The sequence below is a fragment of the Girardinichthys multiradiatus genome, chromosome 6 (assembly GCF_021462225.1).
Source record: "Girardinichthys multiradiatus isolate DD_20200921_A chromosome 6, DD_fGirMul_XY1, whole genome shotgun sequence".
NCBI classification, from domain to species: domain Eukaryota; kingdom Metazoa; phylum Chordata; class Actinopteri; order Cyprinodontiformes; family Goodeidae; genus Girardinichthys; species Girardinichthys multiradiatus.
The window spans coordinates 10,099,597-10,243,775 of record NC_061799.1 but is presented as its reverse complement, the minus strand read 5'-3'; the positions used below and the strand labels follow the sequence as shown (position 1 = coordinate 10,243,775).

General features: G+C 40.3%; 2 protein-coding genes across 10 annotated transcripts; both read right to left on the bottom strand.

Moving 5' to 3' along the window:
- Positions 1-41,234: 41,234 nt before the first annotated feature.
- On the bottom strand, positions 41,235-70,172 carry LOC124869794 (ubiquitin-associated protein 2-like). Its single transcript, XM_047367923.1, is given in 3 exon segments — positions 41,235-42,011; positions 42,014-42,140; positions 70,051-70,172. Coding segments are annotated over 3 exon segments (951 nt in total). The 3' UTR covers positions 41,235-41,309.
- A 4,908-nt stretch (positions 70,173-75,080) lies between these two features.
- On the bottom strand, positions 75,081-142,487 carry tnk2b (tyrosine kinase, non-receptor, 2b). Of its 9 annotated transcripts, none has more exons than XM_047367719.1 (20): positions 142,272-142,487; positions 133,674-133,879; positions 114,403-114,621; positions 99,738-99,931; positions 98,466-98,530; positions 96,880-97,149; positions 96,614-96,766; positions 96,363-96,526; positions 96,048-96,167; positions 94,580-94,706; positions 94,321-94,467; positions 93,962-94,056; positions 93,649-93,843; positions 93,346-93,437; positions 91,269-91,391; positions 90,588-91,015; positions 88,864-90,036; positions 87,240-87,335; positions 83,786-83,916; positions 75,081-78,292 (listed from the first exon to the last, which is right to left on the bottom strand). In XM_047367719.1, the coding sequence occupies exons 4-20, from the start codon at positions 99,832-99,834 to the stop codon at positions 78,289-78,291; spliced, it is 3,480 nt and encodes a 1,159-aa protein (XP_047223675.1). In that variant the 5' UTR covers positions 99,835-99,931; positions 114,403-114,621; positions 133,674-133,879; positions 142,272-142,487; the 3' UTR covers positions 75,081-78,288. The 9 variants fall into 9 exon arrangements, with proteins under 9 accessions (XP_047223675.1, XP_047223667.1, XP_047223671.1 ...); XM_047367711.1 differs by having other exon boundaries at positions 99,754-99,931; XM_047367715.1 differs by having other exon boundaries at positions 91,347-91,391; positions 99,754-99,931.
- Positions 142,488-144,179: the final 1,692 nt, after the last annotated feature.

Below are 144,179 nucleotides of genomic sequence, written 5' to 3'. Positions count from 1 at the left end.
TAATTTTATTCAATACATGTGAAAGAATATAAAATCATCATATATCATTTCTTTGGATATACTTGTTTATATTTTTGCAAAAGATAAGACAGATAACATGTGGCAGATAATATGTGGCTCCACACAGGCCTCTACAGTCTCTCAGCTCCAGAATATGAGAACATGCTTGTTTCACTCCTCACTGCTTCAACTGTGTGTTTTACTAATTATTGCATGGATTACACATAAGAATATAAGGATATTTATTGTAACTTTTATGGAGTTAACTGTGAGCAGTTACTAAATGTTGCATGGATCACATGGAAAGATCTCACCTTATTTTGACAGACGCCATCTGCAGCATAAGGAAGAGGCTGAGGCGTAGCACAGCAAGCCGGTTCTGGGGGGGATCGCCAGCCTCGAGCCCCAGAATGGCGATCGCTGCTCCCTTGCCACTCATGGCTCCTCCGCCACTTCAGCCTGGAGTGCACAGCTCTCTGCAGCACGCCAGAGATACTCCCAAAGAGTAATCAACTCCTCTCCCTCTGCTTGGTCTTTTTGGCTGGTTCCTTCTGTCATGTTGACCGGTGAGAGAAGGATTCCAGGAGCAAGGTAGGTGAAAGTAGTTGAGTTTAATAATCCTCACTCACAGACGAGGCAGGCGTTAAATGGTACATGGGATACAGAGGGAGTGAGACCAATTAACATAACAAACACAGAACAGAATGTAAACAAAGGACCAGACTAAGTAATATAAACAAAAACACAAGCACAAAAAATAGAGACGGGCTGAGCATGACAAACCTACACCTGGCAATACCAAATAGTTAGAGCTAACAAACCTTTTAACAAACAAGACAAAGTCCAACATTTTCACTGATTTTGTTTTTATAGTTGTATTTGTCATAAGACATGAGTGTTGTGCAGGTCCAACATGCAGACAAGAGCATGGTGAGCAGAAGTATTTAATAATGAAAAAGATGACTTACAGTAGTGAAAACAGGACACGGAGCATGGGCAGACTGACAGGCATGGAGCAAGCAGGCTTGGTTTGGCTTGACAAAACAGTAAGAGTGCCATGACAAACAATGAAAACCAAATAGCTTATATATGGAGGCAGGGTGAAGAAATGCCCAAATGAACTAGAACAGCTAATCCAATGAAATGTGGAGCAACTGTGACAGGGAGAATGCAGAGCAACTGAAGAAGAAAGGCTAATTGCAATTGATGATTAGAGACATAGAGAAGTCCAGGGAAATAACAAAAATGTCTAAACACATGAATGAACCAAGAACCTACTCTAAAATGTATGAACTAAAATGACTAGAGAACAAAACAGGAAAGAAACAGATCCCTAAAGAAACTCACACACCTAACACAGGCAAAAAAAGGACTGGTCTCATCATAAGTCTGTCTGCCTTACTTTTGGTGATGCAGCTGTTCTGCAGTTCTCAACAGGATATATGCTTGGGGCATTAAAATTAAATTTCACTTCCAGCTTCCACACAGAATACATTCTACAGGTCTGATTTGTTTTGTTCTGACTTGGCTTGAAATAATCATTGATGATGCCAAATCTGCCCATCTTCCAGTCTTCCTGGTGCTTTTGTCCTTTTATTGCCAATTTTAAGGCTTTGAACATCATCCTGCACACACTATTTACAAGATGAAATATGGTGAAATATTGCCCTTCTGGAAGGCAACCTGTTAGAGGCTGCAAATGACTTAAGACTGAGATTCAGCTTCCAGCAGGACAATGCATATCCATGTGGAACAGTCAAAGTCTAGACCTGTTGTTAGAAATCTGTGGTAACACCTAAAGTTTCATGTTTACAGACGCTGTCCATCCAATCTGACTGAGTTTAAGCTATTTTGCATATACGTATTGCTACAAATTGGGCTCAAATAATTAATTCAGTCATTTATTCATTCATTAGCCTCCAGATGTCTAGATGTGGGCAGACATACCCCGAAAAGAAAGCAGCTGTAATTCTAGGTGGTTATACAAAGTATTGACACAGGAGGCAGAATACAAATGCATGTTATACTTTTAGATATTTACTTGTGTTCATTTCCTTTCAGTACACAATTATGCTACATTGTGTTGGTCTTTCTCTCAAAATACAAATGTTGTGATTGCAATATGAGTCATCTTGTATGAATATCTTCCAAGGCTTCATATGTGTTGAAACTTGGAGACTGCAGGTTGCAAAAGTGTCTCATTAAAACTGTGTAGTGAAGCCTGACCTTTCGCCAAGTTTATCAGCTATTACCTCAGGTCTCCTGAAATGTCTGTACCAGATTTGTTGGTCTCGAAAACATATATTTTTATTCCCCAAGGTGGTGTGTTTCAGTCTACAAAATATGAATTATTTTATCATCTTAACAGTTAAAAGGCACATGAAACGGGTTTGTATGAACACCTTTCAATATTTGAAAACTGATAATAGTGCTGTTTCTTGAATGTGAAATGTCTTTTAATTCGCTAGAATGAATACACGATTGAAACATAAACTTAAAAACAGTCCCAGTCATTAGATAGTGTTATGTCTAAAGTAATATAGTTGACAGAAGGCATTTACATAAGGCATAAAACAACAGATAACCTTTTTTCTGACAGACATAAAATTAGACTAAAATAATGCCCTGTTATATCATTTAGGATTTTAAAAATAATTCTAAGAAGAACCTTTAGACATTTCTTTTTGTCCTTCAAATTCAGAGGTTTACATACATGTCCTTAGTATTTCTTAGAAATGCCCTTTAAAAAGCATGACTTGCGTCAAACATTTCTGATATCCTCCCACAAGCTTTTCACAATTTTTTGCTGGAATTTTGGCCCGTTTTTTTGACAGAACTGGTGTTACTCAAATCAAGATTTTGTGGGACCCCTCCTACACACTGACTTTAAGTCACTTTGTAACTACTTTTGTGGTATGCTTAGGGTCATTGTCCATTTAAAATACGAATCTGTTTCTTGATATACTGTTTATATATATTCACATAACATTCTTTCATCATGATTCATGAAACTTCCTTCTTTTTCCTCCTGTAGTAGCTGTTGCTGTCATTACTGAACACTTAAACTTTAGAGGATAGAACACGTTTCCAAAAATCATTGGGTTTCATCACAGAGTGGTTTACAATCTATAAACCACTCTGGCTTTTTATGGCTGTTTTTGTAGTAATTGCTTTTTATTTGTGGTATAAAATTAATTTCATTGTGGATAATCACTAGGGATAGTTTTACCAGAAGAGCCCTACCATTTCAGACCAGTGGCAGACAGAACTGCTGCTGGAGCAGAAGAGCTGACTATTTCTCCAGTAAGAGAGAAAGACAGACAGAAGTGCAGAAACCATCTGAGCAGAAATGCAAGTTGGTTCTGTGTATATAAAGAGCAGTTTCAGGCCAAAGTAAAGCACTCCATTATATTCCTAACGGTACTAATGTTGAAAGTTAATGTGTCAAATGTGGTTCTGAGACCATATTCCTCTTTACTTTTTTGTTTTTCCCCTCTCAGATTAACATAAGGTCACAGAACTCTGCCTGAAAGACCCATTTATTTAGTCTTCTCACAGACTGACAAAATCTTAGACTTAATCAGTTTAATTATTAGTATTTTGACCTTTACTTTTCCTTATCATAAAACTTTCTCCTTTTAGCTCGTAGTAGTAGTAGTAGTGGAGTAGAGTTAGCATAGCTCATCTTAACTCGAAGTTCTTGTTTTTGTTAGCATTTTTTTACTTACTTTACGATGGTCACTAGCAAAACAGTAGTGGTGGCCTGCAGTACAAAAAAATCTAATGATTTAACTATGATTAATTGCATCGTTTTAAATGGTAATATCTGAAACAGGAAAAGTTTTTCACTTCAAATAAATTTTGCTTGATGAATAAATAAACACACATAGAAAGCATAGTCACAGCATTATAAAACAAATTATATATATAATTATATAATTATATATATATATATATAATTATATATATAATTTGTATATATATATATATATATATATATATATATATATATATATAATTTGTATATATATATACATATATATAATATATATATATATATATATATATATATAATTTGTATATATATATACATATATATAATATATATATATATATACATATATATAATATATATATATATATATATATATATATATATATATATATATATATATATATATATATATATATATATATACATATATATAATTTGTATTATAATGCTGTGACTATGCTTTCCTGAGGGGGTTTATCCAAATTTTCAGATCCAGATGCAATTACATTCAAAAACTCTTACCGCATGTAAACCAGCAGCTTTATACATCATACTTTTTAGAATCATTCAAGTATGTTGGAAAAAATGTTAATATGTTATAAACTAAAAGTGTAAAACCTCTCTTTGTTTCATTCTTTCATTCCCACTTGCACTGTAGAACCTTTTTAGACAGTGACACTGCTCCTCTGTGATCCCCTATTTGACAGTAGGTGGTTCCTGTTCTATTTCAATCTTCACATGAAGCTAGGAATCTTTAATATTTTGAAATTTAAAAAAAGTCAAGTCGGGGCTCCACAAAGGGCTTAACCTGAGAAACGTGGAACGTCGGGTGAATCCTTATGGAGTTGGGTAATCTCAGCCGTACAGCGACAGGGTTGATGATCTTGGAGATTGGGAAAGGTCCAACAAATCGGGGTGCCAATTTCCGGGATTCTACCCTTAATGGAAGGTCCTTGGCGGAGAGCCAAACTTTCTGCCCCACCTGGTACTTAGGGGCAGAGATCCGTCTCCGGTTGGCCGTTCTTGACTGAACCAGTGACATTCTGATCATCGACCTCCTGACCTTTCTCCATATTCTGTGGCACCTTAGAGCAGCCGCTTGGGCAGACGGAACATTAGCCTCTCTCTCCTGAACCGAAAACATGGATTGTTGGAAACCAAACACAACATGAAAAGGGAACAAAGCAGTGGCACTTGATTGCATAGAGTTCATGGCGTATTCAACCCAGGGCAAATTTTGTGACCACTTGGTCGCGTCAGACTCAAATAAGATATGAAGTTTGGTTTCTACTTCTTGGTTGGCTCTCTCGGTTTGGCCATCAGACTGAGGATGAAACCCTGAAGAAAGACTAACAGAAATGCCCAACAAAGAACAAAACTCCTTCCAAAAACGTGACACAAACTGGGGTCCTCTATCGGAAACAATGTCATTAGGGATTCCATGGAGCCTGAAAACGTCTCGGGTCAATATCTCACCCATCTCCTTTGCAGATGGAAGCTTCTCCAAGGGCACCAGATGAACCATCCTTGAAAATCTGTCAATTATGGTTAGTAGTACAGAGTGACCATTTGAAACCGGTAGACCTGTCACAAAATCCATTGCAATGTGCGACCACGGGCGAGGGGGAATGAGCAATGGGTGCAACAACCCCGCAGGGGGGCGACGAGAAGGCTTGGCTCGACAACATTGAGTGCATTCAGCAACAAAGTCTTTGACATCCTTGACCAGCGATGGCCACCAAAACTGAGACCGAACTGTCTGAATAGTTCTGCTGATTCCAGGATGACAAACGAGGCGAGAGCAATGACAAGACTCCAATACCTTTGGCACAAGGTGTTCAGGAACAAAACAGCGGTCCGGTGGGCATGATGGTGGGATAGGCAGATCCCTAATGGCCTCCTGGACCTCTCTTTCCACCTCAACTCGGGATACAGACAACCTGACGGTTTCAGGAAGGATAAACTCCTCTTCACCCACAGACTGAGATTCTGCAGGCTCTTGAATCCGGGATAGGGCGTCAAGTTTGCCCTTTTTACTCCCTGGCCTGTAAGACAGGGAGAAATTAAAACGACCAAAAAACAGAGCCCAGGGTCTCAGGGTCAGGAGACTGTAACACTGGAGCTGACGTGAAGAGCTCCTTCAACTTATTGAAGGCCTTCTCTGCATCCACAAAAATCTTGTCTTGGAAGAGGTAAGAGCGTTCAGGGGAGTAGCAACCAGACTGTAATTTCTAATAAACCTTCTATAGAAGTTTGCGAAGCCCAGAAATCTTTGAAGTTGCTTGCGATCAGTTGGAACAGGCCATTCCAAAACGGCCTTTACTTTGGAGGGATCGACAAGCACTTGATCTGGGGAAATTATGAAGCCTAAAAAGGAAGTGGTAGTGATGTGAAACTCACATTTTTCTGCCTTGACGAACAACTGGTTTTGAAGAAGACGCAGGAGAACAGCTTGGCTCCCTGGATCTGATCAAAAGCTGTGTTCATGAGTGGTAAGGGGTATGTATCTATTTTTAACTGTTATCTCATTAAGGCCTCTATAATCAATGCATGGTCTCAACGAACCATCCTTCTTCCCAACAAAAAATAAACCAGAACCTGCAGGAGAGGAAGAAGGTTGAATGTGCCCTGCCTTTAATGCCTCATCAACATAATTCTTCATGGCCCTGTGCTCTGGACCAGACAATGAATAGGTTCTGCCTTTAGGGGGTGATGTGCCAGGAAGCAAATCAATAGCACAATCATACGGTCTGTGGGGTGGCAGAGCTGTGGCCTTGATTTTATTAAATACTTCCTTTAAATCATGGTATTCTTGCAGTACCTTGGATAAATCCGAATAGGTTTCCTCAACCTCATTCTCCACACTGACCTCCGTAGCAGCAGACAAAAGACAGTCAGCGGAACATGACTAAGACCAACCCAGAACTTCTTTTTTCTTCCAGTCAATGTGAGGGTTGTGTTTCTGCAACCAGGAGGCCCCTAGGACTACAGGAAGTTCAGGTGAATTAATGATCATAAAAGTTACTTTTTCTTGATGATTACCTCCAACTGTTAAAGTAATCTCCTCCGTCCTGAGGTGTGAATTGTTCATGCTGTGACCATCCAATGCTAGCACGTTCCGTGTGTCATCTGATGGAATAAGTTTTATGCCGTTCTTATTTGCGAAAGTTTCATCCATGAATTCAGTGTCTGTTCCTGAATCAATAAACACGGCCCCCTGAACATCTCAGGCGGAGAGAGAAGTGGCTCCCTTACCTCTGCTGTTGTCCGTGTCACTTGGGCGTGGTTTCTTTGTGACAGTGGTGGCTCGGGGACAAGGTTGATAGAACGTAATGTGGAAATTATTTCCTCCAAGACGGAACCCAACCAGGAAAGGGTCTCATCAACATGGGTGCGCCACTGTTGTGCTGGTGATGGGTCCATTTTTGGCCAGATTTTTCTGCTATGAATCAAAAAATGGCGGACCCAAGATTCAGCCAGACACAGTAGTGAAAGTTTAAAAGGTTTATTCAGCCACAGGAAAACGTCACACAGGTAACACTCCTCACAGCTTCCAGGAATCACTGAGGCAGAAAGAGCGATTAGTGACTTGTAGTCTCTCCAGATTTTGCAGGGATCAGAAAAGTCACTAACCTGCTTTTGTCTTGAGTGGAACTTGAAACCCAGAGGGGCAACCTCAGTGGGCAGCAGGCGGTGATCTCCACAGCTCAGGTAAGAAGTGACTCCAGGCTGAATAATCCGAGGGCTAGGCTGGCTCAATAATCCAAGGACAGAAACAGGGTCAACGATTGGAACAAGAGGCGTCAGGCAAGGGGCAGGCAGAGGCATAAACCAGATGCAGGAAACAAGGTCGACAACCAAAATCCAAACAGTCCGACAGGGAGCAGGCAGAGGCATTAATCCAAAAGCAAGGCAAGGTCAAGAACAATGATCAGACAGGAAGGAATGCTGGATATCTACTCACACGATGGCTTTCAAAAATCTGGCACTGTCTGCTTGTCACAGTCAGTATATATCAGGGCAGACACAGGTGCTTGGCATGCCATAGATTGCACTGCACAGCAGCAGCCACCAGGTGCATCTCATCAGCCGATTGCACCCAGGGAGACAGGGTAGAGCAGATGTGCCAGAATCATAACATCTGTCTTCTTGTTTCACCTGGTCACTCTCCATAAATACACACCTGTTCTGTCATTCGGCGTGGAAACATTTCTCAGATCATGTCTTGTTTTTGGATCATGCCACACCTGTCTCGCCTGCCCGTTTGTTGTTTTGTTCCTGCCTCCTGTTGAGAGTGAGTTTTTGTTATTAAACCTATTTCACTTACCATCACACTGCCTGCTCGTCTGAATTCTGGGGTTCTATATCTCGCAAACCATAACAGTGATCACATGTTCAGCTGTTTGTCCTCAACCTTGCGGCCATGTCACAAAAATGCTGTTCTAATTTGCTTAAACTCATGTTATCCAGCCCTATTTAATCTTATACCATCAGACCAGCTGACAGCCTTCCCTGAGCTAATGACTAAATAATCGTAGATGGGCCCCCATCCACGGTATTCTGTAACTAGTAGAAGATTTTTGAATATTTACAGTTTTAAAGACATGGTTGATACTACGTTATGTCTCTGCCTCTGCATATAATACTCAAAGTAATTTAACCAAATGGGTTCTTTTTTTATTTGAATTAGGAGTTCAGGTTCTTCATTTTGTGTTTTTGAACACAGTCAAAGTTTGCCTATGTAAGGCAAGATCAGTCTACTCCAATTAAGTGCATCATTATACCAGGCAAACCATTTGCAGTGAAAAATCTGTCACCTTTGTAGGCAGCCTCCTGGGGAGTGAATGGGATGGTTGATTGGCAAAGTTTGAAAAATTAGGCAGGCATAGATTACCACTCATACATTCTTTCTCTCACTGATTTGGAAATAAAAGGAAAACAAATAATTGAAGAGAAAATATACTGAAAAGATTTTGAGCCATTTCTAAAGCTGGGCAGAAATGGCAGGTTTTAAAACTTGCTTGCGCCTCTGCAATATTAATACTTGACATTCCTCAGCTAGATTCATCATGGCATTGTGAAGAGACATTGTAGAGATTGGGTGATGATGACATTCAGTGTGAAAAACATTTATTGTGCACACTCGCTGTCTGTTTGATAAAGAGGCAGGCTGACAGGGTGGCTGCCGTCTGCTCCTCACATTTCCACCCATTTTCATAGAAATTAAAAAGTGGCTACCACCACCTCTCAAATGCAGTAATGGAAATAGAGTGTTGCTTGTGATTGATTGTCTGCAAATAAGACTAAGATTTACTGACTTTAGCAAACACTGCAAAGCAAAATTAGTTGACTGACGACACAAAGAGTGAGTTTATTCAGAGATTTCCTAATTAAAAAGTTATGAGCTTGGAGATTCTTGGTGATCGAGCCAGTCACACTCATCTAATTTAATTACTTCAGTTGTGAGTAAAATTGACACAACTGGCTAAGCAACAATTGTGTTTTCTTTTTTTAAAATTTGCTTAAAATAATTTGGATGAATTTACAGATAGAGATGCATGCACAACTGTTCTTCATTAAAAATTAGTCCTGTTGAAACAACTGAAATTTTATCTTAATTTAATCTTACTTGGAAATATCTTTACTGTGTGCTTTGTAGATTCACACATTTTAATGTTAATGTTATTTTTATGTCCATTTAAACACGTTAAAACCCAAATATTCCATACACTTTTTTGGAGTGTTATACCAACACAAACATGTACATATAATATGAAGGGGAAAGAAAAAAGTAAGCACATGAACATGCTTGTCTGTTTCTTTTCTACAAAAAAACTGTCAGGATCTGTGCTTTGTGTGTCTGTTTGTGCTTTTACTGTGCTCAGCCCCTAGATGGTGTGGAATCTGGAGGGGAGGTGACAGATGTTCGCTATTCTCCTAATTATTCTGCAGAGGACTATTTAGGGAGGAGGCTGCCAGCAGCTCACTGCCAGAGTATTGCTCTTAGTGGTACTACTCAGTCACGTTACCTTTGCCTTTAACCTTGCCATCTACACCAAGACAGTTTTTTAGACATAGCCTTCAAGGGTATGTCTAAAAAACTGTCTCCTCGTTTCATTGGGCCCTACACCATTGAGTCTGTCATCGGTCCATCGGCTCTTCGCCTACGCCTGCCTTCCAGTCTATGCATCCACCCTGTATTTCATGTCTCTCAAGTCAAACCTTTTGTCTCCAGCACATCTCAGCTGCCGAGTAAGACCTCAGTGTGACATGCTTAAATGGAAGGAGTGGCCCTATTCTGGACTCCACAGTGGAATGCACAGAAATGACAGGGTGAATTTAACCTCTAGAAAAAAAGTTAGGGTAAAAAATCCTCTAGGTCCCATTGTCAAAATGTGCCTTTTGGGATGAATTGAGCCATTGTGACATTATTGTAATCTGCTGGGAGAAGATATGTACGGTTTGGTCATAAAGAAATGGACAACAACAACACTCAGGTAGGCCAGTATGTTAAACCGATGCTCAGTTGGTGCCAAGGGGCCTAAAGTAAACCAAAAAAATATACCTCACATCATTGCACCACCACAAATACCTTCAGCTGTTGCTATTTAGCAGGATGCATCCATGCTTTCGTGTTGATTAGACATACGCCCTTTTTTTGCCGGCTCTATTTGGACCGGCTCCACTCCACTTTGCGAGAGTTTCCCCAATATTTAACCTGTACTGCTGTTCATTGATTGGCCATGGGACCCAGAGAACTGAGAAGGTTTTCGAGAAGGTAGTGCAGAAAAAAGTGAATAAAATTCAACAGCGACTACAATAATATTAAGAACCGCAATGGTTGGAGCAAGTCAAACTGAAATTTTCAGTGTTTTTCTACAGATTACTTTAACATCACACAGTAATGTTAACAGCGGCACAGTGCACTACACTGACGGCTGGAGGCGGGGCTTGAAGCCATAGCTCCAGCCATCAGTGGGTCAATGGAAACACAACAGGTTCTGTGCAAAGTAGAGCGAGTGAAGAAGAGCCACGCGGCCAAAATGGACCCAGTGGAAAAGCAGAAAAAGTCTGACCATCTAAATGTCCCAGTAGAAATTCAGACTCACAAGACCAGGAAACATTTTTCCAATCTTTTTCCAACCGTGGCACATTCACTGTCACTTAAATACCCTTTCTTCCCCATTCGGATGCTCCTGTTTGATGTCAGCAAGTCATCTTTACACTAGAGTCTAGATTTCTAAGTGTGCTTAATGTACACATTAAGACAGTTGAACATTCTCAGAGAACAGTGATTTACATATTTTATGCCTGGGGCTGTATGCAGAAGTTGCTTTTATGTCCATTTAATATCTAATAAACATGAATTTAAATTAATGGTGAATTCCTGTTTTTCTTTATATCCATATCAGAGAAAATAAGATTCCCACCAGGATATAATGAACTACGTCTATTCCAGAACAAAAAAATACCACAGGAAATATTTCAGCCTTGTATGTGCATAAGATAAATTGAGAGCTGGACTTAAATACAGCAGGTTTCGGTCCTTCATCTGAAAGAGATGAAGAAACAGCAAGTGGAGTCAGACAAGGCCTTATTCTCCATATGTTTAGAATTATGTCACTTATAAGCCCAACATGAACATTGCTGTGCAAGGGTAACATTTCACTGAAAAATTATAAAGATTAAGAAATTTGAGATTTCCTGTCCATTTTTCCTGTTCTGTGTGATTTCTTACTAATTGCATCTATGTGTAGTATATTTTGTAGCATACTTTCATTCTCTTTACATTCTTTTTGATGTCACAAAGGACATTTTACAGTGCATCATCCAAAAAGTAATCACGAATTAGGTGACTACCAAAGAAGGTAGGATGCACAGGATTGTAGGATTGCACCAGAATCAACACATACCTTTAAAATACCAGGATTAATGAGAGGGGTTAAATGCATAAGCGCGGACGGCGCATTATGAGCAGTGTCCTGGTTAAAACCACTCTTTAAATAAAGTTCATCTTAGCTTTAAAACATACAAAGAACACAGAACCGGCGTGTGCCGTAGCTAGCCTACTAGCGCTAAAGATCGCCAAGTTCCACCAAACAAACTTCATAACATGAAAACGTTTAGATAATTTCATCCTAAACCTATCTGTTAATCTGCCCAAACCTAACCTCTGACCATGGTGAGTAAACGTTGTCCAAGGGCGATGAAGTTCGAATAAACGTCCACAGTCAACAAGCGGTTGGTTTTCAGCTAACCTCTGTGTTTGCTCTGTGAGCAATAGCGTTAGCTCCGGAGGGCTGGGCGGCTGTTCGTTACCGTAACACGGTGGTGCAAGCCGTAGTCCGTCCTTGCGGCTCGGCTTGTAGAAACAGCTTCTCCACCGGGATCTCTCCTCGGTACAGTTTTGCTTCTGTGGGGCCTCGAAGAGAAAATGTAAGCAACTCTTACACCTTAATTTCCCCGTTCATGAATGAAAATACCGGATACACAGACAGTATTTCATTCTACTTAACTTTGCATATGATCGATGATCGTATGGCTTTGGATCCAGTTGAATTTATGTCTTTTTGCCAGCAAAAGACATTCGCGCGCTGGGCCTCTCCTGAACCGTCCTCCTCGAAGGCCGTATGGAAAGAGGAAGACTTGTGGAAAGGTGGGGGCTTTTATTTGGGTAATGGCGCCACAGGAAGTCCGCAGTTACCCCCTTTCCTGGCTGTGCTGGAAGAAGGTTAATGCAATTTATTTTGAAACGTTCCAGGAAAGTATGTACCGGAGTTTTAGTGTTGAAACCCATGGCTGTGGTCCCAACAGGTGTTATTTTGCTTCCGAGTGGCGCTGGGCACACAGATAACGGCCACCCATGATAATATGGAGCTGAGATTCATTGCTAAACATTACAAAAAAACTAATTGTACTATTAACCACACAACCCACTGATATTGACATACCAGGGGTTGGACAATGAAACTGAAACACCAGTCATTTTAGTGTGGGAGATTTCATGGCTAAATTGGACTAGCCTGATAGCCAGTCTTCAATGATTGCACATTGCACCAGTAAGAGCAGAGTGTGAAGGTTCAATTAGCAGGGTAAGAGCACAGTTTTGCTCTAAATATTGAAATGCACACAACATTATGGGTGACATACCAGAGTTCAAAAGAGGACAAATTGTTGGTGCACGTCTTGCTGGCGCATGTGTGACCAAGACAGCAAGTCTTTGTGATGTATCAAGAGCCACGGTATCCAGGGTAATGTCAGCATACCACCAAGAAGGACGAACCACATCCAACAGGATTAACTGTGGACGCAAGAGGAAGCTGTCTGAAAGGGATGTTCGGGTGCTAACCCGGATTGTATCCAAAAAACTTAAAACCACGGTTCCCCAAATCATGGCAGAATTAAATGTGCACCTCAACTCTCCTGTTTCCACTAGAACTGTCCATCGGGAGCTCCACAGGGTCAATATACACGGCCGGGCTGCAATAGCCAAACCTTTGGTCACTCGTGCCAATGCCAAACGTCGGTTTCAATGGTGCAAGGAGCGCAAATCTTGGGCTGTGGACAATGTGAAACATGTATTGTTCTCTGATGAGTCCACCTTTACTGTTTTCCCCACATCCGGGAGAGTTACGGTGTGGAGAAGCCCCAAAGAAGAGTACCACCCAGACTGTTGCATGCCCAGAGTGAAGCATGGGGGTGGATCAGTGATGGTTTGGGCTGCCATATCATTCCCTTGGTCCAATACTTGTGCTAGATGGGCGCGTCACTGCCAAGGACTACCGAACCATTCTTGAGGACCATGTGCATCCAATGGTTCAAACATTGTATCCTGAAGGCGGTGCCGTGTATCAGGATGACAATGCACCAATACACACAGCAAGACTGGTGAAAGATTGGTTTGATGAACATGAAAGTGAAGTTGAACATTTCCCATGGCCTGCACAGTCACCAGATCTAAATATTTTTGAGGAACTTTGGTGTGTTTTGGAGGAGCGGGTCAGGAAACGTTTTCCTCTACCAGTATCACGTAGTGACCTGGCCACTATCCTGCAAGAAGATTGGCTTAAAATCCTTCTGACCACTGTGCAGGACTTGTATATGTCATTCCCAAGATGAATTGACGCTGTACTGGCCGCAAAAGGAGGCCCTACACCATACTAATAAATTATTGTGGTCTAAAACCAGGTGTTTCAGTTTCATTGTCCAATCCCTGTACCTTTACAGCATCATTTTACCATTTCTTATTTCATCCTGTGGAAGAGATTCAGCAAAGTCTGATTGGGTTGTTGTATCATCTAAAATGGTGGTCTGTGAAAGATAATGTGATTCCTTCGAGCTACTTTTCTAACCCCGCAAACTGTGTCACAATGTTTAATGAAATGTTTCTACCCAACCTCTGTCCTTGCAGCATAAACCCAGTGTTTGTGTTGCAGAAATAACCTTAGAGTGTGCAGGTTTTACCATTTACTGGCATGTTAACCCCTCCTTAGGGCTTGAGATCTGCTGTGAATAATAAAATGCTAAAAATGGGAATTACAAAGGAACTCAGATCAAATCAGTTATTTTCTTTCAATGCATTGTTCTTTTTTTGTACAACATGTTAACATAGTCATATTTAATCAATTAGATATGCGTTCCGATGACACTTATTAGTAAGATTTTTTAAAAAGCACACATTTCTGTATTAAAAAACTGTTATGATTCTAATCATAAATGTCATGTTTTCATAGAGGAAAATCATCATAATTAACAGAAAAAAGGCTTGAAAACATCAATCTGTGTTTAATTAATCTATATAATGTGATTCACTTTGTGAATTGAGTTACTGAAATGAATGAACTTTTCAGTACTATTTTGATCTAATGAATGTGACGGTACATTTTCTGAGATGTTTAGCTAATACAAATATTCTTTATTTATAATTTTTGCACTTAAAGGAAGAAACATTTAAGATGGAGGCAACTGGCTTTTGGGCACCTTTACATGATAGCCATTCTCTTTTAAAAAAAAGTGTCATCTTGAATGGTATAATGGAGCAATACACTACAGCTTATGTTTCAATCTGTTCTGTACCATTTATGTTTTCACCACTAGGTGTTGAAATTTTGTGTAAAGTAGTAATATTTCTCCAGTTTGTAATGTATGCAATTATAAAATTGACTGAAATGTTTTTGATTTTTTTGGCATTTTAGAGCAAGATGAAAAATACACAGGACAATCTGAACCAGATGTAGTTGTTATTTAAAACAAATCCTAAACATTGAAAAGTATTATATAAACTTTCTCAGTATATTCCACATTGCAAGTGGAAGAAAAATAAAATATCCTTCCAGCCAACATACCTGCTTGTCCTTGCAGGGTCGTATGGAGGGGTGGTGGTGGTCAGTGGGTATGACGCAGGGGTACACCCTGGAAGTCTCACAAGTCCATCATATACCACATAGAGACATAAACAACACAGACTCATACTTGAGGGCAATTTAGAGAGATCAGTTAACCTAACAGTCATGTTTTTGGACCGTGGTAGGGAACTGGAGTAATCAGAGAGAAGCCACACATGCACGGAGAGAACATATTAACACCATAGGGAAAAAACCCAGGACCTTCTTGATGCAAGACAACAGTGCTACCAACTATGCCACGATGGAGTCCAAAAGTAAAACGATTTCAAAATTGTTTACATATGGATATCAACAACTAAAAATCAAGATGTGCATATGGATTCAGCCCCATTTCACTGTGATCACATTAAATAACATCGAGCACAACCAGCTACTTATACTATTTTACAGAGAACAATGAGCAAACATAGAACAGAGCTGATATAGAAATATACCTCAAATGACTGATTCTACAAAGTAATTCACCCAGAAGTAGCTGAATACAAATGCACACAACACTTTCAACATCTTAGTTTTTCTTAATAACTTTTCTTTCACTTTACAACTGTGCATTAAATTACATTAGGTTTGCGGTTGTAATGTGACAAATTGTGAATAAGTTTAAATGGTGCTAATGTTTTTGCACTTCACTTTTTCAGTTTCGGGCATGTAACAAGCTTTAGATATGCACATTGTTTGAAATGCAGCCCTCATGTCATAAGTCTTTTTTAATGTTTAATTTTTCTTTTCTAGTTCAAATACATTTTATCACCTCTATTTAATTTATGTGACTTCCATTTCTCATGGGGCAGACTCTTAAGTTTTAGCAGGTCAAAAAACCAACATAAAGGAACTGTGAAACCTCAAATACCTATTAAAGGGAGGGTCAGCCTGAAAAATTGAAATGCAGACATGAGCGGAGCTCATTACTCATTGTCACAGACTGAGTGACAGGTACATCAACACAGAAAATGTACAGTTTGTTGTTTATAAGTAACAGTAGACAGAAGCAGGACAAGCTCTTTCATGACTACCCTCGCTCTGATCTTATTTCTTTTCATTCAGCAGCTGGCACAGATGCAGCAGGAGATACAGCGTGCAAACACACACACATATTATCCAAGTGCTTTACAGATGTCTACTCCCCAAATACACACACACACAAGAAAACTGGAAGCCAAGATGGCACCCTCATCCACCTGTCACATACTGGTATGTAATGCTCTCTGAGAGGCTCCCATTCAGGGTGAATTTTAATTGGTTGCAGCTCTCCCCAGAGGGGGAGCTGTATCTAACAGAAGACAGTAATGATTTACCATGGGACATGTGCATTAAACTTAAAGTTCAGCCAAGCCACCAAGGAATACTCAAGCACATACAGCATCTTATACCGTCATCCCTTACAGAAGCCCACAGCTCAGGTATCATTAACTACACCATATTACCTGTCTGGGATCACTGTAATGAATCTACAGCGAGTCGATGTTTTCATCATTCTCTGAGTTTTAGTCTGAGCTCCTTTGAGGAAGGGAGACAACACAATTGATGAATTGATCTTTTGTGTTGGCCTTCAGGGATCAAAGTTAATTTTGCTAATACTTGTTAGCAGAGCATACGGTGAAAAGGTAAAATCTTCTGTCCAACATTTTGCATTCTCTAAAAGTGAACACAACAGGAATGAGAAACATCCTTCCATTAATAAATTAAACCTTATTTATAAAGATCTTTTCATACAGTCAGGTGTAACACAGAGTGATTTACAAATGTTAAACACTGCGACATTTAACCTAGAGACACAAAAATTGCAAGTAATTTTGGTATTTAAACAATGAGGAATTAAAATTGATCAATTAGTTATAAAGAATGAGCATATGTGGAAATGGATTTGTGTAGATTAGCAAGGAAATATTTGAGATATATGTATATTTTATAAAGAGAAAGACAGAATTATTTTTTATTCACAAAATTACAGAATAGTAAAAAACATTATTATTAAAAAATTTCATTGTACTTGAGTAATAATGTGTTATGATTCTGGCACGTCTGCTCTACCCTGTCTCCCTGGCTGCAATCAGTAGATTAGATGCACCTGGTGGCTGCTGCAGTGTAGTGCAATCTGTGGCATTCCAAGCACCTGCGTCTTCCCTGATATATACTGACTCTGACAAGCAGACAGTGCCAGGTTTTTAAAAGCCATTGTGTGAGTAGATATCCAGCGTTCCTTCCTGTCTGATCATTGTTTCTTGACCTTGCCTTGCCTTGCCTTGCCTTTTGGATTTATGCCTCTGCCTGCTCCCTGTCAGACTATTTGGATTTTGGTTGTCGACCTTGTTTCCTACATCTGGTTTATGGCTCTGCCTGCCCCTTGCCTGACGCCTCTTGTTCCGATCGTTGACCCTGTTTCTGTCCTTGGATTATTGAGCCACCCTAGCCCTCGGATTATTCAGCCTGGAGTCACTTCTTACCTGTGTTGTGGAGATCACCGCCTGCCGCCCACTGAGGTGTTTCAAGTTCCACTCAAGACAAAAGCAGGTTAGTGACTTTTCTGATCCCTGCAAAATCTGGAGAGACTACAAGTCACTAAGCGCTCTTTCTGCCTCAGTGATTCCTGGAAGCTGTGAGGAGTCTTACCTGTGTGATGTTTTCCTGTGGCTGAATAAACCTTTTAAACTTTCAGTACTGTCTGGCTGAATCTTGGGTCCGTCTTTTTCTGATTCATAGCATAATGACCTAAACAGAAATAAATTCAAAAATATATAGATAGATAGTAGAAAAGTTGCTAAAATTGAAGTAAAATAATAAATTAAATCAGTTAGAAACGGGGCTGCACAGTGGTGAAGTTGGTAGCACTGTTGCCTTGCAGCAAGAAAGTCCTGGGTTCGATTCCTGGCCGGGGATCTTTCTGCATGGAGTTTGCATGTTCTCCCCGTGCATGCGTGGGTTCTCACCGGGTAATCTGGCTTCCTCCCACAGTCCAAAGACATGCCTGTTAGGTTAATTGGTCAATCTAAATTGCCCTTAGGTGTATGAATGAGTGTGTGCTTGGTTGTTTGTGTGTTGCCCTGCGATGGACTGGCGACCTGTCCAGGGTGTATCCTGCCTCTTGCCCATAGATTGCTGGAGATAGGCACCAGCTCCCCCGCAACCCACTATGGAATAAGCGGTAGAAAATGACTGACTGACAGTTAGAAACGTCAGCTAAAAGCCTGGCTAAATACAGTAGCATATAAAAGTATTCATACCCCTTGAACTTTCCACATATTGTCACATTACATCCATAAATATGTTATTGAAATTTTATGTGAAAGACCAATACAAAGTGATATACAATTGTGAAGTAGAAAGAAACTTATACATGATTTATTTTCTTTTTTTACAAATAAAAAACAGAAAATGGTATTGTGCAAAAGTATTCAGCCCCCCAGAATCAATACTTTGTGGAAACACCTACTGCAATTCATTTGGGGTATGTCTCTACCGGCTTTGAGTGACTGAAATTGTTGCCCATTCTTTTTTGCAAAACAGTTCAAGCTCAGTCAGATTATATGGAGAGTGTTTGTGAACAGCAGTTTTGTTTTCAGATCTTGCCACAGATTCTCGATTGGGTTTAGGTCTGGACTTTGACTGGGCCATTCTAACACATTAATATGTTTTGTTTTCATTCCATTGTAGCCCTGGCTTTATGTTTAGGGTCGTTGTCCTGCTGGAAGGTGAACCTCTGCCCCGGTCTCAAGTCTTTTGCAGACTCCAACAGGTTTTCTTCCAAGATTGCCCTGTTTTTGGCTCCATCCATCTTCCCATTAACTCAGACCACCTTCCCTGTCCCTGCTGAAGAAAAGCAACCCAGAGCATGATGCTGCCACTACCATATTAGACAGTGGGGATGGTGTGTGAGTGATTTCCAGTGTTAGTTCTCCGCCACACATAGCGGTTTGCTTTTTGGCCCAAAAGTTCAATTTTGGCCTCGTCTGACCAAAGCACCTTCTAGCACATGTTTGCTGTGTCCCCAACATGGCTTCTGGCAAACTGCAAACGGGACTTCTTGTGGTTATCTTTTAACAATGGCTTTCCTCTTGCCACTCTTTCATAAAGAATGTTGGAAGAATAGTATATAGATTTATCTTATATTTCCTCGTCTTTATTAACTTTACTATTTGACCTTTATAACCTTTCATGTTGTATGTGTAAGTAAACATGATGAGTTGTTTGCAGGCAAGGAGGAAAGGTGGAGTCGGGATGATGCAGTCACAGTTGAGGATGTCATTAAGATGAAGGCTGATTGTGCTGAACAAAGAGTGCACATATCTTAAGATTATGGAGACTGTGCAAGTGTGTTTGTACAAGATAACGGGGTACATGATCTATGTCACGTTGCTGCTGTTGTTCCCCATCCTTCAGAGCAGCAACATTCATTGTAACTAGGGACCACCCTAAAGATAATAAAAAGAGGATTTGGACAGATGTTTTTGAGAGCGGTAAGAGATTTGTAACTGAAAGCACATCTCTGTCCGTTCTCCTCGCAGCGAGTAAGAAACTAATTCTCTTGTCTTTTTCTTCTTTTTGTGATGTTATAAGTATTTTAGGTTGTTTGAACCTGACATTTTTGGTCCTTCGAGCCAGAGTCCAATTACGCCTGAGGATTTCAGCGGGTTGGTGGAATCCAGTAAAGACTGTGCGCACGGCAGTCTTCATCAGGGAGACTCTCAGACCCTTTCCGGGACTGGACCTCGGCCCGCCCGCTGGGGTCTGACGGCTGACGGAACTCCGAGAGAGAGGGGAAAGACGAAGTGGTGAGTTGTGGATTAAAAAGTGTGACGAATGACTGGGGGTCATTGCGTGATGTGAAACCCTGTGTATCCTAGGCCCTAACAGGTAAAAGTAGGACGGCGGGGTCCTGAAAAGCATTTAAACAAAAATACTAAGAGAATTCCGCATAAAAAAACAAAAACAAATGTGTGAATGTGAGAAATGAATGGAGGATTTAAATCACTAGGTTTTGCCAAAGCAGTAGGATTGTAAGTGACTAGCTTTTGTGGAAGCAAAGGCAAGAATTCTCCACTCAAAAGAGTTGAAATGAGAATTACCACAAAAGGAGATTTTTCTGTCACCCTACTGAGCAGAATAATCCAGCATTTAGAATACCCTTGGTATTTATATACTGGACCAGATTTTTCAAAAATGGGAAAAGGGGCAAGTAAAAATGAACTAAAAAATGAATTACAATGCAAAGATTGGAAATTCATAGAAGCATAGGATTCAAACAAATTAAAATATTTAGATAAATGGATAAGCACATACACTGCTCAAAAAAATAAACAGAACACTTAAACAACACAATATAACTCCAAATGAATCAAACTTCTGTGAAATTAAACTGTCCACTTAGGAAGGAACACTGATTGACAATCAATTTCACAGCTGTTGTGCAAATGGAATAGACAACAGGGGGAAATCTTTGGCGATTAGCAAGACACACTCAATAAAGGAGTGGTTCTGCAGGTGGGGACCACAGACCACTTCTCAGTACATATGCTTTCTGGCTGATGTTTTGGTCACTTTTGAATGTTGGTGGTGCTTTCACACTCGTGGTAGCATGAGACGGACTCTACAACCCACACAAGTGGCTCAGGTAGTGCAGCTCATCCAGGATGGCACATCAATGCGAGCTGTGGCAAGAAGGTTTGCTGTGTCTGTCAGCGTAGGGTTCAGAGCCTGGAGGCGCTACCAGGAGACAGGCCAGTACACCAGGAGACGTGGAGGAGGCTGTAGGAGGGCAACAACCCAGCAGCAGGACCGCTACCTCCGCCTTTGTCCAAGGAGGAACAGGAGGAGCAGTGCCAGAGCCCTGCAAAATGATCTCCAGCAGGCCACAAATGTGCATGTCTGCACAAACGGTTAGAAACCAACTCCATAAGGATGGTATGAAGGCCCGACGTCCACAAATGGGGGTTGTGCTCACAGCCCAACACCATGCAGGACGCTTGGCATTTGCCAGAGAACACCAGGATTGGCAAATTCACCACTGGCGCCCTGTGCTCTTCACAGATGAAAGCAGGTTTACACTGAGCACATGTGACAGACGTGACAGAGTCTGGAGACACTGTGGAGAGCGATCTGCTGCCTGCAACATCCTTCAGCATGACCGGTTTGGCAGTGGGTCAGTAATGGTGTGGGGTGGCATTTCTTTGGAGAGCCGCACGGCCCCCCATGTGCTCGCCAGAGGTAGCCTGACTGCCATTAGGTACCGAAATGAGATCCTCAGACCCCTTGTGAGACCATATGCTGGTGCGGTTGGTCCTGGGTTCCTCCTAATGCAGGACAATGCTAGACCTCATGTGGCTGGAGTGTGTCAGCAAGATGAAGACATTGAAGCTCTGGACTGGCCCGCCCGTTCCCCAGACCTGAATCCGATTGAGCACATCTGGGACATCATGTCTCGCTCCATCAACCAACGTCACGTTGCACCACAGACTGTCCGCCATCTCATCAGGAGCATGCCCAGGCATTGTAGGGAGGTCATACAGGCACATGGAGGCCACACAAAATACTGAGCCTCATTTTGACTTGTTTTAAGGACATTACATCAATGTTGGATCAGCCTGTAGTGTGTTTTTCCACTTTAATTTTGTGTGTGATTCCAAATCCAGGCCTCCATTGGTTAATACATTTAATCTCCATTGATGATTTTTGTGTGATTTTGTTGTCAGCACATTCAACTTTGTACAGAACAAAGTATTCAATGAGAATATTTCATTCAGTCAGATCTAGGATGAGTTATTTGAGCGTTCTCTTTATTTTTTTGAGCAGTGTATAATTATGATGGCCAATTAAACTCTCAAAGATTAGTTAATCTACAGCATGCAATAATTAAAAGTACAAAACGTGATTCAAGAAAAATGGAAAAAGAAGGTTATGAGGATGTAGATTATTGGTTAAAAGGAGCTAAAAAGAGAGAGATGTGATGCAGGAGATAAGAATGGACGTTCTTTTGGAAAGCAGAAAAGGTCAGAGTGCTAAGAAGTAATTTTTGATGGACTTGCAAAGTAGAACAGCAGGACAAAAGAAAGTGAGTAAAAAGAGTAGGTGGAAAGTTTTTATTTTGTAGGCTTTGACAGGATTAGATGGGCTAAAATGAGTCCCTTTGGCTTGGGATTTCCCCTTTTAGTGAATAAATCCATCCCCACCATGACTGTACCTGATGTATGTTTTATTTGTGTTTATTTTTTATTGTTTGAGACGCTGGAGGCTGTTGATACAGCCTGTCACAGAGGTTCATGACATGACACGTTTCTTCTGTGTAACCTTAGAAAATATTTTACTCTTTTAACAGCAGCACAAATACTGGAGATTTCAGAATTTAAAATGATGCACGAAAAGAAATAAAACCAGTAATAAAGGATTTAATAACTGCAGGGGTGATAGTAAAATGCGAAGACTCACCATGTAACACCCCCATTTTTCCAGTCAAAAAACAAGCTCCATCAACACGACGGCGCATGGCACAAGACTTACAGGCAGTTAACAGTGCAGTTGTTCAGAGAGCACCATGTGTTCCTGATCCTTATACATTATTAAATTCCCTAAGACCAGATGCTACAGTATTTACTGTAGTTTATATTAGCAATGCATTTTTCTTTGTATCTATAGATAAAGATAGTCAGTTCTGGTTTGCATTCACTTTTGAGGGACAAAGATATACTTATACCAGACTACCTCAAGGCTACTGTGAAAGTCCAACTATATACTTTCAGGTAATGAGTGCAAGCATGGCCAAGATTGACCCTCCAGGAGGTAGTCAGGTTTTACTATATGTTGATGATGTGCTATTAGCATCTCCTGATGAGGATACTTGTAAAAATGACACAATAGCATTATTAAAACATTTAGCAGAAGAGGGACATGAAGTCAATAAAAGAAACTTTAGTTGTGTAAAAATGAGGTTAAATACCTAGGCCACAATCTTAGCGCAGGGGGACGCACAATTGTAGAAGAAAGAAAGACTGCAATATTACAAGCTCCAAAACCAGTAACAAAAAAGCAAATGATGTCCCTCCTTGGACTAACTAATTATTGTAGAAACTGGGTGCCAAATTATGCAGAAATAGTAGCTTCATTAAACAAACTAATGTATGAGGAAGAGCTGAAAATGACGTCTGAACTGAAATGGAGTGTAGAAGCTGAAGAAGCATTTACCAACTTAAAACAAGTTCTAGTTTCCAGTACTGCTTTAGCATTACCAGACTATAGTAAACCATTTGTTCACATGGTACATTGTAAGGGACATTTTATGTCTTCAGTTCTGGTTCAACAACATGGGGATAAAATGAAACCAATAGATTATTTCTCCTCAAAACCATATTATGTGAGAGCTGTAATTGCAGCCTCAATGGCAGTTGAAGTCAGTGCCACAATAGTGGTGTTTCACCCTTTAACTTTAAGAGTTCCCCATGCAGTTTCAGCATTATTAATGCAAACAAATATGACCTTTCTATCACCTGCCAGACATTTGTCCTGCATGTCAACCTTACTGTCACAACCACACTTAACTATAGAAAGTTGCACCACTTTAAACTCCGCAACATTGTTACCCACACCTGAAGATGGAATTCAATAGGATTGTCAAGAATTGGCAGAAAAAGAAGTAAAAACTAGAAGTGATTTGCAGGATCAACCCCTGGTACAAGGCAAGATAGTTTATGTAGATGGTTCCTCCAGAAAAGATGAGAGAGGGAAAACACAAACAGCATTTGCAGTAGTGATGAAAGACACAATGGTAAAAGCGAAACAATTACCTTCACATTATTCTGCACAGGCTGCAGAACTTATTGCGTTAACCGAGACCTGCAAATTATTTGCAAATGAGGAAGTAACTATTTATACTGATAGTCAATATGCATTTGCAACAGTGCATACATTTGCTCAATATTGGAAGAATAGAGGCATGATAACATCTACTGGGAAACCAGGAACGCATGCTGATTTGTTAAAAAACTCACTGAAATCAGTACACCTCCCTAGAAAATGAGCAGTCTGTAAGTGTGCAGCTCACACTTCTGGCACAAATGATGTCATAAAAGGAAATGCATTTGCAGATAAGACAGCAAAAGCGGCTGCAGCAGGACAAATCTAAATATTAGTTATGGAAAAACAGCATAGTATAGACAATGTTGTGTTAAAAGAAATGCAACAACAAAGCCCACCACAGGAGATAGAAATGTGGAAAAAACATGGAGCTGCATTAAAAGATGAAATCTATATTTGACCAGATAATAAACCTATCTTACCAAAGAACCTATGCAAATGGGCACCAGTATTGAGCCATGGTGTTTCAACGTGTCTCAACAAGGAGGAATGGTAGGACAGATAAATAAATATTATACAACATATGGATTTAATTCTTATTCAAAAAATCTTTGTAGAACATGTTTAACATGTGCAAAACATAATCCACAAGGGAATCTTAAGACCACGAAGGGGATAATTCCCAAAACCAAAATACCCTTTCCAAACAATTCATATGGATTTTATTGAGCTAAACCACAGTGAAGGGAAAAGGTTCTGTTTAGTCGTTATAGATGCATTTTCTAAATGGATAGAACTATTTCCAACTAAACATCCAGATGCCTTAACTGTAGCAAAAGCACTGTGTAAAGATATTATTCCCAGATATGGGATTCCAGAGAAAATATATAGTGACAATGGAGCCCATTTTGTGAATCAAATAATAAAGAAAATAGGAATGATGTTTTACATAGATCTAAGAAACCATTGTCCTTACCACCCTCAAAGCGCTGAATTAGTGGAAAGAATGAATGGGACTATAAAGAACTGCCTGAAAAAGTGTATTGAAGAGACAGGAAGACCATGGACGCAGTGTCTGGATCTAGTAAAACTATATATAAACATTACAAGCACCTCAGGGTTAACACCCTATGAAACGTTATTTGGAAGACCATACAGATTACCACAGTTCAAAAATAAGTGGGAGTTAGATGAAGAAGCTAACCTAGCTGATTATATGAGGAGTATGTTAGAAACAAAATCAAACTAATGAGGAATGTTCTATTTCCCCGCAGGAAAACCAACTAGTGGAACCAGGAGACTGGGTGTTAATAAGGAGTGTAAAGAAGAAACATTGGTAAAAAGGTCATTTCGGTTAAAAACTCCGCCAGGGGAGGTGATTTACAGCCTGATAATAGGGTGGACCCAGACATTTAGAGGCTGGAGAGACCCAAAAGTCAGTGAAGAAAATTAAGACAGAGGAGTCAAATTTCAGCCAATTTATCCATCTAAGAGTCATTTCAGCCAAAATGACTCTTAGATGGATAAGTGAAGCAGTCTGTTGCTGGATATTTATATTTTTCCTCATATTGATTTTCTTGGTTTTCTGGTACCTCTGAGAACCAGTCAAGATAAATCAAAAAGTAACAACACCTGCTATGAGTCATACTAAACAAGAAGCACTAAACACAGGAAGGCAAGATAACCTAACTATGTGTACTGAACAAACTTCTTATACTTATGGCATTCAAGTGTGTGTGAAATCTAATACCATAGCTGTAGTGCTGATCCCACTCATTAGCTTGACCAAATGAGGAAGGAAAGGACAGGATTACTTAACTAATGACAGAAGAGACACCTCGTGGTCCACGATGGTAGCTGATGAAGGAAAACATTGGACACCAAAGAAGGGCACCACTGCTTATGCTAGTCATCAAAAGAAGTTGTTTAGACTCCATAAAGCTGATAATGCAATCCAGGTAACCATTAACCTCACACATAACTCTCTATTTCCTCCCAACTATCCATCAGGAGGAAAATGTTGGGGTTTTCTCCTGTGGGCCTGGGTTTCAGGGACAGACCCAAACTTTGACCTTTTTTTTGTGAAGTAAAAAGTGAAACAACTCTCTTCCCTAAGACAACAGCAAAAAGAAAGTAAAAATTATGCCAGGAAACTCAAACGCAGATGACTGGTTCCAGGTTATTACTGGAGTATCAGGAACAAATAATAACTGGTTATTGATGGTAGAACAAGCGGCTAACATGACTAAAAGAGATTGTGTTGTGTGTTTGGGTCCCAGGCCTTTGTTACAAGTAATTCCAGCTGTGATACCACAACCCTGTATGATGGAAGTAATGAATCAAACTAATCCTAATGAAACATGTCAGCACTGGGATTCGGTTTTCCTGTAACTAGAGCAGATAAAAACAAAACCGTTATTCCATAAACCTGTCACCACTGGAAACTACACATGTATAAATATGACAGAGAGGGGCAATAAATTGGGAAATCTCACTGCAGTATGGTGTGCTACAACTGTAAAAGTAAATACGTATTTTAAACCAGTCTCTAGAGGAGACATTTGTTGGTGGTGTGGTGACGACAGGTTGTTTGATCGATTACCTTCAAATGTAACAGGACTCTGTGCTCTAGTTACTTTATTGTTACCAGTTTCCGTATATCCTATGTCAGTAGATGAGGTAACATGTGGACTATCTAGTGTACGACCACATGACTGGCATAATAGAAAGCGTAGAGCTGCAGCTTGGCAGACTGAGTGAGACCCTACGTACATCGATGCTATAGGGGTACCTCGAGGAGTGCTTGATGAATATAAATTAGCTGATCAAGTAGCTGCAGGATTTGAATCAAGTATCTGTTGGTGGTGTACAATGAACAAAATCGTAGACAGGATCAACTATATTCATTACAATGTTCAAAAACTAGGAAATTGGACACAAAGCAGGTTTGAAGCTGTCCATGACCAATTGGCTTCAACTTCCCTGATGGCATTCCAGAACAGAATTGCTTTGGACATGTTGTTAGCTGAAAAAGGAGGAGTTTGTGCCATTTTTGGAGAAAAATGTTGCACATTCATACCTAACAACACTGCTGCTGATGGCAGCCTCACCAAAGCCATCGAAGGTTTGAGATGTTTAAATGGCAAAATGAAGGAGCATTCTGGCGTAGACACCTCGATGTGGGACTCCTGGCTGGATGTGTTTGGGAAGTATAAAGTTTTAGTATCATCAGTAATAATTTCCTTTGCAGTGTTTGCTGCAATTTTGACATTGTGTGGATGTTGTTGTATTCCCTGCCTTCGTTCTCTTCTTAACCGTCTCATCACCACAGCTATTTCTCCTATGGAAGATAGAGTTACCCACCTCTATCCGTTACTTAAACATCAGAATGATGAGGATGCTGAAGATCCAACTGACCACTTTTCTGACCTATACCCAGATCCATCTTTATATGATTCTGTGGTTTAAATGTCAGTAATTGCCTCTGAGTGTAATTATATTTGTGCTCATGAAAAATGATCTTACAGTTAAAAATCTAAAAGAAGTGGCTGTTTAAGTGATATGAGAATTTGAGCAAATATAAGATAAACAGGGGGGAAATGTTGGAATAATTGTATATAGATTTATGTTATATTTCCTCGTCTTTATTAACTTTACTATTTGACCTTTATAACCTTTCATGTTGTATGTGTAAGTAAACATGTGATGAGTTGTTTGCAGGCAAGGAGGAAAGGTGGAGTCGGGATGATGCAGTCACAGTTGAGGATGTCATTAAGATGAAGGCTGATTGTGCTGAACAAAGAGTGCATATATCTTAAGATTATGGAGACTGTGCCAGTGTGTTTGTACAAGATAATAGGGTGCATGATCTATGTCACGTTGCTACTGTTTTTCCCCACCTTTCAGAGCAGCAACGTTCATTTTAACTAGGGACCATCTTAAAGATAATAAAAAGAAGATTCGGACAGATGTTTTTGAGAGCGGTAGGAGATTTGTAACTGAAAGTACATCTCTGTCCGTTCTCCTCGCAGCGAGTAAGAAACTAATTATTTTGTCTTTCTCTTCTTTTTGTGATGTTATAAGTATTTTAGGTTGTTTGAACCTGACAAAGACCACATTTGTGTAGTGCACGACTAACAGTTGTCCTGTGGACAGATTCCACCACCTGAGCTGTGGATCTCTGCAGTTCATCCAGTGTCACCATGGGGCTCTTGGCTGCATCTCTGATCAGTGCTCTGCTTGTTCGGCCTGTAAGTTTAGGTGGACGGCCTTGCCTTGGTAGGTTTTCAGTTGTACCATACTCTTTCCATTTCCAGATGATGGATTGAACAGTGCTCCTTGAGATGTTCAAAGCTTGGGAAATTCTCTTTATATCCTAAGCCTGCTTTAAACTTCTCCACAACTTTATCCCTGACCTGTTGGTGTGCTCCTTGGACTTCATGATGCTCCCCAATATTATCTTTACCAACCTCTGAGGCCGTCACAGAGCAGCTGTATTTGTACTGACATTAGATTACACACAGGTGGACTCTATTTAGTCATTAGCAATCATCAGGCAACTTATGAAGGCAATTTGTTGCACTCAGACTAAAGGGGTCAAATACTTTTGCATACTGCACTTTTCTGTTTTTTATTTGTTAAAAAATGTTTTAAATCATGTATAATTGTATTTCCACCCCACAATTGTATACCACTTTTTGTTGGTCTTTTACAGTCAGTCAGTCATTTTCTACCGCTTATTCCATAGTGGGTCACAGGGGAGCTGGTGCCTATCTCCAGCAGTCTATGGGCGAGAGGCAGGGTCACCCTGGACAGGTCACCAGTCCATCACAGGGCAACACACAAACAACCATGCACACACTCATTCATACACCTAAGGGCAATTTAGAGACCAATTAACCTAACAGGCATGTCTTTGGACTGTGGGAGGAAGCCGGAGTACCCGGTGAGAACCCACGCATGCACAGGGAGAACATGCAAACTCCATGCAGAAAGACCCCTGGTTGGGAATCGAACCCAGGACCTTCTTGCTGCAAGGCAACAGTGCTACCAACTGTGCCACCGTGCAGGTCTTTTACATAAAAGTCCAATAAAAGTCCAATAAAATATATTCATGTTTGTTGTAATGTGACAATATATGGAAAGGTTCAAGGGGTATGAATACCACTGTAGATGGCTTGTCGTTTTTGCTTTTAAAAACATCCTAACCCTCAGCTGTCCTGAGGTCTTCAGGAAGGCTGTTCCACAACTGATGGCCATAATAAGAAAAAGACGCCTCACCGTATGTTTTAGGTCTCACTCTGGGTACCAGCAGAAGAACCTATCCAGGGGACCTGAGGGGCCTAAAGGAAGAAGAAGGTATGATAGGAGCAGAAGGTTGAGCTCATTTCAATTAGCTGTTGATTGAGTCTGAAGTCCAGTCCCCTTTTTAAGACAGTAGCTCTAGCACCAGATTTTATGTGGTGTATAAAGCCATTGGGCCTGATTCCAATCAGCCTTCCATGTATTACATAGTTCCCCCATACAACAATTTCCTCATCCATCTTGGTCAAGATGAGAACTAATACCCACTACTTCCTGATCCAGCTTCAAATGGAATGAAATGACTCTGAAATTCTCTTCTGCCAGAGTATCTGAGAGCAGTTGCCTCAGTCCTCAGAGATTAGACATATCAACTTCCAACACAGTAAATTATCATATTTTATTATATGTATTATTCTTGCTCTCTAGAACAGACTCTTCCTTGTTTTAATTGTACTTCAGAGTCTTGTTTGCTGTGTCAAAAAAGACAAACCTAATGCTTGGACTTTTGGTGTTAAAAATTGATGATTCCCAGCATTCTGATCAACAGTCTAATATTTGGTCTCTTTCTTTCCTGATCACAAAACTCTCCAGTTGTACTGGTATGGTTGCCATTTATTTTGCCATCTGTAATTTGTGCTCCAACAGAAATCCAGGAAATCCCACCAGTTTTGCATCTGGAATATAATGCTGCAGGGGTGTCACAGTGTAGTGTTGCTTCCACATGGGGACTCACCTGACTGTCATCTTCTGATATTTGTCTTTGATCCAGTTGCAAAGACACACTGAGATCAGATGAGAATGGTTTAAGACAAAATGTATTGACTATGAAGAAGTGTTGGAATGTCTTGTTCGATGCCAGTGACCTGAAGGATGATCCAGGAAGTGACCTAAGGACAGGGATCATTAAACATCAACTTCATCACAGTTTTTTTCTGATAATGTTCATCCCCTAGATAATCAGATGGATTATTCATTGCTGCATGTTGATACATGATGTACAGCATCAGATAGACTGATGTGATTTTGATGTGGACTAAACACAGGCTGGTGGACAGACATTACTGACCAGGTAATGGGGCAATTAGCTACTAGCTGGTTGGGATGTGGCTTCTCCCAGGTCTTCTGCATCTAAAAGAATTTTACTTTAAATACTCGTTTTCGTATTAATTATATAAAGTTGTATAAGGTTGCAAAATTACAATTATAAAGTAAAAATTAATACAATTAAACAACCACATAAATGGATGAAATGTTATTCATAAACAGTATCTTAATATTTCTTTTTTTTTTTTTATTAAACTTTGTTTCAAGGGAGTCAATTTTGCGACAGCTACAAAAGTCCTTTCAGCAGGAATAAAGGAGCTGCTAAACCTAAAAGGCCCTATCTCACTACTGTGCACCTTTTTATATATTGTGTGTGTTTTTTATTGTAGAATAAGATTTCGATAGTTGCTGAACTGGTTCTAAATTCCACTGGTTTAGAAAAAAAATCTGACACAGATACACAACGCTGAACAATTTCCAGCAGTCATCAAAGACCAGCATTACAAGTGAAATACAGTTCAGAGGTAAACATATCTGCGTACTGGCGTACTGCAGCCAAAGTAGCCAAAAGAAGGATTACAGCATCAGTTATTTGGATAACAATAAAGATTTATATAGAGATTTGACAGAGAACAATGACAAGAATATCAAAGATATATAGCTTGGTTCATGGATGCTTTAGCCTTGTTTCCAGAGAATTTGGCTGCACATGGTTTTAGAGTATAAAAAAATTAACAAACATATGAGCGAGCGAAAAAAAAAAAAAAAAACTGTTTTAGTGGATGCTCATAAAAAATCACAAGCCTTCCACACATTGCCTAGCACTAGCAAAGTAGATTTTGTCATCTTGCAACATCCTTCTCCATATATGGCAGGGATGAACGTTTTCACTCAAAATGCAATTAAAATTGTATCTTTCTCAAAATTCATCAGAATTTTAGATATGTGTTCATTTTCTTGGTTGCTGTTTATTTAAATCTGTCTTCTCATGAAAAAAATATTGGTAAGAAAAAAATCTTTACCTGTTTTTTACCTTATGTCTTAGAACTGCCTTATTCATTGTTTGATATCTCTGGAGATCAGAGATTTAAAAGCTTTTCAACCAGTGTCCCAAAATCCCCTTTAAAAAGTAGGTAATGTTTTTTACGCAATATTGGGTACAAAAACAAGAAAACACACTCTCACACACCTTAGATGTCTTGTTATTTCATTATCTGTGAATATGTCCATGAAGGTGTCACACTTGATAAAACCTATCTCACACCTCTTGGACAAACAAGTAAATAAATAATAGCATGGTAACGCTTCAAAGCTACGTTCAATTATCCACAGGCAACGTAATAGGGGCTGAGCAAGGGGAATGTTCCGACAAGTGACAACCTTTGTACCTTGAACCTTCCTACATACATGCAGTCACAAACACACATATAAGTAGACCACCTCACCAGCAAATTCAAAGCCATTCATCATGGTGTCAGAGACTGGGCCTGTGGGGAGGACTCCAAGGTACAAACCTCTCGAATTAGACTTCTCTTCCCATGTCGGCTCACCTCTTGTTTGTCTGTTAGGGTTGTGTGTGTGTGTGTGTGTGTGTGTGTGTGTGTGTGTGTGTGTGTGTGTGTGTGTGTGTGTGTGTGTGTGTGTGTGTGCGTGTGTGTGTGTGTGTGTGTAAAAGGGAGAAAGAGAAAAAGAACCGTATTCAGTGTTTGAATGTAAAGCATGAGTAGGCTGTTTCATGTTAAAAAAGTTACATCCTAATGAAAAAACAGGCTTTTTACATAAAAAAAAAAATCTTAAGGTTTTCAAATCTTTAGTTTTTATGTGGCATCTTTTTGCCAAGTGAATCTTACCAACCCAAACCTAACCTTTCTCCATCTACAGATACTTGCCACCGGATAGATCCTGGACTCGGCTGCAGTAACTCTAGTTGGACAGCACTCTGGATTCTGGACCACAGAAAATCCCAAGACCACAAATCCACACTTAAGGACCCCCAATTTTCCCTTAACAAGACTTTTAATGAAGCATTTAAACTGTCTCTGAGTCTTGGTCTGCTTTTGGGTCCACTAGTCTAATGTTGACAATAATATATATTAACATTTTATATATATATATGATATTTATATATATATTGCTATCATTTCAGACATTATTTGATTTTTAGTAAAGGCACATAATACATATAGTCAGCTGTGGCATACAGAAAACAATTCAGCTTTCTGTTTGTTAAATTAGCCCTTTAAAGCCTTTGCCTCTGAGTAAGTTGATACCTAACTGTAATTAATGCCCTGAATTCAATTACAAACATCATCAGAGATCTTTTCCCAGGACATCTTGTCAGCTGACCATGCCACTATAAATAAAGTAGTTGAAAGTTATTGTAAAGCTTGTTTAATTTAGGTTTTTTCTCAATCAGAATAAAATTATTTTAAAAAATCAGTTCTTAGGCCTGCATGGTGGTGCAGTTGGTAGCACTGTTGCCTTGCAGCAAGAAGGTCCTGGGTTCAATTCCCAGCCTGGGGTCTTTCTGCATGGAGTTTGCATGTTCTCCCCATGCATGCGTGGGTTCTCACCAGGTACTCCAGCTTCCTCCCACAGTCCAAAGACAGGCCTGTTAGGTTAATTGGTCACTCTAAATTGCCCTTAGGTGTATGAATGAGTGTGTGCATGGTTGTTTGTGTGTTGCCCTGTGATGGACTGGCAACCTGTCCTGGGTGTACCCTGTCTCTTGCCCATAGACTGCTGGAGATAGGCACCAGCTCCCCTGTGACCCACTATGGAATAAGCAGTAGAAAATGACTGAGTTATTAGACCACATAATTTCTAAATTTGATCAATGCAAAATTAAACTAATAATACAAATAACAATAACAAATGTGCCACATTACATGATCTCTCTGTTTTATCTAAATCTATAAAAGATTCACAAGTGGTACAAATTCAAGAGAGTTGACATGATGTCCAGGAGTGTATGTCCTGTGAATTTAATTAGAGGTCCAACAGTACATGTTTCAAAGAAAATGTAAAATCTCAGTTTTATTTTGAGATTTCACAGGCTTCATATAGGATGTTAAAGTTCATGCCCGGCGATGTTAGCCACATGTCGTCCCCTCTCTCTCCAACCTGGTTTTCTGTCTGCCTGCTGTAAAAAAAATTACTGAAAATAAATGCCACAAGTGCAGCCAAAACAAATCTTTAAAAAGAAATGTCATCACAGTATCACTAAAAAGAGAGCATGCGGAGCCTATTTGGATAGAGTGTTGCACACCATAAATTAAATCTTGGTGTACACCAAGGTTGGTAAGACACTAGCATTTGAAAAGACAAAGAGGAGAGATGCAGAATAACTTTAATAATATCTGTAAAGCAAGGGTTGGATGGATGATGATTTGGGCTTGTTTTGCTGCCAAGGATGCTGAACACCTTAAAGTCACAGAGTCAACGATCACCTCTTCTACATATCAAAGTAGTAAGAGTCAAATATGAGGCCATTGGTTCAACAGCAAAAATTGTAAAACAAAAGTTGCTTATGCGACAGTACAGTCTTCCCAAACATAGCAGCATAGAATAGAATTAAGAAATCGCAATGGTCCAGTCTAAGTCCAGAACTCAAAATCACTGAAATGCCCTAATGGGATACTGAAAGTGTAGAATAATATAATATGATAACTTCAGCTTGTTCCTCCTAAATGTGGTTTAACAAACTAATAAATGATACATAATTGTTTTTACCAGTTTCTTGCTTTTTGTTTAGTTTTGGTTAAGAAGATAACATACTGCATACAAGTACAGCTCAAAAAATTTTTATATCATGAAAAAAACAAATATTTTTTGTCACTCATTTCAGAAAGTGAAACTCATTATGTACACTACCGGTCAAAAGTTTTAGAACGCCTTTCTCATTTAATGGTTTTCTTTATATTTATGACTATTTACATTGTATGTACAATCTCACTATTGGCATAAAAACAGTGAATGAACAAACATGGAATTACGTAGCAAACAAAAAATCGCAAAAGAAAAATTGTAAAAGAAGATTTCTTAACCTGGACAGCCTTTGCTGCGATAAATGAAATACTAACCTTTAGCCGTCTCTCAATGAACCTCTGGGAAGTTCTTTGAAGACTCTTTGGAAAACCATTTCAGGTGACCACCTCATGAAGCTCATGCAGAGAATATCGCGAGAGCAAAGCGGTAATCAAAGCAAAGGATCTAAAATATACAACTGTTTAGAGTTATTTCACACTTTTTGTTTACTATATAATTCCATGTGTGTTTATTCATAGTTTTGTTGCCTTTGATGAGAATCTACACTTTAAATAGTCATGAAAATAAAAAGACTGATTAAGTGAGAAAGTGTATCTAAAACCTTTGAGTGGTAATCATGGGCGGTTCTAGACAGGGGCCAACAGGGGCCAGTGCCCCTGTAGAACTGGTCCTGTTATGGCCCCTGTACTGAAGACATAATACTAAATCAATTTCGTATGATGATACAGTATGCAAAGGCACAGACACCGTAACTTTGCCTTGGACCAAATTTATTTTTTAACTTTACAGTATTACTTTAACAATCAATTAGAAATTAAGGTGATGCTACTACTGAGGTTGGATTTGCTTGTCGGCTGGGCGGTTGCTGGTGGGTGGTGTATGCTTAGGGTTGGTGGTCTTCACCGTGCCCCTACTGACGTATAGAATGATGTGTGGTGCTGCTGTGGCGTTGGCTCAAGGGGAACTGTGGCTTGGCTCTATCGTTTTTGCTTGGCTGGCCTGGATGTTGGTAAAGAGCTGCCTCTTTGCTGCGCGTGCTGTGGCCTTTCTGTGGCGCCCTTCGGCTTGCTGGGCTGGCATCTTTCCCTTGAGCACGGTGATGGGCAGGGTGGTGGGTCACGGTGTCTTCTTGACTGCTTGGCCCTGGTGGTTCCGGTTCGTTTGTTTATGGAGGGGGGTGCATGTGCCTATTCTGGCTTGGAGCTTGCATTTGGGTGGGCCTGCCATTTTTGGTCGGGTGTGGCTCATTGGCAGCCACGGTGTTGGTGTGGGATGTGTTTTGTTGCCCCGGTGTCGCTTGGTCTGCCTGTCTCCACCCCTAGAGGGAAGAAGACCACCTCCTGGGTGTGGGTGCCGGTCAGCACCTGGGAGTATAGAGTATGTATGGCAAGTGTAAGTGAGTGTACGACGTCCATTGTTGTTTGTCTTTACGTTGGGTGCATGGGTGTGAGCGTTTTTATGTGTACATATGAGGGTGGAAATGTGTGTTCATGACTGTGTGTGCCTGTTTTTTATGTCAGGTTGGGTCTTGGACTGCTCCCTCTCCTGGATCAGTTTAGGTCCTCCATCAAATGTGGGGCCTATTTCTTCCTCGCCACACAACCTGCCGGTGGTTGTTGTCTCTGCCTGATGGTTTACTTGTGGTTCTCGGTGTCAGGGGCTAGGTGCTTTGGTGTGTGCCAGCTCACTATTGATGGCTGCTTGCTGGGTCCTGGACCCCTGGGCTCTGTCAGGCCACTGCTTGGGGAGTGATATGCCCCGGGGTCTCGGGTCTCTGGGTCCATGGATGGATCTGCTCAGGCGTAGACGGCTGCTGGCGGGGCCTGTGGGCTCGTTGCTGCAGCTCCCAGGGGCTTCTGCACTATGGCTGCTGGGTGGTTTCCCTGGGACTTTCCCCTGCTCTTCTATGTGGGGGTTGCGGTAGTCCCAGCAATGGTTCTCCTGGGGTTCCTGTGCTCTGGGGTGCCTTTGGTTGTCTATGGGTCGGATCTCCTCCGTATCTGTCCCAGGTCCAGGGGGGCGGGTCTGTGCTCCTCACATTTGCTACTGCATATTTTTATGGAGAAACCTTGTATACACAATAACGCTCACACTCAGATCCACAGGTGTTCAGATTCAGGTGTTAACAGATACACAAATGTTCTATATTGAGCCGCATTCACCACTGATTATCGCATTCATTAGTACGGCGCACTTTTCAGTAATAAAGCTGTTATTTTGTATGTTTCTGCAGGTGTAGAAGCAAGCAGGGTGTTATCTTGTAATCTCTTCAACCTTCTTTCTCTCCTCCATTCTTTTCTCCTCTGTTTTTCAATTTTGCCCCACCTCTCTCTCTTTAATGCTTCTTATTTTTTCGTTTTCGTCTCTGTCTCCGTGTCTATAACAATTGAAATAATCCCAAAGCAGTTTCTTTTTTTTTTTTTTTTTTTTTTTTACATTGGAGCTTCAACTGCTCAGAACTTTATTTTGACAGAAAAAACGGTTAAAATTAAAATTAAAATATAAACTTTGGTTGGGCAGGTCTGGTCTATAGTTTTTAAAAAGGGGAGATATGGACAGAGGGAGGGAAGGCAGCTTCTAGCAGAGGGAGATTGGTGCGACAAGATACAAAATAAATTTAAAGCGGATGAATCCTTTGGCAGAAATGACTGCTTCAATGCGGTGTGGCATGGAGGCAATCAGCCTGTGGCACTGCTGAGGTCTTATGGAGGCCCAGGATGCTACGATAGCAGCCTTTAGCTCATCCAGAGTGTTGGGTCTTGAGTCTCTCAACGTTCTCTTCACAATATCCCACAGATTCTCTATGGGGTTCAGGTCAGGAGAGTTGGCAGGCCAATTGAGCACAGTGATACCATGGTCAGTAAACCATTTACCAGTGGTTCTGGCACTGTGAGCAGGTGCCAGGTCGTGCTGAAAAATGAAATCTTCATCTCCATAAAGCTTTTCAGCAGATGGAAGCATGAAGTGCTCCAAAATCTCCTGATAGCTAGCTGCATTGACCCTGCCCTTGATAAAACACAGTGGACCAACACCAGCAGCTGACACGGCACCCCAGACCATCACTGTCTGTGGGTACTTGACACTGGACTTCTGGCATTTTGGCATTTCCTTCTCCCCAGTCTTCCTCCAGACTCTGGCACCTTGATTTCCGAATGACATGCAGAATTTGCTTTCATCCGAAAAAAGTACTTTGGACAACTGAGCAACAGTCCAGTGCTGCTTCTCTGTAGCCCAGGTCAGGCGCTTCTGCCGCTGTTTCTGGTTCAAAAGTGGCTTGACCTGGGGAATGCGGCACCTGTAGTCCATTTCCTGCAGACGCCTGTGCACGGTGGCTCTGGATTTTTCTACTCCAGACTCAGTCCACTGCTTCCGCAGGTCCCCCAAGGTCTAGAATCGGCCCTTCTCCACTATCTTCCTCAGGGTCCGGTCACCTCTTCTCGTTGTGCAGCGTTTTCTGCCATACTATTTCCTTCCCACAGACTTCCCTTGATACAGCACTCTGGGAACAGCCTATTCGTTCAGAAATTTCTTTCTGTGTCTTACCCTCTTGCTTGAGGGTGTCAATAGTGGCCTTCTGGACAGCAGTCAGGTCGGCAGTCTTACCCATGATTGGGGTTTTGAGTGATGAACCAGGCTGGGAGTTTTAAAGGCACTCAGGAATCTTTTGCAGGTGTTTAGAGTTAACTCGTTGATTCAGATGATTAGGTTCATAGCTCGTTTAGAGACCCTTTTAATGATATGCTAATTTTGTGAGATAGGAATTTTGGGTTTTCATGAGCTGTATGCCATAATCATCCAAATTAAGACAATAAAAGACCTGAAATATTTCAGTTAGTGTGCAATGAATCTAAAATATATGAATGTAAAATTTTCATCATTACATTATGGAAAATAATGAACTTCATCACAATATGCTAATATTTTGAGAAGGACCTGTAGACAACAGGGGGAAATCTTTGGCGATTAGCAAGACACACTCAATAAAGGAGTGGTTCTGCAGGTGGGGACCACAGACCACTTCTCAGTACCTATGCTTTCTGGCTGATGTTTTGGTCACTTTTGAATGTTGGTGGTGCTTTCACACTCGTGGTAGCATGAGACGGACTCTACAACCCACACAAGTGGCTCAGGTAGTGCAGCTCATCCAGGATGGCACATCAATGTGAGCTGTGGCAAGGTTTGTTGTGTCTGTCAGCATAGTGTCCAGAGCCTGGAGGCGCTACCAGGAGACAGGCCAGTATACCGGGAGACGTGGAGGAGGCCGTAGGAGGCCAACAACCCAGCAGCAGGACCGCTACCTCCACCTCTGTGCAAGGAGAACAGGAGAAGCACTGCCAGAGCCCTGCAAAATGACCTCCAGCAGGCCACAAATGTGCATGTGTCTGCACAAATGGTTAGAAACTGACTCCATGAGGATGGTATGAGGACCCGACGTCCACAAATGGGGGTTGTGCTCACAACCCAACACCGTGCAGGATGCTTGGCATTTGCCAGAGAACACCAGGATTGGCAAATTTGCCACTGGTGCCCTGTGCTCTTCACAGGTTAAAGCAGTGTTCACATTGAGCACATGTGACAGACGTGACAGAGTCTGGAGACACCGTGGAGAGTGATCTGCTGCCTGCAACATCCTTCAGCATGACCAGTTTGGCAGTGGGTCAGTAATGGTGTGTGGTGGCATTTCTTTGGAGGGCCGCACGGCAGAACAAAGTATTCAATGAGAATATTTCATTCATTCAGATCTAGGATGTGTTATTTGAGTGTTCCCTTTATTTTTTTGAGCAATGTATTTATATATAAATACATACATAAATATCTTACATGTACAACCAATTTTGAAAAGAAGGGAGGAAGAGAGAACCCAAAAGACTTATCAGAATGAGAATCAGAATCAGCTTTATTGCCAAGTTCGTGCATACAAACAAGGAATTTGACTCCGGTACACTTTGCTCTTTTGTTCTGTTTTTGCATTACAGAATATACAAATTTACAATTTACAATGTACAATATACAATGTACAATGCAATATTCTGCATTACAGAATATACAAATTTACAATTTACAATGTACAATATAGACGTATCTAATAGAAAGATGCATTTGCAACATCTGTATGCTGTTGTTTTGTACTCTATTGAATGTTCATCAGAGAAACAGCCTGGGGGAAGAAACTGTCTCTGTGGCGGCTGGTTTTAGTAAACAGTGCTCTGTAGCGGCGGCCTGAAGGTAAAACTCTAAACAGTTTATGTGCAGGGTGTGTGGGGTCTGCAGAGATTTTAGCAGCTCTTTTTCTGACCCTAGACCTATATAAGTCCTGGATGGAGGGAAGGTCAGCCCTGATTATTCTCTCTGCATTCCTGATTATTCGTTGCAGTCTGGACCTGTCCTGTTTTGTGGATGAGCCAAACCACACTGAGATGGATGAAGACAGGACAGACTGAATGATGGCAGTGTAGAAGATGACCAACAGCTCCTGTGGAAGGTTGAACTTCTTGAGTTGCCTCAGGAAGTACAGTCTCTGCTGGGCCTTCTTTCGAACATTGTCTATGTGCGAAGACCATCTCAGGTCCTCAGAGATGGTGGTTCCTAAGAACCTGAAGTGGTCCACGGCCGATACAGTGTTGTTGAGGATGGTGAGGGGGGTGTATGGGGGTGGTGTTCTCCGAAAGTCCACCACCATTTCCACAGTCTTGAGTGGGTTCAGTTCAAGGTAGTTCTGACCGCACCAGTGTACCAGCCGATCGCCCTGCTGTCTGTATGCATACTCATCACCGTCCTGGATCAGTCCAATGACAGTGGTGTCGTCTGCAAACTTAAGGAGTTTCATGGACAAGTCCGATGAGGTGCAGTCATTTGTGTACAGAGAGAAGAGGAGTGGGGATAGAACACACCCCTGGGGGGCACCAGTACTTATTGATCTGGATCGGGAGAAGATGCTCCCCAGTCTCACCTGCTGCTGTCGGTCTGTCAGGAAGCTGTTGATCCACTGACAGGTGGAGGCTGGGACGTTGAGCTGTGTGAGCTTCTGGTGGAGGATGTCTGGTATGATATTGTTGAAGGCCGAGCTGAAGTCTACAAACAGGATCCTGGCGTACCTATCTGGGTGATCGAGGTGTCGCAGGATGAAGTGTAGACCTAAGTTAACAGCACCATCTGCTGACCTGTTTGCTCGGTAAGCAAATTGCAGGAGGTTCAGCAGGGGGCCTGTGATGTCTTTCAGGTGCTTCAACACCAGCCGCTCAAAGGATTTCATGACCACAGACATCAGGGCTACAGGCCTGTAGTCATTTAATCCTACGATGGTGGGTTTCTTGGAAACCGGGATGATGGTGGATCGTTTGAGGCAGGAGGGGACCTCACATTTCTCCAGTGACTTGTTGAAGATCCTTGTGAGGATCGGAGCAAGTTGATGTGCGCAGGCTTTCAGACATGATGGCGAGACGTTATCAGGTCCTCCAGCTTTCTTTGTTTTCATGCGCTGAAAGAGCCTGTTTACCTCTTCCTCGGAGATCTTTAATGCAGGCAGAGGATCTGATGGTGGGGGTTGGTTGCTTTATGGGAGGAATTTGTTCCTGAATGGGATGTAGAGGGGATGATTTGAGGTGTGAATGGCTTCTTGTCATGTCTGCAGTAGAAGCCATTCAGACGGTTGGCCAGGAGACGACTCTGTTCAGGATGGGTGGAGGGGCTCTTGTAGGCAGTCAGGTTTCTCAGACCAGTCCATACAGCTGAAGTGTCACCAGTAGAAAGGCTGTTCTTAAGCTTCTCACTATAGCTTCTCTTAGCTGCTTTGATCTCTTTTGTTAGTTTATTCCTGGCCTGCCTGTACCGCGCCCAATCTCCAATGCTGTGAGCTTCTTCCTTTTCCCTGCGCAGATTTCTGAGGTGTGGAGTAAACCATGGCTTATTGTTCCCAAAAGTGCAGAAGGTCTTGGTCTGCACACACATGTCCTCACAGAAACTGATGTATGATGTCACCACATCAGTTAGTTGGTTTAAGTCAGTGGCTGAGGTTTCAAAAACAGTCCAGTCTGTGCATTCAAAGCAGGCCTGTAGCATCTGCTTTGATTCCTCAGTCCACTTCTTGAGGACTTGGGGGAAGTGGGGAGAGCATAATGCTCAGTGTAAGGGTAGTGTGTCTGTTTTTTCTCTTTCATTTTATTTTAACGTTACACACACGCTCTCATGCAACCACACAGCCTTTTGGGGGAGAAGGGAATGGGTAGCATTCCTCAGTTTGCCCAGAAGGGAGAGCTGCCGTAGCTGGACTTGCTGCCTTGGGCTTTCTGCTGCATACTGCTGGACTGATTCCGCTGACCAGGACCACCCTGTCCGTCTTGCGTTAGATGATGGTGCAGCATCTGGGAGTGGGGTTGTTGGTGTGGAGGCAGGATGTGCAGAAAGGGAGCAGGAGCATAGCCAGGAGCTCCACCATGGTTCATGAGGCCTGTTCCTTCGAGGGCTGAAGGCAGACTGAAGGGAGGCGGTGTCCCTGTGTGGAAGCCTTGCTTGTCAAACGACTGTGTTTTGCTGTATATGGAACCTCCCATGTCAGGAACTCCACCTCCCGTTTCCGATCCGGATAATCCTTTCCCTGGGCCGCTGCCTGCTGATTTGGCCTGTAATTGGGCAGAGCCTCCGTATTCTGCCTTACTGTATTCCCCACCGTGAACTTGAGACAGGTCATCAAAAGCTGCGCCGTAGGCATGCTGCCCGTAACTTGGCTGATGCTGTTGGTGGAACTGGCTGGAGGGGTTGGCCAGGCCCATTGCAGGCTGCTTGGCAGAAGTTGGAGGCACAAACACTGTGGGGCCATACTGGAATGCTGAAGGAACGCCAGGCATGCCACCATAGTAGGGCAGACCGGCGTATCCATAGCCAGGTGGTTCTGTGTCTGCTGACCCTGGTTCTGACCCTGTCCTTGAGTTCCTGCTGGCTGGGTCTGTTGGGGATGCGACTCCACGCTGGCTATAGATAGGCTGGTTGGGGGAGCCAGGGACGAAGAGTCATTCCTGCCAAATTTGGTTGCATCACCAGAGTATGGATTATTAGCTAGGCTTTCTCTTCCAGGGAAAAGGACAGGTGACAAAGGGCAGACCCGCCGGAGTCCAACATGCACCAAGAACAGGTCCGACTTAATGCTGGCAATGTGGACCAAAGTCCTACTCCGCTTGTACAGAGACCGGATGGCCCCTTCTTATGAAGGGGGACCACCACCACCAAATAAAAAATAAATAAATAAAATTTAAAAAAAGGAATGGGACATATAACATCAGTGAGGAAAATACAACATCTTTCACTACTTTTAGGAGAAAAGTATACTCTGTTTTTGCGGCACTAGTGGCGTTTATTTTTCCTTATTTTTCCAATAGTAAGCTAATAGGAAAGGGGTAGAGAGAAGGAGAAGCAAAGGTCGCCTGAGCCAGGAATCAAACCCACAACAGCTGCATTGAGGACTGAAACCTCTAAATAAGGGTCATACATTTTACCCTGCACCACCACCTCACCCCCAGAAGAGTACACTCTTGAAGTGGGGGTAAGATTAATAGATGACGGAGCTGTAATTGGATGCACGAATGGATCCTAAATGCATTTTGTTTTTTGGTCAAACTTATGTCCTTTAAAATTAGTTTGATTGAATGAATAAATCTTAAACATTTAGATAAGACAAAAAAGGTAACAAATTATCTCTAAGGGGACTAAATACTTTTATCACATCACTGAAGCTCCTGACATGTTTGTGTCAGATTTAATTGTTGATGCCAGTTAACTTTGTTCCTGGGATCTGTGGTGGGATAATATGGCACATCTCCCATGTTGCCAAAATGTCTGGTTTTGATTGCTTGATCATTTCTGGTTGAAGTTCTGCTGTGAAAACCACTGAGACTGTTTGATTTATGGGCAGTAAAGTAATTTAGAGAGGCCACTGGGTCGTTGCGATTGTTGTGGTACTCTCTCTGCTAACTTTAGGGTATCTATTTTAGTCTTCACTGGGCTTACAAAATTATTTAAATCTGATCTCAAATCTGAACGCCACAGATTCCATCTATTGCTGTGCTCGTTTAAAATTGGCAGGGTGCCTCTCTCCAGTGGTGAATAGGTGGGAGGCGGGGCACACCCTGGACAGGTCGCCACTCCATCACAGGGTGACACATAGACACCCAAAACAACAATGCACACACACACTCACACTAAAGAGTGCCCAACTGACAAGATATGAAATGACATGGCATATTTTTGCTGGAATATCTAGAGAAATCTCACACATCCATAAAGAAGAACATGCTCCACACAAAAATACTCAGGCTACGGTTTAAACCCCAGACATTCTTGATGTGAGGCAACATCAGTTATAACTGCTCCACAGCTTCCACCATGCCACTATTTATTAAACGACGATGAAGACAAAACGGAGAAGTTTGATGACACCCTTAAAATCTTAGATATATACAAAATACAACTAAAAAGGCTTTCACTTTCTTTTCATGCCTGTATAAGAAACATATAAGTGTAGAGGAATCTGAGAACTGCCTCAGCTCTTGAAAAACAGGCATTCATAAAAGGCTGGAAAGTTGACAGATTTGTTTGTTTCACAAAGGCAATTTATGTTAGATGCAGAAAGAACACAACTGATGACATTATTATGCTCTTTAAAGGGTTGTCATTCAAAAATTGCAATACATTTTATTAATTTAGCATACATCTTTTACAGTGTTGTATAGATGCTTCTTATTAAAAATGCCAAAATTACCATGTCAGTAGAAGATGGATTTTATACAATTAAACTTGCATATTAGAAAATTAATTAACTAGGCCTAAGCACAGGTGATAGCTGAAGGGGAAAAAAAGAAGAAAGGAAAATATTAAGGTGTTGCACTTTTAGCTTCAGCCACATTGAGATGGGATCACAGTTTTCATCTGCTAGATCAGGGGTCTGCAATCTGCAGCTCCAGAGCCACAAGTTTCTCTGTGGCTTACTTAATATATGAAAGGATGAAATATTGTTACATTTGTTTTTTTGTTTGTTTTTATTCTTTTGTTCTGTGCCCCCATGAAAAAAGCCCTGGCCCCACCCTGGCCCCCCTGGTAAATTTGGTCTAGAACTGCCGGTAGTGTATATTAATTACACAAAGGGAAATACTGCAAGCCTTTATTTCTTATGATTTGGATTATTATGGCTAATGGATAATAAAAACCAGAAATTCAGCTTATCAGAAAATTTGAATATTTACATAAGACCAACAAAAAAGGACATTTTAAACAGAAGATGCACTCCATACGTGGTTAGTCCTCCTTTAGCATGTATTACTGCATCAGTGCAGCGTGGCATGGAGGTGATCAGCCTGTGCTCCTGCTGAGGTGTAATGGACACATCGGTTGCTTTGATGGCAACCTTTAGGTCATCTGCATTGTTGGCTCTGGTGTCTTTCATCTTCCTCTTGACATTTATAAATTTAAGTCAGGCCAGTTTGCTGATCTATCAAGCACAGTAACACCATGGTCACTGAACCCCCTTTTGCCACCTTTGGCAGTGTGGACATGTACCAAGTCCTGCTGGAAAATGATGTCAGCATCTCCATAAAGCTTGTTAGAAGAAGGGAGCATAAAGTGCCCAAAAACGTCCTAGTAGATGGTTGTGGTGACTGTGGACTTGAGAAAACAAAGGGGACTAACCCCAGCAAATGACATGGCTCCCCAAATCATCATGACTGTTGAAACCTTACACCGGACTTCAAGTAATGTGATGTTGTGCCACTTCACTATTCCTCCCGACTCTGAGACCGGATTTCCAAATGAAATGCAACTTTATTTCAATCTGAAAAGAGGAGTTTTGACCACTGAACAACAGTCTCCTTCTTTTTCTCCTTAGCCCAGGTAAGATACTTCTGACATATCTGGTTCGGGAGTGGCTTGTAATGAGGAATGCAGCATTTGAAGCCCATGTGTTGGATCCGTGTGTGCGTAGTGGCTCTTGATGTGTTGACATCAGCTTGTGAAGCCTTGTGAACACCTTCAAGAATTCTTCAATGGATGTTGCTTAATAATCCACTCAAGGCTACAGGTATCATTGTTGCCAATGAACCTTTCTCTATTACATTTCTTCCTTCCACTCAACTTTCTATGAATATACTATAACTTTTGCACAATGTCCTACACTGAATTTTGGGTTTTCATTATCTGTACTCATCACTCCATGTGTGCTAAATCTATATATGAGTTTCACTTTCTGAAATGAGTGGCAAAAATGACTTTTTCTTACTATTAACATTTTTTGACCTGCACTTGTGAATTCTTGATACAATTTGTCATATTAATATAAGAAAATATTTTAAAATCCCATTGTATACAAATGAAACAAGGTTTTTCTATATTGTTTCTCTTTTCAAGTAAAGGCTTATTTTTCCACATAGATTTTGTGGACTCCATTCAAGTCACATGCAGTCTACCTATCACAGCAAGGACAAATGCAGTAGAGCATAAAATATATAGATTATCTGCAGACAACAGCCACTTTATAACAGAGCCTTTATAATTGATCTACAAATCTTTATGCAATCATGCTCTCATATGAACACATACATGCATTAAACACAAGGTCACCTTGCTTATAAATGAACATAAAAAACTGTCATCTCTGTTTTGTACTGAGCAGACTCAAAGATAAGACTAGCAGTTGTTAGAAGTAAATATGCATCATGACATCACTGTGTATATTGTGGAACGTTTATGTAACATCTGTGGACATTCTAATAATGTTCCCTAATGAAGTTCCTCAGTGTTGACATCCAGGTCAATTAATGGTCAAGGTGGTTCAAGCTGAAAATTCCATTCATACACATATTCTAATATAAGTGGTTGTGCAAGTCCAAGCCACTTGGTGAGTTAGTTATTTGGAAGGAACAGAACAGATAACTTACACAAAGACGTTGGGCACGGAACATGGACAGTGTTACAGGCATGGAGCAGGCAGGCAAACAGTGACATGGAGCAGGTAAACCAACAGTAGGAACCAGTGGCAAGCAATAAAAAGAAGAGAGTTTAAATAAAAAGGCAGGGTGGAGAAATGACCAATGAACTAGAAGATCAACCAGATGCAATGTGGAAAAGCTGCTGGCAGGGAAAATGTAAAGCAACTGAAGAAGGAGGCTAATTAACACAGAAGAGTGCAAATACAGAGAAGTAAAAGAAATATCTAAACACAGGAATGAATTACAAACCTAATCTGCAATGAATGAACTAAAATAACAGCCACTAGTAAACAAAAACCTCAGGGAAGAAACAGATCCATATAAAAACTTAAACACCTTACGATCATGACACACATACGTAGACATACTGACAGCAAGAAATCATGGGTGAATGTGTTGATAGTTACTGTGTTTAAAATCAGTGTCAGGTTTCATGTGCACATGACAGCAATTTGCAAAGCTTTTCCAGCAAAAGATGTTGTAAAAAAAGTCTTATGTAGTGAGATAAATTTTATTTCAGCGATTGTCATTTTGAAAAAATTGCTTTTTTTAACTAGTTGTAAAAAGTCGTTAAAGATCAAAGCAAAATCTAGAATGCTTATTAAGTTGAGTATTATTGTTTGTTATTCTGCTTTTTTTAGATATTAGCAGGTTAATTAATTGTACTCTCGGCTCTGTTAGCTAGCCTGCAATCCACTGCTTTGCAGAGTTGCCAAACTAACTTCCTAGCATGCAAACTCTTCTTTCCAAGTATCCTTACTTTAATAGAAGCAGAGCTTTTAAATTCTACACGCTACAACTTTTAGCCCAGCCAATTCTGTGTCCTATAAAAAAATTTAATGAGTAGGAGGCTGGTAGTGCACTGAAATAGGTAGGGGTGGGGCGATCGTAGAACAACTGCTACATACACTCTGGAAGGTTTTCTTGCCTTTAATTAAAGGAACATTAAGGCATAGGAACAGCATGATAGAAACTGTTTGTATCTTTGGAGAAAGGTAACCAGCCAATGCTTACTCACCACTTGATTTCTCAGTGCAGCTATATCCAGAATTTCTGTTTGCTAACTAGAATTGAAAGAGATGTTTCAACTTGTAAATTGTTATAATCATGATGGACTCTTAGTGAATACACTCATACACCATATTTTGCCTCCTCCTCTCCTTATGACACTTGGATAGTTTGGTCTCCAACAGCAGTCATTTATGCAAACTCATTATTGAATGGAATTTTGTTAAAGGTGACTGTGTGCTTTGACCCCCTACGCTTCGTCTTTGATGAGAAAGGTGGGCTGTCTGTACTGAATGTTGCACTGTGTAATGGAAAATGAGTAAGTTATCTCTTTCAAATTGTTGGTCTTTCATGGGTGAAATGGAAATCTTTTATGTTGGGCGAACGCAAAAGGTCAAAGAGCGAGAGAAACCCGCCAGACTTCAGGCTCAACTGTTTAATTATTTTCTATTTCTGTCTTTTATGTCCAAATGTGAAAGTCAGCAAGCCACAAAAATGACATTTGCATTTGAAGTGATATTGAGGAAAAATATTAATATTTAAAGGTGAAAAACCTACATATTAAATATGCATATAACATTGGATTTTCCATGCAAATACATGCACAAAGGTGTTGTATTATTATCACACACTCTTGCAACACTGCTAAGATGTAATTTTCTCCCTTCCTATTTTCCTAGAAAGGTCAGAGGGTTCACAAGTTGATAAAATAATTGTAATATACAGCAGTGAAGGCCCAGCAACAGAATTTAAAGAGAAAATTTGTAACAATATAATTTTACTCCACCAGATTCACATGACTAGATGCTGTTTTCTTTTTTTTTTGTTGTTGCTGTAATTCAGTAAATGTTGACACATAAATCTGTCACTGCTGAGGACCAGCTAGCCTTCTTGGCAATTCTGACATTTTATGAAATAGTGGTCGGCACAAGAAAAAATAGTGAAAGCAATCGTGGCTATCTACAAAATAGTTTTGTAACCACTGAACATAAGGTTGTTCACAAAAGACAAATTGTTTTGTTCCACACGTAGTAAATCACCAAAGCATTGAGTCTATTCTGCTGCTCCTCAGGAAGCCAATTATGCACTTTTGGCCTGTCCAGCTAGTTAGAGGACAGAGAGGAAATGTTACATTTTAACACTCTTGCTTTAAATATAAATACATACACATATGGAAGAAAACAACAAAGATATTTGTTGGGTTAAGTATTTGTTAATTAATTTTAATTTCATATTTATCAAAAATATTGAAATGAAATTTTCCCTTGTCTGGAAGATTTTGATGAAGCACTGTCTTTTAGATGTTAGGAGATCAAATCAGCACTGGGACAAATGACTTTAAAATCCCTAACTCAATGAGTCTAAATGGTTATCAAAATCTGATCAAACCTTATCAATAAAAATGACTCATCTGAAGATCAATTCTTCTCCTTCCCAGGGGTCTAAAACTACACTTAAAAAGAAGGTTAGATCTCTTATAATTTTTTTAACCAATGCTTACTTACAGTTGAGACCATATATGTCCATACACTGCAAAAAAACAAAAAACAACCCATAAACATGTTTTTCTCACTGTCTGACAGAAATTCATACAAACACTTTTTGTTAAGGTTAGTTAGGAATACCAAACTAATTTCTCTTTGTAAATGTGAGAATAATAAATGGGATTTTTTTGTTTACATACGTTTCCTTAGTATTTGGAAGAACTGGACAAACATCCTACCACAAGCAACTTCGGGCGATTCCTCCTAAAAGAACTGGTATAACTAAGTCTTCCTTAATTAGTTATGAATAATTTTAATTTGAAGGTAAATACTTCAAAATAATTAAGCTTCATTATCCCCTGTTTTGTCTTATACAGGTCCTTCTCAAAAAATTAGCATATCGTGATAAAGTTCATTATTTTCTATAATGTAATGATGAAAATTTAACATTAATGTATTTTAGATTCATTGCACACTAACTGAAATATTTCAGGTCTTTTATTGTCTTAATATGGATGATTTTGGCATACAGCTCATGAAAACCCAAAATTCCTATCTCACAAAATTAGCATATTTCATCTGACCAATAAAAGAAAAGTGTTTTTAATACAAAAAAACGTCAACCTTCAAATAATCATGTACAGTTATGCACTCAATACTTGGTCGGGAATCCTTTTGCAGAAATGACTGCTTCAATGCGGCGTGGCATGGAGAAAATAAGCCTGTGGCACTGAGGTCTTATGGAAGCCCAGGATGCTTCGATAGCGGCCTTTAGCTCATCCAGAGTGTTGGGTCTTGAGTCTCTCAACGTTCTCTTCACAATATCCCACAGATTCTCTATGGGATTCAGGTCAGGAGAGTTGGCAGGCCAATTGAGCACAGTGATACCATGGTCAGTAAACCATTTACCAGTGGTTTTGGCACTGTGAGCAGGTGCCAGGTCGTGCTGAAAAATGAAATCTTATTCTCCATAAAGCTTTTCAGCAGATGGAAGCATGAAGTGCTCCAAAATCTCCTGATAGCTAGCTGCATTGACCCTGCCCTTGATAAAACACAGTGGACCAACACCAGCAGCTGACACGGCACCCCAGACCATCACTGACTGTGGGTACTTGACACTGGACTTCTGGCATTTTGGCATTTCCTTCTCCCCAGTCTTCCTCCAGACTCTGGCACCTTGATTTCCGAATGACATGCAGAATTTGCTTTCATCCGAAAAAAGTACTTTGGACCACTGAGCAACAGTCCAGTGCTGCTTCTCTGTAGCCCAGGACTGGGGAATGCGGCACCTGTAGCCCATTTCCTGCACACGCCTGTGCACGGTGGCTCTGGATGTTTCTACTCCAGACTCAGTCCACTGCTTCTGCAGGTCCCTCAAGGTCTGGAATCGGCCCTTCTCCACAATCTTCCTCAGGGTCCGGTCACCTCTTCTCATTGTACAGCGTTTTCTGCCACACTTTTTCCTTCCCACAGACTTCCCACTGAGGTGCCTTGATACAGCACTCTGGGAACAGCCTATTCGTTCAGAAATGTCTTTCTGTGTCTTACCCTCTTGCTTGAGGGTGTCAATAGTGGCCTTCTGGACAGCAGTCAGGTCGGCAGTCTTACCCATGATTGGGGTTAGGAGTGATGAACCAGGCTGGGAGTTTTAAAGGCCTCAGGAATCTTTTGCAGGTGTTTAGAGTTAACTCGTTGATTCAGATGATTAGGTTCATAGCTCGTTTAGAGACCCTTTTAATGATATGCTAATTTTGTGAGATAGGAATTTTGGGTTTTCATGAGCTGTATGCCAAAATCATCCGTATTAAGACAATAAAAGACCTGAAATATTTCCGTTAGTGTGCAATGAATCTAACATATATGAATGTTAAATTTTCATCATGACATTATGGAAAATAATGAACTTTATCACAATATGCTAATTTTTTGAGAAGGACCTGTATTAGAGTCAAATCCAAGGGGCGAAGGCTTTCATATAAAGAAAATGATAAAACAAGTTGGAATTTCCAAAATCACAGCCTACTTTTGAGAGTGCTTTATAAATGTATTAAAGGCCTTGCACATTATTATATCTATCTAACAAAAATTGGTTTGTCCTAACAAAGTGTTTTTCACTCTTAAAATGACTTCCACAGTGAAGAAGAGACTGTGTTGGCTGCTGCACCACCCATCCATGTTGAAAATGCACTTGGACAATATGTGCGACTAAAGGACCGATATATTCTAAAACACAAATCAAATAATTTATTCATTTGTGTTGTAAAGGATCCTTTTATACTACCTATAAGCCTTATGGCAAATGGGAATTATTTTGCCTTTCCTTCAAAGTCATGACTGTATCAATGAACTGCAACTCAAATGTAGCAGTCTAATGCCCCTTTTCCACAGCTCCACTCTAACAGCAATGGTGGTAACAGTGGTAGGGGTTCGTTCTGTTACCGGTAGATGCTTGTTTGAACCCCCGCTCTGCCTGTCTCTGTCGTTGTGTCCTTGGGCAAGACACTTCAGCCGCCTTGCAAGCTGATGTTGGTCAAAGGACTTAGTGGCGCCAATTGTATGGCAGCCTCACTTCTTTCAGTCTGCCCCAAGTCAGCTGTGATTACAATGTATCTTACCACTGTCAGTGTGTGAATGTGTGCATGAATGGTTAGATGATTGTAGTGCAAAGTGCTTTGGAGACCACAGACTTGATAAAGCGCTATACAAGTGCAGGCCATTTACCATTTTACTCCAATTGGTCTCACTCTTCTCGACATGGAACCTGTTGTGTTTGCACTGACAGGTAGAGTTATGGCTTGAAGCCCTGCCGCCTATTAACGTTACTGTGTGACACCCTCCCACAGTCCTGGCTAAGCGCTAGTTCAGAGCGAGGCAGATGTCACGGGAGGCGCCAGAAAGAACTGCACACGTAGTTGCTTTGACCCCCGCAGGACCAAGAATCTAGGGCAGTGGTCAGAAATGTGATGTGGAGGATGTTTGCTTGAAAAATTTACAATTTTGGGCATTATGAGGAAGTTTTTGTCTCAGCCATGACAATAATGAGGACAAGGAGTTTAAAGTGATGCAGACACTTTAATTATGGGCAGTTGCTCTCTGCCTGCTCCCTCCTGCAGACAGTGGTTCGCTTAAGGACCGTCAAAATATTTCCAAACCAAACACGTTGTTTCATGGTTGTATTGTTTTGGGGGAAATGTTTGTGTCTAACCAGCTGATTTTATGTGTGATCAGCTGATTTAGGGTGTTATTAAATACTATTAAATACGTGTAATTTAGACCGCTGATGTGTCATTTTTCTTGCAGCCTACAGGCATGGTTTATGATTTGTAAAGAGTGGTTTCACCCGCTCTGGCCATTGCAGTCCTTAATATTATTGTAGTCTCTCTATAGTTTTATTAATTTTTCTCTGCACTACCTCTTTGAAAACCTAATTTCTCCTCGTCCCATGGCCAAGCTATCCAGGTGTACTCACAATTATCTGATGTGGTAGATTGACACATCTCAACTAGCTATATCAGTCTGCCAGCTTCACTTTAAAGTAGGAACATGGACTTTGTTTGGCTGAGAAAACAGTGACAAACTTAACACAAACTCTTGTGAAAATGCAGTTTAATATCCTGAAAATATACACGTATCCCGGGTATAAGAGTTTAAAGTTTGAATTGTTTTAGGCAGCAAACTCCAGCCAAAAAGGCCTATATGACTGTCAATATGACTCGCTGTAAGCATCCCCCTGATCCAACAGTAAGACATCCTTTTACTACAGGCAAGGTAAATAAATGGCCTGCACTTGTATAATGCTTTATCAAGTCCAAGAACTCCAAAGCGCTTTACACTACAATTGGTCAGTTGTGAAAGCTGCCCCGGGCCCTGTTATGCCCAGGGACACAACCATTGAGACAGAGAAGCAGGGTTTCAAACCGACAACCCAACGATTACAGGACGAACCCCTACCATCTGAGCCACCATCACCCCACATCTAATACTGACAATAACATCACAGAGCCTTAATGTAAAAAATCTGAACTATATTTTTAAGCCAATATTTTTAAAAGTATTAAAGATTGCAAGAGTTTTTTGACTTCTATAGCTCCTATAATTGCCACGAATTTTGCAAACAGAGAAAAACTGAATGCATAAAAAAGCTCATGAGTCCAAAAATATCCCACGTAGCAACACTGCTATCCACAAGTCCTGTACTGTGTGTCTGTGCGAACCATTGCATTTCTTCACTGCTTCAGAAGTCCTCCCAGTGAGAAGAAGCTTCTGTCCTGTTTACGTCCAGCTTCTCATGATCTCATCACTCTATTACTGTTTTTTCCCTCTTCCGCTGACTTCCTTCTCTCCTGTCAGCCTTGGTTAGTGTGTTGTCCTGCAGCTCTAGGCATCCCTGGCGGCTGTTCACAGCACTAATGGGGTGCAGAGAATAAGAGAGATGTGTAGAGGAAGAGACAGGCGATTGAGGTATGAGTGGTGGTGAAAAGGGGGTAGTGATCGATATCAGGGCCTCATGGGGAAAAAGCAGCACAGCAGGTGTACAGCAGGTGATGCATTTTGGCTCTAGTTTCTCCTGCAAAAGTCAAAGTGGACCAACTTAATCCAATCAACTGTACAGTGCTCATCAACAGGGACTTCATCTATCATTGATTCTGCACATTAACACAGATTTTTTTTCTGTGTGGATGCTTTTTAGGTTAATTCCAGAAGGAATGTGTATACTTCTGGTCTAAACATGAGAAATGTAACTAGTGATAATATTTGTGACCAACTGCATGCATGCTGCAGACATTCAAAGTGAAACACTACTGCAAGAAGGTGATGTAAACATTTAGTTCTTAGTTGTTTTTGTACTGCTGTTGAAAGTAAGTAGGAAAAAATACACAGACTCTATCAACTATACTGGTACTGGTGGGGGAACAACCAACTTCATAGCATAAGTGTAGTTTGACAAAGGCTGCTGCATCACCTGTAACCTTGCAAAGAACTGTCTTTAATTTCACAGGAGCAGAGCTGTAACTGTGTGAGTATAAAGATTAAGAGAAGTAAACAGCTCAATTAAACAGTTTTCTATTCTACTTGTGGCAACACAAAGGTATGAGATTGTTTAATTGGTGCTTTGTCCTTTAAATTTAATATTCCCATGATAGTTAAGATAGTTATTACAACTAATCATGTAAATTAACATAATATTTAAAACAAAAATGTATATATTGTCATAATGTTTATGATATATATACTATGCAAATTTTATTTAAGGGTGCAACATATTTTGGGCTGACAGTTTAAACCCTGAGTAAAATTTGTGAAAATATGACCTTCAGCAAAGCATCACAAGACGTCTCAGTATCAATCTGCGGATGGATTGGTGGCCTCAGCCCAATATCCGATCAAACAGTGCCATCAGTGTACGTGTCAGTACCTATACTGGATTGGAGGTGCCCTATCTCTGATTAATGTATGGGAAACATGTACAGGAAAACATTCAGGGCTGTAGAGGACTTTTGCACCACTGAAGTCACCGAAGAATACTTTACTATTACTTTAATATTTCTGTATTGTTTACAATATAACAAAAGGGATGGAGTTCAATTTAAAACTCACAATGGCTGTAGGTTACATGCAGGGGTGACCAAACAATTAACTATTGTAGATTCAGGGTATAATCTGCACAGCCTTTATTAAACAATGCATTTGTATTTCAAAAGGTCAAACTTCAGTTTTTGGAATCTTTTTGAACTGCAAAGTTTTTAGGTTTACCTCAGCCTCTGTGAACCAAACAGCAGCTTAAAAATAAGAACAGATTTGACTCTTGCCATCAGTGAATCTAATACAGTGACAGTAAGATGAGATCTCCTTTTTTGCCCTTTTAAGAATCACCCTTCAGTTACTTTCTGTGCTTTTTCTACCAACACTCATTTTGTATTAAGGGTACTTGAGCTAAAAAAATTCCCATCTGCAACTACTTCACAATTCAGCAGCTTTTGCCTCAAGATAAGAGCAGAGATCAGCTGCACGGTGCTTCCAAATAAGATTTGTAGAGGGGACCCAAACTCATATCCACAGTTCTACATAAATACCAAAAAGGAGAAGCATTTACATAGTTATTACTTGTGCATCACGGCATTTTAAAATGCAAATCTAAGATGAGCACATTCTACTATGAGGGTTTTAATAGGTACGTTCACATTTCATGCATACACTTACTGCTATTTTTTCATATATGTCAGGTTCTTAGCCTGTGGTTTATTTTGTTTGTGAATTCACAACCAGGTGTAAAAATTGGAACACCTCATTAAATCTTCAGTTCTTTAAAAAATGTTTATACTGATGTCTAATTTCCTTTTTCTATCTCTGGAAAAGAGGTGATTTAATGGCTGTTAAACAGAAATCAAACAGAAGTCAAGCTTGTGTTACTTAGTAAACACAGAATATTGTGATCGACTGTATCAAATGCAGCACTGACATCTAAGAGGACAAGTACAGACACAAGTCCATTATCTGAGGCCATAAGAATATCATTAGTGACTTTCAGCAGAGCTGCTTCAGTGCTATGATGAGCTCTGAAGTCTGACTGAAACTCTTCAAACAGGTCAATGCTGTGTAAATGCTCACACATTTGATTAGCAACTATTTTCTCAAGAATTTTAGATAAGAATGGAAGATTGGATATACAGGTCCTTCTCAAAATATTAGCATATTGGGATAAAGTTCATTATTTTCCATAACGTCATGATGAAAATTTAACATTCATATATTTTAGATTCATTGCACACTAACTGAAATATTTCAGGTCTTTTATTGTCTTAATACGGATGATTTTGGCATACAGCTCATGAAAACCCAAAATTCCTATCTCACAAAATTAGCATATTTCATCCGACCAATAAAAGAAAAGTGTTTTTAATACCAAAAACGTCAACCTTCAAATAATCATGTACAGTTATGCACTCAATACTTGGTTGGGAATCCTTTTGCAGAAATGACTGCTTCAATGCGGCGTGGCATGGAGGCAATCAGCCTGTGGCACTGCTGAGGTCTTACGGAGGCCCAGGATGCTTCAATAGTGGCCTTTAGCTCATCCAGAGTGTTGGGTCTTGAGTCTCTCAACGTTCTCTTCACAATATCCCACAGATTCTCTATGGGGTTCAGGTCAGGAAAGTTGGCAGGCCAATTGAGCACAGTGATACCATGGTCAGTAAACCATTTACCAGTGGTTTTGGCACTGTGAGCAGGTGCCAGGTCGTGCTGAAAAATGAAATCTTCATCTCCATAAAGCTTTTCAGCAGATCGAAGCATGAAGTGCTCCAAAATCTCCTGATAGCTAGCTGCATTGACCCTGCCCTTGATAAAACACAGTGGACCAACACCAGCAGCTGACACGCACCCCAGACCATCACTGACTGTGGGTACTTGACACTGGACTTCTGGCATTTTGGCATTTCCTTCTCCCCAGTCTTCCTCCAGACTCTGGCACCTTGATTTCCGAATGACATGCAGAATTTTCTTTCATCTGAAAAAAGTACTTTGGACCACTGAGCAACAGTCCAGTGCTGCTTCTCTGTAGCCCAGGTCAGGCGCTTCTGCCGCTGTTTCTGGTTCAAAAGTGGCTTGACCTGGGGAATGCGGCACCTGTAGCCCATTTCCTGCACACGCCTGTGCACGGTGGCTCTGGATGTTTCTACTCCAGACTCAGTCCACTGCTTCCGCAGGTCCCCCAAGGTCTGGAATCGGCTCTTCTCCACAATTTTCCTCAGGGTCCGGTCACCTCTTATCGTTGTGCAGCGTTTTCTGCCACACTTTTTCCTTCCCACAGACTTCCCACTGAGGTGCCTTGATACAGCACTCTGGGAACAGCCTATTCGTTCAGAAATTTCTTTCTGTGTCTTACCCTCTTGCTTGAGGGTGTCAATAGTGGCCTTCTGGACAGCAGTCAGGTCGGCAGTCTTACCCATGATTGGGGTTTTGAGTGATGAACCAGGCTGGGAGTTTTAAAGGCCTCAGGAATCTTTTGCAGGTGTTTAGAGTTAACTCGTTGATTCAGATGATTAGGTTCATAGCTCGTTTAGAGACCATTTTAATGATAAGCTAATTTTGTGAGATAGGAATTTTGGGTTTTCATGAGCTGTATGCCAAAATCATCCGTATTAAGACAATAAAAGACCTCAAATATTTCAGTTAGTGTGCAATGAATCTAAAATATATGAATGTTAAATTTTCATCATGACATTATGGAAAATAATGAACTTTATCAAAATATGCTAATATTTTGAGAAGGACCTGTAGGTCTGTAATTTTTTAAGTCATCTTGATCAAGCGAAGGTTTCTTAAGTAAAGGTTTAATTACAGCTAACTTAAAAGTCTGTGGTACATATCCATTTACTAAACATAGATTAATCATATCTAAAATGGGGCTGGTAATCAGAGGGAACACTTCCTTAAATAATTTGGTTGGGATTGGGTCTAACATACAAGTTGAAGGTTTAGATGAAGCTAATATTTCTGATAACTCAGGAAGCTCCACAGGATCAAAACAGTCCAAACACAAATCAGATTCTACAGTTATTTCCAATGTTGTCTCACTTGCTGAGGATGAAGTAATCATCTTTGGGAGTATGTCAATGACTTTATTTTTAATAGAATCAATTTTATTTCAAAAGAATCCCATAAAGTCATGACTGATAAGAGCTAAGGGAATGGATGGCTCAACAGAGCTATGACTCTGAGATTAGAGTTTGGACATAGAGAGAATGGAATGGGCTCTCTGTAGTCCTGACCTCAACTCCTCTGGTTATGCCGTTTGTGCTGGCTGAACCATGACAAATGCTTGATGAAGAATGGGATGTCTTCCCAAAGCAGTGTGTGAGCAAGCTGCAGACCTGTATGACGGGAAAGTGCCAAGATGCTCGTTGTTTTTCCAATCACACACTACAGAGGCCCCCGTTTGTTAAATGATCAAATAGTTAAACTGCACATAAGTCTTGGTTTTTCAGACTTAAACCACCTAAACCAATAAATGACACCAAACAAGAATCAGTAGCAGAACAAGCTGCCTGATGTTGGCTGAGAGGATTTGGCATGTGTTACATGGGTGCAATCTATATTCTCAACTCTGCTGCTAAACCCACAAATGCAATTTTTCTTTTAACAAATGTAACATCATTTAAAAATAAAAAAACTGGTTTTCCAATTATATATTTATTCCCAAGAAGCTTTGTTACAACAAAAAAATAATCAATCAACCACACATTTCCTTCTCTGGTTCATTGTGTTGACAAAACAATATGATTTACTGTTATTTTAGAAAATAACTGGATTCCCAGGGTCATTCCCTTGAGATCCTGAATTTGGCTGTATCTAGGATTAGACTGAGGTAAGAATTATAACCAGTGTGGGAAGCCACCTTTATAAACACCTCTGAGATGAGCCTTGGTAAATCACAAGTATTTATCTGAGGGGCCTTGAGACGTTTTGAGCACTGGGATTCAGCAAGGCTGCAACACAGCCAGTCTTGTGAAATTCCCTGCTGACTGGGTGGGCCACAACTATCTCACAGTCATTCCCTATTGACTCATTCCAATTAAGAAAATGGTTGTTTGTCCTTTTTGGTATCACACCAGTCACACAAGTGATGCATCCTTAAAGCTTTTTCCAGTTGACTGTGTTTACATTCCCACCTTTACAAACTGGAGGATTTGTGGTCAATGCATTAGATTTAGGATTTCTTGAACAAACTGCCTCCTCCCTGTTGTGGTACAACATGGATCCTTTTGGCAAATAACTAAGTGCTTGTAACTGATGAAGTCAGAAAGTATGAATGAAACCAGGAGATAATAATAGACAGCTTAACTTCATTTTTATTTATATTTTCACAACATATTTCAGCCTTTAGAGGTCAAAAGGACATCCCCTGTCCCCTGTCACCTAATTAATTCAAACTTTATTTCTTGAGCATGATTTAAAACATAAAGTACTTTATATCCAAGACAAAATAAAAGAAAGATCAAATACAAACACTCAAAGGATTATTAAAAACTGTTGAGTCAAACACTTGGAAAAGAGATAAATCTCTAAATCAGGTGTGATTTAAAACAATCAAAGTCACCCTAATGTTCAAAGGAAGAATGTTCGAAATCAGAAAAAGTGAACTGAAACACTAAGTGTAATGCAATGCTATTGCTGCTGATAAGAAAGGAATAAATTGGCTTTTACAATATTTTTAGATAAAAATAGCAACAGTAAGCCATATGGATTTGTTTCTCAAATTTGTGTTCCTTGTCAAAGATGATGTCTAGATTTTTTTGCAGACTTTTATGTAAATACCTAAGCTCATGATAGATTTGACAGTATTGTAATATTATTTAAGGGAAAAAAGAAGCATATTTGGAAAAAATCAAGAGCCATCCAGTTATTAATCTGTGCTAAGTATTTGAGTAGAGTAATGATCTTGGTCAAATCAGCAGGCTTCAGGGATTTGTGGATCAGTGCATCAGCAGCATTGCATTGATAAGACACTCAGGTACCAAGTATTAACTCCAGTGACACGCCACAGATATGGGGTGTTAGAAGAGTTAGTCTTACCAGTTGTCACATTAAAACTTTGGGTTCACTAAGTAGGAGATGAACCAATGAAGTGCAACAACAGAGATCCCAGCCTAGTCAGTGAGTGTGGGATATTTATTGTAACTTAGATCTGAAAAGAAGTTGTAGACAAGAGAGACTGAGGAGATTTTGATTCTGTTTTTTTCTGCTACTATACAGAGATTATTTCTTAATTTATTTAATATCCAGCAAAAATAGGTTTGGTATTGATTCCTCTAGAATTTTGCATTGGATCCTCATTTTCCTCAGAGGAAACAAAGTCTAGACAGTATCCTAATGCTGTAATGCTGCCCCTCCTGGTCTCAACATGTTTGCCATGACTGAAATTCCAATGGAGTAACAATCTGAACTACTCCCTGGTCAGATCTGCTTCAGGCAGATGTATATTTTTATAGTAAAATACACACAAAAAAAGTAGATTGAATATTTTGTCCTAGAGAGGTAACCGGTTCCATCGTAAATTAGCAAGAATGAAGATTGCAGACTTGGGATTTCTAGTGTCCAATTCTGCAATGTGTCCCTCTGATAAGAACCCCATTTCATTATATCCTGCCTGGGGGGAAGATGTAGTTGCCAGCAGAAATTAAGGAGGGAAATTGTCTGACAGAAAGGGCAAGTTTGAAAATGAATAATTAGTGAGAGAGAGAGAGAGAGAGAGAGAGAGAGAGAGAGAGAGAGAGAGAGAGAGAGAGAGAGAGAGAGAGAGAGAGAAAGAAAGAAAGAAAGAATATCCCACCTGAGCTAAGCATGTGACTAGGTTCTCCATGCTGGAGACTCCTTTAGGCTTTCATTACAATACAGCCTTTTCAACAACGCATTTAATACATTGTGTTCAATACTTATCCCCTGTGTCTTTCCAATTTTTTACCCATAACTTTATTTACCCTCCAAGTCCATGACTGTTTTCGAGACATCTGTCCAGTCAGCAGTCTTCACCATGATTGTGTTGCCTACTGACTGAGACTGAGAGGCTATTTAGAGGCTCGGGAAATCTTGGCAGGTGCTTTGAGATACCTAGATTAGGGTGTGACACCATGAGTTAAATAAAACATTCACTAATATTAAAAAAAGGTCACTCTATGTGTAATGAATCCATATGATCTATGAATTTCACTTTATGAAATGAGTGACAAAAAAACATTAACCTTTTCATAATTCAGATCTTTTGAAATGCACCCATTATAACTGGAAGAATCTATATTGGCATTATATAACCCAACATTTCTTCTAATTGCTGAGCGACTCTTCCTATGGTGTGTTTATCTTTGGTGATGAGTCCCAAGCCTTTGAGGTTGGAAGGCCTCCTTGTGATCACCTTAATACTTAGTTCTCCTTACAGATTCTCTGTCAGATTCAAATTCGGACTCTTAGTTGGCTGCTTCAAAACATAAAACATACTTCAATTCAGAAGAAACATGCTGGTAAAATAAAAAAATCAAACCTAAATCAAACCTAAACCTAATGTCTCCCAATCCTGCCTGAAAGCCTGTGCAAATCAACTCGCTCCGATCTTCACAAGGATCTTCAACAAATCACTGGAGAATGGGAGGTCCCCTCCTGCCTCAAATGATCCACCATCATCCCGGTTCCCAAGAAACCCACCATCCTAGGATTAAATGACTACAGGCCTGTAGCCCTGATGTCTGTGGTCATGAAATCTTTTGAGCGGCTGGTGCTGAAGCACCTGAAAGACATCACAGGCCCCCTGCTGGACCCCCTGCAATTTGCTTACCAAGCAAACAGGTCGGCAGATGATGCTGTTAACTTAGGTCTACACTTCATCCTGCAACACCTCGACCACCCAGGGAGGTACGCCAGGATCCTGTTTGTAGTCTTCAGCTCGGCCTTCAACACCATCATACCAGACATCCTCCACCAGAAGCTCACCCAGCTCAACGTCCCAACCTCCACCTGTCAGTGGATCATCAGCTTCCTGACGGACCGACAGCAGCAGGTGAGACTGGGGAGCAATCTTCTCCCGATCCAGATCAATAAGTACTGGTGCCCCCCAGGGATGTGTTCTATCCCCACTCCTCTTCTCCCTGTACACAAATGACTGCACCTCAGCGGACTCGTCCGTGAAACTCCTTAAGTTTGTAGACGACACCACTGTCATTGGACTGATCCAGTGATCCAGGACGGTGATGAGTCTGCATACAGACAGGAGGTGGAACGGCTGGTACACTGGTGTTGTCAGAACTACCTGGAACTCAACCCACTCAAGACTGGGGAAATGGTGGTGGCCCTTCGGAGAACACCACCCCCATACACCCCCCTCACCATCCTCAACAACGCCGTAGCAGCTGTGGACCACTTCAGGTTCTTAGGGACCACCATCTCTGAGGACTTGAGATGGTCTTCACACATAGACAATGTTCGAAAGAAGGCCCAGCAGAGACTGTACATCCTGAGGCAACTCAAGAAGTTCAACCTTCCACAGGAGCTGCTGGTCATCTTCTACACTGCCATCATTCAATCTGTCCTGTCTTCAACCATCTCAGTGTGGTTTGGGTCATCCACAAAACAGGACATGTCCAGACTGCAACGAATAATCAGGAATGCAGAGAGAATCATCAGGGCTGACCTTCCCTCCATCCAGGACTTATACAGGTCTAGGGTCAGAAAAAGAGCTGCTAAAATCTCTGCAGACCCCACACACCCTGCACATAAACTGTTCAGAGTTTTACCTTCAGGCCGCCGCTACAAAGCACTGTTTACTAAAACCAGCCGCCACAGAGACAGTTTCTTCCCCCAGGCTGTTTCTTTGTTGAACATTCAATAGAATACAAAACAACAGCATACAGATGTTGCAAATGCGCCTTTTTATATGTGTATATTGTACATTGTAAATATGTATATTCTGTAATACAAAAACAAAACCAAAGAGCAAAGTGTACCGGAGTCAAATTCCTTGTTTGTATGTACGAACTTGGCAATAAAGCTGATTCTGATTCTAAATCTGCCAGGGGTATGAATAATTCTGGGCTTAATTGTAAAGTAATTGTGAATATAATATTACTTAATATATTATATTAAATATATAATTAAAATAAAATGTATATAATTTTCTGAACATTTTACATTACACCCAGTTATACATTTACTATATTATCATTGCTTGTGGTGATGACCACATGTAGAGTAGAGGAAACTTATAAATGAAATAAAATAAATTCAATAACATTTATAATAAAAAATAAAATAAGATGTAACTACCCCTGATCAAACCAAAATAACTATCAGGAACCTCCTGCAGGTTAAATAACCACATTTCCTTACATTATTGAAAATTACTCTCAATCACAGGTTCAACATTTCCTAGACGGATATGAATTGATGCTTGATCAATATGAAATGTATGGCAGCTCCTTTTCATACCCCTTAAAGTCAGGGCAGCAAAAAAGGCCACAAAAGACTCAGAACAACTATAAAGAGACTTGAGGAGGCCACGAATTAAACATGCAAAAAGTTCACTCAGAACAATAATAAAATGACCATAAATTTATTCAAATGAGCGAAAACAACTATAAACAGAGCTAAAATAAACACACGGAGATTCCAAACAACTAAAGACATTAAGAAAGACTCAAAATGGCAGCAAAGAGAAAATGACCACAGAGAAAACACAAAAGGACTGAAAACAATCCCAACAGACACAAAACTTTAAAAATTTAAAGCAGCTAAAGAAAAAAAAGATTTAAAACAGAAATGAGGAAAGTTGAAAAACCATAACGACACCCAAAATAAAGGAAGTAGTACAACATGAAAGAGCCTCCAAGGGGGTGGCGCTGGTGGTGTAGGGATTAAGTGCGCAACCATGTGCAGAGGCTATAGTCCTCAATGTGGCTGTCCTGGGTTCGAGTCCCAGACCTGGCGACCTTTGCCGAATGTCTCACCCTTTCTTTGCCCTCTTTCCTGTCTACCTAATCTCAATAACTGAAAAGTAAAGGCCTCTAGTGCTGCAAAAAAAAAAAAAACTTTAAAGAAAGAACCTCCAAAAAAATCATATAAAGACTCAAAACAACCATAAAGAGATCAAATGATTTCACACGGCCATAAATAGACAACTAAAAAGAGACTCAAGTACACCAAAATGTACTGAAAACTATGAATAAATTACTCCAAATCATCTTTAAAAAACTTAAAACACAAAAGGAGATTCAACGCAATCAAAACGAGACTAAGCAGTCAAAAAATGACTAAAAACAACTAAGAAAATACATAACTTACATAAGTACTCTGGTGCCTGTTATGAGTTGAGAAATTCAAAGACAACCATAAACCATCTAAAATTAACAATAAATGGACCCAAAACAACCACAGAAACACTCAAACTAACCAAACACTGAACACAACCATAAGCCCCAAATAAAGCTACCTTATTAAAACAACCCTGCAGAACAAACAGGCACAAAATGAAACACACTTGCAAAATTTTAAAAATAAAATGGTTGTTTGGTGCTGTGTGAGACACATCTCAGGCCTTTTCCCTTTTACAAGTTTGTACCACTGGTTCTGGGGTCTCGTTAATGTGGACTGCTAGCAAAGGTATTTCTTAACTTTAAATCCCCACTTTCTTACTATGCACACAGAGTTTTGCATGTTATATCACAGCAGCATGTAATGTTATAGGACAACAATCTGAGTGTGTTTTTGGAAAACAACAGGAATAAAATGTTGGAAGAGGCAAACTCATTGAATTTTAAGATGAAAGCAGCAAAGCAATCCAAGCAAGGGGTCTTTCGCAGTATTTTCTTACTTTAGGTAAACATGCATACACAGTCCTCAGATAGATCTGTTTACTCACCTGCTTCTGCTGGCAGCCAGAGCAGAATGCAGCCACTAAGACACTGGAATACCAATCATGTTTAAATGTTTTTTTATTAGTTACACAGTTCAGATTATAAATGAGGGCTCTCCTACTTTCAAGGTTTTATTTTAGCAGTAGATGCACAGTTAGAGGTATCTGATGTCAGCAACAATCCCTTGCAAAAGTAACCATTCCATTTAAACCTTTTCACGTTGTGACACAAGACAACTACAAAACTTAAATGTTTGTGGAGAACATTTTGGTCTATAGTGTCATGACAGCATCACTATGTTGCTGCAGATTTGTCAACTGCACATCCATGAAGCAAATCATCCGTTTCACTACATTGGTTGGCTGTAGTTTTCTGACCCTTAGGCAGGATTCACTTTCAAACAGAAGCTTACCTCAAATTAATGAGCGTATAAAGTTTATATTAATCCAAGTGTTTTGTTCCAGGTTGGTTTCTAGGAGTAGAGGAGAACAGATTAGTATTTGCTGGGATGAAAGGTGAGTTCTTGATGTCAGTAATTTTCAGTGTGTTCGTACTTATCTGAGACTGAGGGAGACCCTAGCGAGAGGTTTGGAGATTGCAGATTGGCCCGGGATTCCCAAGAGGTTGCAAGTGTTCTATTGGAAGTCTGGATCTGAAATGGAGCATTCAACGCTAAACAGTCAGGTAACAGTGGAATTAGAGCCAGAGGCAAGGAGCTGCAGTTTACGCAAATGGCGCTAGTTGTCATCTAGTAATGGTTCCTCAGAATGCAACCATGGTTCTGAGCTTGAGGCTTTCTTGGACTAACTTTGCTGTCAGCTTCTTAAATGCTGCTAACCTGTTGAGCTGACTATATGCAGGGTAGGCAGCAAAACTCAGGTAGGCTGTGCTCTGTTGCTACTAAAAGGGTCCGAAGTGTACCAATAAAATGTCCCAAACACTAATATATACGGTGGCCGGGAGGTGCAAACCAACATCAAAATCTGAAACAGTTTTACAAAGCCTGAGACAAATTTACATTTGAGAAAAAAACAATTACAGTTCAGGAAACAAATTTACGTTTCAGAAAACACTTTAAAAAAAACACGAAATACATTCACAAATAACAAAATCTTACAGATAGGGAATGTTCCAACTCCTTCCACCACCGAAGGGTGCCACAGGGTAGCAGACCAGCAGCAATTTAATTTCCCTATGGGATTAATAAAGTATTTTTGAATTGAATTGAATAGCCTCTAAGATGCTGCCACGCCGGCTGCTGCTGTTTTTGCAGAAGCAAAAGCTGAGTATCGGCAAATGGGTTGTCATTATAGTTAGCTACTGACTGTTATTCAGTAAATACTTTCAAATGATGATGTCATTATTAGTTATTATGTAGTAAACAGTGTTAGACCCATAATATAAGGTGGCTGTATTTGCTTGAGATGTAAACTATGTCATAAATAGCATTATGTGTATGTATAACGTGCTGAAAGGTTGATAAAGAGGCATTCCACAAACGGTCGGTTTATTATAGATCATGAATGGTTACTGTGATGTTACTCACAGAAAATAAAATGAATTATTTAAAAACTCGCTGGAAGTTTATTAATGCTTTTGCTCCCTAAATGGCAAAACACAACCCAGCTTTCTGTGCTCTCACTCAGTTACCCAAGTGGACTTCTGTAAGTGGGCAAGAGTATGTCCTCTCTCCTCTATTATTGATTTAAGGTCTGAACAGAGCATGCTGGACTGTTATAAATTGTTGAGGAAACCAATAAAGGGAAAAAGTAAACAAAGTTTAGAGATAAGTTGGACAGTAAAATGAGAGGGGGAAAAGGCCTAGGCTTTAATTACTTACACTTCTGCAAAGATTCTGTACTAACAGTTGATGTGAACACGGTGCCCTGCAGAAGTATTAAAACCCTTTAACTTTTCCATATTATGTTACATTCTAATCACAAACATTGATGTATTTTATCAAATTCTATGTAATAGACCAAGTCATTTTTGTAAAAGGGAAGGAAAACGAGGTATGATTTTTAATTTTATTTTGCAAATAAACATCTTAAAAGTGTGGCGTCTATTTCTATACAGCCCCACTGGGGCACTACTTTGCAGATCAAGCTTTCACTGCAGTTGGAGATTTTTAGGGGTATGTCTCTTTACAGATCTAGAGACTAAAAGGTTGGATGGAGAACATATATGAACATCACCACCACAGTCAGACTATAAAAGTTGTCAAACTGAAACTTTGCCTTGGCTGATAGAAAATACTTAGTGAACACAACAACTGACCAAAAACAAACAATCCCAGAAGTTTCACATTAACCAGGAGGAAATTGTTTCTGATGATACAGAAAGGGTTGATATCTAGATCTTCATTGAGCCTCTCAGGTAACTGGTTCATTTTTCAACAGTCTGATTGCGGTGGTAGGGTTTGGACTATGGCTCCAAGATGGCTTACAGATCCTTCTCAAAAAATTAGCATATTGTGATCAAGTTCATTATTTTCCATAATGTCATGATGAAAATTTAGCATTCATATATTTTAGATTCATTGCACACTAACTGAAATATTTCAGGTCTTTTATTGTCTTAATACAGATGATTTTGGCATACAGCTCATGAAAACCCAAAATTCCTATCTCACAAAATTAGCATATCATTAAAAGGGTCTCTAAACGAGCTATGAACCTAATCATCTGAATCAACGAGTTAACTCTAAACACCTGCAAAAGATTCCTGAGGCCTTTAAAACTCCCAGCCTGGTTCATCACTCAAAACCCCAATCATGGGTAAGACTGCCGACCTGACTGCTGTCCAGAAGGCCACTATTGACACCCTCAAGCAAGAGGGTAAGACACAGAAAGACATTTCTGAACAAATAGGCTGTTCCCAGAGTGCTGTATCAAGGCACCTCAGTGGGAAGTCTGTGGGAAGGAAAAAGTGTGGCAGAAAACGCTGCACAACGAGAAGAGGTGACCGGACCCTGAGGAAGATTGTGGAGAAGGGCCAATTCCAGACCTTGGGGGACCTGCGGAAGCAGTGGACTGAGTCTGGAGTTGAAACATCCAGAGCCACCGTGCACAGGCGTGTGCAGGAAATGGGCTACAGGTGCCGCATTCCCCAGACCTGGGCTACAGAGAAGCAGCACTGGACTGTTGCTCAGTGGTCCAAAGTACCTTTTTCGGATGAAAGCAAATTCTGCATGTAATTCGGAAATCAAGGTGCCAGAGTCTGGAGGAAGACTGGGGAGAAGGAAATGCCAAAATGCCAGAAGTCCAGTGTCAAGTACCCACAGTCAGTGATGGTCTGGGGTGCCGTGTCAGCTGCTGGTGTTGGTCCACTGTGTTTTATCAAGGGCAGGGTCAATGCAGCTAGCTATCAGGAGATTTTGGAGAACTTCATGCTTCCATCTGCAGAAAAGCTTTTTGGAGATGAAGATTTCATTTTTCAGCACAACCTGGCACCTGCTCACAGTGCCAAAACCACTGGTAAATGGTTTACTGACCATGGTATCACTGTGCTCAATTGGCCTGCCAACTCTCCTGACCTGAACCCCATAGAGAATCTGTGGGATATTGTGAAGAGAACGTTGAGAGACTCAAGACCCAACACTCTGGATGAGCTAAAGGCCGCTATCGAAGCATCCTGGGCCTCCATAAGACTTCAGCAGTGCCACAGGCTGATTGCCTCCATGCCACGCCGCATTGAAGCAGTCATTTCTGCAAAAGGATTCCCGACCAAGTATTGAGTGCATAACTGTACATGATTATTTGAAGGTTGACGTTGTTTGTATTAAAAACACTTTTCTTTTATTGGTCGGATGAAATATGCTAATTTTGTGAGATAGGAATTTTGGGTTTTCATGAGCTGTATGCCAAAATCATCCGTATTAAGACAATGAAAGACCTGAAATATTTCAGTTAGTGTGCAATGAATCTAAAATATATGAATGTTAAATTTTCATCATTACATTATAGAAAATAATGAACTTTATCACAATATGCTAATTTTTTGAGAAGGACCTGTATATGGCTTTCATTTTGCATGGTAGTTTTAACTTGCACTTGTAGATGTAGCAAAGAACTGCATTAATTGACAATGGTTTGGGGAATTTCATGATCTTATTCATTTATTAAAAATCAATTTCAAATCTTCACTGTGGAAGAATTTTGCTGTCACACAGATAAATTGTCTGGAGGTATGTTTTAGGCTAGATTATTTTCAGTTATGGTCAGTTTGGTGCAGATCAGATGATATATGTGGAAATTTGAGCAGAAGTTATTTAAAGGAATCATATCAAAATTTCCTATAGTGCCAAGGCCACAACGCTGATAACCTGTCAATAGAAAGTTGTTTGGGTCAAGAGGGTCAGTAATGGACACAAACATGTGACTTCCTGGTCTGAATATGAGCATGTAATATTCTTACCAGACCGGATATGCATTAATCCTCTCTAACTTTTTACCTGTGAGTTGCAATAATCTGATGTTTTACGGCAGGAAGTCGAAGTGTGAGATCTGGCCACGCCCACTACTCAGATGACATTAAATCCCCCATGCCTTCAAAGCATCCTGAACAAGTTTCAAGCTAAATATTATCATCTCTAGGAGGGGTTGGCTCAAATGTAAGGACTAGAAATGGCAAAACCGTGTCAAAATGGGGATTTTAATTTCAAAATGGCCGACTTCCTATTTGTTACCAAAAAAAAACTCTGATGCACCCACGCATTGCAAGTCTCAGGGAGACTTCTGTACTGAATTACTTGAAGTAAGGTCAATGTGGAGGTATGCTCTGGAGTTGCTTTTTTATGGCTGGCATCTGTGTGACCCTTAAAGTTCGTACATTTTCAGCAGGCCTGATGCGTGTGCAAAATTTCTTGACTTTATCAACATATTTAGCCTAAAGGGACTACCTTTGGTGCCTGAGCCTACTTAGTGTTTTGCAAAACATAACTTAAATATTTTACAATGTTGTAAAAAAAATATTTACCCTAAACATGTGCCCTAAAAAGCATTTTAACTTTAAAGAGAACTGAAGATTTAGATCTACAATTAGACTGAATACAAAATACCCACAGAAGACATTATCCATCAGCAGATGGCAACTGAAGAAACAAGTGCAAAACTGCCATAGGGAGTGAATATCTGTAAGGCTTTAAAAATACCAAGACAGAAATAGAGAGTGAAGTAGAGATGAGGGGATATATATGAAGATCAGTGCTGCAACATTTCCCTCTCAGGCCAGGCAGCAATCCATCCCTCACCTTTATCACTTTCCTTCTATTTTTTCCCAGCTCCGGGTTCTCAAATAAAACTCTTTGCATCCTCCTTTCTCTGTCATGCTGTCACCATTCCATCTTCCCGCAATCCACAGACAGCCGATCCTGCACCCTGGGTTTGTGTCTGTGCCACAGTGGGCACTCGGCTCTGAGCTGGAGCTTCAAATCCCCACAACAAAGGAGACATTGAAAAAAGGGGATGACAGTTATGGAGATTTTTTTTTCATATTGTAAGAAACAAACAAAAAAGCAGAGAGACTCTGGGAGTACATGGACACAGTCAGTCAAGTATATAAATACACATTTTCCCAGATGTCAAAGGGTTCACTCTTATCTGATAGTTGGCACTTTTTGGCAGCTTCCACTCCTTTTGTCTTTGTCTCTCTTTTCTACTTACTTACCAGTTTTTCTTTGCAGTAATTTCTCTGGGGATTGCTGAACCTTGCTGTCCTAGAACCCAAAAACAACTGAAGGACCAAACATTATTAATTTGCCCCAAGACAAAGTAATGATATCCTTACAAACACACACACACACACTAGAGAGATGAATGGAAGTTCAGCAGGGTCACTCATTTATAAGCAGGAGTTCCTTGTGTGCCAGTGTAAAGTGTGTGAGTGTGTGTTTAGTAGAAATAAAAAGGAGAAAGGAGACTGATGAGGGACAGAAGAGAAGATCAAAGATGGCTTGTGTTGGTGAGTGTGAAGGTTCAGTGGTTTCTCTGTGCCGGTCTCAGCTCCTTCTTCAGTTTAATACCAGAATCGTTTTCAGGGTTTATTAAGTGCAAGGCGTTTTTATCGCCAGGAATCGGGGGCCAGCTCATCGATGAGCAAAACAGCCTATTAAACCTGCTTCTGGATCCGAACGTCGTCGAAAACGTTTTACAGCACTGCTGCTCACGACTCCCAATGAACTCCCTGAAGGTGAATGGATAGCCGGAGCCACCAGGATCGATGGCGGTTGACACCATGCTACACTTTGGGGTTTGTTTTCTCAAGGCCACACATTGCATCAATGATGGTAAACATAAAGAGGGCACTAACTAATTCAGATTGATCTCAACACACACACACACTGACTCAGGTTTTTAGGACTGTCTAATGGGACTTTAAACAGCTACTTACTCACAGAGTAATGCACCACTCTGCACAGTTTATGTAAGCACACATATACCGAGGGTTTCTTTCTTAACGATTCCAGCTGTCTGACTATGGAGTCAGAAACAAGATAAACATGTTTTCAGAAGATTTTCAAGAGAACAAAATCATACTGTTGTAGACAAATTTACCAGAACCACCTGTAAAGGCCTGTTAAAAGCTTTGAGGTAAATGACTTTTCATTGGAGCAGCATTATCTCACACTGAACATTTTTGAAAAATCCAACCCTTAATTTAAGTACATTTACTTAACAGGGTAAATACTAAGATAAAAGTAAAATTTACTTTCTATAGCAGCTTTCACAGACATACATCAAAAAGGGGTTCACAAGGGCAAAGTAATTAAAACACAAAACACATTAAGCAAAGGCATTTCTGAATACAAATGTATTTGGTTGTTTCTCAAAAGAGTTCACGCAGCGTAGGGACAGTAGGAGAGCTTTCCAGAGCCTTGGAGCAACTGCCTGAAAAGCTCAGTCTCCATGGGTTTTAAAACGATTGATAACATTTAACTCGAAGACTTCAGAGTCTTAGACAGAGATCCAAAAGGTCCAGAATGTACAGGTCCTTCTCAAAATATTAGCATATTGTGATAAAGTTCATTATTTTTCATAATGTAATGATGAAAATTTAACATTCATATATTTTAGATTCATTGCACACTAACTGAAATATTTCAGGTCTTTTATTGTCTTAATACAGATGATTTTGGCATACAGCTCATGAAAACCCAAAATTCCTATCTCACAAAATTAGCATATCATTAAAAGGGTCTCTAAACGAGCTATGAACCTAATCATCTGAATCAACGAGTTAACTCTAAACACCTGCAAAAGATTCCTGAGGCCTTTAAAACTCCCAGCCTGGTTCATCACTCAAAACCCCAATCATGGGTAAGACTGCCGACCTGACTGCTGTCCAGAAGGCCACTATTGACACCCTCAAGCAAGAGGGTAAGACACAGAAATAAATTTCTGAACGAATAGGCTGTTCCCAGAGTGCTGTATCAAGTCACCTCAGTGGGAAGTCTGTGGGAAGGAAAAAGTGTGGCAGAAAACGCTGCACAACGAGAAGAGGTGACCGGACCCTGAGGAAGATTGTGGAGAAGGGCCGATTCCAGACCTTGGGGGACCTGCGGAAGCGGTGGACTGAGTCTGAAGTAGAAACATCCAGAGCCACCGTGCACAGGCGTGTGCAGGAAATGGGCTACAGGTGCCGCATTCCCCAGGTCAAGCCACTTTTGAACCAGAAACAGCGGCAGAAGCGCCTGACCTGGGCTACAGAGAAGCAGCACTGGACTGTTGCTCAGTGGTCCAAAGTACTTTTTTTGGATGAAAGCAAATTCTGCATGTCATTTGGAAATCAAGGTGCCAGAGTCTGGAGGAAGACTGGGGAGAAGGAAATGCCAAAATGCCAGAAGTCCAGTGTCAAGTACCCACAGTCAGTGATGGTCTGTGGTGCCGTGTCAGCTGCTGGTGTTGGTCCACTGTGTTTTATCAAGGGCAGGGTCAATGCAGCTAGCTATCAGGAGATTTTGGAGCACTTCATGCTTCCATCTGCTGAAAAGCTTTATGCAGATGAAGATTTCATTTTTCAGCACGACCTGGCACCTGCTCACAGTGCCAAAACCACTGGTAAATGGTTTACTGACCATGGTATCACTGTGCTCAATTGGCCTGCCAACTCTCCTGACCTGAACCCCATAGAGAATCTATGGGATATTGTGAAGAGAACGTTGAGAGACTCAAGACCCAACACTCTGGATGAGCTAAAGGCTGCTATCGAAGCATCCTGGGCCTCCATAAGACCTCAGTGCCACAGGCTGATTGCCTCCATGCCACGCTGCATTGAAGCAGTCATATCTGCAAAAGGATTCCCGACCAAGTATTGAGTGCATAACTGTACATGATTATTTGAAGGTTGAGGTTTTTTGTATTAAAAACACTTTTCTTTTATTGGTCGGATGAAATATGCTAATTTTGTGAGATAGGAATTTTGGGTTTTCATGAGCTGTATGCCAAAATCATCCGTATTAAGACAATAAAAGACCTGAAATATTTCAGTTAGTGTGCAATGAATCTAAAATATATGAATGTTAAATTTTCATCATGACATTATGGAAAATAATGAACTTGATCACAATATGCTAATTTTTTCAGAAGGACCTGTATATTCCAAATCAAACCATGATGAAAAATGTATCAATCTTTTTATTACATTACATAAAATGAAGAACAATGAACATTGAGATGTTTACCAAGATAACAGTGTCTGCATTTTTCTTTACAAACCCAAATACTTACTGTATAAGTGTGAAGTAGTGTTGCCAAGGAGCAGCAAGGTAAACAAGAAAACAGCATCAGCCACCGGTTTCAGATTCTTCTGTTGACTTTTTATTTGTTACTTTTGACTCAGACCACTCTTTTCTAGCTTCCAACCACTCACTGGTTTGTATAGCCAGTTGGCAACACACCTGCACTTGAGTGGACCAAGCCAAAATTAGACAGGAAAAAAAAAATTTAAATCTATACAGAGAAACAAGAAAAACAAAATTACTGATCTAATTTACAAACTCATCTTTATATTGAAAGGATCTGCAAAATATACCATGTAATAGAAGTTAACTCAAAATGTACTTCAAAGAAAAACAAACTAAGCAATACACCAAAGAAAACCCTCTAATTGGTAGAACCCAGCAAGGTCATCAGTGACATCATCCAGCCATTCAAGCAGGAAACACTATGACAAACAATGGGGAATAAAAACGAAAACAAATACCATGAATATACTTTGAAACAAAATAAACAAATTCAACCAATAGTCCAGAAGTAATAGCTTTAACCCAAACATATAAATAGATGGAAACTGCAACATAATGCTAACACCAACAAACCCGGGATAGTAAGTGAAGCAAAGTTGCAAACTAATGTTTAAATTTAAACTTTATGACCAGCTACCCAAAGTAAATAAATCAGAAATAAGAATAAGGGAAAAGTTGTAAACACAAACTGAACCACTTTGTCACAATAAGCAGAAAAATTTTACCACCAGAAACAGTCATATGCTGCGTCACATCAGTGCTGCATGGACCTGTGAACAGGTATTCCAGCACAGGATGATTTGACAAACTCCACAATTTCTCTGGATTTCTTGATTTAGCCTCAAAGATAGCATTTTTGATCTCTCTCCAGCTTTCAATCAGATTAAGGTCCACAGCGCTGGCCACTCCAGAACATAAATTGTTTTGGTCTGGAACCAAGATGCTGCTCGCTTACTGGTGTGTTTAAGGCTGTTGTCCTGTTCAAACACCCTTTTCAAGGACATTTCCACTTCATGATAAGGCAACATGACCTCTTTAAGTATTTTAATGAATGCAAACTGATCCATGATCCCTTGCATGCGATAAATAGGCCCGACACTATAGTAAGAAAAACATCTCCCATATCACGATGCTTGAACCACCATGCTTCACTGTTTTTAGAGTGGACTGTGGCTTGAGTTCAGTGTTTGGGGATCATCTGACAAACTGTCTGTGGCCCTTGGACCTAAAAAGAACAATCTTACTCTTAATCCACAAATGGTTTCTCCATTTCTTTTTAGGCCTGTTGATATGTTCTTGGGCTACTGCATCATCTATAGCGCATGTTTTTTTTTTAAACAGTGGGACTTTGCAGGGGCTTCTTGCGATAGATTAGCTTCACCAAGGCGTCTTCTAATTGTCACAGTACTCACCGTTGACTCCAGATCTTCTTTGATCACCCTGGAGGGGATCAATGGCTGAGTCTTTGCCATTCTGGCTGTCCTTCAATCCATTCTAATTGTAGTCTTGTTTTCTTTCACATATCTCTAGTGGTTTTGATCTCCATTTTAAAAGTATTGAAGATCATTTTAGTTGACCAGCCTATCATTGTCTGCACTTCTTTATACATTTTCTCCTCTCCAATAAATGCTCTAATCAAAGTACTACACCTACTAGTCAATTATGTACCATGCAAATAAAATATTTACTTTTGCAGACTTAATTCCCTGTTCTGCTGTCTAAATCTTGTGTCCTCCCCTTCATCCTTCCTTGAGTTCCATCCTTCTTCAGCCCCTTCACTTCTAGATGTCCTTCCCTCTTCTTGTTTTTTCACTTTCTATATTTAAACCCTGCAGGTTTACTAAAAATGTTTCGATACGAGTCTGCCTTATGCCCTTATAATAACTTCCCTACTGAGGTGGGTAGTAACTAGTTATATCAGCCGTTTTACCAAATACTTGAGTAATTTTTTGGGTGACAGCTTTTTACTTGAGTAAAGATATATTGACGTAGTACTATTCTTACATAAGTACAATTTTTGGCTACCCTACTCACCTCTGCTTCTCCATCATCTGGATTCATTCAGCCAATGAAAGTTGATGCTTCCACTTGACTTTGAGATCTATATTTACAGACCAGCCTCTGAGCATCCATTTATCTCACAGAAATGCAATTTCCTCTGTCACTGTGTGTGGAGATACTGTCGATTGCTTTTAATATGGATTCAAAATCAAATTTTAATTGCATAAATGTGTCAAATTATTCTGAGGAAACAAAGAACAGTTTGCGTCAAAACTGGCACAATATGAAGTCAAACTTAGTGTTTGACTAATTCATACGAAGAAGCATACAAAATTAGCTAAAATGAATATTTGTCATTTTCATGAATATTTTGTGTAATTAAGTAAAAACAAGAGATAAATAAAAAAAAATTGCTCCTCTTTAATAAAAAATACATCTCTAAATTCGGCAGCATGAGATTCGTTTCCATTATCGCCAAAAACAGAAACAATGGAGACCAACTTTACAGTAGGCATTCAGAACACCACAGATACAAAAGATGGAAAAATATTGAAAAAGCAGAATTAAGATAAAATGATAAAAAAAAAAAAGCTTCTACAGAAACAAATCTGGTGGAAGAAAAGAAAATCTACACAGAAATTAACAGTCTGCTGGCATATTAATAGGACAAAACTGCTTTGGATAAATCAAATCATCACTAGGTTCACTTCAGTCCAAATCTACAGCAGCTTGGTGGGAGGAAGAACAGCACATGAACAGGTAACATGTCTGCGCCTGGTTTCATCTCCTCAGCAGGGAGACGGCAGAGAGAGAGTCCCGAACCAGAGGACCAGCACAACATTTATGTTGTCCTCGGCAGGAACATCCTTTAATACAGTTATTTTACCAGAACCAGTCCATACAGAGATAAAAAAAAATACCCCAATGATTCTCACCGGAAAGAGCAGATTAAGATTTCTGATGTTCCTGTTTATTAGCTTATCAGAGACATCAGAGACAGTCCGAGCTGAAAATGAGTGATCGTCTGCGTTCTTCTAAGCAATGGTACAGATGAGTGGGTTAAACAGAATTTGTGTGGTCATGTTTACACATCCAGGGTAATATAGTTTGCTTCTTCTAAATCGGATAGTTCTGATTTTAGTAAAGAGAAAACGTGAAAATTCTTCTCTACACAAAACAACACTGTATTAGTGCATGTTAACCATCTATACTTTTACAGGAGATTGTCACCATTATCTCACTCCAACAAGGTCCATGTTACTAAAGCTAAATTATGTTTGGCAGTGGCTGGTAGCTGCAATAACTAGCTAAAATCAGCTAAAACAGGTGCTAGCTATTAGCATTCCACCTCTTTTAAGATGTATTAATTTTCCTACAAACTCACTGTGGTACAACTACAGGTAGGGAAACTATTACCGTTAATAAGTTCACAGAACCTCACTTCAAAAAACCCAGGCTGTCTTGTAAAGACTGAAGGTGTTATCCAGAAGCAGCCTGCAGTACTTTGAAGGAAAAGTTCAGGCTTGTTGAATTTAGATTATGCTTAAAGGTTATGAGCAGTTATTATGTTACCTGCAGACAACTCTACAGACACTGCCATGTAGTGTATATCCAAACGATGTGGCCCCAGAGGCACAGGCTAACAGTTAGTTCAAGAGGGGCCAAGATCGAAGAAAACTTTTTTATCATCCTAAAACAACCCAAACTACAAAAATGGCACACTTTATGAAAACTATTTTATGAACCCTTAAACCATTGTCATGTCTGCACTAGATGGTGAGTTGATTTTCTTTTTCTATGCTATATACAGAAAATGGGGGTCGGAGGTAGTGCGCCATCAATAATCTTCCTGTGTGAAGCATTTACTGTCAGTGACTGTCTGGTATAAAAGTAAAGTGGTGATAAAAGCAAAGATTTATATAAGTGATCAAGTGCATGTTATTTTGTTGATTTTCCCACTGACTTACTGTTCTATCAGGTAGTTAGTCTGACCAGAACTTTACAACTTATGTTTGTAATCCGTTTCAATTACCTGCCCAATGCAAACACAACCATGGTTTTATGGTTCATAAAACAGCATTCCCAAAATGTGCTATGACATGAGAGATGAGTTGTTTTACGATGGCAGAAGCCTACTTTGGTCTTGTTCCATCTCACACTAGCCATCTGCTTCACCCTCCTGGAACAATTCATCTAGAATTTATCCGAAATCAAGTAACAAAAAAAGTCATCTACTGTAGGTAAGATAACCTACTTTTAACCTTTTATAAGAACCTCCTCTCAAAAATCCTGAAACATTCCTTTAACTGAAATTATGTGGAAGAGTTTTCCATCCATTCTTTCCAGCCTTAATTTCCTCGGTGTGTCTTTAATGAATAATAAATTCTCCTCCGCATCGATAACACAGACTGAAAAAAGTTTTGTCATGGTCCACAGTGAGCCAACTTGCCCTTCCAGTTGGAAATGATTGCCCCGTAAAGCTGCTGACTGAAAGAATCACAGGGCTGTTAAGAAGTGATTATTATGGAGCAAAATTTCACTTCTCTGCCGTTGTTAGCTGCCGACATGGTCTGGGTGCATGCAGAAAACTGCACAGACTGAAGTTTTCAGCTGATGCATTGGAGTTCTCCGAGGGCAATATGCTTACCGGGAAGAAATAAGGAGAGGTTGTACCTGGGGTCCGGCAATATTTCACACAGTGCGTGGGATTCATTGTGTTGTTCAGGGACACACAAAACCTGTAATATACAATCTTTTCTTCAAATAAATCTAATTATATTATGTTCTGCACAGTATTTGGTTCCTTCTCATGAAGAGAGTATTTATATTTTAAATATAATCGTCCTCATGCAACTATTTGGTGTTTTTTATTTGTTATTTCTAAGAGGTCTGGTTTTTATTTGTTTCTCTGAGGTCAGAGAGTGCAGCACTGCACTGCGACTGACTTGATTCTTCAAACTATAAAGTCACTCAGGTGTGTCTTTATGTAACTGCAGTTATTTTCCTACATATGTTCACCCTCCCAGCGTTCAGCAGCACATACCTCTCAAATACATCTTCTTCCCACCTAAAACATGCAAAATTGTTTATTTCCATCACGATACTTCCCCCTCCAGACAATTAAACGCTGGGGTTTATTGTGCTTTCTTCTAAATAACTCCCTAGATGTGGTGATCCAGCTGCCAGCAGATGAGGTTCACCTTTAATGAAATGTATGCATGCATGCGGTGGAGGACTTTGTGCTGACTCTGTGTTCTGAGAACATTATTCCATCTTTTTTTTGTTTTAGTTCAGAATGCCATCTTTCTGTCAGAGAGAAAAGTGCATTTCTCCCCCTGACTGCCAGACGGTCAGATACAAGGTCTTTGTAACTAAGTGCAATAATTAACATAACCTTCACATGAAAGTCAAACAATGACTAAGACTTTTCTTTTGTTTTCCATTCCAGTCACTGTGATTATGACTAATAATCAAAGTTCACCAGTTTGTGCTTCTGTCTTCTGTTCTTGACTCTGAATTCATCTGATTGGAGGTAAAAGAAGATCCTCTGATCCAATTTGCTCACGATGAAAGTCCAATCAAAGCTCACTACCTTCGGATTCCCGCCATCATCTGCAAATATAAAGAAGCTTAAGATTAGATTGAGGGCTATGTGAAGTGAAATGCCCAGTACTATGAAATAACTTTCTATGACTTTGATATGGTTTCCCAGGATATTTCCCAGTTTTAAAGGGTAGGATGAATGAAACAATCCAACTTTTGTGGCATCAAGATGCACCCTTCTGAGTGTTTTGTTGGGAATTTAACCGACAGACCAACACAAAGTAGAGCAGAACTATGAAGTGGAGAGAAAATAATATATATGGATCTTTTTTGTATTAACTTTGTAGAACCACTTTTAGCTGCATTTACAGCTGCAAGGTCGCTGGGGAACATCTCTACCAGCTTTCCACAGCTAGAGACTAAAAAACTTCTCCTTTATAGAAAATAGCTCAAACCCATACTGAATGTAGAGCATCTGAATAGTAATTTCCAAGTCCTGTCATAGGATTCTTAATTGGATTTAGGTCTGGACTTGGACTGAACCATTCTAACACATAAAAAAGTTTTTCCAAATCTGGTCCTCAGGTATCGATGCCATTCATGTTCTATATGTTCTGGATAAACGCCTAAATCAAATTAATGGTTCATTACTAGGCCTCTACAGAACTTGACGACTGTCTGAAGAGATAATTCAACCAGCAGTCCAGCTGTGCTGGAGGAGGGGCACACCGAAAAATTGCTGTGCACCAGTTCTTGAGGAGTAAAGAAGGACCAACCTGTCTGCACCATTCCATTGTAGCTCTGGCTGTACGTTTAGGGTTGCTCTCCTGCTAGAAGGTGAACCTCCACCCCAGCCTCAAATCTTTTGCGGCCCTCCTCTTCCAGGACTAGCCCGTACTTAGCTCAGTTCTTGCTAAAGAGAAGCTTCCCCACAACACGACACTGCAACCACTGTGGTTGCTTGTCTGCTTAATGCCATCATTACCTGGCCTGTCAGTTTAGGTAGATGACCATGTCTTCTGTTTTCAGCTGTGCCATACTCTTTTCATTTTCAGACAGACTAAACAGTGCTCCATTTGATGTTCAAAGCTCGTAATATTGTTTTATAACCCAATCCTACTTTAAATGGATTCACAGCTTTTTCCCGATCTGCCAGATATGGTCCTCAGTCTTCATGATGCTGTTTGTTCTCCAAGATTCTCTAACAAACTACAAAGGCCACACAACACATGCATTTATACTGAGATTAAAATACACACAGGTGCCCTCTCTTTACTTATCAAGTGACTTGTGAGGGCAATTGGTTGCACTTAAAATGGGGAGGAATATAAATGCATGCTACACTTTTGTAAAAAAACAAAAAACAAAACCATGTATCTTTTTTTTCCACTTCAAATGCTTGAACTGCTTTGTGTTTTATAGTTTTAATGTTAAAAAGATTAACCAAAGGGCTGTGAATACTTTTACAAGGCTGAGAAGTGAATACTGTGTATCAAATAACATTTGATACAATTGTCTGTTCATCGTCCATTTAAAAAAAAAAAAAAAAGGCAAAGGAAAATGATTTAGGTAAACAAATTTATACAAGCAGAGGACATCAGCTGATAGAAGAAGTATTGAGCAAGGTTATGTCAAGGCTAACTGGAGTCGTTTGCATGCGAGGGTAAAAGGCGTGGTCTAATGTTCGTTCATTTCTCATCGCAAGTGTTCTCAGTTGCTTCCAGGCATTTAATGAGCGTCTCTAGCTGCATGGAGCTGATTTGGGCAACGGATTCTTGCTTTTACAATGATCAATACGGACTGATTCACCGACGATTGAAACCGATCTACTGGCTGGGGAGAGGTCAATGAAGATGATTTATTTACACTGTAAGCAATCATTGCCGCTGAACTTTCACTTGGAGTATTTTATTTGCCTTTGTCATACAATTGGCACTGAGTGATTTTTCCAGAGATATACAGGTCCTTCTCAAAATATTAGCATATTGTGATAAAGTTCATTATTTTCCATAATGTCATGATGAAAATTTAACATTCATATATTTTAGATTCATTGCACACTAACAGAAATATTTCAGGTCTTTTATTGTCTTAATACGGATGATTTTGGCATACAGCTCATGAAAACCCAAAATTCCTATCTCACAAAATTAGCATATCATTAAAAGGGTCTCTAAACGAGCTATGAAGCTAATCATCTGAATCAACGAGTTAACTCTAAACACCTGCAAAAGATTCCTGAGGCCTTTAAAACTCCCAGCCTGGTTCATCACTCAAAACCCCAATCATGGGTAAGACTGCCGACCTGACTGCTGTCCAGAAGGCCACTATTGACACCCTCAAGCAAGAGGGTAAGACACAGAAAGAAATTTCAGAACGAATAGGCTGTTCCCAGAGTGCTGTATCAAGGCACCTCAGTGGGAAGTCTGTGGGAAGGAAAAAGTGTGGCAGAAAACGCTGCACAACGAGAAGAGGTGACCGGACCCTGAGGAAGATTGTGGAGAAGGGCCGATTCCAGACCTTGGGGGACCTGCGGAAGCAGTGGACTGAGTCTGGAGTAGAAACATCCAGAGCCACCGTGCACAGGCGTGTGCAGGAAATGGGCTACAGGTGCCGCATTCCCCAGGTCAAGCCACTTTTGAACCAGAAACAGCAGCAGAAGCGCCTGACCTGGGCTACAGAGAAGCAGCACTGGACTGTTGCTCAGTGGTCCAAAGTACTTTTTTCGGATGAAAGCAAATTCTGCATGTCATTCGGAAATCAAGGTGCCAGAGTCTGGAGGAAGACTGGGGAGAAGGAAATGCCAAAATGCCAGAAGTCCAGTGTCAAGTACCCACAGTCAGTGATGGTCTGGGGTGCCGTGTCAGCTGCTGGTGTTGGTCCACTGTGTTTTATCAAGGGCAGGGTCAATGCAGCTAGCTATCAGGAGATTTTGGAGCACTTCATGCTTCCATCTGCTGAAAAGCTTTATGGAGATGAAGATTTTATTTTTCAGCACGACCTGGCACCTGCTCACAGTGCCAAAACCACTGGTAAATGGTTTACTGACCATGGTATCACTGTGCTCAATTGGCCTGCCAACTCTCCTGACCTGAACCCCATAGAGAATCTGTGGGATATTGTGAAGAGAACGTTGAGAGACTCAAGACCCAACACTCTGGATGAGCTAAAGGCCGCTATCGAAGCATCCTGGGCCTCCATAAGACCTCAGCAGTGCCACAGGCTGATTGCCTCCATGCCACGCCGCATTGAAGCAGTCATTTCTGCAAAAGGATTCCCGACCAAGTATTGAGTGCATAACTGTGCATGATTATTTGAAGGTTGAGGTTTTTTGTATTAAAAACACTTTTCTTTTATTGGTCGGATGAAATATGCTAATTTTGTGAGATAGGAATTTTGGGTTTTCATGAGCTGTATGCCACAATCATCCTTATTAAGACAATAAAAGACCTGAAATATTTCAGTTAGTGTGCAATGAATCTAAAATATATGAATGTTAAATTTTCATCATGATATTATGGAAAATAATGAACTTTATCACAATATGCTAATATTTTGAGAAGGACCTGTATTCTTCTCAAAACACCAAAGTTTTCTTTTTCGTTGCATTAAATTGATGTACTGAAACCACAAAAACAATGGCCACCTTTATTATTGTTTAGGCACCATACACCACAAACCTCAGTGAATTTAACAGGGATTGTATGTGATAGAGCAACACAAAGTGGCCCATGATTATGAAGAGGAAGGAAAAGCAGACATGGTTTTTTAAACTATTCACAAATAATTAAAAAAAACCAGCTGTCTTAAAAAAGGCACGTAATAAGTATAGAGTCCGGTATAAAGCTCAGTATAAATCCAGCTGGTTCTGGGAAGGCCTCAGAGGATGATCAGAGAACAAACAGCATCAAGACATCCAAGGAACCCTACAGACAGATCAGGGAGAAGGTTTTCGTGAAGTTTAAAGTAGGGTTAGATTGTTAAACCATACCTTCTGCTTCTAACAGGATGCTGTTCAATCTATTATCTGAAAATGAAGATTGAGGGACAACTGCCAAACCAACCAAGAGATGGCTGTCCCCCTAATCTGATAGGCTTGGCATTAAGGAGAGCATTAATCAGAAGTAGCCAAGAGCGCCCGTGGTAACTATGGAGGACCTGAAGAAATATGCAACTCTGTTAAGAGAAAAGGAAAACTATTACTCATGCATCCCTTGAATCTGAACTTTGTAAGAGTGGCAAGGTGCTCTTGTCAGATGAGACTAAAACTGACATTTTTGGGCCCACATGCAAAATATTAAGTGAGGTGAAAAACTAATACTGCACACTACCCTGATTCCTACTGTTAAACGGTAGTGGCAGCATTATGCTGTGGGGAAGCTGATCTTCAACACAAATGGGAAAGATGGCCAGAGGTGATAAGCAGATGGATGAAGCTAAATACAGGGCAATCCTGGAAGAAAACATATTTAGAGGTGGCAAAAATGTAAGCAGAAGTTATCCCTTCCAGCAGGAGAACCACTCTAAACATACAGCCAGATCAAAGTTTGGATCAAAGCATATCCATGTGTTAGAATGGCCTATTCAAAGTCCAGACCTGAATCCAACTTAGAAATGTTTAAATCTTGCCACATATTTTGTTTATGGCTACTCTCCATCCAATCTGACAGCTGTTTTGCAAAGAAAAATAAGCAAGAATTTCAATCTGTAGATGTGTTTGGATTTTGCATTTGTGTAAACCCATGTTACCACCTTACTCTGCTTAGTCTGTGGTTGTGACATAACTTTCTGTAAAAATGTTCAAGGCGTATTCATACTTTTGCAAGACAAAAGTATTCACACCTCTTGAACAAGTTAAACAGAAACCCAGCCCCGCATGCCTCGCTCCATGTGTGCAGTGGCTGTCATCATGCATCTCTGTAATTGGCCCAGTTGCTTCAAAGCAATAAGACCAACGATGAATGAGTTTATTAACAACCACATCCTCCAATTTACACTAGATATGTGGCAAGAATATACTGCTGTCCAATTACACACACCTAGAAACCCACACTCATCACCAGAACTGTTCAAGCATCATTTATATTTAAAACATAAATTAAAACAAGAAAAACAAAACATACTTTTCTTTATAGTAACAAGACAGAATGTTTTCTGTGTGGCAACCAAATATGATTCTCTGGCTCATTAACAGAGCACAGTCACAGAAACATTGCATCACGCTGCCTGACGATGCTCCGTAGATGTAGCAAACACAGAAAACCTGCAGCTAGAACATACAAAGAGAACCTCCAGCAACTCAGCCAAGAGCTACATTTCAATAATACATTTTCCTAAGACAGGTATGGCAAAAACAGGCCTCCTGTCAGCAGGAAGAACTGGGTCAGAAGTGACCGACACCAATTTCCAGAAACAATGAATAAATATGCAAAAGACACTGCCGTCACAGTGGCACATGTATGTAGATTAGACAATGTAGACTGGAGACTAATCTATAAAAAAAGATATAAATGGAAATCTCACTATGGGTCATTTGACCTAAAGTTCTAGTGAAAACAGCACCTCTGTCTTGCTGTGGATCCATAATCTTGTAATATCTGAGTGCTGGCTTCCTCCAGGTTCCAGTCGCACATCTCCAGCAGCTTTACGCACTCGGACCTGCTCCTTAGACCCAAACAGAACAACTGCTCCACCTGCAGAAAGACACACCACACATCAAACCATGTTTAAAAAGAACACGGAGACAGTTTTTCTTTTTCATCGGACTAATTCAGTTCTTCTACAAGTTTAGTGTTCTGTTAGAAAACACATTAGAATAAATCTGGGCACTATGACATGCTTTATTTTCAACTCACAAAATTCGCTGATACTGTTCCATATAAAAAGATAGGTAACCTTTTCTCTGCTCGTTGTCCAAGTCAGTAAGGAATACCAAATTTATTTATATTTGTTACATACCAGAATAAATATTTTGTGACTGAATTTATTTAGTATTTTGAAGAACTTCCTTTTAGACTGTATGGCTCGGATCATATGTTCCTAAATACAGGACGTGTACCTGTGCAAATTTTAATCTGGCTTTTTCCTCTTTGATTAGGTTTTCAGCCCATTTCTTTCAGTGCAGGCCTTGTTTCACTGATAATGATATTCCCTTACCAGCATCTTTACCAGGTCTTTTACTTTTGTTCTGAATTTGATGCTCACATTTGCCATCAAAACTAATTAATTTCTGGGAAAAAGAGCATGTCTTCATCCTCAACCATACAATGGGAGGACAATCCCAGGCTAATTATTTAGCACTTTTTTAGCCATATCAACCACTAGAAGCACTTTTGCACGAATATTCTCCTTCGCCCAGTCGCACGGACAAATGTAGACATACTAAAACATCGACCGCTGTATGTACTAATTGTTACAAGTTGAAGGAATGAACATGATACCTTGAGGCTTTTGAAATTGCACCCAAGGATGAAACAGATTAGAATACACAATCTACTTTCTGATATTTTACAAGATATCACTGGATTTTTCCATGATTTCCCAAAAGAATGCAATGTTTTTAGGTATCTTACAATACATCAACATGCGTGTCTCTGTTTCACTCAGTGACCTCACTATTTGCGCGTTCCCATACTTTTTAAAAGGTATCGTGACCTTGGCCTATGTAACCTTTTAACTCTAAAGTATATAAAAAATATATTATTCTGGGATTTCAAAAATAATTTTAGTAACCTTAACTGACCTAAAGTTTTAATGTTTAATACCAGAGAGTGAGGAAAAAAGGCTGTGTGTCTTTTTTACACAGTGTATGTAAATATCTGGTTTGGACAGTATTTAAAGCTGGATCACTGTGGCAGCATTCTCCTGATTTTTCTCCAAGGATCAACAAAGCTGACATGATATTTTATATAAACATATAAAACACACATACATTTTCAGCAAGTTCTACATTATATTTGCATTCCATACAAAAAGGGTTATCAAAAAATCCACTCAAGTCCTGAACTAAACGGCAGTGATCTGTCTGTAAGAATCCTCACCACAGTATTCCATATTACCATGATGAGAAAATAACTCAGAAAAACTACACCAGCTGATTCAACAGCATGTCAAACCAAGTTTAGTCACAGCAGTGACCTAAATTAGTAATTTCCTGGATGAATTATCAATGTCTCACGTCCCTGTGAAGAGAAATTGGCCCAAAATTGGTTATCTTCTTGATAGCATTACTTCAGTCCATTAAGGTTTGCAGACATTCATTTATGCAGAGGCTCTTAAAGTCCCACCACATCATTTCCATCAGGTGGGCTTCTCTACTCAGTATTCCTCTTATCTTAATTATCATTGGAGTAAGCAAAAATGAAATAATTAAATCTAATGCACCAGTTGTATTTCTAACCTTATTATACCTTTGTACTGACTTCCATTCATCTTAGTAATTCCAAATGTGCCTAACCCCAAATTCATTCCCACCATAGCTCTAACCCTAACCCTAAAAATGGGATCCACTATACTAGGACCAGGCTTTTGTCACCATAAACCTTATTGTATTTTGAGAAGGTAAGTGATTATTTCAGATAAGAATCTAAATAGACAACACCATCAAGTACACACACAATTATTGTTACTTCTTACTGGTATTGTGCCTTTTGTGAGATGATCTACGGTGTAGCAAACACTTTTCTCTCTCTTCAGTTGGCTGACACCTATTAAATGTTGCATCAACACAATATTTGTGTGAAAAATCTTCAGTACTGATGGGGTGAAGTTTGTTCTTATTTCGTCTCCTGAGAACTGGCAGTAACATCTTATCACAATGATGTTGACGCTTACATTTGTTCCCAGAAGAAGGCGGCTCTTCTAAGAAAGTTTTGGATTCTTTTAGTATATCAGACTTTGCCCTCAGCAAAATCTTTTATTGTTACTGTGGTACTGTTCTCTGTTTGGATGGTCCATTAGGCTCCTTTTCTCTGCTGGAGATGTACACACAAACAGTTTCGGTTTTTTCTCTCTCTCTCTCCCTCTCTCACACACACACACACACACACATGCAGTGAACCAATCATAACCCCAGACATGTCTGGATCTGCCCCACTCATTACAAGCATGAGCAAAGTTGAAAGCAGAGATCAATAAATGATTAAGTGTGCAACAGCACCAATAAAAAAAAAAAAACCAAAATTGGGTAGAATAAATAGGCTAACAAGTTAAATCGTCTCTTTTTCAAATGGATTTAAAGATAAAAAATAAAAAAAAACTATCAAAAAATCAAAGCAAAATAACACAAACTTATTTTGAACTCTATCAGTTACTCAACTGGATAATTATCTTATCTGTTAACATTTGACTCTTTTTTGGTACTGGAAAACAATTGTGATAACTCAATGGAGATGCACTGAGACAGTGGCTGGTGACAAGAACCAGCTGGCTTTCAGTTTGATTGGCCCTTCTCAGGTTAATGAAGGCATCGTGTGTAGCTGCTGTCAGATCATGCTGAAAAGTGGATGCCATTACTGAATGAAGAAAACTAATGTTTAGTATTAGCGAGGATAAGTCAGAGGAAGGACAGAAATATAAGATGTTTGAAAAGGAAACTTTATGCTTTTAGTACATGTCTGCAGCCCATTAATGCTGCAGAGACCCAGAGAGAACAAGAGTATCAGCAGATAACATGAAGGATGAATATATTATAGGAAATATTCGGTTTCATCCAGTGGTGCTTTCAACCTCTGTCGTAACACAAGGTGGATTTGGAAGTGTGTGTAGCTTTATGGAAACCAGAGTTAACACGAGGATCTACATTCTCTAGGGAATACACGCAGAGAGTCATGCAAGGTGTGCTAAGTTGCCAAAACGCTAAGGCAGAAAATGTAATTTTCATAATCATTTCTAAAATGAAAATCCAAGTCAGCCACCATCTTCTCAACAGTGCATTTCCTTCACTAAACAATCACAGAGAGCAACCCGAGTGCAGCCCTGTTCCATGCAGCGACTGCTGTGAATCAAATGCTCTCACCTTCAGAAAATGCACAGCTTTCTGGACATCCCAGTTTTTGTTCTGGAGGGCGGCTTCACACTCTGCCAATGTCACACCGTGAACAGCCTCCTGCACCTGAAATTGCACAACATCCTGAAATCTCCACGTACAAGTCATAGTCTTGGGTCTGATCCCTTACTGCTTTTCTCAAACATCCTCAATGTTTTTTTCTTTGTATATACACCAGAAGTACATCCCATTGTGATAAAATCATCTATACTGACATAGCATCAATGTTTTACACAAATGTGAAGACTATCAACTGACTGACTTTTAGCTTCACCTGCTAAATGCTCAGATTTTAGCATCTCCATTGACTAGCGAGCAGTTCCACACTTCCCAGTTAACTAAACAATGTCGGCCTGAATTCTCTTTATTACTTCCTCTCAATCCAACTAAACCCAACTTCAATGGGATAGTGCTGACAATGCTGTTTTTTTCCAAGGAACTGGAAGTTTGCAGTAACTCTACACATGACTATCACCACAAACAACTAAATCCATTTGTTAACTTCCTAGTGCATGCCTGTGTCTCACATTGATCTACTCTGCTGTGCGGTTTATATATGCTGCTGAAATCCCGCTCCGCTGCTCATCTAGTTTAGCCAAACATCTCCCTATCTGCCAGATCAATGGAGAGCTTTCACTGTTTCCAACTGCCTCAAGAATATAGAAAATCTATTCATGGTTATTCATCTGTCAAAATCACCTCAGAGGACAAATCAATGCAGCTCTTCGTACATAAAATTAAATACTAAAAGATAAAAAAACATATAGTTCTGGAATGATTACTGATATCAACATTTTAAATGATTGTAGATTTAAATTCCATCACCCACATTATGCTAACACCGTTTCGAAACTGCAAAGGAAAGTTGTAGCATCCATCTTTGTCCAGCTGAACAGCAGTGCACAGCTACAGGTGAAGAAGGGACAGTGCTGTGTTTATCTGCGCTTCATAGAGCCAGACAAAACTACAGACATTACTTTCTATAAAGTGTTACTCTGTAAAACCTTGATTTTACCTTGATGTTATGCCGACTGCCAGGGTTACAAAAAGTACAATATTCTACACAATTGTGTATTTATCAAATTCAATAGCGAATGAATGTACCATTACTTACCATTACTAACTAATTACTATTATTGTATTAATCAATGTTTGATCATTTTTGCAGTAGTAGGAAGAATTGCCATTTTCATACATTAAATAAGGCAATTAGATCACACCATTAAATACATTAATATGTAATGTGCATCACATTTAACTAGTGCAACTAAAATTTTGACTAATAGTTTCCCTCTTGTGTGACCAGAGCCAAATGTTCTAAAATATGTATAAGAAAAAAAACGAAAAGAGCAGATGGTTATCTGGCCGAGGTCAGCACCTTACACTGGCTTTACAACAATTAATCACAGGGATGTTAATCTGAACATAAGGTGTGCTATAAAAAGCCCAAAAGCTCTCCCACTGCAGGAGCATCTTATCAATCACAGGGAAGCTCAGGAAGAAAAAAACTAATGAAATGGTTACATTAAACTGTATTTGCATCATTCATTGGAAAACAAGGTGGTAAAATGGGGATCTTATAATCTGAGCATACCATTTGGACTCTGTCCAGAGAGTTCCCTCCTTCTTCTGTCCTGCTGCAGAAAGAATTGACCACTAGACCTGTCAACCCGTCTGAACACACACGAGGGAGACTAACTGATGTTTTCATCCCTGATCGCTGCGTATTCACACTGCCATTATTATTGCAGGAGAAATTAGCCTTCAACTCGCCCGGGTGGGCGAGACCCTGAACTGTCTGGGTGTTGACCACCATCGGTCTCACAGTGGCCATGTTGGCGTGCCGCATGTGCCTGTCCTCGGCAGTGGGGAAGGTCTCAGTCTCTCTGAGGAACCGTTCGAAGCGGTCGAGGTACGGCGGCCTCTCTGGCAGGAGGTAATAGTGTGTGTTACTGACTTTCTGCCCGTCACGGACGATGGGCAGAATGCAAGGACCTCTGCTAGCATTGTCCTTACCCTGGGCCTGGATCACTTTAGGGGCAGCATATTTGGGGTCTGAGGCGAAGCTGTGTGTGGTAGGCATGAGTTTACCTGGTGAGGTGGAGAGGTATGTGTGTGCAGAGGGGCAAGATGAGTGTGAGTTATGGTGGGTGGAGGGGCTAACAGAGCAGATCCGCTGCTGCAGGGACCCCACCACCGCGCAGTTGGGGCTTGGAGTCCGGGAGCTCGGTTGGGACCAAGGGTCTCTGGGCGGGATCTGAGGTGGTCGTTCCAGGCTTGTGCTTGAAACACCATGTGTGGGGTCAGTTGGCTTTGGAGAAACAGACAGGTCCCTCGACCAGCGAGCAGATGTGTAGTCACCCCTTTTCACTGGGCGAGGGGGGATTGGAACACGTGGGGGGATCTGAGGTTTGTCCTCACTGGAGGAGAAACCCTGATGGTCTCCCTGGGAGTTCTGAATAGTCTGAGAACAGGAGGCTGAGATTTGGGACAGCTGACAAACACCCCCTGTCGGGACATTGAGCCTCCTCATGCACTCCTGCTGGAGTTCTTGGAAGATCTCTGCAGATTGGGAGAAGGATGGGGATGCAATGTGGCTGTGCTTGCTGGGAAGAAAAAGGTTGTCCTCCAGAACTGGTCTTTCTGGACCCTTCAAGATGAGAGCTTCCCTTTCCACATTTTGTCCTGAGGACAGAGCTCCTTCTACACCGTGGACAGCAGTCTGCTCATATTCAGGATGCTGCTCCAAGCTGTTGATGGAGCTCACCTTTGAGGAGAAAGAAGGTTGAAGTTACAAACCACAATCAAATGTGAGTTTAGAATGCATGCAGCATGGTGATAGCAAATCACCTAACTATTTAAGATACAAACAGAATGTGACAAGTGGAAACCTATCTGACTCAACAGAATAGAAACTAAATTTCTGTAGATGATCATTGCTGTCATCATTATTTGCTTTAGCTTCTCCACCAGCAGCAGTATGGTTGGGGGTCAAACTGTTGGTCAAAAATGTGAGGTTGAACTCCTTGCAACCAAAGTTTTACTAATATTTCAGAATGTGCCTGTTAAAACTCCTAGTCTGCCATAGTGTTCGCTAATGCCAGCTGATCTGGCACACAACAAAGCAGAATCAGGTTGAGTTTTGTTTTATTTTGTGAAATCCTGCAGTGAAAATCCATACTTTGTTACCCAGCTGGATTTCTATTGTCAGAGAACATTTGTTAGCGAAAAAATACACCACGGGAGATTATATTTAAAAAGTTTCTGAGTAACTTCTTTGCTTCTTGGAATCAGAGAAACTATTCTGTTTGACCATACCTCCATATCATCTTCATCTTGGGCAACATCATCATAGGCAGGAGGCGGCGGTAGTGGCCGGGCGTCCCAGTCTACCACAGGGGTGGGGTGAAGGGGCCGGGGTAGCCACTTAGACGGACTTTGAGGTGGAGTCTTGTCCAAGATGTTGCCTGCTTGCAGCACTAGCTTTACTAACACAGGATTTTGATTTTCAGCCAGGGGGGAAAGGGAGAGTGTAGGTGAGAAATCCTCCCCTAAATCAATCAGGGACACATCACTTCTTGGGTTGTGGCCTGAGGTCGGGGTCCTGCCACTCTGCTTGTTTGCAGAGACCCACGCAGCTGGTTTCAGTTTGAGACCTTTGAGTGAACCAGTTTTCCTTAGAGATAATCTCCTAAGTGCCGCAGAGGTGGAATCCTCATCTTCTGTTACTGGATCATAGCAGGGTTCTTGAGATAAAAACAGAATCCACTCATTACCACAATGCAAGTTGTTTCAGAATTAATAACATGAAGACCACTTAGAGATCACCTGACACCAAAAATATAAGACAAACAGAAAGATGTAGTTAAAGCACAGCAAGGATTCTGACCAGCTGGTGGACAGAGAGAGATAAAGACTGATTGCAAGAAAGAAAAGTTATTAGGGGACAAAACCACTGCAAACACAGCAAAGGAGAGATAAAAAAAACATTAAATGTACCTGTGAAGAGTGGAGCAAAGAGGGAACAGAGAAGACAGGAACAGTGGGTAAGAAGCTGCTGAGAGAGACCAGACTTACTCTTGATTAACACTGCTGGCTGAGGAGGACGAGGGGGAGGCTCCTCTGCAAAAACAAAGCCGCAAAGAGGAAACAAAGAGGGAGGAAAAATATAAGCAGCAAGAGAGTGACAACAGAAATAAAAAAGCAAAGCTCAGAAAGCATTCTGAGATCGTCAGACGAAAGTAAGCAAAAATATTTAGACTGCCAAAACTTCTCAATTTAATACTACAAGCTACAGTTTAAAAAGCGAAACCCAATCAGTATGATTGTGAGCATCAGTATTGGTGCAGTGGTTTGCAGAATTTCCAATTTTATGGAGATTTTACATGATAGGACAAAGTAGGACATAATTATTAGGTGGAAGGAAAAACGATTGCATGTATTTTTATTTATTTATTTCAGAAACAAAATATGCCTTGCAGTTGTATTCAGACCCCTATACCCGAAATAAAACCCAGTGCAACTAAGTGCCTTCAGAAAACACCTGACTATTTAAAGGAGTCCAGTTGTGTGTAACCTAATCTCAGTATAAATGCAGCTGTTTGTGAAGGCCTCAGAGGTTAGCATTAGTGAACCAACAGCATCATGAAGACCAAGGAACACAGCAGAAAGGTCAGGGAGGATGTTGTGGAGAAGTTTAAAGCAGGGGTAGGTTATAAAACAATATACCAAGCTTTGGACATCTAATCTGAAAATAGAAAGAGTATGGCACAACTGCAAACCCACTAAATCACCGCCGTCCACCTAAACCAGGGGGTCTGCAGCCTTTACAATCCAAAGAGCTCAGTCCAGCTATATAAAAACTCATTACAAGCCGCAAATGTTACCTGACCTTTTTAAAAAAAAGACAACTTAGAATGTTTGAGAAATATCTACAATTGGAATTGCTATTTTCAAAGCACCACAATTTTATTTCTATTTTCAGGTTTAAAAATAAAGAAAAACCTAAAACGTTTGCAAGAACAGGAACGGATACATGTTACTCTGTGGGATGTTGATATGTGTGGAAAATGATGTAAAAACAAGTGGTTTCAAATCTAGTGACAAGAAAAATGGATCTAAAAAATATTACTTGTACTTTTGGTGTCATTCTGTTTTAGAAATCCAGTGGCAATCATTCCATTATTAAAAACTGCTAAAACCTGGATGTATTATTATATCTATATTTAAAAATTAATTGGCTCTTTATCATTTTAGCTAACATTATTAAGAGCCATTGTGGAAGAGCCAAAGAGATTCTCTGGAGCCGCAGGTTGCAGAACTAAACTTACAGCTTAAACATTAGTCAGAGAAGGGCCTATGGTAACCTCTGGAGGAGCTGCAGAGATCCAGAGCTCAGGTGGGAGAATCTATGGACATGCGTCATGTGTGGCAGAAAACTAACACTACACATCACACATCATGTCCACTGAGAAACATGGTGGTGGCACCATCATGCTGTTGCCACGTTTTTATTCAGCAGGGATGAAGGAGCTGGTCAGAGTTGATGGGAAGATGGCAGGAGCTAAACACAGAGTAATCCTGCAGGAAAACCTGTTAGAGGCTTCAAATGAATTGATACTGGAGTAGATTTCAACTTCGCCAGGACAGCAATCCTAAAAATACAGCCAGGAATCTTTCTGATTAAAGCTTTGTCTAGTGTTTGAAAGGCTCAGTCAAAGTCCAGACCTAAATGCAAGTCAATTCCAATCCAAAATTTCAAATATTAATGCACACCACAACTTTCAGATTTTGATTTGTATTACCATTTTTAAAGCATTGCCAAATTTCCCTTTAACCTCATAATCATGATGTACTTTGTGAGGCTTCATCACATAAAAGCCAAACAAAATATTTGGAGTTTTGTGGTTGTAATCTGATAAAATGTGAAAAGGTCAAAGTGTGTGAATATTTTTGCAAGGCTGTGTATGTGGTAACATTCTCTATGAGAAATGTTGATTCTCATAGAGAATACAATAATATTTGTCCTGCTTTTTTAAATCCTGTAATGTGTCAAAAGAATGTAACTTTAACCCACTTTTAGTCCGTCCTGGTAGCTGTATGGGCCGAGCAGCGCTAAGGTCCACACCCAGAACATCAGGAGGATCCATGGGATTCCCGAGGTATAAGCTGAAAAAAAGAAGGACAGAATTCGAATGAATGAATGTTTAGTGACTTTGTTACAATCAGCAGGTGGATTTTTTTGTTATATAGGAGTGCCATCTGCTGGTTAGATACGACAAGTAATAAGATTTTTTTCCCCCACAATACAGAGAAGGGGACATTTGGAAGAGTTTTACTTTCAAAAATGTATAAATTTAAGATCAAAGCAGATTCTTACTCATCAATCTTGTCTGGGAAGCCCCAGCATTGATGAGGGTTGGTGTCCCCGTGACCTGTGTGGATGAAGCTGTTCTTCAGCGGCCTGCTGATGTCATGCGCCGACAGCCCGGTGACGGACGTCACCACGTTCCTGGGGAATTGCCCCACCTTGAGGGTACGCTTGTTTTGTCCTCGCCACCAGTAATTCTCAGCCCTGAAAAGTGTGAAAATGTTAGGGAGATGCCAACGAGTCTGCACAGGATTCCAGGATCCCAGACCATGGACCTGTTTGCCAACTAAACCCTCCCCCAGTCCAAGTCATCTTCACCCACCTCCCCTCTATGATGGTGATAACATCATTAACTTTGATGTGAAGTTTGTCGAGCTCATCAAAGTCCTGTAGAGCACACATGTCGGTAGGCATGGTCTGAAAGAGACACACACAGAAAGACACATTTAAAAACAGCAAAGTCTTAGGAGAACCTGCTCTGTTATTATACATGTCATAACCACTAGATGGAGCTCATGGTTCACTTGAGCAAATGGGAATTGGTCCGGCCTCCATGTTTAAAAGGAGTTGAGATTAGTATCATGCATACATTTACTAGACTAGTACTCATCCTCCTAAGCAGGACAGGAATGAAGTCCAGAGGGGCTACATGCTTTAAACACTGTTGGTTTGACATCTTACCTCAAGTAGGAACTCACGGAGGGCGACAAACGTGGGTCTGTCCCCTGGTTTCTGGGCCCAACACTGTAGCATAACATTATAGATGTCCTGTGGACAGTCCTCTGGCTTTGGAAGCCTTTCACCTTCTTTATCAATCTTATGGAGAATCTTTTTTAATTCACAAAAAAAAGACATAAAAAACAAGATGACAGTAAATATGAGTCCTTTGGCTTTAAAATATTTTGACAGATGTTGTGAAGTTTATTGTTTAGGCCCACACCTGGCTACCATTCAGGCCCAGCCAAGGCTCCTGGCCATGCGTGAACATCTCCCAGAGAGTGACTCCGAACATCCATATATCTGTGGCGTGGGAGAACGTTCTTGTCTTCAGACTCTCTGGAGCACACCTGCAACAGTACAGGTGGCAAACTGTGAAGCCATTATCAACCATGCACACCGTACCGGTCACACTTATTGACTCTCCTGGTAAAGATGTGGAAAAAGTCTTTCAAAATATTCTGATTTGATTGCAATAGCACTGACAAATCTAGAAAAAGTTAACCTTCAATTTAAATGTAAATGTAGCTTTGTGGTCTCTGAAGACTTGACAAAGCTCTATACAAGTTCTGGCCATTTACCATCTGCCACCAGAGGTAAGACATTTTTAAAGTTCAGTAAAAAGTGGCATCTTGGGGTCTCAACAGATGCCACAAAGACAGCCTTTTCTGTCCTACCATCACTAATGTAAGAATGGACTTAAACTCTACTGGGAACCATGTGCTTTGATAAGATGACACGAAGAGTGAGCTTTTAGGCAACAAGCACTCCACTCCGAGTGGGTTTGGAGTTTCACAAAGGATGATGATATGGGAAAGCACCTAACACACACTGTTAAGTAGGGTGGGGGATCTGTGATGCTATGGGCTTGTTTCTGCTCAAAAGGCTCTGTGAACATTGTATTGCAGGATCTTGTGAACTGTAAAATATCCAGGGATTTTAAATAAACTGAAAATGATGTGAATATTGTGTCTTTCAACAAGATAATGATCCAAATCAATACAGTAATGATTCGCCAGACACAAAATCAACATTCTTTTATGGCCATATACAGTACAACTATAAAGATTAGAGTCATTTCAGAAAGCGTAACTCCTATAGATTCATCACACAGAGTGAATATTTCAAGTTTATATTTCTTGTAATTTTGATGATTATGGTTTATTGATAATGAAAACCCACCATTCAGTGTCTGAGAAAATTTAAAATATTACATAAGATCAATAAAAAAAATGTCTACTCCTTGTTAAGCTTCCCCAAATTCTAACATGGATTTTGCTCGACAATCCTCTAAAAGCTGCTGTTATCCCTGATGCTGGTGCACCTTTTCATACCACACTTTTTCTTTCCACTCAACTTTCTATGAATATGTTATAACTTTTTTACAATATTCAAATTTTCTCAGACACTGAATTTTGGGTTTTCATTATCTGTAAGCCATAATTACCAACATTACAAGAAATGGTCTTAAAATATTTTGCTTTATATGTAATTAATCTATGTGAGTTTTTTGGGGGGTTTTTTCAGGACACTTCTGAGATGCACTTGTATATGACCTCCACAGCTGTGGAAGATCATCATCAACTTGTTTTTTTAGGAACTGAAAGCAGCAGTGATTTCTACAAATTAAATTAAATATAACACTGAACGTTTCCCAATATCTAGTTTGAAGGTTTCTGCCCTTCACCTACCATGCAAAGGGAACCTTGCGATGTTCCTGCATGACATAGTGCTCATCGTTGTTAGGCAGCGCCCTCATCAGGCCAAAATCCCCAATCTTCACTCTGCTAGCTGAGGCGAGCAGGATATTCCTGAACAAACAGAGAAAAGAATGTAGTTAACAATTATTAACTGTTTTAAAGAAAAAAACAAATACTGGCTATCAGAAGCTATAAAACTCATAACCTCTTCTGGTTTCATGTCAGAACTCGGCACAATTCCTGAGTGTTCCTAAATTATTTCCTTTTACTTTCCTTACATGGATAGTAACGCTATCTTCGCCCTACCTTGCTGCCAGGTCCCTGTGGATGAATCTTCTCTGCTCCAGGTAAGCCATGCCGCTCGCTACCTGAATGGCGTACTGACACAGAGTGTGGATCAGCACTGGGCCCTGAGGATGAACACATCGCAGTCGATCCAGCAGAGAACCCAGGGGAGCCAGCTCAGTCACCTGCAGAACACACGCAGAGATGAAGGATAGAAAAGAGTACTGAGGAGTAATAAGAGCTTGTTGCCTGCTTGAGCTTGTGTCCACTACCATCTTCATCGGGTGTGTGAGCACCACACCGTAGAGGCGGATGAGGTTGTGGTGGTCCAGGGAGTGCATGGCGTTGACCTCGCAGATGAAATCCTCCAGAGCATCAGGCTGACTGAGGACATCCGTCTTCAGGCATTTTACAGCCACCTTCAGCTGAAGGATCAGAAAGATTTCCAAAGACAGATTCACATTCACTGCTTTTTCCTCACAGTAAACGAATCACTTAATTCCCAGCACACAGAATAAATCAGTAAATGTCTTCTCACCACTTTCCCTGCAGGCGTCAGCCACTCCCCTCTCTTCACAACGCCAAATGAGCCATCCCCGAGCTTCTCAAACAGCGTCAAATCCTTCTCTGGGATAAGGCAGGTCAGGGCCTGCTGCTGCCCGTCCAGTGGACCACCACTGCCATCTGACAGAGTGTCCAGGACTCCATCGCCCAAACAAAGGGGAGGCGTGAGGGACAGTTTGCGGAACGAAGAGGCCAGTTGGCCCTGCTGAGGAAATTCTCCATCTGGCCGCTTCCCACTGAACACCTGGGATGAAGGAGAATGATCAGAATGAGGAACTGTATTTTGTCCATGCAGGTGGATCAGAGTTACACCTCAGAAACTGCTGCAAGAGCTACAACTTCAAAGCGAAAGCACTATTTAAAATAGTAAGCCATCATGCACCCACCTGGTGTAGTAGAGATGTTAGAAGCCTGTTCAACAGTTTAAACTGGTGTTCAGCAGTCTGTACTTTCTGAGAAACTAGCAAATCAACAATGACCCATTGTCTAAAATATAAGTCTGAGGACATTCACCTATACTTCCCTCAAAAAATTATTATACCCCTTGACCTTTTAACATTACAACCACAAAATTCAATGGATTAAGTTGGAGTCTTCTGTGATAAACCATTGTGTCATATTGAAAGTTTGGGATATTGTTTTTTAACCTAACCCTGCTTTAAATTTCTCCAAATCTTCTCCCTGACCTGTCTGCTATACTGTCATTCAATACCAAAGGTGGACTATAAATTTATTTAGGTCCTGCATTGTGATAGGCTATCGCATCAAATCCCAATAAAATACATCGAAGTTTGTTGTTTTTGTGGTTCACAAAATGTGAAAATGTTCAAGCAGTACGACTACTTGTGGACCTTTCTCAGAGCACAATGTCACGGATATCATGTGGTTTTAGGAGTAATTTATATGAGCTCATTATAATCATATGGACAGAGAGTCAAGCCTGAATGGACCCACTGTACCAAACATATACAACTGTCTGGATATGAACCGTAGCAAACAGTGTGTGCTGTTACATACTCTACGAAATCAGACATGACATAATGCTGCAGACCTTTTTAAAAACACCACCACCCTGTGGTCATGGTGTGGTCAGTCGGTTTCAAATAGGAGGCTGGGCATTCGTAAGATTCTGACTGTGGCGGGGCAGTACGCGCGCACACACACACACACACACTCACACTCAGAAAGCACGCTGAGGAAGCAGATGACTCTGTGGATGGTGCCAGAGGCGGAAACAGACAGGTGTAATTATAGATCCTTTGACTACAAGGCCAGCAAGCACTCCTATTTGTTTACCACAGTTTTCCTGGAGGACTTAAGTTAGCTTGTTGACTTTCAGAGTCTGTCTTTTAAGTAATCCATTTGCCTTAACTTGAAGAATATCATGCTAAAAGCTTTCTTTTTAAGGGAGAAGCTGCTTCGAGCAACAGCGTTTCTGTTAATGCAACAGGCTCTAAGTGTGTCACCAGCTCCTGGGATTTGACTTGTGTCTGTATCTGAAAATGGATGTGCCCATCCTTTTTTATTCACAGCGTACCGCCGAGCATACACTGCTTATACCTTGCTCATCCAGGTTTTTCGCTTGGCCTTTCTCCTTTTTACAGCCTCCCACAGACGTCTCTGGCCTGAATCGAGAATAAAGGAAAACACAGTGGTAAATCAGTAAGCTGAGATTCAGCTAATCTCCAGCAACTCAACATAAAACAGTAGAAAAGAAGCAAAAACAATTAAAAGTAAAAACACCCATCTTTGTTATGAGATATTTAAAAGAATGGGGAAACAAGGAGCAGCAAAGGCAAGAACGAAAAGGACCAGATAATTAAAGGTTTGTGGGCGGTGAGCTGGGAAGGAAAGAATTGTGAGTGCATATATGAGCTAAAAAAGTGGGTTTAATTAGTCTAGAGTAGTTCTGTGAAGGGAGGCCCCAAGGGATTCAGTAAGTGGATATAGGACATGGCTGCTGTGATCTCTTTCACATGCACACACCACAGACAAAGGCTTCGGCTCTTCACCGTCTCCTCCTATTGTGTCTAATATTCAGCTGGGATGGAGGACTGGCTTTAACACTTGGTTATAAAATAGAAATATTGACAATTACACAGCCTTGAAGGCGCTGGTGATGTTTTTAGATGTATATTCATGTATATTTAGATTACTTTCAAGGTGCAAATACTTCAGTTTTGCTTTGGTTGAACTACATGTATAGTGTACGTACGCCTGCATTTGTTGGCAGACGTACTGCCAACAGTTTGTGTCAAAAAGACAAAAGCATTAGTCTTTTCCTACAACATTTCACAGCGATAAAGCATACAGACAGATGCATCTTTGACCATTCTTCTGCACAGTTTCTCTAGTTTTCCAAAAACGCTGATTAAGAAACAGGCCCGCAGTGTCAGATACTCTATTGTACTTAAAAGGGGTTTGAGTTAAACAGTCAGTAGAGTTTAGCCAACTCCACGTTTACGTTTGGAATAGTAGGACAACGGAGGCTTTTTCCGGGCTTGCTTCATAAACAACTGGTTGGCACCTAGATAGCATCTCATGATTGCTAGGACGACAGGAGGATCTCAGGATGTCATTATTTGCTCCAATCCGTTAACAATGGACCTTGGACATTGTTCCCTAAATAATTGCTAAAATAAATGATTGGATTTTCCTACATTTATCAAACTGAGGTTATGCTGCTGCAATAAAACTTGAATTTATTTTTTAGCTTTTTACACATCTTTAACAAAGTAACCAATAGATATGACCAGCACTGTATGTTTATGCACAATAAATGCAATCAAACGTATGTAATGAGCACAACCCAGTCTGGAATGTCACACGCACAGATTTTCTGCCTCACCAGGTCGACCCATGCCAATTTTCTCCAAGTCTTCATTCTTGACGTAGTCGAAGTGTGAGAGCCGTGTGACGTTGAGGTCATCTCGGATCCTCTTGAAGTACTGCTGCAGCTGCACCTCCATCAGCAACTCCAGCAGCCATTCTGTTCCTTCCTCACACTGCATGCTACTCCCCAGTCTCTGGAGGACAAACAGAGAAAAATAGCGCTGGTTGTAAATCAGTCGGTATCCTGAGACAAAGTCACTAAAAACAAGCAAACTATTCTTTTCTGTAAGAAAACAGGAGGAACTGAGCTCACAGCTGGCTTCCTCTGCAGTAGCAACCTGTAATACAATCCCTCTTTGGAAAAAATACTTCATGTTCTTTTCAAATTGAAGGCCAAATACATGTTTCAAGTCATGACATGAGGATGTTTTTACCTTTGTAGCATCACGTCTCCTTTAAGACAATCAAGGTGAAAAACGAAATACTTAATTGAAAGATTTCAGCTACTTGAACGTGTCCATCCCATGATTTCTGTGGGTAAAACATCTGTACTGCAGTAGTTTGGTATCATCTTAATGTAATAAATAGAAATTTCCCTGTCATGGGACCAAACTGTTGGAAAATGACAAATAAATTTTGCTAATCGATTAATTTGCTAACCTTTTTTCTTCTTCTTTCAATTAATCAATTAATAATAAGATAGAAAAAGGGACTTAATAGAAGATTTTTTTTACTAAATTTGAAGCAGGTGAAGCTAAAACTATGCCATTGGAGTTCTGGATACAGCATATTTACAGACAGACGGTTTTTCATCTTAAATGTAAAATGTAAATATTTTTTATACAGTTTTGACCCAATTACTGCTTTGAGTGGGTTCTTCCTTCAGCAAATGGCATGTTTTAGAGCCTGTGTAGTCCAGTTAACGATTACTCGATTTGATTATTTCAATAATCGATTAATCTGATTATTTGTCTTCACCCTAAAACTGACATCACAACTCTCTTCAGTGTGGATGCTGTTACTAATGAAAGAACAAGTTTTCCAAATCTGTTAGGCATCAAAAATAATTAAATTCAAACTCAAATTCAAAAACACTTCAGTAATTCTCAAGGGAAGTTAGAAGTTGTTATAAATCTCACCAATTTTCTCTAAAGAGCCATAAATGGTAATGGCTGATCAGGGTTGACCATAATTTTTTTTTATGCTATGAAGCATCTAGTGTTTGACAATCATCTCAATAGGCTCCAGTGCATCAAAACAGAATCAGCCTTCTTTAGCAGCTTTTTCAGTTTTTTTAAGGACTGCTTCACAACAAACTGGTTCGTTTCCTCCCTTTAGTCCGGTTCTTTTGTGTGGATGTGAACGTAGCAATTGCTGAGAGTGGGTGCGGACCAATACAATTGTCCTGAGATGAGGCTCTTTGGAGGAGGTGATCTCGGTACGGTTCCAACCAAACTTTAGAGCGGCTCATTTATGGTGCAAATTTGATCCGACCTCGATCCAACACAGCTACCAGATGTCCGCTTGATTTCAGGATGCAGCAGAGTAAACTAACTAATAAATATAAACCATGGAGCCATATAAAAATTTCAAAGCGTCTTCATAAAATCTACTACTCATAAAATCTACTACTCATAAAATCTACTACTCAGATAAGCAGCCTTCTCAGAGTTTGCCAGAATTAGTACCCAGAAAAATACTAATAAATTCTAAATTTTTTGACCAACTCAGAACATGGCATCTACTTCCTTCATTTGGTTCTGTCACAAGCTCAGATGCTGCTACCACAACTGATGATGGCAGGAGACGTTGCTTTCTCCTCAACAGACTTATAGAAAAGCTGACAACAATGAAGGACCTAAGCTTCCTGAAGACAGTCCTCTGTGTCCCTTCTTGTAGATGGTTGTACTCTTGCGTCTTCAGCCAGTCTTCAGCTCTTGTGATTTTTCCTGTGCTGGCTAAGGCAAGGTCACAAGGTCCAGAGAGAAATGTCAGACGGGTCACAGCTTCCTCTCTGCCTTTCCAAACTTCCAATGCATTTAGTTAAAGGTTGGCTTCCATTGTTTAATGACTGGTGGCTTGAGGAGCCAAACATCAGTCTAGCTCTCTCTCACTCTCTCTCTCTCACACACACACACGGTATTGGGCCATCATTATAAACATAGAATGAATTATTCATGCCCATCTATTGCCTTTGCAGTGCTTGCGATAATCCCTGGCTGAACCGGGTACATTTGAAGGACAGCCTTGCTTTGGAAAACACAACCACCGCCAGTAGTTATACTGATATAGCTGATCCGAGTGCACCTCTGTGGTGCAGTGGCACGTCTGATCTCTCCTGGCAGTCAACATGTGGGTGTTATTTCTCTGGACGCTGCCAAAGACGCAAACTGGGTTCCTCCTGGACTTCAGCTTCATGAAGGTGTCATATCTGAGGCATACGGGATCAAAATAAAGTTGCAAAAGCATTTCTGTGTCTGCTGGTAATTTCTAAATCAACTCATCAGGTAGACGAATACAGTTTATATTAGGGATGCCCATACCTTGGATAAGATTGAGGTCCTGCTCAAAGCTTTTTTTTTAAATCATTAATATTTGAGTCTCCAAGTAACTAAACCCCGAATACCTATTGTGGGTCAACTGTCTGATTTCATGTCAGCTTAACCTCTAGAAAACAATAAAGCAGAATTCTGTGCTGCGTACCTTCAGAAATTGCAGCTGTTTTTTGTGTGCTTGGCTCGCAAAACCATATTCTAGGCTGTGCACTTAATTTACTGATCTAACAATTCTGTGATTTTTCTAATAAAAGTGTTTTTCAATCTTCGTATGACATTCTCTTTGTAAGAGAAACTGTACTGGCTGCTGCAGCTCTGGCTCTTTTCTGTGTCATGTGACCTGCTCTTAGCCATCTAAGAGAGAGCAGCTTAAACACTGGTCAAACTATATGATGCAAAGGTCTCAGCAAGAGAACAACTCTTGCTTTAAGGTCGGTCCGTACACAATTTACTAGAACCACGCTGAAATATGTTGCGTACTAAATTATTAAGGAGGCCCATTAAAACAGCGTAAACATGCTAGCAACTAGATCAGTTAGATGCCTTGACTGGTGACAGGCTGCTACCAGGAACACTTTTTAGTGTGCATGTTGTTCCTGGATGAAGAAGTCCTAAATTTACATATTATCAGTATCAGTGAGGTGTTTCGACACGTTTTATCTTGATGTAGACAAAGTTTTACTGATGACTGATAACACAGTTTCTTATTTTGTAGCGTTGAATATAATGAAGTGCTGGACTGATGAATCGGCAAAAGCCTCGCTCTGAAATTAATCTAGAAGAAGAAAAACTCTAGTCGATAAATCCCTAATTGTATTTTATGAAGATGGTGTACATCCACTAAAAGAGCTTTTAATATTTTAAAGATCATAAGTTTGACAGCGCACAATAGGACAGTTTTAGCTGTACATTTGTATTTGATATATGTTCAATTTAAATTACTAATCTTTAAGTGTCATTTTTATTTTCAAATGAAGAAAATATTTTGGAGACGGGAGTTTGACAGGATTGCGATGTTCCAACACTAAGGCGTGACTTGTAGCAGGACCCTGAGAAAACAAACGCTGGCCAGAACTATTATAGAAAGCCAATTTAAAAAAAAAAAAAAAAACTACACACAAACACTGACCCTACCAAAATACAAGGCAATGCTAAGGACAGAAAAAGAACTACGATGAAGAGAGGAGAAGGAGGAATGTGGGAATTTGGAAGCAGCCAACAACATGATTTCTGGCTCAACTCATTCCTCCTGGTAGTGGAGACTTAACACACACACACACACACACACACAAATGTGTTGGTCCTGACCATGTTCTGCTGTAACATCCTGCTGCTGCAAGAACAACAAGCCTCCCAGAGGAGAGCCCTTCATACCCAGCTTTCACCCAGCCAGCTTCCTGACTCCACCACACCACAATCATGATTCATGTGTTCTGCTTACTCCACATGATCCAAGCTATAGCTACAAAGATCCGTGCCACACTAACAAAGGAACAGTGGATAATCCAGAAGACCACACTTACACGATATACGTGGAAGTGTGCCATGAAGGGAAATGCTTTTTTCAGCTTGTCAATACGTCGCATGCTGAGTTCCTTCTTCTGGATCAGAGTAGAAAATAAAGTGCGAGTGGATTTAAACAGCTGTGTTTGGCTGCTCGTCCTTTAAGCCATTAATGAAGCCACAGTTTGATGTGACGAGTCTCTGGTGGATGTTTGGGATGCGCAGACAGTCTTTGGATGAATACCCATAGCTCTCATCCTGTGAGGGGAAAAAATCTTCCTGTAGTTCAGTAACATTCCATGACAGGACAGTTCCCATGTAAGCCTACACTGCTTCAGTTCCATCAAAGAGTCAAAAACGCATTTAAATTTAGCACATGCAAAACTGAAATGAAAATGTTTGATTATATCAGAGAAAAAGGTTAAAGGGTGGATCAGTAGGTTCCCAGATCTGCCCTCTCTCTCGTCCAGCATGTGCAGATAGTAATGAGCCAGTTATTTAAACTCGCAGAACTTCACAAATAAGACACTCCTCCTTCCTCCAGTCCGTCCTTTCTATTGACCCCTTCCCCTCCCCTCAGCTCCCTCTCTGACTCTCAGTTTTGCATATGCAACAACTGTCTGTTTGCTTTTCCATCCCTCCATCACACGTGGACCTAAAAATAGGAAAGACTTCTTCCCTTTTTAATTCCCCCTGCAAACGGAGAGGCAGCACAGGCATTAGGTGAAGCGAACCAGTTAAAAATTCCCATTATTTGGAAATAAGAAGCCAAAATGTTTTAACTTCTTGTTAAACTGCATTTCCATGTATCTGTGTAAGTTGTTGCATTCATCTAATTTACCTTAATCTTTTCTACCTTCTGATCTCTACTCGTCGCCCCATTATTCCCCCCCTTCCCCTCATGATGTCCTGCAAGCAGCGTGTTGGTTCGTGCAGAGCGGAGCAGAACAGAACAGAACAGGGCAGTGCATGGTGCAGAGCACAGAGGCTTCATGGTGTTCAGCTCAGCGGAGCATTTGATCCAGGGCCAAGGGGTCACATTCAACTGCAGGATTGGGGGCTGGGGGGAGCTAGTTTCCTGTGATGCAACAGGCCAAGCACAGACGCAAACACACAAAGGCAGAATGCACACATTTGCTGGCTTTCCAAAAGTATTCATAATCCTTCAACCTCTCCACATTTTGTCACCTAACAACCACAATTTAATGTCTCTGCAATGATTTTACGTGACACATCGACACAAAGTAGCGCAGGAGCATGACAAAGCGAAATGACGTGTGAGGTGCATTTTCATGCAGCCCCCTTTACTTTGACACCCCAAATAAAATCCAGTGCTACAAATTATCTATTAGTGACTGCAGTCCAACTGTGTGTAATTTAATCTCAGTATAAATCCAGCTGTTCTAAGAAGGCTTCAGATGTTTGTTGGAGAACAAATAGCATCATGGAGATGAAGGAACACAGTATGGCACAGCTGCAAACCAAGGAGGACATTGATATCCATCTAAACCATAGGAGGGCATTAATCAGCGAAGCAGCCACTGTTGAATGAAAGGAGGACGTCCTGTTTGCAGTTTACCACAAAGCATGTGGTAGATATAGCAAACATGTGGAAGAAAGTGCTCTGTCCTGAGGAAACCTCAACTGACTTTTTAAACATTTAAGCAAAAGGTGGCATGTTTGTAGTGGAACACTAACAATGTACATCACCCTAAATGCACCACAGTGAAACATGGCGCTGACGGTATCTTGCTGTGGGGACACTTCTTTATTCCCACGGAGGGTTCAGAAGCTGCTCAGAGTTGATGGGAGGATAAACAGAGCTAAATATGGGGAAATCCTGGAAGAAGGCTGCTAGAGGCTGCAAATAACAAAAAAAAATCCAAAAAGACTGCAAGAATTTCTGATTCTATTTGTGAAAAGCTGGTAAAGAAAACCCTCTTTATTAGTAAAATATCTTGAAACCCATGTATCGTCTTCCCTCCACTTTACCAATTCGCACTACTAAACGTTTGTCAAACACTTGAAATTCCACCAAATAGACTGAGGCTTGTGTCTGTAACATGATTAAATGTGGAAAACCTAACTGGGTATGAATACTTCTGTGTGCTGCTGTAGCTTTTGTTTGGCTGTTTTCCCTCTCCATTCTTCTTTTTGCTCATCCTGTGTGATTCTGGATGCTGAATGGTGCTGTTGGTCTCAATGTAGGGAGTAATTGTTTCCACAGGGAATGACATTTTAATCAATACTGCATAGGTCTACTTTTTATAGTTATTGATGCACTGAAAATTGTGGTTTTAACATCACACACTGGGAAAACGTTCTGGGGGTGTGAATACTTTTGTAAAGCACCATATCTCTAAATGTTACAAAACAGATGAAGTAAAGATGAAGAACTTTCCTCATTATGCCCACAGTGAGCTTCCCCCCTCCCTGCTTCGGTGACGTTTATTTTTAAAACTCCTGCCGTCACCCTTCTCCTCCTCTGTTTCATTCATTCCTCCCTTTCCTCCCACAGCAGGCACCAGTCAAACTGCTGCGTTTTCTTCTTTATTTGGTGCTGCCCTTGATTTCCTGCCCATAATCCCACAAAAAATCTTATCTCTCTTCCACCACTCTGCTGACTGTAAACAAAGACCCGTACCAGCCGCTTTTTGCACCGGCAACTTTCAAGCTTTGCTTTGTCCTATTGAAGTCATTTTTGCCATTTTATCTGATCTGCTGTTCCTTGCAGAAAACTCCACCTACCTAAACCAGCATTTGACTCCACATTTTCTTTCTGTGTCCTTCTCTTGCTTTCTTTTCATGTGTGATATTAATTAGGAAGTTTTATGTGTATCAGGGGAAAACATGTGTCTCACTTTAATGGATGATGTACATTTGGTTTGCTTACAAGTCTGTTTTTTGTCTCAGTTTCTCTATTCTCAATTAAACAGATAATTTAGTTGTTTTTGAATAAAATAAAGAAACTGGGAAAAACATATTCAGAAAAAATGTCAGTGCACAGCCTCATCAGCTGCATAATATGCTTTAACCAGTCTGATTTTATATTACATGCGTTAAAATCAATAATACAACCAAACGTATGTGAATTAATCTTCCAAGTTGTACATGTTTATTGAGGAAAGACAGCCTTGTAAGGTTCATGACATGAAATTTTGTGACATAATGTTTGCTTTGGTTTGGTTATGTAATGGACTGTAATGTGAACCAGATGATGGAGAATAAGCCACATTCCTTAAAACCCACAGCCTGTAACCGATTCTTCACCTGAAGCACAAACCGAAAGCACTTGAGTGGGAACAGGTGTTTTTCCTAGGAACATTCAGCCATTGCTTATATCTCCAGCAGCCAAGTGACAGATGTCTGTTTTTTGGGGAGGTCACAGTTTATTTACAAAGGTTCATCTGCAACCAAGAGAAATGAAACACGAGAGAGGATGTATGAGAAATGTCGGTAAATGTTCTCAAACTAGTGAGTCACCAATCAATGGGCCGGTGATCACAGCTGATTAGCTTCTAATGGTGATGAGGAGGTTAGATGCTGAAAAATCTGATTTGTCCCCTGTTCATTACAGCTCTTTGATGCCCTTCATTTTGATTACAGTAAAAATCAGATAAAGCTTAGAGATATAAGCTGTGTTGTAGTAACGGATGTTATTGTCATTATGTTAAATGTTTCCTACATTTGATTGTTAATTAAAAAAATGCTCAAATGAGGTCGTGCATGTGATATTTGTGCCACAGGATCTCACAATATATAAACACCACAATATTCCTTACTGTCTTACTGAAGTAGGCCTAAGTGATTATGAGCCTCGGATATAAAGGTCTGTTTTACAGTAAAAAAAAAAAACCTTATGTCCTCTTGTATTCATGTCTGAGACTCATCCAGCTGGCTGACGGTGTGTTAGGAAGGCACTGAAGAAGCCTGTACAACTGTTACAATTATTTGTGCGGCAGTATTCTGGGTACTCTGCATTCTGGGTAATAGGGGCAGAATGAAGACAAGATTTGATTGATTTCTAAGCACCAAACATGCCTATCAGTGCAACACTAAAGGAGTGTTTCAGTTTTTAATGAGCTAGCACTCCATTTGATCTTTTCTGGATCCAAACCTAAAACAGGGAAGCATCTAAAGGGTGGAGGACAGTAGCTCTTGAGGACTGGCTTAGGAGAATCCTGATGTCAACTGATCCAACCTGAACTGGATAATTATACACTAAAGACACATTCCATAAAACATAGTTTGAGATTTATTAAACATTTGTTACATTTGTGAAAACACAAAAGTGAGCATTTTCAATGTTTTTGGCAATTAGAACAACCTTAGAATTAGAGCAGCATTATAACTTCAGTATACAGACTATTAAAATCTGGAGTACTGGATTACTGTACATTAGTTTCTGTAGAAACTACAACAAATTGAGACCCTTACGTTTTCCCTAAAATAATGTTAACATCTTGTCTTGTCTCATTCCCTTGAAGCCAACGTCATGTATCGTCAAACCCTGATGCTTTGGTCTTTAGAAGGAAAATCTGAATCAGCAGCTCAAGCCTCAGACAACTAAATATCTGTATCACCAAGAAAAAGCTGATGGATCCACTTCTGCATCAAACAGATGATTGCCAGGAAAGACCAAAATAGTGCATTATATGTAATAAGAAGCTGAAGGTGAGGAAGACGAGTGGTGTGGTGTATGTTCATCAACACAAAAATTTGTTTTATGAAATAGTTGCAGTTTGACATTAGTAGGAGTGAGTCTGACTGCCAACCAGCTTTCTCCTTACTGAGCAAATCAGAGCTGTTGCTATATTGTATATTATTTTAGGGAGTCAACATGTAGCTCTATCAAAACGCCACAAGGAGGCAGCAGACCTCTTACTAACAACTAGCAAAGAAATGTCTATTATTCAGTATATTGAGTGACTGACAGTTGCATCAGTCATTACACCATTTAACTGATAGTGTGTGGTTTATGTTGTTCACATGCTCAACAGATGAGCCACAAGGAGCTACAACTAAAACACCATGTTCATCAGCTAAGCTGAACCGTTGTTTTAATAGAACATGACCTCAACAGTGCATTCTTTTCTGAAAATAGAAATCTCTGTTACGATGAATCACAAAAACAATGCCGAATGACACAGATTGTCTCCCGCAGCGTGAGGGTAACCATCTACAGCAAACCTGTTCAGGGCCCAGTCAGGACAGCGTGACAGCAGACAGACTGGTTCAGTATGACAATGCCAAGAAACTACACAAGGGCGCAAAACAATAAGATTGATTTCAAAACATAGAAGACAAAGCACAAGTTTGTATAGAGAGGGTGCTTTTTTTCCAAAAATGGAAAAGTGTCTCGTTAACTATTGAAAGCATACTGACGCAGTGATAAACGCTCGAACACATCCTACAATCAGACCAACAAACACGTTCTGCGTTTTGAATGAAAGATTATGAACAAACAGAACATTGAAGTGGGACAAAAGTCAAACAACAGGTAGAGTTTTACAAAGTGTTAATACCCCATGAAGATTCTCACATTTTGTCAGATTAGACCCATAACGTCTAAGTATTTTATTAAGATTTTATGTGAGAAAAAAGTAGAACACCATAGCGAGGTGGAAGACAAATGATTTATCTCCTTTTTCTTTTGATACCCCTAAAGAATTCTTGTGCAACCAATTACACACAGCAAATGTTGGAGAAGGTGCTCCGGTTGGAAAAGGACAAACTTTTTGACCCACATGCAAAACTCTGCTTGTGGTGTGAATCTGACAAGAAACACCATCTTCACAGTGAAACATGGTGTTTGTAGCATCATGCTGTAGGGATGTGTTTCTTAAGCATGGAAGCTGATCGGAGCTGATGGGAGCTAGAGCTAGAGCTACAATAAGGTGGTTCAGAACATATATTCATATCCAGACATAAATCTAATTGAGAATTTGAGGCGAGACATGAAACTTGATGTTCACGGAATCTCTCCATTTAATCCGATTAAGCTTGGGTTATTTTCAAAAGAAGAATTGGCAAAAATATCAATCTTTAGATCTGAAAAGCTGTCAGAGACATACAACAAGGTACTTTGAGCTGTAATTTCATTAAAAGGTGGTTTTGGAAAATGTTCACTCAGGAGTGAGGGCTGAACACAAATTCGGACTAGACTTTTCTGACTTTTATTGGTAAAAAAGTTTTCCTTCCACTTCGCAGTTGGTCTATCACATAAAACCCAAATAAAACACACTTCAGTTCATGTCACGCTGACCCACATGCTATGGATTTTACAATGTTGAAATGCAGTGGATATTTATTAGTGAACATTACCGGCGTCAGACTTGTTCACATTTAGCCTGAAGCGTTCGAAGGACTACAGCTGTGACAAATACAACTCGATTTAAAATGAGGAATTTCCAAAAAAAAAAAAAAAAAGGTACAGGAAGTGGGGATTCCAGGCAAAGGTTTAGGAACTACTGAAAAACCATAAAAAAGTTTGTTTTGGAAGACTTAAATAACTCCATAATGCTCAAATGTTAGAACTTGGGGAAGAACATAGAACCCTCTAGCCCAACCACACATCTCTATAAAGAGAAAAAGCTCATTATGAGTTGAAAGGGTTCTGCATCTAATGGGTTTTAAGTAAGAACAAGTCCGGATCTCTGCTGCCCGAGTATCAACCCTGAGTTATTCAACTGCATGCATGTCCAGCTGCTTCCATCTGACCTCTGTTGCCTTCTCTTCATATTCAGTCAAACGGCAGCAGGAGATCCCGACTGTACAAGCAGGACACAATAAAAGTACATTAATACAATCCTCAGGCTTATAATCTGACATTTAAAACATTATCAGGAACTAGCATCATACTGGTGGCCTCCCCGCTGAGAAGGTTCTAATACATTAAAGGAGTGGTATGGGGTCAGCACTGTCTGCAACACGCAATCACATTAAGCTGGTATCTGTAACCTGATGCATACTGTATTCAGTTTAAGGCATGAAAAGGCATGTGCTTCCATCAGAGGGATCCACAGTGACGTACAGTGCCGGGAGTTAAGCTACCTTAGAGTTCATCTTTGAGTCTTTTGGCAGCAAAATGAGTTTGTGGTTTCCTACCTGGTGCCAAAAAGCTGCCAGAGCAGAACGATGACAATAATAATCCCTCCTACAACTGTGCAAGCAAAATAAACTACACACCCTCAGACATAGGATTTCACTGACGGAGTCCTGCATGCACAGACAGACTGATATGCGTCATTGCTGATCTCACAAATCGTACACACATCAGACAAAGCCTTGCTTCCCCTTCACCATCCCCAGCAGTTCATCGTAAATAGTATGAGCATAGGAGAAGCAGGATAAACAGGAGAAAGCAACGAGCAGTGGGCAGAACAGGAGCTCTGCATACAAACAGGCCCCTACTGGGCCATGTCGGGAATATGTGTCTATGCTTTAGGCAACAAAGATTGTTTTGATGGCCACACTTAATATCCATTAATCCCAACCACAAAAACAACCCTCCCAATGATGTTCCCCTAATCCTCCAAATACAGCCCAGCTATTCTTTGTTTGATCCCAGTAAAGCTGGTTAACAGGGAGGAGAAGGGAACTGGTGCAAAGATTTTTAATCTAAATAACAAAAAGAATCATGTTTGATGAGCAGGCAGTCAACTGTGCAGCATGAAGCAAAAACAAAAACCCAAATAAACCAAGAATATGACTTCATTCCTATACCCAAAACTCAGCAGACTCTTACAATCTCTTTGACTCAAACACTACTGCAATCTGACAGAAGGGCCTGCAGAGACTGTTCGTTTTGCTTTAAGCTTTTCATGACAAAACGTTAAAGATGCCAGGAAGAAATGGCTGCTGACCTGAATGGGACACTGTTTAACTTTCAGCCCTGACAGGTAACCGGCTGGCCAGAAGCTCCAGTTTGCAATCAGTGAATGCACCATTCACATTCTTAACCCGGCTACACTGACAACACTGTTCAGTGTGGATGCTGTAACTGAAGGAAGACTCATAGTTAGCCATTTTCACTAACAATAAGGTGTTCAAAATTGAAGTCAGAGGAAGCACAGAGATGCAAGAAGCTATTTAAAACAAAGCTAATTATCTCAACATGTTGAGATAATTCTGTGGTTTATTTATGCTGTGAGAGAGCGTGAGTGCAGATAACAGAAAGGCTAAACGGAGTATAAGAAACATGTGAATTTATGAATTCTCTCCTGGTACTCAAGCTTCCTCAGTTCAAAAACATGCCTGTTAGGCTCACAGGTCCTCAAATTGCTGTTGCTTGAGTGCCGTTTTTCCAGCATGTCTTTGTGTTACCCTGTGATGGACTTGGCTACCTGCCCAGGGTATACCTGCCTTTCGCCCCAGCAACCCTGCACAGATAACCTGACTAATTAACCAGCCTCTATCACTTTCTTGTAGTTTGGTTTCCAGGATGGCAAAGATGTATATTAATGTTAAGCATTAATAGGTGCCTGAATACAATAAAATCTACCTGGTGTTTAATTTTGGCCTAAATCTACACATAAAATCCAAATAACATTAAAAAAAACATATTTTTAAAACTGTTTTAAAACTGCAATAATAAATAGATCTTAGCAAGTTGTTGCATATCTGTTTTAATTAAAGCAATTCCATAATCTTATGCTTGTTAAAATTATTTCTACCTAAATCCTGTGACCCCATGAACCCGTCCTATCTTATAGCGGTCCACGCCTGCATCCAGGTCCATTTATTCAGCTGCAGCTGCAGAAGGAGATCTGATTGAGACGGCAGCTGCAGCGTACACCGGCTTAACTCCGCTAAAGTGGAGCACAGATCCTCGGCACACAGGCAACATTCAGCTCAATTAAACCCATACATAAAACTACATATTCAGCCATGTTACTATGCTCCTTTATTTTTAACAGGAGCTGTATCAAGGACCGTGTAGGGGTCAAAGGGGCAGTGTGTGGTTGGGGGTATCAGAGTACTCTGAATATAATTCAAGCAATACAAAATAATGGGATCTATTTAATTCAATTGAAAAGTACTTTAGTAATCTCAAAGGGAAATTAAATGTTATTGTAACTCATATTATAGATGTTTCTTCAAAGAGTTGCTGTAGATGTTGATGACTGTGGGCAGGAAGAATCTCCTGTAGCGGTCAGCATTACAGCAGAGCTGAAGAAAATATACATTATATAATAGACTTATATAAAATATATGTAATGAAATATAACCAGAAGGCAGGGGTATTTAACATTTCATGGCAAAATTTCAAACAGATCCAGCCTCAAATTTCCAGACCTCTCAGGTCGTTTTAGCCCATTTTATAAATACAAAAGTATGCAATAAATCTATAGAAGACATAAACACACCAGTCAGATTAATATGAAACCTTCAAAAACCTTTGCAGTTTAAACAAGGAAGAAATGAGGGACAGACAGATAGGTGGAACAACAGGTGGACAAATGGATGGATGTTTGAATGGATCTGAAAGACTGATGGACAAATGGAGGGGTGGACGGTGAGTTTTCTAAACATACAGAGTCAGATTGATGGACGGATGGATGGATGGACGGATAAATCTACCATACCAGGGGTCTCCAACTTCAGGCCTCGAGAGCTAACATTCTCAAACTTTTAGATACCTCCTTGTCCAACACACCTGACCCAAACGGATGGCTCGTTGCCAGGCCTCTACAGAACTTCTCGACAAGCTGAGGGGGTTACTCAGCCATTTGGTTCAGGTGTGTTGGAGCAGGGATGCATACAACATTTGCAGGACAGTGGCACTCGAGGCCAGGAGTTGGAGACCGCTGTACTAGACATTTTGAAAGGATATTTCCCTTCAGGTCAGGAAATACAAATGTTTTCCATACTTATCCACACCTTTAAAATAGTTTTAATTCCATAATGTGCATAAAGCCAACAAACTGCTAAAGTACAGATTAGTGACAGGTAACCAAAACGGCCATATACTTATGCTGAAAATTTGTGGAATCAGCTCATCACAGCATTTATAACAATGTGTGGGGGGGTTATGGCAGATAAGGGAAGATATGAAAAAAGTCACTTTCGCCTGTCACTGAGCTCATTCTGGAGCAGATCATCAATGACCTCATGCTTCTGCTTCCAGCAGCTCAGCCGTCAGCGCACACTGGACCCAGCCCTGGGTGTGGTATGCAGGAGTGGTGGACTAGAGATGATGGTGTGACAAATCAATGTAAAGCATACATCTCAACATGTGACAGATGAATCTACAAAATGTGATCAAATATTCACCTCATATTATTAATAATAACGGCTGCCTTAGTCAGCTGTGATGAAGAGAGGAGTGAAGCTATTTGAGTATTTTAAAAAATGCCTCCTGTAGGCAGATAACGATGACTAAGTTCATACACTACAATAGCCCAGATGCCTGTTTTCCAACCTTATAACATCCACTGTGCTCACTGCGGAAGGGGCTTATTTCCAAAAACAATGCGCCAACCTTGTAAAGTCAAAGCAGCACTATAAAACTTCCTTCAGCAGGGTAAATTTCTCCCAAAGAATGATTAAAGCCTGTTGAAATGTATCTGTCACTGTCATAAACAAGGCTAACGTCAGGGGTTTACCTCTTCATCATCGCTGGGCAGGCTCTGGTGGTCTGACTCTGCAGTCTCCTGCAGTCTCTGGTATTCTGCTGTCTCTCCCATCGTGGGGCTGCAGCACCCTACCGGGTGCTGGGTGGGGGGGCCTGCAAGCCCTCAAAGACCTCAAAAAGCAACTACTCCAGTCAGCAACCAACCCACGCACTCAGCCGGTCAGTCAGCTTTCTTCGAGCTCCATGCTGTCTTTGGGAGGACAAGCACAGCACACACAGCATTATTCCAGATAGCTTGGCACATTAACAGTATGACTTATATCTGAACTACGCAGCTGCTAAATCCCGCTGCTGTGATGCCAACATGATTCCCTTAGACGTTCAGGCTGAGTCAGCGCTTGTTAAAAAAGGGACGGACAATGAGAACCTCAGTTTCACAGGTTCCCAACAGGGCGTCCTTCGCTGACTGACCAGTGAGTGGGAACACAGGTGTGGATCACTGCAGGAATGTGTTACTCTAGGAAGCAGCTAGCAGGAACATTCAGCCCAAAAGAAGACAAAGTCTCATTTCTGGAGTAATGAAGAAGACACTCCAGAGTTGATCCTTTTCACCCACTCGTCTTGGAAGCTTCTGAAGGGTGCAACTGATTACAGAAGGTGATGAATCCAGCAGATTACCTTTATCATCCTTCAGTCCATCAAGCTGTCTCCATGATGCTCAGCTCTTCTCTCACCGACTCTCTTGCATTCTTTTGTAGTGCTGACGCATGCTCTTTAAATCCAGCGGTACTCCCTCTCTCTACCCGGTTATTATTCCAGGCCACAGGCATCACTATGGTCAGCCTCTCGCCTTTCTCTCATCGACAGCACACATACCACAGCAGCGGACTGGGACAATGTCCCTCCAAAGTTGCGTTTAGATTTTCACACCTGCGTTATTTGGTTCATCTATGATCATCCCAGGATTCTAAACTGGCAGCTCAGTGCTGAAGATGACGCCTGGGGTTTGGTGGGGGATTTTTGACACAGCTTTGCCCTAAATCGACCAACTAACAGTTGATGGCTAATCCCTCGTTGTTGTTGTTAGTGTTCTCCCCTCCTCTCCGCCTTTCATTCCCCCAGCCTCTAACCTGCTTTCCGCATCCGTCCACATATTTTTTTTTCCCATTTCAGCTTTAGCTCAATGATTTGCAGAGTGGCTGCCTCCTCTATTACCGTGGTAACGTCAACCAATCCCCACCTGCTCCCCACTCTGGCGTCCTGCAGTCACAGTGATCCACTCAGCAGTGGTTCTTGCAGAGGGAACCAATGAGGGCCAGACAGGCAGACGGGAGGAGAGGAGAGAGGAGAGCGAGATGCAGGGTGGGCGGGGGAGTCCTAATCAGGGGTTTTAATCTTCCCTCTGAGGGAAAAAACATGGCCATGCGGCTTTGTGTGTGTGTTTGTGCATGTGTGTGCATCAAAAAGCAACTCTCCTCTACAGGGAGGGTATCCAGGCCATCTGGATGCTAACTAAGTGGACATCTGGATGGCAGAGAAAGCAGCATGAAAGAACAATGTGCACATGTCACCCAGCCTACTGGTCTTTAGAAAGTTGTGTTGTGAGTTGCACTGCTGCACTTAAGAAAAATCTCTAACATATACAGATATAGGTACATTTATTGGCACCCCTGTAGCATAACCCAACACTGAAATATTTTTAAAAATCCCCACTTTAATTTGAGCGCATTTATCTGGTGGAGAAAAATTTTCCTTATTAATTTTTTTGAAACAAAATCATTGGTATTAATGAAAAAAAACATTTTTCCACTTGTCACTGGTTGACAAGTGGTCACTTTTTTTTCTGTTTTTTTTTTATAACGAAGAAAACTGTAAATGTACCTGTAAAATATCTGTTATTCAGATTTTAATTTTTCAAGTTGATCAGAGTTCCTAGGAACTTCAAATGTATAAGTCATGGGTTTTGGTTCCCTGGGGTGTAAATGTGTTGCAGAGGCCCATTTTTGACTTTGCTGGATAGTTACCTTACAAAATTACTATTTCCTTTCTCATTCAATAAATGCACTCAAATTAAACGTCAGAGTTTTCTAAAAATGTTCATAAGGTTCAACAACAGATTAATTCATTTGAAGGAGTCTTACACATCCGTAACAGTGGTGCCCATAAACATGACCTGCTCTGTTTAAAAAAATATCCAAATTTAAGATCAGTGATGCATTCAAATTTTCTCTCATCAGCCTATGGCTGTGCCCAAATTTGATCAAACTAAAGATTCTGATCAATCGACTTGAAATTTGGTCAGTTTGCTCAGAAAGGATGGAGGATCTAAAGCATGTTGAAGGGGCGGAGCCAGACCTCAATGTTCGACATCTCGCCAAAAAAACAAAAAACAAAAATGTTATAGCTCCTACAAGGAAAGTCGCAGAGACACAAAACCTTTTGGTATAGATCCACATCAGCCCCGGAACAATATTCAATGGTCAAATCTTGACATCATGAAAGCCCCACTCCCTGAGAACAGGAAGTGCAATGTTTTACTTTGGAAGGTCCATACTTGACCCGTCACCTATTCAACATGAAACTGTCCCCAGTGACAGATAACAAGATGATCTAAGTTGGTCTCCAGTACTAAAGAGGATTGGCTGGAGGGTGTGGCCATGGTGGAGTGGTGAAGTTCGACGTCACGCCATGGACTTACGTTTACCTTCAATTTCCAAATTTTTCTTCCGGCAGCAAATTCAATATGACTGATATTATTCCAGCCCCCAAAAGATACCTAGTGAAATAATTGGTGAGCGTGGCCCAATTTCTAAACAGCACCCCGTAGAGCACTAAAACAACCAGCTCCAAGCCATGCTTTGTTTGAGAATTATGAAATGTGGTATACATATGCAACTTCTCAAGACCTACAAAAAAGTCTCTTGGACCCATTGTCCAAACCCCACAAGAAGTCGGTCATTTTGGTTCAAAGCTGCTGTCTTCTTTCGTTTAAGCCATAAGGAATATACATGAAGAGATAAATAAAAACCACATGCCGTTATTTACAGTGGAGACAGTGGTTAACGTTCAAGTTCCATTTTTAAATGGCTTCACAACTCTGTGCTTTACGGTGTCGCGGTTGCTAGGTGACAGACGTGAAGACTACACCATCGACGTGAAGGCTACACCATCCAAATTCACAGCCAATCACTACTGCCTCTGGGGTTTTTGCGGCCATTAAAAGGACCCGGCCTATATAGACAAGTCCTTTGAAGGATGCAGCCCCTGAATTTGGACACAGTGTATATCTTCCTTTATCTGTTCCCATCTCCTGTCCCAAACAACGGGTGTTTTTTGTGTGTTTTCTTCCTGCTCTGTTTCCAAGTCTATCCTACCATGTTAAAGTCCTCATGTTAGCTGCAGCTGACTGAACAACACTCGCTCTCATTTCACAAACTCACTTAAACACTGTGGAAGAATCTGCTTTTTTGAGGCCAACATTCACAAAAATACAAACAATGGTTCACCATCAAACAAAGATATGCTCATCTACACATGGAAAAACAAGCCTTTACAGTGTGAAATAGAAAGTGCCCCCTCTTCCAGTATGCAACCACAACAAAAATAATATGAATTGAGGTTTGAAAATTATTTAAGTTAACAAAAACACTCAGATCTCACAATAACTGCACAAAACCAAAGACAAAGGGGGAAAACTGCATGTGAAAGTCTATGTCCATCATTGCTGCTTCTAAAAGGTTGCTGCTCTGGAGCTTACAATGCCAAGGAGGAAGGGCATCAGCATGTTAAATGTTAAAGCTGAATTAAAATTCAAGTCAATTAAAGCACATTTAGAAAAACTAAAGAAGTGTGTCTTGATTGGAAAGGTTGCTAGGAGAACTCTGAAAAAACCAATACAAGTTTTGAAACAATATATTTTGGACACATGAGACTGAAGAAAAGATATGTGGCCATAATGCACAGGGCAATCTTTAGTGAAAACCAAACACTGCATATCAGCACAAACACCTCATAACAACTTTTAAGCACTGTGGTGGAGGGCTGACGATCTGCAACCAGATGAACCAATCATCTTGAGGTTATTGAACTAATCATTTAGTGCCATCTGTCCGATCGCATCAGCTGTATTAAGGTGTTGCAGTGGCCCTGTCAAAGCCCAGACCTTAAACCAAATGAAATGCTGTGAAGAAACAAATGCCTGAAAATCTGAATTATCTGAAGCACTTTTATAAAGAAGGGTGGGCTAAAGTTCAGCTCCAATGGTGTGAAATACTAAATGTCATCAAGAACACAACAACTTTATATTATTGCTGCTGAAGGGGGTTCTGCAGTTTAAAATCTAAAATACTGATCAAACCTGAATAATTCTACACTGTAGAGATTCTCTAAAAAAAACAACTACTAACTTTTATTCTTTTTCTGAAAACACAAAAATAAGCCATATTTAATTTTTTGCCACCTAACTTTAACCTTGAACTTAAGACGAGCCTGAAAACTCCAATAAATGGGCTAGTCAAACCTGGACTTGATTATTTTTACACTGATTACAGATTCTTTAAAACACTGTACAGAATTTGTATAACAGTTGTGAAAACTGACCAAGAAGGATTTGCAGTCTTCCCCAAAACAGAAATCTTGTCTCGCTTCCATGAACCCAGTATCACTTGAGCTTGATATATCGTTATTATTATTATTATTACTACACCACATCCAGACAGTTTTAAAATGGTCATTTTTCTCTATAACAATTTTAAGATGAATTTCTAAAAGAAAAAGAAGGAAGAAGACATTCATGCTCCTACATCTTAAACACACAAGCTGGCTCCAAGCACAGAGCCATCTTTAAGTGGTACACTTCTGTTGACCAATGTAAGTCTCTCATCATTGTGAAAAAAATAACGGCAGACTCTTCTTTACAGTAATTTCATAGTCCATTACGGTTGTTGAACTACTCTAAGCATGCACTGCATGAATATGAAAGGTTAATGCAGGATTTGAACAAATTGATGGTTTATTTATCATTATTCTGTCGAAGATTTGCACCTGTGATTCAGATCGTTTTAAGTTGATGATGATGATCCAGCTATCACACCGACTGCCTTACACTTGATTCTAGAAAACTCATCAGTCCTCCACCAGCATGCTGGTATAAGGTGTTTCTCCTCATATACTGTGTTAATGTATATGACCCTTTTGAAAGTGTTATGATCTTTGGACATCCTCTACAGGGCAGGTTAGTAGCTGCTTAAATTATTTCACTTACCCCTATTGCTGAAGGTGTATTTTTCACACAGATTTTATTCATTTAAACAGAGGTCTATGTTACACTAAAACATCAAAAGGTAGATATTTTGTGAGATGTATCTACATTTGTCTCTATCAAAAGAAGAAAATATTTCCAGCATTGAGAACAAACTTTAGACCAGTTTTCCCAACCTCGGCTTAAGAAGCCTGGAAAACCACTTGGAAAAAAACTAAATCAGGGACCTCCTCTAGTTCTCAACATTTGACCCTACTAGACAAATCGTTTGCTAGGGAATGGTAAAACTTAGCCTGTTAAAGCATATAAACGCCTTCTCTAGTTTCATGATGGAGCTCTGGGAGAAGCCCACCAGACAGGCTGTGGGTGTAATGAGACACCGTTACCGACCCAAGTATCACATGATGCCTAAATCCCTACCTTTAAATCAACGTTTCAAACCCCAGAAGCACTAAGTTCTGGGTCTCTTGTTTGCCTGTCTCTTTATGACTGTAAGTGGGTAGACCTCAGGATCTGGGGGCAGCAGTAATCTCTTATCCAGAAGTTGGGGGGAAAAAATCCCTAAAGTCTACTTATGTGAGCTTTGTTAAGTGGAAATTCAATCAGGGTCATGAATTAGGTTTTTGAGCGAGACATTTTTAAAAGTAAATATATTTTCAAAATGCTCCTTTATAAAGGCTTTCAAACTCCTCTTGTTGCTTGGAGACAGGAGTCTATTGTCTGAAGGTTTTCTAAAAACCCTCCAATGCAAAATTTAGATCAGCTTTTAATAAAATCGCAATAATGAAACGAAAACTGATTGAGGTTTAAAGTTTCAAACAGTTGTCTTCAGAATTTCAGTATACAAAAATCAATATTTGTTTATTTGAGTAAAAAGGTATGCTACAAAGTAAAAGTATGGGTTGTGGTCATTTCAGCCCTTTGCCATCCCTCAGTTTTGGCCTTTATATAACCGAAAATGTCAGGTACTAAAAGACGCGGTCAGCCACAGGACATTTTATACCAATCATGCCAGTGCCAGTCTCATACATGCCTTGACAACTGACATTTACAAAGGCTGACAGAGAAATCTGTTGGTGGCCATAAAGTCATGATTTTACCCTTGACCGGCTTGATTGGTGATTGGTCAGAAGCTAAAAACCTGATCTTGCTCCGATCAGTAAATGCTCATAAAAGCTAACAGGTTAACGTGCCAAGACCCATCAGTGTAGACACTAACCTTCTCCAGGAGGCAGGCTCAGTTAGCTACTTTCAGTAAACATATGTTTCAAAGTGAGCTTAAAAGTGACGTCTGAGAAAGCACATAAGGTTAAAGAAAAAAAACAACCAAAAAAAGCTGCATGTCAGCCATTCCTTGGGGTACTTTTGAGCAGCCCATAACAGGAAGCTGAACATAGAAAAGGGTCTGCACACAATAACAGAGTTGGTAGCACCTCTGCCTTGCATCAAGAAGGTCCTGGGTTCAAATCCCGGCCTGGGATCTTTCTGTATGGAGTTTGCATGTTCTCCCTGTTAGTAAGTGGGATCTCAGCAGGTACTATGGCTTCCTTCCACAGTCCAGTGGGTTACTCCAAGTTGTCCTTGGCGTGTGTCTGCACGATTGTTTCTGCTGAATGACTCAGTTGCCCATTGATGGAATGGGTCCAGTGTGTCCCCCTCCCCTTGCCTAATGACTGCTGGAGATAGGCACCAACTCCCACTCTAACCAACCTAAACTCCCGAAATCTCCCAGTTAAAACAAGAATCTTCTACCTCTACTGGGAGTACACACAGACACTGTTAAAGACACTAAGATGCAGACAATTTAAAATGTCACATGTGCAAATATTTTGTCTTTGTTTTTAAAATATAGTGAAATTCTGTTCAACTGCTGAGCTGTGTAACACCGACTGCTCTCTCTTACACACACACACAAGGTGTGATGTCACCTCTGGTCCTAATTTAAATTATTTATGATCAGTCACAACTTTTTCTTAAATCTTGTAAGAAAGACAAAACCTATTTTATTTTACTTTAAACAAAAGATGATTTATAGGTCAGAGCTCTACTAAATCACTGATTGGAAAAAAAAGACAGATTCTCTAATTGCAGCATATCTAGTAATTGCAATATTTGACTCATTGTCTAATTTAAAGAAATTTGATTTTGTGAACTAAATAAATAATATGAACCAGCAGTATATCGTTCATTGATTTGATAAGACTCAACTGGCACTAATGGGGAACAGAACAATAATCGAAGGAAAAGAGATGTAATATAAAGTCTTCTGAAAATATTATATAACCCTATTACAAAAAAATAAATGTATAGAGACAGTATTTTTTAAATGTAAGATTTCGTCTAGACAAGACAAAACTAAATTTACAATGTAATTGTTGCATTGATGTCATTTTTTTTAAATATAATTTCCTTTCTACAATTTCTAGTATAATCAAAATGCTACAAAACATACAACAGGACCCAGTTGGCAGTACTTTACTGTAAATAAAGTGGATTTTTTTTTCTGTAGCTGAGAAATGCAGCTTTATTTGAAATAAAAATACTTTTAAATTCTTTTTAATATTATTAATGGAACTCAGTCACCCAAACCGAAAACAAACTGGCACTTGAAAATGATCCTAATTACCATCTGAACTTGTACAAATATTCCTTTACTGCGATTTCTGCACAAAATATTTCTTAAAACAACAGTTCAAGTTAAAACAGTTACATACCTATTTCTGCACTGACACCAGAGGAAGCCTCGACACACTCTGTTCTGGCTGCAGACTTAAAAACATCGCTCTGAGACAGAGGCACTGCTTCTTATACGTCATTGTAGTAACACCCTCCCACAGCTCCACAACCGTTCCCAGATGTTACACTACAGTGCTTTTCTAAGGAAGCAGTTCATACGGACCAAAGGCACGCCGCAGCTGTACTGAGGTCAGTGTTTCTGGGAATCTGCTGACATAGCAGTGATGTCATATCCCACTAAGGAAGCTGCAAAAGCTGAGAGGTGCGTCTGTGCACAATGTTGGGAGGTGGCGCTGCAGCTTCCTTTGAGTTTTAGATATTTGAAGATGCTGCCACATCTGCAAAAAATTTGTATAAATATTCACAAAGCGTTTGGGAATTGTTGCATGAAGATTCTATTGAACTGACTGTCTATTATTGGGGGAACAGATGGGAAAAAGTGTTAAACTGGCCTCTGTACCTGGCTGGTAAGCATCAGAACCAGAACTGCATGATTAACATACCAGTAAGTTTAACAATGTAAAACAGATTTATGTGCATTTTGTTCATTTCTTTTCTCAAAACTCTTTAAGGTGTGGACTAACTCCGACAACTGGAAGGAAATTCATTGTTTTACAAGTATGAAAGAATGAAAAACATAACGTTAAATAGGTGAGACCGATCCCTCCAAAGCAGCTGCTTCCAGGTCAAGGCAGCCTATTGCCTACTATGGTAGCTGGGAGGTGAAAACCAACAAAATCTGAACTTTTACAAAGCTTGAGACAAATTCACATTGCAGAAAACAATTTAACAAGATGTGAAAAGATGTGAAAGGCTTTTACAAGTCTCGAAATTTGCAAAAACAGGAGATTTCAGAAAACACATTTACATTTGAGAAAACACTAACACGAGCGAAACATTTTTAGAAATGACAAAATCTAATGGAAAAGGAATGTACCAACTTCGACGTTGACCCGGAAGTGATCGGAAGGCTCGTGGTGACCCAAGACGGACAGCAATCGAGCAGCATTTGCCCCTGTTTTCGGAACTACCCCTTCAGTTGTTTAGATGATGGACTACAATAGATGTGGCAGTGGCAGATAGCACTTGAAAAATGTGTTAAGGAAGACTGAGATCACAAATGATCGGAAAATAAAACAGGATATCATGAATATTTGCGGCAACTTAGTAAATGATAGTCGAGCTTTAATTTTGAAATTCCACATTACATCTTGATGAAATTCGATGAGTGGAATCTGAAAGTGTTCTCTTGTCATCCTGAAGAGACAGTAATCACTGGAAACAAACCGTGTTGCTGCAATAAACACAGAGACTTAAAAGCCTTAAAAATAATTTATGTTTATTTTCCTTAATTTTGAAATTCCATATCAGATGTTGGTGAAATTTGGTGAGTGACATCTGAAGGTCTTTCTGTCAACCTGAAGATAAACTGGTCACTGGAAACAATTTTATTTTAATATGTGAGGAAGCTTAGGGAATATAAACAGACATTCTCAAATGAACACACAAATGACCACATAAAACAGTGACAATAATAAAATGTTATATCTATAGATTCGCGGGTGAACCTTTAAATATCCAATATAAAAAACAGCAATAATGACATCAATCACCATGAGTCAGTTCATTTAAAACATATTGATTTCACTAAGATCTCAGCAAGCGCCAATGTCTTTATTCATGTTTTCACGCGCAACAAAACAGCGTGAGGGCTGATTTGTCCGCAGTAAAACAGAGGCAGCCGCTGTGACAGCATCGTAGAGGCTTTTACAGCTGGTCTGGCACCCTCATGGCCAGGGACTCTACAGAGACCCGGGGTGTTTTTAAATCATTTATTTTTATTTTCTGTGAGTAACATCACAGTAACCATTCATGATCTATAATAAAACGACTGGTTGTGGAATGTCTCTTCGTCATGCTTTCAGCACGTTATCCATACATATAATACTATTTATGACATAGTTTCCATCTCCAATAAATACAGCCACCTTATATCATGGGTCTAACACTGTTTACTAAATAATAACTAATAATGACATCATCATTTGAAAGTAATTACTGAATAACAGTCAATAGCTAATGACAATGATGACAACCCATTTCCTGATAATTAGCACTTGCTTCAGCAAAAACAATGGTAGCCACTGTGGCAGCATCTTTTACAGCTGGTCTGGCACCCTGTTGCACCCTGCAGTTGCAGAAGTACCATTTCTAGTTGCTACTGCCACGAATTGAGCTGCTATCGCTCAGATTCTCCTGACCACACAAAAAACAAAACCGCTCTAATCTACTCATATTTGTGCCTCAAAATGGGCAAAATGGCACTCGATTGCTGTCCATCTTGGGTCACCATGAGCACTACCCCTTATCACTTCCGGGTCAGTGTCGGAGTTGGTACATTCCCTTTCCGTTAGATGTCATTTGTAAATGTTTTGTGTGTTACAGTGTTTTCCGAAATGTAAATTGGTTTTCGCAATTGTGAATTTGTTTCGGGACTTGTAAAAGGTGTTTCAGATCTTGTTTGTTTTCTAAAATGTGAATTTGTCTCAAGCTTTGGAAAAGTGTTTCAGATTTTGTAATGTTGGTTTGCACCTCGCGGCCAACGTAGCCTGTTCTGACTTCATAACTTTTAATTATTGGCCTCATTAAAGCTTAGGTTATAATTCAGACAAACAAACAAAAAATTTGTTCCAATGAATTAGAAATAATGTGAACATATGATGTGTGGGTACACACCAGTATGACAGTCACAGTGCATACCAGTTTCAACATTCAACATTTTAAGTGGTTCATTATGCATATTATTAACCTTTTGTGCTACTCTATAAATAGAACATTGAAAGTCTAACACGGTGATATTAGCTTTATTTGGACAGGCCATCTGCTGTGGTAGCCAGCCTATAGTCAGTCTGCTGCTTGGTTTCCACACCATGACGGTTCATGCTTTTTGCAACTGGATATATTTCTAACCAGCCATATTTGTCTTTTTTTGAGTGAGGGAAAAGTGTAATTATTTGATAATGTTAAGTAGTTTAACTATGCTAATCACTAAAATAACATGCTACAGTCTGATCATTTAGCATTGGTCTTAAAATAATAGTAAAAGTCCTCTCACATGCATGCTGCAACATCACTTTAACTCTTAATAAAGACCACTAGAGGTAAGCGGGGCTTAGGTTTAGTGAAAACTTTGAATTTATAAAAGGAAATATGGGTGCCCTTCATAGATGGTTCAAACTGGATGCCAGAAGGGTCAGAGTCAGACCTCCTAATAACTTCCATCTACTCAGTGTCTCAAACCAGCTTAGAAATTTTTATCCATCACAAATCCTCCCTCATTTCCTTTCACAGAAAGATTTTCACATGAGCTAAATCAGAGAGGTGCAGGAACGTTGTACAAATCCTATGTGGACAAAGGTGAAGGTCAGAAACTAAAGGACACAAAGTCAGAGTGTGTGTGTGTGTGTGTGTCTAAGAGAGAATGAGAGACAAATACATACTCACACTATCTAATCCTAGTCTCATGTTGACTTTCTAGGAAACATTGAAGGGGCACGTGATTGCACACTCTGAACCCAGCAGGCTAAACAGGTGGAAATACGGGGGGCAGCAGGGACATTCACAGGATTAAAGGGAAAATAAACCTGGATTAGGACCCCCATTTTTTAATCTGTGTTTTTGTTTTCAGCAAACTCACAAGTGATGATGTATGCAAATGATCCAAAGTTGAAGCTCCCTTTGTTTCAGTACCTGGACACACATCTCGCTGCAGAGTGTGTGTGGTGACATTGAGGGGACACTGACCACAATGACTCCATGTTTTACACCTTCAGCACACGTGCCTGACCCTGCTGTCTGCCAATCAGAACACACTCCAAATCCTGCCTTTAGCTTGGACAACATGTGACACAGGGGTGTTTTACAGTAAAGATTCTATTTATGAAAATAAAACACATTCTTTATTACTTTATGCATAAAAATGAAGACCAAGGAACCCAGCAGACAGGACAGGGATAAAGTTGTATCCCATGCTTTGAACATCTCACAGAGCTCTGTTCAGTCCATCATCCTAAAAAGGACAGAGTACAACACAACTGCAAACCTATGACAACATTATGCCTGCACGATTTCAAGAAATCTTTGCATTGTGCAACTATTGCCGTAAATTGCCACAGAGGCATCAATTACTCCTCATTTTTCTGGCACTTTTTTCTTTACCACTACATAACGTTCACACCACTCTCAAAGAGCTTTAGCATCTCAGCCTTCAAAGACATGCGATTAATGAGGGCATAATGGAAAGTTCATTTAACTGAATAAATATGTCACATATATGCAGAGCGTGAACACATGTCATTTAAAATATATCCTAATACTGTATCCAAGAAGTCCTTTGTAAATGCGATATTGCACACACTAATTTTGCCATGACACCGTTTCAACATGGCAGGTCTGACAGGAGGCAGTGATCAGAGAGGCAGCCAAAAGCCCAATGGTAACTCGGGGGGAGCTTCAGAGAATCATACCACAGGTGAGAGATTACAATTAGTGTCAACAAGGCAGACACTAATTGTGCACTCCACAAACCTGGCCTCTATGGAAAGGAGTGGTAAGATGACATCCATTGCTAGAAGAAAGCCATAAACCGTTCTGTTTGCAGTTTGCCACAAGCCATGTTAGCGACACAGCAAGCATGTGGAAGAAGGAGCTCTATTCAGATGAGACCACAGTTAAATGTTTTGGCCTTCATGCAAAACACTATGTGTCACAGAAAATCAGATATGCACATAACTTTGAACACACCCCCTCAGAAATTGGTTGCAGCATCTTTCTGTGGGGATGAGTTTCTTCAGCATGGCCAGGGAAGCTGCTTAGAATAAATCCAGACATGTTGAAGAAGCTTTCCTGTTAGATGAGAACCAAGCTGAACTTTTTAGGCCTTTGTTGTGGAGAAAGATTAACATTGCACAGAAGAACAGGAACTACATGTTATTCTCTAAATGTGCAAAAATGGTAGAGACATATCCTAAAAGACTTGCATCTTTAATGGTAGCAAAAAAATGTCTCTACAGTGTATTGACTTAGAGGGGCGGAACACAAATGCAAGCCACAGTTTTCAGATTTCAGATTGTATCATTTTCATTTCACTTCACAATTAGACACTACTTTGCATTTGGTCTCTCACATAAAATCCGATAAAAAATAATTGAAGTTAGTGGTTATAACAGGGCATAATGCAGAAAGGTTTAAAGGGGGGGTGAACACCACTGCATCTCTAGCCAAGGCAGGCCAGAATGGGAGCTTCCTGGAAGTTCCAATATGCTCATGAGATGAAGTAATACCCAACACTATGAATTAAGTTACCCTTCCTGTATTAATTACGTTATCTGACCACATGGGGGCAGTCTAAGAGCATAAAAGAGAAGCAAATTTGAACCCTTAGAAAGCAGATTTTTAAAAGCAATGAAATGATTAATTTGTTCTTTATGAAAGCAAATGCAAAAATGTAAAAATAAATAAATTAGTTTAGTTTAAATTGATCAGCAGAAACACTGTCTCCCTCACAGAGAAATGCAAATACATTGTTTATTGTGAAAAATAACACAAATTAGAAACACACTTTGACCAAATTTTGAACTCACTAGTCTGTAAACCTAAACAAATTCAGCTGAGATGGTAAGAACTGCAGAGAATTCCTCAAAAGTGAAGTTAGGGGTTAATAATTATCTATAATGTTTGTATGTAACTTCTAGAGCTGTCAAGTGTACGAGTTTTTGAAAAACGCCCTCCGAGTACTGATACTGGCATGCAGCAGTGTTTACTGGAGCATGAAATATAAACACTGAAACTCTTTAATAACATAACATTCCTACACAACTTTTTGTTTGTTTTTAACTACATATTTCCACATTTAGTTAGGTCAATTGTATGTTTGTCTATGTGTAGCACCTTACCACCAAAGCAAATTCCTCGTACATGTGAAACACTACTTGGCAATAAAGTTTTCTTCTGATTCTGATTCTTTTGGTGTATGGTAAAGTCAGGGTCCTAAATAATTCATCATCATCATCCTCTACTCTGCATGTGTGTGTGTGTGGGTGTAGTCAATGTGTAAACGGGTCCTCTGGTCCAAGAGAGTGCAATGATGCAGAGTAACACATGAGATAAAAGCTGAAACAAAACAAGTTACTTCCTGAGGCACAGACTGTTTATTTGTATCAAAATTGCCGTATAAAATTGTCCAATATTGCAATCTCAAAGGACTGCTCAGATGGAATGTTGGTTAGGCTATTATTACATTTCATGTGTTATGCATTCAAAACCTGCTTGCCAATCATATTTTTGGTCTGTAGGATGGACTTTTAAAGACCTTTATGCCCACAACAGATCTAGATTTTCAATGACCACATGCTAAAGCACAAGGAGAAAGGAGTAGATGTCATGATGATGAAAAAGCATCAGAAAAGTGGGGTAAATGTAGGTTAACTGCAATCGATACCATAATGCAATAACAGCCATGAAATACATTTTGACATGCAGTACCAATATTGCTATCTGAAATGAAAATCTGAAAAATCTGGCTTCTTATAATCAGTTTGTTAGATTTGCTGCATTCTCAGAGGGGAGACACTGTATAGGAGTTAGGAGGTTATGCTAACCCCAACACTCTTTGGTTTAGAAGTTCTTACTTAGGAACTAAAGGTTAGCAATGTTCAGCATCAGTGAGTGAAACAAGACGTCAGGAAGACCGAAGGCTGTGAGAAGCTATTTTCTATGAAGGCTGGTAGTGCCAACTGCAATGGATGGCTAGCTTTCAGCTGCTCACCATTTCCCTTCGTATCCACTGGCTGAAGAAAAAGTACCTTTACAGCACGGTGGTGGCGTTACTCCATTACTGTGGGGATGGTGTGTTCAGGGTTATGAGCAGTGTTGGTAAAATGCCAACTCAAAATTATCTTGTCTGCGTTTCAAATTTTGTAAAATCCTGTTTCCCAGTGACTCTGGGAAACAGGAATCAGCTAAAATTAATATTAGTAAGTCAAAGCTTTAAAAATTACAGATCAGAAGTCAGGCACAAGTTTCTGATTGGTTCATCTCCAACACAAAACAATGAAGGCTGGGAAGGCAGAGAAAACAGACAGAAAACAGATATTAGAAGAATGATATCCAAACGAGGCTAGTGAGTGTATTCCTTCCTCAGTAGTGCTGTATTCATGGGTTGTGGTGCATCCTGGAATGTCCTTTAAAAAAAGGAAACTAAACATAAAACAAATGATGAAACCTACCACAATCTGCAAAGATAACATAATATGTTTCTTTAAAGTAGACATATAATTAGACAGTGTCTCCTGAGCAGACATGGCCTTGTACTGAGGCTTATTTCCAACACTTTCACACTTTTATGGAGCTTTTAGCTTGAAATTAAATCCATGAAAGCATCCCTTCAGCCACAGGCTCTAAAATGCCAGTGTCACAAGGCGATCTATTACAGGGACACTCACTGAGGAAACTTGATGCATTACCAGCACAACTAACACACAATGCACCGGAAGGCAACACACAGCTCACTTCACCGCAGGGGGGCTTGAAACACAATGGCCGTCTATCTGCTGGGAGGACTAAAGAAATGAGAAGGGACACTGGCCAAAAGAGAAAACATCAGCATAAATCAGGGGTGTCCAAACTTTTCATCACCTGGGCCAAAATTGTCAAGTTTAAAACATGTATTAAAATTTTGCAGATTCTAGTGCAACAAAATCTGCTTTGGAATAAAAGTCATTAGAAGAAGGTCATCCATTTTTCTATAAAAATGAAAGAGAATGTAAATAGTTGTAATTAAAAGATAAATATATTGTGTTGTACCTAACATTTTCCATTGTACGGTTTCAATATGTAATAATTTTTCCATAATTAGATAGAAAGTCTTCATCTACATCAACCTGTGCTGGTGGTTGAATTGACTGCACCTTGGACACCCCTGGTATAAATGAAAGGAGGACAGAAAGTGACTGTGAGGAGCAAGTTGAATGGCTGCAAACCCCAACGGTGGGTTGAAAGGGGTGGGGGGTTGATTGTGAAACGTTCGTGGTTAAAATAACACAACGCTCTCTCTCACTCACGTAACCACTTTGACTCCAAGAGGCTAACTCTACTCCATGTTCTCCTCTGTCTGGGCCTCTTGAGGCCCTCACCACAAAAAGCACGCTGCTATTCTGGGAGATCCGCCTACCCATCAACTTCCACTTAGTACCTTAACACTCATCTGCTCCCTGTCGGTCTACATTCACTCTGCTGCCAGAGAGAATTATTTTACTGGAGTGTTGGATGCATTAAAGCTACTATTACCTGCTCTACCACCAGGGTATTTATCCTAATTTCAATATCCTAAGTTGACCGATTGCAGTTTATTACCAAACTGCTGACTAATGATTTGAGATAATAATTTTCATTTCCAACCAACTATAAATAAACCCCGGTAATATTGATGGGTAATCAAACCATTTACAATATTTTGGTATATTGTCTGGAACACCCCACCTAACTTTAAGTTGTTTGTATTACTACAGAGTTATTACTCTCTTACTATAGAAGCTGCAGAAAACAACGTTTAGCCAATCGTACATCTATCAGTGAATTTTCTATACTTATGTAATCATACTTGAGTTCATGGGAGGGGGCTGGTGTCCATCTCCAAGGGTGAATTTCCCAAAAAGCAGGGTACCCTCAGTCTATCACAGGGCCCCACAGACGCATAACCACACCTTGCAAAAGTTTACCTAGCAAAGATTTTCACATTTGGCCAAGTTATAGCCATAAAGCAATTTATGTGTCAGAAAAACACAAAGTGGCACATAGTTGGAAGGAAAACATGTGTTATTTAAATATTTTACCTCATGTATTTGTATTCCGCCCCTGTGAGTCAGTACGTCATAGAACCACCCTCCACTTCAGCTGGCCTGTGCAAAGTCATTTTTCTCTTAATCGGTGTTGTACATCAAGTGATTGAAATGCTTCCTCATGCTTCCATGCGAAATGTTTAATGCTCAGGCAGATTGGAAGGACAGCATCTGTGATCGTCAGTTTCAAGGTCTGGCCATAGATTCTGGACTTTGACTGGGTCATTTTAACGGATAAATATGTTTTGATCTAGACCCATCCCTCGCAGTTTTGCACTGCATTTAGCTCTGTCTATCTTCCCATCAACTCCGACCAGCTTCCATGTTCCTGCTAAAGAAAATCATCCCACAGCATAATGCTCCCACCACCATGTGTCGCAGTGGGGATGGTGTGTTCAAAGTTATGAGAAGTGTTTGTTTTCTACCACGCTGTGTTTTGCATAAAGGATAAAACGTTTACCTTTAGTTTTATCTGACCGGAGCACTTTCTTCCACATATTTACAGATGTCTACATGGCTTGTGGCAAACTGCAAACAGGACTTCTCAAGTCATTTTTTTGAAGAATTGCTTTCTTCCAAAAACAGTCCAATTTGTGGAGTGAACAACTTAGCGACAGATTCTACCACCTATGCTGTGGGTCTCTGCAGCTCCTCCAGAGCTAACCATTAGCCTCTTGCCTTTCTGACTAATGCTCTCCTTGCCTGGCCAGTGAGGTAAGGTGGATGGTCATTCGTTGGTAAGTTTCTATTTACTAATTAGATGATCTCTGAAGGCTACTGGTAAAACTGGCCATTTTCTGCTAATCAACCATGCAGCCCTGTTTAGAAAACCCAGTTGTAATAATAAGCACATCAGTCACATTCTCATGAAGCTGTCACATTCTTTACTACAATTTAAACTTCAAAACAAAACCTTCCCATGTGTGTTTTATGTAGAACTGCATGAAGTATCAAATCGCCTCATATCAATATTTTTAGATACTAAAAATACAAAGAACTTGGATGCGATCCTTGGTAGGCTAATAAAATGCCATACATTCATGCTGTGCATTCCAGTAATACATTTGGCCAGTTGAATTAACTAAGGGTGTATTCACACCTGCCACGCTTGCTACCCTTTAAACAGACGAGAGCTTGTTTCCCCCCCATGGCCTGGACCTTTTGTGCATGTGTGAACAATAATAAGAAGAAAAATAAGAATGTATTTTATTTGTAATGCACTTTACATTTTCAACAAAATCTCAAAGTGCTACAGTCGATAGAAGAACAAAAAATTAAAAACAGGGACATTAAAATGCAGATAAAATCCACAAATAAAAGTCTTGAGGCCATTAAATGCAAAAGAAATAAAAGCAGGACAAAGCATTTAAAGAAGGCCATTAAAAACATTGGGTAAAGAGGATGGTTTTACACTCATGTAAACCCTGGTTTGGACCAAACAGTTCTTGAGGTGGCCACGTCCCGCGTCCAGAACGGACTTTGGTTCTTTTCGCTCCTGTTGTGAGTACAAACCGGCCTCGATCCGACCCAACTACAGGAAACATGCCTTTCTAGACGTAACGAGCCAGACATCATGGGAGGAAAATGAGCCCTTCCGTGCCGCTACTACTGCATGGAGGCTTCAAACAATGAGCCGTGGACAAACCTGGAGCAGCGAGGAGACACGGTGCCTCCTCAATATGTGGTCAGATGCACATATACAGTAAGCCAAATGCTACCAAAACACACAAAAATGTGGTCGTGTTCAGCATATTTAGCAGGTTTCTGAGTCTGTGCCCTGTCCCGCTTTGGTCATTTCTGTCCAATGGGAGCAGCCAGCCTTAAACACATGGCTTTGTTTACAAGTTATAGTTCCCCAACAAAAACTATAGTGTCAAAGCAAATCGCACCAAATGAAATAACATTTTTTTTACAAGTCTGCTTATGGTGCAGAACAAAAAAGCGGATCAAGGACTTTCCAGTTGTGAATACACCCTAACTGCCTTTAATTGCTACCCCTGGCATGGAATAAATAATTAGTAATAAACATCGATTATTTTCCACTGATTATAAAACAAAAAGCCCAACAGTTAACATAGAGTCACTAAGCCAATCATATATATTTTTCTACAAATCTAGTATGTCCTTCTCACTTTTCCTGACTTCATATTATCTTTCTCTGTTCTGAGATCTCCACACACACACACACACACACACACACACACACACACACACGGGACAGCAAACAGAAGGTAATTCAGATAAAGTGTCACATACACAAAGACAAGTGGGTGTTTAAGCATTGGCTGACGTAAACATAGCATGCAGTTACATCTGACCCTACTAAACAAACAGAGGTGCTGATAGCTGTCAGATATGTTGAATATATAACCATGTTTTATGTGTACATAATGCACTTAAGCTTCATACCTGGAATATTTGGGCCACAGAAATCTTGTTTTCTTTCAGCATCTGCTCTGATTGGACGCTGGGCGCTCACGTTGAGATGAAGCCGCAGTCCGCTGAGGTAAGCTGAACTACAGGTTCATGGCACCAGGCTGTCAGCGCACGACCACAGTATTTCTTCTGCATCCATTGAAGAACACAAATCCAGGAGATATAGTGGTTGGAAATGCCTTGATAAGATAAAAGGACAGAAAATGAGTTGCTAAAACTGACTTCTGATTCAAAAGTGAGGTACAAGGTCCTTTCACTATCTTTAGGGTCGGAACAAACTTAGATAATTTTTCATTTTAATGTACGTTTTAACCATTAACTATTGAAAAACCAAAATGAGCTGGATTAAAAAAACTAAAGCATTTTTTTTTTTTTTTGAAATTTGGATTTTATGGTTTAGAAAATAGAATAAGACTAAAAATAAGGATGCACCGAGATGAAAATGCTTCAGTTAAACATGTCACAATCCAGCACTGCACCACTGTCACACAGCAGCTGTGAAAAGATGCAGATTTGCTTTTTTGTTTGAAATTTTTGAATAGATACCCTGCCTTTAAACCATGGTACCTTTTACTCAAGATTATCATATCGCGAGAATCTTCTAGAGACCCATGCTTGGATCTAATACTCCAGGTGTGCCTCCAGAAGGTTTTCAAGCTTTTCAAAAGGAGTGCATTGATAATCTCTCAGTGGCATACCAAAATCTAAACCCATGACAGGATTTCAGGTTTTACTGTCATAAAGGTGGGCGCTGAAAAGCTTTTACTTGTGGAAAAACAAGGGACGTCTCTTCTTAAATATGCAGCAGCAGCAGGCAACTATAAAACTACATTGTTTTTATGGATGTTTATTTTAATATGTCGAGTAAAAATGATGGTATTTTTACACAAAGTTATCACATCATGAGAAACTTACCAGCACAAGCCCAGACCTGATCAGACCGTTTTTTCCCTTTGCGATTGATTAGGATCCATCATTTTGGTACCCTTAACTTCTGATTTATTTTAATCACTTTTACCTGCAAAGGCGCCGCTCATTGTGATAACATTATCTCATGGCTAACGAACCTGATGGGACAGATGTGTTTTACCAAAACTACTACACCTACATTTATTATGTAACTGATAACATAGTAATAGCAAAGAACTGCTACTTTGTATTTTTGTGAAGCTGTTAGTCCCAAGGTGTTGCATTTTCTTCATATTCTGAATCATTAGAATGTGTTGCAATGCTTCTAAGGTGCTAAACATATGCAAAATATGGAACTGAGTTTAGTTACTTTAATGTAGTTAGTCTATACATTTTTTAATTACTCCTGGGGAAAAAGCAAGTATAAAATGTAGACCAATAGACCATCCTAAATAATCTCACGTCATCTACAATATAACCCCACATGAGTTATTTCAGAAAGCAAATCCTGAAAACACAATTGAGAACCTCCCATTCTGCCCAGCTGAATGATAAGTTACAGCAGCGTTGGGACCGGAAACAACTTCAAGCTTTGTGAAGTGACTTTGACATTATTCTGACTTAGGTCTGGAGGCTGGGACCGGAATGCCTGAGGGGCCCTCTCCAGGAAAGCACAGAGTGAATGAAACAAATTGGTTTCGCTCAGACACACGAGTCCACCCACCACCAAGTAATGTAGCTGACTGGAACCCTCGGTGTCAGAGGAGAAGCCCACAACAAGGAGAAACACCAAGCTCCCCCCCCCATGTTTGACAAATGAATCCTTTGTTTGGGAGAAAAGGGACCAGCAACTGTAAGCACTCTAAGTGAACCGTGGCACGCAATAGTCACAGAAATGCACAAGTTTACAGTCAGGAAGCTTTTAAGTGATGAACAGCCACTTTGCGGTCAATTATTTATTGACATACAAACCTCACATAAGCAACACGTTGTTCTATTGAACACAGCTGCTGACGTGAGAGAACCACCCAATGCCAATGGGTCTCAGATTGTTTTGTTATGTAACCGTCAGAGGGAGGTTTTTGCTTCATCCCTTCCCTGGCACGTAAAACCCTGTGCCGTTAGACAGCGAGACAGGCTAAACACACACACACACACACACAAAGGGCCTCTTAAAACACTCCAGATATACCACACCAGATGAGCATCATCCCCAGTGAGTAACACCTAACCCCTTCAGTAAATGCGTGCTGCTTTTTCGCGTCTTGTTTGCAACCATTTACGAAAGTCAGCCAATTTTTCACTTGATCGGCTCAGACCAGAAATCAGCAGATCGAACACTGAAAAATCTGAACTGTTTCCAGTTGACTAAATGCATCCGCATTTTACTCCCAATTTTACTTTAGCTTGTAAACATATCGACACACAAAGTTTTGTTGTGAGTCCTTAAAAGAAAAAAAAAAAAAAGAACAAGATTAAGGACGCTAATGATTGACTACTATCACTACTATCCGTCCCAATAATTTCCTACTATACTAGCAACAGCTATCAACTTACAATCTATAGTAAAAGTTGTTTATGCTCCTACGATTTCTTTGATGGGTATCAGTTAATTAACTGTTTTAATAAAGTTGTATTTAATGACATTACATACAAGATTCTGACACATCTTCTCCTGTTATTTAACTATTCCCTTTGGCCTGGTGAAAACTACTGTGTGTCAATAGAAGCAAAAAAGCATGTTTAACTGCAACTGCCAATTTGGTCACTGTTTTGTTCATAGTGAGAAAGCATTGATGTAAGATGCGCAGGAACAGAAGCCCGACAACTAAGATGGAAAAGTTTTTTTTTTATGTGATGGAAGAAGCTCTGGGCTCCAAATGACTTTCTGAATCGAACCAACCTGCCTAGTAGTGTCACCTGTAGACTCATCTGTCTGCCAAGGTATTTCAAAAGAAAATGTTGAGTCATCTAGTCAAAAGCAGGTGTATTGCGAAAACAAGGGTTATGGAAAAAGGACTGTTTTAAACTTAGCAGCAGATCTACAACAAAACAGCTACAAGATGAGAAATGTCAAGAAAAAACGCTCAACAATGACGTGATACTGATAGGGTCCTACAAAAATGTACAGTACTTCCATTAGATCTGCCAACGGTGGTTCTACCAGTCCTTGCAGGGTGTCTTTAGTCACCCGGACCACCACACCACAGCCCTGAGCATCATAAGGAGCGGATTGTTTGATTTCCATCACATGGTACGGATGTGTTGTGCCCTTTCTGCAGTTCAGTTTAGCTTTTGTTATATAATGACAATTAAAGTTTATTTTAATTCATTTTAAACATCTCAATATCAGTTTATGATCTGCCAGAGAACCTGCTGAATAAACATATTCAGTTACAACATTCCGTTACACTGCCCTCTAAAAAACAGGAAGACCTGGGATTACACATTAAACCATTTGAGTGGCTCTGAGTCATCGAGTGTTTTGATATATTTTCTCCGCATGCAGGAAGGTGGCCCAACACCCCTGCGGGCTGACTTCCTGTTGGGAAATTGGCAAATGAAGAAATCTGGCAGCGCTCTGGCTTTGCTGACTGAGTGCTGGGCGTTAAGCAAGTACTGACAGAGCTTTTCCTCGCATCCAACATCTTCCAATTAGCCGTAACCACACTCTATCTCTACAAGCGTTTCAACATGTTGAGGAGAAGGTGCTGGGTCTTTCATTTTCTCTCAGAGGAGTCACTACAATCATTCACTCTGGTATGATCAGTCCTCTGTTTATAATTGATTAGGTGACAGTAAGATGTCTAAAACTGGAAATCATGGGCAAAGAAAACAATTACTATCTAAATGTATATCGTCTCCCCTGCTTCTGGGGAAGAAAGTTGCTCAGAATACAAATTAAAGCTCAACTATCTGCAAGCCTCGACACACCTCAGGGTATGCAACCTATTTACTTTAATTCAATGCAAGTCTGTCTATCAGCTATATATATCTGTTTAGACAGACAGACAGACAGACAGACACATTAGATATACCTGTCCCCCGAAAAACCCTTCAAAAGCCAAACAATTAGAGATACATTTAACATGACTTTGCATAAAAAGGCAGAAGCAACAAAGTCTAAAAAGTCAAAACACTGACCTAAAGGTTTACTCAGCACTGATAATTTAATATGGCCATAAAAAATTGTGCCCTGCCCGTCTGCCCTCAGAGGGAACAGCCTGACTGACTTTTTGTCTCTAAATATGTTATATTGCATTTATGTCTCATGACTGTCAGCCTCGTCCCACAAGTTAAGTAATTAAAGGAACGTCCGGCATGTAATGAAATTAGAGTTGTCTGACATCAGATATTAAGTCAATTCAAATTCTGCTCTGCAGTACCAATCTGTGAATGTATTTTGTACAGACAGAATGTTTCCACCCCCACTTTTGACCTGAACGTGCAAGCAACAATATTTCTGTAGCATGACTCATATCTACCTCAGAACTTCCCAGTTAAACTAAGCTTTATCTAAGATAAAGCTGCGGGAAAGCAGAAGTAGCTGTGAGCCCATTCTTTGTTGGCTGCGAGAGAGGTCAGCATGCAGGCTAATCATTGGTTTCACTGCTGGCCCATGTGCAGCAAACAACAGCAGGGCAATGAGGTGAAAGCATTAAAAGGCACTGTATGAAAAACTTGTTGAAATCTATTTTTAAAGCCGTAAATATTGGATTTTATTTACTTTAGTTACTAAATGAACCATTCAGCTTCAAATGTCTTGCAACAGCATTCCTATTCCTTCAACTTTTCAAGTTTTCTCATGAAACAACTGCAAACTTTGTTTTATATGGGTTTTATCTGATGGAACAACAGACTGTTGTGCATGATTGTTAGTTGGTGGGAGAAGGACAAACGGTTTTAAAACTTTGCACAAATAAACATCTGAGAATTATGGTGTCTATTTGTATTTAGTCTGTTTTCCTCCACTAAATAAAATCCGGTGCAACCAGCTGTATTCAGATGTAACCTAATTAGTAAACCGAGTCAACCCCTGCTTCATTTAGTCTTGGTAGGAATCCAGATGTTCTGTGAAGGCAGCGATCTGCTCTGTTCAATCTATTATCCAAAAATGGAAATATTATGACGCGGCTGCACTGAAAACCTCCCAACACACAGCAATACAGCTAAACTGGAAGTGAGCCAAGGAGAACATTAAGCAGACTCTGGAGGAGCTGCAGAGATCCTAAGCTCAGGTGGAAGAATCTGTTGACATAACAGCCATTTGTTTTGGACTCCACAAATCTGACCTTTAAATGAGGAGAACCATCGTTAAAAATAAGACATGGCAATTGGGCAGTTTAATGTTAGCCGTGTAGGGGACACAGGAAACGTGAAAGAAGGTGATCTGGTCAGATGAGATCAACTGACATTTTTGGCCTACGTGCAACATGCTACATTTGGCAGGAAACAAACACTGCACATCACCCTGTAAACAACCCAGTGAAACGCGGTGTTGGTAGGATTATGCTGTAGGGATGTATTTCTCAAGCAAGGGTGAGGAAGCTGGTCAGTTCTGATAGGAAGGTAAATGGACCAAAGTACAGAGCACTACAGTAAGCAAGCCTTTTGGTGGGTGCTAGACTTAATCTGGTTTTGGCAGCACTTAACCATTGATGCTCAAAAACACTTTTCATCCAATATGACTTGAGTTATTCTTAAAGAATAAATAGCACAAAAAAAAAAACTAGCTTCTAGATGTGCAAAGCTGGTGACAACCCCCCAAAAACCTATAGCAGAAATACCAGCTTCAGGTGATTCTACAAGGTAATATCATCTTTCAGAGAACACTTCGGCAGGATTAAGGCGCCTTTATGCCGTCTCCAGATGTTCTGTGAAAAGACCAGTGTGGCGAGGGTGGCTAATGTCAGCCTGTCCCTGACTTGCCAACAGAGGTAGCCACAGGCACAGATCAGCTGACCTACATAGGGTCAAACTGGGTCAGTGGGTTGTAATCATGACGGAATGGTTTGTGCAACCAGGCAGCTGCAGGATTTAAAAGCGTAAACAAGGGCAAGAAAACATATCCTAAAACAAAAGTAAGAAGGTAAGATGCGTCATTCAGATTTGAAGCATTCAGCCTTTTTCATGTGTGGTGCTGATGTGGATGTCTCGCAACCTAATTTTCCTTTAAAGTCACAATTATATGCACTTCCAGGGTCTAGCACATACAATTCCAATAACATAAAATGAAGTTTCTGGTTATAATGTGAAAAATGGTTGAAATAGTTTTGCAAGGTTCTGTATGTTAGCCATCCTTCCACTGAGTTCATAAGCATTTTTCACACCATTTACTCCAGTTCTACTTTTGACTAAATCCCACAGGTAGCCTGTGCAGCAAGACACCTAAGAGTGTGATGGGAACACATGCTTTGACATCTCCAGTAGAAGCAGTGGGACCTCTTCAACCACATCACAGCTTCACTCAGTGAGAAAAACACAACCTACCTTTAGCTATTGACATGCAACCCATCTCTGAACCAACAGGTAGAAAACTGCTGTACAGGCGAGTTTTACTGTCAGTATAGCTGCTAATTTTAAGGGATAGTGATTTATTTCTTTTTTTTTTTTTTTAACACAACAATAACCATATTAAAATCGTGAAGCAAACAAATCCCAGAGTCATTTCATCAACTACCTGCTGAACCAGAATGACCTGGACTCTACTGAAAGACAGTGGGTCAGTCCAATTTCATTTAAAACCAATTACAGCAATAAAAGGATAGATATGCCCAGATGGCTCTCACAGGGTTGAAAATAAAACTGCAGACTGCTCACAGATCTGGAGATAAGAGCAGAGTCAAGTAGACATGCATTTGTGGCAGAAGCAGACAGTGAGAGATAAGGAGCAGCATGCAGACAGCAGATGGAACACGTTTGTTGGTCTAAATTTGCCAAATTAAAACCGTAAATGACTCCTTGTGGTGAGGATTTTTCTATCCCATCTGTGATATGTGCACACCGATGTGACAGATTCAGCCATGTCGGCAAAGAAGATGGCACACACTCCATGTTTTCTGGAGGTATACAGTGGAATAATCCCTCTGGGTTAGGGACAAACCTCTGCTTCAAGCAGCATCTTCTCCTCACAGGTGATGACAGGATTGAGTGAGAGTGTGACGCTTTCCCTCCTGACTCTTGTGAACCGATCTTGAATGGGCAAAAGGCAGCGTAGCTATTTTTGAAAATGATAGAACTTCACGTTTATGCAGACCCTTTGTGGTGCAGTTACATAATAAAGTAAAGGTAAAATGTTACAGTATGGCAATGTATTTAGAATTTCATCTTCCATTAAGGAAAGTTAAACCCAAATGTATGTGTCAAATAATCAATAAGAATAGATAAAATCATATTTTATATTGATACCAAATATTGTACACAGTACCTTGCAAAACTATTCACATTCATTGAACTTTTTCAGATTTCTTTCAGATCACATTACAACTCCAAAAAACAACTGTAAGGCTTTTGGCGTTCATTTCTACCAGCTTTGCACATCTAGAGACTGATTTTTTCAACAATTCTACTGTGCTAAATAACTCGTGCTGATTCCGACTGGATGACATCAAATCCTGTCATGTCTTCTCAATGGATTTAAGGCTGACCCTTGAAGGGGTCATTCTAACACATGATTGTGTTGCGATCCAAGCCATTCTATTGTAGCTCTGCCTGCTTAGAGTTGCTGTACTGCTGGGTTTCCTCCCATATTGCCCTGTATTTAGCACCATCCATCTTCCTGGGCAGCATCCCCGTTCCCTCTGAAGCATCCAACCAGCATGATACTACCACCACCATGTTTCATTGAGGGGCATGTTCTGCTCATGCCGATGTTCAGTGTTGGTCTAATGTCTAAGCTCTGCAGGTAAGTCTCAAAAGACTTCCAATTGCAACTGCAAGAAAAGATTGCTCTTCGAAATATTAACTTCGGGAGGCTGAATGCAACTGCACTTGAGTATTTTCATATGTCTATTTTTTTTTTTTTTTTTTTTAAGTTCACACCTATGCACTACTTTATGCTGGTCTATCACATCAATAAACATGGAGGTTTGAGGCAATGCAAGGCAGGGCAACCACACCAGAAAGGTGAACTGATCACCAGGAGAAAACTCCAGCAGAAATTGGCTGCCTATATAAAACGAATGGGGCTAATATAGCTCCATTCAACTAAATATGAAAAATATATCGCAAAAATACACGTCACCCCACACTATTTTTGATCGTGTTTCAAAGCTAAGAATTGCTCTATTTTTCGCATTTTCTATTAAAACGTGTTTCGGCAAAACGGGCGTTTCACGTATATGTTGTCATGGATACTGGGACACCTGTGCTCCTTTAGTTAGGTGTAACCATATTAGGTCCTTTAGGTTGAAGTCGGCTCCATTACTGGAAAGTTGTGTAGCCAAGCGCAGTGGGGTTTCACCTAACCCGGGTGACAGCAGCTTTCACCTGCTGCCTCCAACAGTCGCTATCATGTTATCAAAACTCGCTCAGGTTAGCTGCTCGTCGCTCTCGTTCGCATTTTTCCGTGTTAGTTTTCAACAGAAAAGCTACGTTATGACGAGAAAACGTGGGTGGTGGAAGTTTCCTCACGTTTTACACTCGTTCTTGAATGACTCCTACCTGTCAATCTCGGCTGCATGCTCTAATTATCATTTTCGGCTGCTCCACTCTGCTTTACCACTCCGACAAAACACCGGCTACGGATCAGCAAGTCCTGACATCCCGCTGAAAGCTGTAGGTTCTCCGGTAAAGGTTTCTGCTGCGTTCAATGCTCCTCTCGCTCTCCAGCGCGAGTTTGAATACTCTGCCCGCTGCCGTCGCTTCTATGCAGGCTTAGTATGACACAAAGATCGTCCATAAACATGAAGATGTGTCACCACAAACGCAACAAAACGAAACCTGCTCTTGAATTTTGTTTTCGTTTATTTGTTGAAATCGGGCTGACCTAAAGTTGAATTGGAGCAGGATTTAAGGAATTCACGTTCAGGTAATACCGCTGGCAAAAAGCTTCAAATAAACTTCTCTAACTTACACATTCCCTTTTGCATTGAGGTCCATTGTAATGTTTCATTCCAGTGTTTACATATAGTTCCCCTATAAATGCTTTTAAATGTAAAAAGTATAGGACGTGCTGCCAAGAAGCATCGTTTCACAACAAAGAAAACTAATCTATGCAAAAGAAAACTAATCTATGCAACACAAATATCCTTACTCTCTGCAGCTTTGTTTGTATTTTCCTGGCTCAGCTCGGGTTAAAATACATAATATTTACAGTTCCTCTCTAGAAAACAGTTTCTTATTATTGCTTTAAAGTTTGCTGATAAACAAAAACGTAAAAACCATAAAATAAGTTGTCTGTTTTTCGAATAAACACATTGCTTTTATGAGTACTGGGCAAATATCTACCAAATTGCAGTCCTTACATATCTTTTTAATATTAGCAGTAACGAAGTGAGGGCTCTTCATTTTTCTTACATCTCAGATACACGTACATGCTCTCTGCCCACTCTTAAAGGAGCATGCTACCGTTTAAATAAGAGGGGATATATGAATTTCTGACTAGAAATGTTAAATTCAGTTTCTGTAAAGAGAGTTAGTTTTTAGGTTTCGTTCGTTCGTTCGTTCGTTCGTCATCTTCCGCTTATCCGGGACCGGGTCGCGGGGGCAGCAGACTCAGCAGAGACGCCCAGACGTCCCTCTCTCCAGACACCTCCTCCAGGGGGAGCCCAAGGCGTTCCCAGGCCAGCCGAGAGACATAGTCCCTCCAGCGTGTCCTGGGCCGTCCCCTGGGCCTCCTCCCGGTGGGACGTGCCTGGAGCACCTCCCGAGGAAGGCGTCCAGGAGGCATCCGGTATAGATGCCCGAGCCACCTCAACTGGCTCCTCTCGATGTGGTTTTCACTTTATTCAAATACATTGTTTTATGCCAATTTTACAGGCGACATTGGGATTAGTAGATTATGCGAGTTATCGGTTTTCCAGTATTGTTCTCCTATTTTTAAGACCTTCAGCCTAAAGGAAACCCTCCTTAAACCCTTGCAATTTAGCTGAACAATCCCTCTCTTCAAATTAAAGTTTTGAAATTGTGTGAAACAATATCCAGTTTACAGAATCCTTCTTACTCAACATAGTTTATTTTGTCTCCACCATGTGGTCAAATGTTGTCACTACAGTTTGTAGACTCCCCTCCGGAATGTTAGGTGGAAACAGTCAAAACAATAAGAACAAATAAAGAAATAAATGACTGAGTTGTCATAATCACAAACACGATGTAACTGATTTCTGGCATGAAATGCTCAGACAACAACAAACAATAAAAACAAAATTATGTTGAAGTTATGAAGGGACATTTTGTACAAATGTAATTGGGTAAAAGAGGATGTTAATCAGATGTGATTTATTGGAGCAAGGACTTCCAACCTCTACTGTCACTGGATATAGTACACCAAATCTGCAAAAACAAAATAGCATGTTCAACTAGGAAACATTTTTTTCTCTTATTAGATTTTTTTAAACAGCAGTGTTGAAA

What these genes read in the sequence shown, in the direction of transcription:
- tnk2b (XM_047367711.1), bottom strand. Translation starts at nt 114,483, where the DNA reads ATGGGAGAGACAGCAGAATACCAGAGACTGCAGGAGACTGCAGAGTCA. An exon ending in TCCGTGAGTTCCTACTTGAG is followed by an intron (nt 94,057 to 94,320) that starts GTAAGATGTCAA and finishes TGTCTCTTTCAG; the next exon opens with ACCATGCCTACCGACATGTG. An exon ending in GCTACCAGGACGGACTAAAA is followed by an intron (nt 91,392 to 93,345) that starts GTGGGTTAAAGT and finishes TTGTTTTTGCAG; the next exon opens with AGGAGCCTCCCCCTCGTCCT.